The sequence below is a fragment of the Lagopus leucura genome, unplaced genomic scaffold (genome assembly GCF_019238085.1).
Source record: "Lagopus leucura isolate 7727_CA_CO unplaced genomic scaffold, USGS_WTPT01 Super-Scaffold_100016, whole genome shotgun sequence".
NCBI lineage: Eukaryota > Metazoa > Chordata > Aves > Galliformes > Phasianidae > Lagopus > Lagopus leucura.
In genome coordinates, this window is record NW_024962270.1 from 3,344,069 (window position 1) to 3,488,247 (window position 144,179).

The window sequence follows — 144,179 nt, forward strand, 5'->3', positions numbered from 1 at the left end:
ATTCTTCCAGAGCCATCCAGTACACTGAGAAACCATCAGAAATTTATGGAGAGAAGGGTGCAGGGAAGGATTGCACGAAACTGGGATACAAACATAATGTGAAATGCTGTCCTTGGTGAGATATTTCTATGGGTGATGCAATGCCCTTATTTAGAGGAGTTTTGAGTTCAGGAGGAGAGATGGAGGTGCCCATGAGGCCAGCAGGAATCTCCTCTCTGCCAATCTGCTGCCCGTGCTTTCTGTCCTGCAAAACAGCAGCTGTTGGTCCCCTTCAGAGCCGGACTGCTGAGCTAGCAGGGTGGAATTTGCTGGGGAGGAAACTTGGAAGCTTCTGGAGTTTGATGTTCCAGACTGTTCCTTGGTGGAAGAGTTATTTCATGGACTCTCCCATAGATGGAGATAGTATTTTTCCTCCATGTGTAAATCTTAATTTCGTGTTGTTTGGGACACCAGCTTTCCAGAAACATTAGGAAGTGTCTTGTATGATCCCAAATATCTATGGACTCTTCCGCTGTTAGCTTAGCTCCTGATGCCACATGAACTGGTACTGGCACAGAGGTGACCATGGCCTGAGGTCCCACAGGGCAAATGAACCTCTTGAAGTTATGCTTTTGTACGTGCAAAGCACACGGAGCAGATTTTCAGAGGCACAGTGACCTCCCAGGGACTGCTCATCCCTTACTTATGCGTGACCAGAGAATTGCTCTTTTCTTCCTGATTCTTTTGGTAGGATCTTTCCCCTCCTTTCCCCCGATTATTAAATAAATAAATAGAACCCCTGAGCAAATGAAATGTCATTTCACATTCAGGCAAATACATTTGGGTTAGAAATCTAGGTCAGAATGTAAATTATCTTGCTGCCTTCTTGAAGGTGAAGTCCCTGAAATGCTCTCAATTTAACTGAAATTGGGGATTTCCCAGTTTTTGCAAGCACTTTATTTTCCTTCTAATGAATACAAGGAAAAAACTTCCCTGAAACTGCCAGGGGATACAATCTATCTCGAATGGCTGTAATATTGTATAATAAAATAAACCTTAACAATAAATGCCTGACGCTCTTAGAGCCTGTATTTCCAGTATGACATAAAGGGTGTTAAATTTGGTGGAAAATCTGACCAGGAGTGTCTCGAGGAAGTTACCAGGTGAATAGCTCTTCTGAAAATCAATTGTTTTTTTTTTTTTTTTTTTTTTTTTAAGATTTCTGCCTGATGAGGACGCCTTTATTTCAGTAGCACAGTGAAGCAGGACCCAAGGATGCTCCTGGTGCAGGATGAGGGGTGCAGCACAGCACCGCGCACCTCCTGGTGCTGGGAACCAACGTGCCAATGGCACAAGGGTGGAGACAAAGGCATGGAAGGTGGGGAGAGGGATCTTCCCTGGTGCTGTTTTCCCCTGCAGGGCTTTGCCCTTGCCCCATTGCAGAGCTCCCATCCTGCTGGGAACAGCTCAGCACGAGCATGAGGCAGCGATGCCCATGTGGGAGGGAAGGCATGAATTCAGTCTTGCATTTGATAGGAAAAGAAAAGCTTCCAGTATTACACTGGCACTACAACCGTTTGTACAGCAGAAACTACATTAGCACTGTAAATTATTTGCAGGAAACTACAACCAGAAACACTAGCTGCTGACAATTCTGAAGCATGCAATGGCAGGAGCTCCCGACTTGCACTGCCCCCTCCCTTCCTTTATTTGGGGAATTAAATCCTTGAGTGTTTCTATTTACCACACAGCCAGTGTTTGTTTGTCTCAGTGTTAACATTTCTTCTCTTTTTTTGTCTTTAATCAGCTGCAATTATTCAGTTATATTCATGGGTAGCATTAAATAAAAATAGGTGCATTATGAATATTAAATTCTTGCAAACAAAGCCCTGAATTAGATGATTTGTGTGCTCTGTGTACATAGCTTTCTCTGCTTGGAGAATACAGCGAGCAATATATTTTTCCCCTTCCGTTCTCCTTCATTCTGTGTGTGCCTAGGCTAAGAGGAGGAGCAGCCATGCAGGGAGCAGCATGGGGAAGGAGGTGGGAAATGCAATCACTTGGGAGGAACTTACATCGTCCGCTGCTTTGGGCAGCCATGGAGTGTGGGTTGCATGGGATGGATGCCCACAGTGAATGAAATGGCAGCAGTATGCCACCGTGTCCTCTTCTGATTGCTCTGCCTCTGCCTCCTCCTTCCTACCAGGGCTGCTGCTGTGCGAAACTGGTGAATAATGCCAGGATTAGACAGCTTGTTTTTGTCTTCTTTTGCCTCCAACTCCGTAGGGTTTGTCGAAGGGAGCTGGGAGCTGGGGCCCCAGCCTGGTGAGCCTGCCATTGCTCATCTCTTGTCTCCTGTCTGGATGACTGGCTCTTTACATTTTTAATGGTATTTTGTATTGTTTTTCTTGTACTGCTCCTGGATATTTTGCAACATGCATCTTTGTGGTTGGATGCAATGAATCAATAGCGAATAATAATCTAAGTCTAGGGGGAACAGAGTTTGCAAAGCAGCACACCATTCACACTTGCTGGAAGTGCAATGAGAAATCACCAGGGTAAGAGAAAACGACCTGGGAGAAGGACAAGGAGCAAATCCAATCTTTGAAAATGAAAATAGATTTTTTTTTAAGTGCTGTGTAAAATTATACCTTTAATTCTTTTTCCTTTTAGCATCAGAACTTACCGTAGCTTGTGCCTTAGCAAGCCCCTTGCTGCTCCTGCTGGCCGGCTCTCAGGAGCTGGGTTGTTTTAAGTACTTCTTTTTCCTAGTGCTGCTAGTTTTCCATCTTGGATGTGGGAGGCTGGACTCCGCCTCTGAGCCATGCCAAGCCCTGCAGAGGGGATGGCATCCCCAGCCCACACTGCCCCAGCTCACTCCCAGAGCTGTGCCACTACCAGCCCAGGAGGGACAGAGCTGCCTTGCCCTGCTGAATGCACCCAGAACAGAGAACATCCATTACAGGGGCTTCAGCCAACGTCCACATTATGCCTGCTTTCTCCTGCTGCCCACTCTCCAGCCAGTACGAATTGTCTCAATCTATCACAATTACGAAGGCACTTGAGCTAAATAACTTCGTAAAGATCCACGGGGAAAATTCATTGGTTTCAGACTTTCAAAATGGATTTTACTTACGCTGTCCAGAGAGTCATAAAGAAGGGGTGAGCAGGGCCGTGTCCAGCCCCTTGTGGCCGAGCAGCCACCTACCAGAGCTGCAAAAACCTGCAGGTGCTCTTGACGAGTCATTGCGTGGCACATGGGTCATGGAGGGCTGGAGGGGGATGGCCAGCCCCACTGCTGCCGACAGGAGGTGGGTAGGAGGGAGAGGAGGGAGTTTGTGTTTTAGGGGAGGTCGCTGGCAGTGTGAGCAGGATTTTCCAACACCCTGATGTCTGAACTGCCCGTGCCCCTTTATGAGGACTTGTGTTAGCATCGGAGGACATGGCGGAGATAGGATCAGGTTACAGCAGCATAACAAATTACCTCCTGTCAGCTGAACCGTGATAGCTGAGTATGGATGTGCTCTTACTCTGTGATCTTTCACTGACATTTAAACTAAGCTGTTTTAAGGATTTAAGAGCAATCATAACGGGTCAGGGCAAAGGTCCACCCAGCCTGTTCCACAGTTCCAGGGAGGGGCCTCTGGCCCAACCTTGGGAACAGCGTAGGAGGCGAAGCCACCCCAGGACTCCCCAAGCACTGTCCACCCCCGGACATCGTGGTGGGGCTGGGGCAGGGTGGGCAGCCTCAGTCCATGTGGGAACAGCCTTCTGCTCACTTCCTTTCTGCTCTTGGACTCAAGCAAATTGTTATCATCTGCAGAATCCTGCACAAGAAATTCCAAAGCTTAACCCCGTGTTGGGCTTTGTGAAATTTTCTGGTTCCATTTGCTTGTTCTACGGATCATTTCTACGCATGTGACAGCTGATCTGCTCCCGCATCCCAGCCCTCATAGCAGGGCTCAGTGGGGGCTGAAGCTTCTGAACCCCACAGCATTTTGGTACCTAAATCCTGTGGGTCTCAAGGGGGCTTTATGTGCTGTGCCACGGACAGTGAGCACCCAGTGAATGCAACACGGTGCCCATCTGGGTGTAGCAATGCGGTGCAGGGAGTGGGCTGCGGGGCACTCAGCCAGAGTGGCACAGATAGGGGATAATCAGTTGTAAAAAATATCCAAGCAGTAGCAGATGAATAAATCATGTTTTTTTAGTACTGGCTTAGGGAATGTCCCTGGGACGCCTGCGACTCGCCATTCTCTGGAAGGCTCTCTGTAGGCTCTGCTGGGGATAGCGTGTTCCAAGTACTCAATGCCAATTTGGCTGCCTTTGTTCGTTCCAGTTTCCCTGTGTTAACTGCCTCTGTGCCGAGCGGGGGATCCAACACCAACTGGGTGCTGCTCTTGGCTGGTAGCTAAGCTCCATGACTTGTGGGACTGGTGCTCTGGCCCTGCCGGGAACACTTCCTTCTCTTTCTCGTTTAAACACCACAATCTTTGTTTAGCTACTGCATGCAAATCCATAAATATCGCAATTTTGATCGCCTCTCCAGCAGTTTAAAGAATTATATCTGGATTGTTTTTAGCCCAGATCATTTCCTTGATCGTATTTCCAGGCTGTGCCCACCATGAGGTGTGGGCAGGTGTGGTGAGGCACACAGTGGTCCGCTGTCGTGGGGCAAAGAGCTGCTGAATGGCCATGCCCATAGGTGCACCGCATGTCTCACCATCTCTCTGCACTTGTAGTAGTTAGAAAGAAGCTGTGATTTGCCATCAGCTGCTTTGTTTCCTTCTCAGATCAACTGTAGGACTGGGGGCATGTTGTGCAGCTCCACATGCTGCAGCTGTGCACACCCTTCACCTCCAGCACAAGGCCCCCAGCCTAAGGAGGAGCATTATCTCCCCTTCTTCAAAGGCAGAACCTGCAGCACAGAAACCCCTTGCTCCTTTCAGTGGGAGATTTAGCTAATGCTCTCTCCAATCCATTTTGCTTCCCCGCAGCTTAGTGTGGATTTCCATCCCCATCTCATCAGCCCACTTAGGACGTGCAGCCCTCTGCCAGCCTGCAGCCATTCTGACCTCTGAGCTGCCTGGCAGGGCTGGGATGCACTTTGCAATGTGCACTGGAGGAATTGCACCCTGCAGCCAGGCTCTGGGGGGCTTTTGCAGGAAAAGTGGATCTGAAAGCATTAAGATTTCTGCATTCAGCTGTGCAGCTACTCCTCCTACAGCTCTGTGAGGTGCAGGACCATCTTGGGCAGCCCACAGCTCCCAGCTGGGATGGGAAGCATCCCAACCTGAATCCACCCATGGGTGCACAAGGCACTATGCAGTCACCACGCTCAGAGTCAGGAGAGGGAATTTAAAACTACACCATCTTATTATGGCATATATAGGCTCTGATAACCCTGCTGGTCCCTCCCTTGTGTATGTGCACGCTGCAGGGCTCTGCATGGGAGCCCAGGAGGTGGTGCAGCGCGGCAGCACCAGCTGCGCCAGCGGTCCGGGCGATGGCTCTCGGGCTGGTGAGGCTTCCCTGGTGGTGAAGCAGGAGGTCTGGATTCATCAGTCATGTCACATTACATTATGTGATGCAACGCAACACGGCATGACTGATGCAACCCAACGTTAAATGTCATAGAGCAATGGATCAGCTCAAGGCTACGGTAATTTTATGTGCCCATTTAATCTGGTATTTAAAAACAAACACTCATAGCAATCTGCATCACACGCTACATTTTGCAAAATTGAGCAGCAAATCTGTACCAAGCAAATTATATAATTCTGTCATCTCTCAGCCTTGTGTAAATACCGCAGTCAGGTTTACAATCAGTGCTTTCCTCCCTTTCCAGCCCAAGACTCATGGAGCTGCTTTAGGACCCCTGCTCCCTGCGGTCTCCCTGTGCACCGTGCTGCAGGCAAAGCCCGACTGTGGCTGTTGGAACAGCACGGTGGTTTGAAAGGGAAAATCCCCTTTTGTTGTTCTTCTTCCCTGGCTCTGCTTGGAAGAAGAAAAAAAAATCACTTAAGCACTTGCTTACTGTGGCCCAAATTAGGGTAGTGGTTCAACATGAGATGAATTTTAAGCAGTGCCATAAGGGCAGGCCTGGGATGCCTTCCCAAATCAGAGCAGCGCAGACCTCTCCAGAGCAGGGACCATTCCTCCTTTTAATGGCTGGAACAACAATAACGGTAATTAATGCTTCCCAAGCCTCTCATAACTCCGCTGAGTTTTACGGTTCGAAAGAAGTGCTTCAGTCCTGTGGCCTCCTCAGGCTCCTCTCCATATCTGTGTGCTGTGCAGTGTCTGGCCGGGAGGGCACAGAGCTCTGCCTTGCAGAAGAAGAAAAAGTAAATCGAACTGAATGGAAGGAGCAGAGGGCAGAAAGCACCGCCGGGAATTTCCCTATGGAGTGGCTCCCATCATCCATGCACTGAGGCTCCTACTGGAGCATCTCTGCGGGGGATGCAGAATAGGTGCCCCCTGCCAGCACCCTGTGTGGAGCGGTGATGCTGCACGGGGCCAGGAGCAGGGCAGGGTCTGGCTGCAGGGCTCATAGCTCACCCCACAGCACTGTCGCTCCCGGTGCTGCAAACAGGAACGGGATCAGGCCCCAGGTGGGAGCTTGATTGGAGCCACAGAGCCAGCTCCCACTGCTGATGGTTCTCACGGTTTTGGTGCATGCCGTGCTTTGCAGGGCTCACATGGCTGTGTTTGCAAAGCAGGGTCGTGTCAGAACATCCCCTTTCTGACCCGAAAGGCTCTGTTGTGGCCTGACCAGGGAGGAGACAGGGCAGAGCATGAACTTTCCCATCAAAACGCCTTCTCTCAGCCTTGCAGCAGAACAAGGGAACTGCAGGGCTCTGCACCAGGCCCGGTGGGTGCAGGTGCTGCTTTGCACATCAGCCGCTCAGCTGGGAGGCTGCGTTTGTGCACACCGCTGTTGTCGAGCAGACCTCTGTGTTTTGCAGCATTTGCTAATATTGCTTCATTCAGGCTGGATTTTTCCTTGAATTTCCGGAGCTCGCTGGCAGGTAGGGCTGTGAACAGGATGGGAACGAGCTGTTTGGGAGCTGGCAGCGCTGCAACGCAGTGGCTGCAGGGTGTGTGCTCAGCGCTCCAACCCCAGGGCTGGGGAGGTGGGTGAGGACAGGTGGATGCTTGCAGCCTCGGAAGTCTGCTTTTACATTTTGGATCAGAAACATGAGATGAAAAATTCATATTTCAGTTCAGATCTTATTTTTGGCTCAAGATCAGAAAAAAAACGTTAAGTGGGGAATCTAATGTGCATTTATATTTGCGTAACTCGCTAGCAGTGGAACTGCTTTGTGTCTTATACAGCTCATGCCAAAGTGAAGGATTTGCTCTTTCATTTTCAGCCTGGGGTGAAATTTTACAGTTGAGATTATAGGATCCTGAAAATAATTGTTGCCCCAACCTTAACTCTTACATTATAAATGAGGATGCATCATACTCAGCGTGACTGGGAATTACAGAAATTAAGGATGAAAAAGGCCTCATCTTCCAGCCGGTGTAGGATTGTTTGGTACAGTGTGGCTGATTTTTTTAAACTATTCTCTCCCTGGTGGGTGATGGTTGTTTTACAGAGCAGTGCCACTAATGAATGTCTCCCTTTGAAACAAGGCAGAATCCTCACGCTGTTGTCTCCAAAAAGGAGAAAAGGAAATATTTTACCCCACCATGATATTTTTCTGGCCCAGGCTAAGGGATTTAAGGCTAACTCGGGTTTGCGTTTCAGGGGGTGCATGGGCTGTCAGCCAGCAGTGTGCTATGGCTCTGGGGCTGCAGAGTGGGGTGTCCCCATTGGGCCCCAGGACAGCACTCTCCCAGAGGACAGATGCCCTCACATCTCCGATAGCATTGTCTTTTCCCCTTAGCCCATCAAACCAGATTGCCATGGTGGAAGGAATAATTGAAAACCATAGAAGGGAAGTTTTTCTTTCTGTGCTTTTTCCTTTTCTGCCTCTCTGTCCGTCCAGGCTCGCTTCTTTCCACCCTCCTTCCACTTCTCTTTGTTGCTGCTAAAAAGATTAAACTTGTTTGACCAGGTTCTGAGTCAGCACAGTTGTAAAGGGAAGATGAATGAGGCTCTTTAACCCTGCTTATTCCTCCAAATGCCCTCCTCGTGGAAAGAAACACACACATGTATGCTCCTAGAAACGTTGGTTTTAATGTTCCTTTTATTTTTAAGTCATTCTTTCCCCCAGTCTTATTTCTACTTCTGTCAGATAATGGTGCTGCTCTCTCTCCCGCTGCTCTCTGTGCTGAACCTTTCAGTGCTTTTCCCTGCTGAAAGGGCTCTCCCTTTCTTCTGGATCTTCTGCAGTAAGCCAGAACAGGATGCGTGATCCTGAAAGTGCAAAGAAGCTCTGTTCTCTTTTGTCCCCAAAACCTTTCCCCTCTCAGCCTGACTCTCACATCTCGATCCTTTTTTCCTCACTCCTAGGAGGAGGCTGCATTCAAACACCTTTTATCCTGGTAGTAAAAATCAGAAGCGTGGAGAGAAATCTGAGAGAGGATGGGGAGAGATGGGGCTGAGTCCTGGGGGAGAGATGGGTCGTGCCTGGCACCCAGGCACCAACACATCAAGGCAGCTAGCTCATCATCATCCCCTATGCTCACAGCCCTTGGGTGACAGCCCACTTCATGCCCACTAGAATGGATCCCAACCTCACCAAAGGGCAGCAAAGCTCCAGGAAATTTCTTAAGCTGAATGCTTGGGAAAGGCAACCATTTTCCAGTTTTCTGTTTGGGGGATAAACAGGAGTAAATGGTGCATCTGTAATCCCGGATTCCGCTTTACAAATGCCTTTTGGTGGTACTGTGTGTCATTCATGTAGGTGACTTTTACAATGAAAAATCCCATTTAAGCCTGACCTTTCACGTTCTGGAACATAATAGACTGTGCAGCCAAATTGCATCCTCCTAGCAGGGATACCAGTGAACTGGAATATTAGTTTTGTAAGGGGACATTTGAATTCTGCAAAATCATTTGTCAGAAGTTGGGTTTGTAACCATCAGTCCATTAAGGGCAGTGGGCAGGTGCAGCTCTGTAGTGCCATGGGCTAGGAGGGAAGTGGGGGAGCAGCTCTCTGGGGGAATTTGGGAACACAACTCCTGAAAGCCTGTTTTGCAGGGATGTCTACTTCTCTCCCTGGGAGAAGTGAGGAACAAAGTGCAAAGATGGCAGATGAGGTGGAAACAAAATCCTCACTTCTTCATGGCAAGCGCTGAGCAGTTGGGTGTTGTGTCTGGAATGAGTGGGGTGGAATGTCGTGGGATGGGGTGCTGTGCAATGGGGAGTCATGGGGTGCCGTGGAATGGAGTATCATGGGATGGGGTGGTATGGGATGGAGTGTAATGGGGAAGAGTGTCATGGGATGTCATGGGATGGAGTAGTATGGGATGGGGTGGCATGGGCTGGCATGAGCTGGGTTGGGCCATGAAGATATTTTAGTTCCCAGCACCCTCTTGCTGCTCTGCCCCTGCATGCAGTCAGATCCCAGCCCAGTAATCAATTACCACTGCCCTCATGCAGCAGGCTCTCTGTGCAGCTCAGCACTGCCTGCTGGGGCTGCTGCTCCCCATTCCCACTGCTTGCGAGGCCGCTGCGGCTGCCTCTTGAAGCATTTATGTTCATACACTATCAGGCAGCCACATCCCATGGCTTATCATTTTCATCAAGTCTTGGTTTTATGGTTGAAAGGAATTACTTTCAAAAGACCATTACCACCTCCCTGTTTCTCATGGCCTTATGCCTACCTGCTGTTAAGCTTTTATAAAGGCATAATTTTTTTGTGTAAAGCTCATAAAAGCTGCTACTCAAGTCCCATGCTCAAGTCCACTTCCCTCAGTCGCTGCCTCGGACTTGAGCGATCCCAGCTGGGGCTGTGGGGAATGCAGGCAGTACAGGGCAGGAGAGTGGCTGCTTCCTGCTGACCCCACAGCTCTGAGCTGGGTGTGCCATGGGCATGGGGCTGGTGCTATCCCTCAGTGCTGCTGTGCTGGGATGGATGCGATGTGGGCACTGCAAGAAGCTCCAGGCTGTGCATCTCTTTTTATTACATATGCGATTGGCCTCTATATTTCCTGATTATTTAATTTGACTTGGAATAAGAGGTATTTGTACTCATTTCCAGAGATGATGTACAGGCCTGATCTTAAACTGATTTAGACAGCATTGCACATCAAGAAAAATGAGAATGGAGGAATCTAACGGATGACATTTTTTTTTTAAATAGGGCACTTCGCCAACCTGCACAGAATTACAAGCAATAGGCAAATTCTGACACAAAAGTCTCTCTCAGATGACAAAGGGACACGAAGAATAGCACTGCTCAGCAGCACAATACCAGCTCCAGTAATACCATCACATGCTTCCTCTCCAGTAGTTTGTAGTAAGAGGGTTTGACAGATGTTCCTGTCAGACCTTCCTGTGGCAGCTGGCTGTGGTACCCACATTCCATGCCCTCCATGGGACAATCGTGGGCTCCTGGCTCCCTGGTGCCCCACATCTGGTTGCTTTCTGGCTTCATGTCTGCAAACATATTGCATTTGGGCTGGGACAAGAAAATCCCCACTCACTGTGCGATTGTGCAGCCTGAGTCACTGAGACTGAAGTAGCCCTGGCTGAGGCAGGTGGGTGGGAGCAGTGAGGAGCTGGGTGAGAAGTGCTGCTTTGCACGTGGGCAGGCAGCACGCTCTCTTTGAATGCAAAGATGGATGGAGATAGAGGGGCTGCTCCGTTACACCTGGTTGTTGGAGCAGCACGTGCTTAGTTCTTGGGAGGGCTGCAAAGCACCTCAGAGCAGAGGCTTCATGACAGTGTCCTGAAACCAAATTAAGGGGCTGGCCGTGGCTCTGCTTTGTCAGCTTTGAAAGCTCTCCCTGACAAAGCGGGAGAGGATTCAGCAGTGCCGTTGTGGGTTTGAGCAGTTGGGTTACAGTGGTATTCACTCTCGTTCCATCTGAAATGATTTGCCTAGCAGAGCTGCGAGCTGCTGGAACAGCTGCATGGGCAGAGGTGGCCGCGTGCCTGCTGGAGGGAGCATGAAGAGTTCTTATGTGGGGAAATCGCAGGATCAGTGCAAACCCTTCCATGGAAGTAAATACCCATTGGAAGAGGGCCATTTTTTGACCTTGGCTGTGTGTAGTTTTAATTATCAGAGCTGGCTGAATAACAAAAAACATTTTGCCACAAGCGCCGCATTTTTCTAGGAATTCATTTCAGCAGCGCTCACTCCTTTTGGGCTTCATGTTTATGAATGTGCAAATAAACTCACTCCAAAGCAGGTATTTCCACCTAAGCAGTCTGCTGAAGGTGCTGCGATTTTATTTCCACGCTCTTTGTGCTGCCTTTTTATTTAGGCACTACAGAATTCTTTTTCTCTGAAATAAACAACTGCAAGATCCCAGGGCGATGCGAGCTCTCGGTGAGTCCCGCAGGGTGCTATGGGGTCACCAGACCAGCCCAAGGTGCTGCTTACGCTGTGGGCTGGGTGTTCACCCTCCAAAAAACCAAGGGAGCAATGGCAGACCTGGAGCTTTGAGCCTCGAGAGGCGCTTGTTGCTGTTTAAATATGTAATAATGAAATGGAAGCGGCCCTTCGCCTGCTCATGGGAGTGTTCGATCTTCGGAGTGGCATGAAGTGATTTAGCCATTAAGGTTAATGCTCGTCTTCCTGCTGTCTGTTGAAACTCCGGGCTAGGCAATGCAAATAGCTTAGCCAGTACTTCTAAAGGTCATTGTGCATGAAAAAAATAAAGATCATACACCGCTCATGGAAATGTCCTTAGTAATCACCGCCTGCTCGGGGAAGGAGGGGAAGAAGAACTCCTGGAACATTTATCTCATCCCGCTGATAGTTTGGTGACAGCCCTTGAATTTGTGGCAGCTCGAGCTGTGAGTCGGCATCCCCTTTGCTATCTGTTGCTGCCACTGCGATTGATTTGCTAGGTGGTGGTGGTGCTGCCTGGCCTCCGGCTGCAGCTGGTGCTCCTCCTGCGCGGGGTGAAGGCATTCTGCATCCTGCTGGGATGCTCCCGACCAAGGCCAGGCACTGGGCTGAGCAGGGCTTCACCTCCAGTCTATTCTTTGGGTTTCCTGTGGGACTCCTTCAGGTTCAGCTCTTCCCTTCCCCTCAGGACATCCTGTTCCGAATTTATCAGAGAGGTAATTTAATCCTTCTCTCCTCAGACAACTGGCTACCCTGCTGCTCAATTAATTTATTAGCACACTAACCTACTTTAAGGTGATAATCACTTTAGGGTCACAGCAGGATTGGGGGTGACTGATCTCGGCGTCTCCTGGTGACAGATGCTTCCCAAACCTAAATTGCTCAGGGTTGGGAATTGTTCCCTTAGGCAGCTGCCAGCATCTGCCCAGGACTCCCCACTGCTGCCCCTTTCCAGGCAGGAGAGCTGGCGGTGTGTTCCTACTGATCTGCCTGCCCTGTGACCCCTCTGCCTGCCCTGCAGTGAGGGCTTCCCATGCAAAGTATGTCTAGGAGTTAATCCCTCCACCAGTGCCTCGTGCTCTTGTAGAGCTGAGCTGTGACTTCCCAGAGGAGGAGAGGACTGAGCCTCTGCTTTGCAGCCTCTCTGATGTAGGTGTTTAGCAGCAGCTCTAATAGCCTCCTCTCAGAGAAGTGAACTATATCCTCAGCTCATTACTGCAGCCCTTAAGAGGAAGAGGAGAGAGAAAGAAAAGATCCTATTCAGTCTGGCTGTTTCCAAACAATACAAAGAGGAAGAGGAGTCCTGTGTTTGTAGTGAGTTTATGTAAGAAATAAGCAATAAATGAGGAAATCCTGGTGACCCGCGATGTGCCCCGAGTCCTAATGTTTTTGGTGCTTGACTGTCCGTGTACAGAGCTGTGGAGTGAAATGAAAGCAGCTTTTAAAGTGCCTATTCTTCTCTTTTGCTGTGAAATTTCTGCCTCTTTTTGTCAAGTGTGATCTTTGTTGGTGTTTTCTTTGTGCCTAGAGTAATTTCTGTGCTGAGAGTGCTGTGCCGCTTCCCGGCGCTGCTGCTCATTGTTCTCCCAACACCAGCTCTGCTTGGGGCTCTGCATTTCGGGTTCCTGTGCAGCTGGGGCTCAAAATGCCCTGAACTGCATTTAGGATGAGATCTGTAAGCCATCGCACCTCTTTGGAGGCTCTTTGTGAAGCCACGTGGAGTTGTGCATCTCACTGAGGCAGCCTCTGCAATGGGAAGTTTGGAGGCCGTGCTCCAGGTCAGGCTGGAGGGGTGAGAGGAGGCTGTGGGCTGCAGACTGATACAGCCCCTCTTTGCAGCAGACAGCAAGGCTGCCCCACGGGGCAGAGCTGAGCACTCCTCCAGCTTCTGCGGTTTCCTTCGATGGCTGCGGAGTGGATTTTAGTGGGCATTAATAACGACAGTTATTAATTGTCTCAACCTGCTTGAAGCTCATGGAAAGTGCACGTTTGGGGCTCGGTGAGATGTGAGCTGACCTTAATTGTGCTTGCACTCCGCAGGTGGCTGTGCAATATGCGCCGAAATCCTGGCGTGTGTGCTGACATCTCTGCGTCATTGCTTGTCCACCAGGACATCTGAGATTGCATGCTGTGAGAAATTAAGTTGTGTATGTTGTATGGCTGCACAAAATCAGGGCTTGCACACTGCATTTTATAACTTCTTCCTGCTTCTCATCTGTAAACTTCACAGTCAGGGTAACAGATGGGGACAGCTTGGATGTTGCAGATATAGTTTGATGTATGTGGGCTCGAGCCAATACCCTGTTGAAGCTAAGGGGATGTCTTCCAGTTGATGGATCACGGTAAATGAATTAATGCAGGCTCTGGGTTCATCATAAATACTCACCCCATCCAACGAGTGATGGCATCAGAGCTGTGGCCGGAATACAACACCTTATGAAACAGGTGCTAGCCTGAGGTTGGATGGTGCTGTTAAATTCCTGATGCAATGCTTGCTTTTGCTGGGATTTTTCCTTTCTCAGGGAAGCAGGGAAGCACCTACAGGAGGACAAGGAAGGGTTGGAGCCAGGAAGTGGCTGCTGCAGTTTGCTTGATCAGCTTCTTGCCAGAGCTCTCCAGCTCCCTGAGGCCCAGCCTGACCTGGAGATGGGCTCTGCCTCTCGGACATCCTCGAGCCGCTCTGTGCCATCAGATGTGGGACGTTTCCTTCTTCCTGTACTCGCGTGTTGTGCCTTAGCGTCTTGGCTTTGCTCCAAGGCATTACAGTCCGGGTAGCTACATGATTTATTCCTTTTGTCCTTCTGTTAAAGGATGTCTCCTGGGTGCTTTGAGAGGCAAAACCAGGCTCTCACACAACTCAGCAGTGTGACTGCAAGCTGGGAGGTCAGGCAGAGAAATGTGTCACCCAGCTGGGGACACTGGTGGCTGCAGCTGGCCTGTGGTGCCCTTGCCACCCAATTGGCTCTCAATGGTGTCAGCACCTTTGCAGTACTGTGCCCACAGAATTGCTGGGCTGTGACATTGGGGTCTCACCATCCAGAGGAGAAAATGTGGATTGAGCGCTCCCCTCCTTCTCTCCCTCTCCATCACACTCCTCAGAAAAGCCTGCTTTAAACTTCTTCCCCAGCTTGTCCTGCTGAGGCAGAGCTCAGAGAGTTGCATCTGCCTGTCATGTCACGTTAGTGTTTGCTGTGAGCCACGCCATGACATCCCAAGCAGACTGGCATACCATGGAAATAACGTTGCTCTCTGTGAAAATGGAAAAGTTGTCGCTTTCCAGAAAACAGGCTGCAGAACATCAGCTGCAAATGGGAATGAAAAAAAAAGCTTGTCTGAGTGGATGAACGGATAGCTTTTAAAAGGCAGACCCAGCTTCCACCGATGTCAATGGAAAGCCTTACACAAACGTTAATGGCTATGGAGTCATGCCCTAAAGCATTATATTTTTTGGGATGATGTCAAATCGTAGTATCTCAAACGACGCTTTTGTGTTACTATAATAAGGTCTTTTTTGATTCAGCTACTTAGGTTAGCTCTTTAGTGAAGTAACTTCACCTCTCTCTGCCCCTGAAAAATAGCTCTCATGAAACCTGTGCAACTTTATCAAGTGCTTTGAGATCTACCGGTGGTGTTAGACTATTGGGGGTGTATTGTTATCTCTCTCACCAGAGAAGGATTTGAAGGAGGAAAACTGTTTGTGATTCTTTGGGCAGATCTGCAGAGGGCAGAAAAAAAAAAAAAAAAAGAGTAATTTGTCCCTTATTAAGACACTGTGAAATACTCTGACTCTGGAAGAATTTCCCCCGTGCTTTCAGAAACCCCTTGAGTTCAAAGCATCCACCCCCTGATGTTCCAGCCTAAGCTGTATCTTGTAATCTCCTCTGTACCCATTGGGAAATTTCCCCATGGCTTTGTGTACACAAGAGAGACTCTTCTAAGGAAATTTTATTAAAAAAGACTTTTTTTTTTTTTTTTTTTTTTTAAAGTGGGATTTGAATAGTAAGCTGCATTCTCCCTGTCAGCACTTGTCTCCCTTCATGTATAGTGCGTCCTATTCGTGAGCAGATACCAGTCTTTTATTGGCCACATACGAATCTGTGATAGTGAAGGTAAGTATCTGGCGGAAGCAGTGGGAGCTGATGCAGGGTCCACTGTTTCCTATCTGTGTGATGTGTCTGGAGTCATCACCTGGGGAGCCACCTCTGCTCACACCGCCCCTGCAGCCCTGGGAGCGGAGATGGATGACCTGGTGCCCATCAGAGATCTCCTGTCCATGGTAGTCATCACATGTGCTCCTTATGGGCTGGACTCTGAAACACGTTCAAGTGCCTTTCTGAGCTGCCATCAAAATCTTATCGCGGAGGTGGCAACAGCCAGATGAATATTATGGATTCTTCTTGTGTTGTTCCAATAAATACTGTCTACAGGGTACACTGCAACAAATGATACAAGTCCCAAATAAGGCACTTTCAGAAACAGTACACAACATGATAATCTCATTATTTACTACTCCTACACAGTATAAGAGCAACATCAGATCAGCCTTAGGTGTTGCTGCAATAGAAATAATTAATAAAAATCAATCTGCCACCTATAATGTCTTTAAAAAGCAATAGAGAGCACACACAAGCTCCTGCAAACAGCTCAGCCCCTCAGGACTGGAGCTGGGGGTAACATCTTCTGCAACTTATCACTTGAAAAAAGAAAAAATTGTTTTGCATTCAATCCATTTCGAATGCTGTGAATATTTTATAATATTTTGCTGACAGAAAATGGTGAATTTTTAAGGGCTTATCTGTAAAACATGCATTTTGAGCTTTTAGGAAGAGCCGTACAGCAGGTGCAATTTCTGAGGGTTACAGGTGGCCAAGCAAGGTGCAGTGTTAGTGCTGGGCCAGCTCGCCTCCTGCTGCAGAGCTGCAATATTGGATGTCCACATCCATCTTCCTGCAGCAGTTTCCAAACCACCACTTGTAACTTAGGTTAATGACTACATTCTGCCTTTCAAATCCAGTGAACCACGCTTTGGTCCCAAATTGTTGACTTGCTTTTATCACGTATGGAGGAATCTAGTGAACAAAGCACATAAAGTGGACGGGGGAGGGTTTTCAGAAAAAGCTTTGTGGGAGAGTTTCTTAACGTGCCTTCTCACGGGCTACAGCTCTTCCAGCCGTGAGCAAACATGGGGTAATGCTGTGGGATGCAGCACCGCATGGTGTTTGCTCTGGAGACCATTATCTGCAGGTTTGGGCAGGAGTTTTGGCAGCAGTGTTTCCAACACTGCTTTCCCCGTTCTGCACGGGCTCTGGGGTTGCTCCCCAGCTGGCTGTGCCCCAGCAGTGAGCAGCAGGATTTTGGCCCTGCGGCATACCCAAGGCTGGCACCACTAAGCACCATTCGCAGGCAGGAGCAGCAGCAGGAGCTCTGTATTCATAATGAAAAATCCTTCCACAAGCAAAGCAGTGTAAGGAGATACAAGGGAGTCTGCCCAGTTGGGAGTCATTTGCAGATGGTTCTGGTTCATTTGTTGACTGCTTTTTCTCTGTCTTCATCAACCACCACTTCCCTTGGCTTAGCGGCGCACTCGGAGCACATTCCTTGCCTTAAGTACCCGAGAAGTCCCATTGACTTCAATGGGGCGACTAATGTGCTTGATTAAAGGTAAGTACCTGCTTCAGTGCTCTGCTAAATCTGAGGTCTGGGAATAGAAATAAATGGAAGGAACCTGCCTGCGGAGGGGGGAAATTCTGGGGAAATATTTACTCCAGAAGCAGCGGATGCAGTCCGAGGGAAATGTCCTATCTACATCCTGGCGTCTGCAGCAATCTTTCTTTGGCAAGTTATCTGTGCTGAGCATGTGGCTCCAAACTGAGCCTGGACCAGTTACTCTGGTGGTTGCAGGAGGAGAAAATTTATTTCACTGCTGTGGCCTGGTATGTAAATGTAAGAAAACTACAAAAGTGAGTAACTGCCCTCTTGGGAGGAGGTGAAGAAGGCACTCTCCACTCTTTTAATCTTATATTAGGATTAATTTAAAGCCAGGAAATAGGAACACTGCAGAAAAGCTCCCTACTTGCTGGCTGACCTTGGTCCAGCCCCATTTCTTGGCAACCTGCCTGTCCTTCACACCTCAGTTTCCCCATCTGCAAGGTGGGGATGATGCTACAGGTCTCACTATCAGAGTGCTACACAGTCTGTTGACAGCACATCCCTATTTGTAGTGGTAAGTGTGGTTGAGGTGACCCCACTCACAGCCAGATTGGGGTGGCAGAGGGAAAATCTGCATTCCCTGAGCACTGTTTGAATCCAACTTCCTCACCCCCTGGAAACAACTCAGGAAGCTGGACTGGTGCACAGACCCCTGGTGGGGACACCAAATGAGAGTCAGGCTAGCAGAAGTGGGGCTCTTTGTGAGCACTGAGTGCCAGTGAGAACCAGGACAGGACTAATGGGCCACTAGCCTCTGGGGACTAATGGGCTGGCTAATAAGGACATGGATTTTGACATCATGGAGCAAATAAGAATTGGCAGGCATTAACCTCAGACATGTCTGCTACCTAGAGAAATCCAAGCCCCTCTCTCACTCTTCGTTCTGTTTAGCATATTAATGTTTAATTCCATTAGCATCAGCAGCTGTGGCTGCTGTTCAGCCCAGGAGCTGCTGGGGCGAGCCTCAGGAGGTGCCACTCTTGGAAGGGGACCCTGCAGCTGGCTGAGGGCCAAGGAGCCCTGCCCCAGCTCATCTGCCAGCAGCAGTCCCTGAGCCATGGCTGCAGATCACAGCATCTGCCTCCTGATCTCATCCCCCTGCTAATTCAGCATCAACTGCTGCTGCCTGCTCCACGGGCTGTCTCCTTCCCAAAGCACTGCCCATGCACTTCATCGCTGTTTGTTGGGGGGAATTTTCCCTATCTCTTCTGCTTTCACCTCTTTTCCCTTTTATTTTTAGGAAGCAAATCCTTGTTGCCCTACAACACACCTTCGGAGACAAGCAAGGAAGCAGGGTCTGCTTCCAGTGTGGAAACAGGGTGGGGAAGGAGCTCCTCACAAAGACATGATCCATGTTGATTCATCTTCCCCAGCCTCCTTGCTAAGTGGCAGTGGCAGCAGCAGCATGGTGTGCAGTGGTGCATTTCCCCACGTTCGACCCAGCAGCCCTGCACCTCTGGAGAGGATTGATCACAGAAGGACAGCAAAGAAGCAGCCCCGATGTCTGGCGTGATTTCTTACAGAGAGAAACCGAATCAGTGTGGTGGTGTTCTGCTTTTCTCTCCTTTCACCCCTTAATGCTTCCCTTTGAACGAGATATTAAAAATAGGAATATTAATTTGGCAGATGGTGCAATTGGTCTTTTGGCAGGAGCCTGCACGCTGTGCTGCAGTTAGAGACCTCTGTCTCCATGCTGGAGCGCTGAGCGGTGCTCTGGCCCCTCTCCAACCTCTTCCTTCCTCCAGCTCTGGGTGCTGGGAGAGCCCTCTGGGGCAGAGGGAGTTCCTGCAGCTCCTTCCTCCCGCTGCAACCAGGGAGCTTTGATTTCTGTCAGTTCTGAACCACCACCAAAGGGTGGAGAGCTCCTTTCTGCTTTAATTGTAGGCAAGGTGTGATTGCAGGGGGAGCTGTAAACACAGCGCTATTTCTGTAGTGAGATGGCAGGGTCTCAGTTCTGGGTTTATTTGGGGAGATCCTGAGAGCCTGGTGCTTCCTGCAGCATGGGATGTGCTGCTCCCCCATGGGGAGGAGGCCTGCAGGGGGTGAGTATGAGGGAGTTTGTTTCTGGTGCAGCAGGTAGTGCATTTCCACTGGGAGTGATTTTACAGACTTGTCTGGGTGTTCTTTTTTTCCCCTTTATCTGTCTTTTTTGCTGATAGTGTGGTTGATCACAGCTCACAAGCAAGTGGAAGGTTCTGGTCTCTTACTGCTTTTCATTGCCTGCATTTTCAGCGACACTACAGAGTCAAATTTCCCTGAAGTTTTCTTTGCTGGAGCTTCAGCCCAATGCAGCAATTTCACCAAGGGCAAAATGAGCCCTCATTAATCCCTGTAAATCTGTTGCATCCCTTTTGTCTACCTGTAGCCTCCTGTTGTTTAGCAAATCTCCCCGGCAGCAAGTTCCCTAGCCAGCACTCAGTCCCCTCTGACCAACCTCATTTCTCGGGCTGCAGCTCCTCCAGCCTCAGCAGGCCCCTGGGAATGAAACTGAACAAAAGCAGCGTCAGGCTTCGCGCTTGTGGTTCATTTTTCACATGTACACAAAGATTTCGCTTTTCAAATCTTTTTGGCATTTTTCGTTGTTCTTTGAACTCCCTCCAGCTTGTCTGTCTTTGTTACAATGCGATGCCCAGATCTGGGCACGCTGCTCCAAACAGCAGCCTGATGAGCGCTGTGAAGAGTGGAATAATTACCTTGCTGGACTGCAGCAGCCTGATGGTATTGACTTCTGTTCAATCGATCATCCCCCCAGACCACTCTGTTGTATAGCTGTTTGGCCAGATATCTCCATACAGCCTCTGTCCTTTTGTTTATTCCTTCCTATGTGTTAATCTTCCGCATTTGTCCTGCTGAATCTCTTTGTATTGATTGCAGGCCACTTCTTTAATTTATCAAGCTCGTATTGTATTTTATTCCTGTCCTGCGCATTATTTGCCACCCTCCCATCTTGGTAAAATGTTCAGATTTGATTAGCATACTCCTGGTCCAGTCTCCAAGTTGTTAATAAAACTATTGAATTGTATTGACCTTGCAGGGCACTCAGTAGGACCCCACTTAACATTTCTATCCACAGGGCTCTGAATTGTTGAGGTATGCACACATCTATTTTTAATCAGCTGCACATCTTTGTTCTTGTATTTCATCTTATTTACGCGATGTAAAGAGCCACATGATGTTTTGATTAATAAAAATGATGATCTGTGTAGCTCCAGCCATCTGCCTGAGGATCTGCCCGGTGATAGATATGGTATCTGACACGATGGTCTCTGAGCTCTTGTCTGTAGATGAGTTGCCAATAGCAGTGGGCAGAATTTATTAAAAAAAAAAAAAAAAAAAAAAAAAAAAAAAAGAACAAGAAAAGAAAAACCCAAAAATTGAAGTTAAAACATCATATCAGACAAAAAAAAAAAACCCTCCAAGGCCTGGATCCAGTAATGAGTCCTCCCCTTCCCCAGAGTTTTCCCACCCGTCGCCCTGGGCAGGCTGGGGGCTCTGACTAGTGTAATTGTGGTTGTGTGCAGCAGCTCTCTGGTCCTGCCCCGGGGAGGTGTATCAGCACATGGCTTACTCAAGAGTCCTGCTGACTCGGATCAATCACCAACATGAAGCTGGAGAGATAACAAAGGGCTTTCTTTTGCATTAAAAAAAAATAAATATCTAGGAACACCTCATGCTTTGCCTGGCTCTGCCCACAGTATCCTATCCTGTGCATGCAGGGGCAGCTTGCAGAGGCTGTGTCAAGCCTGCTCTGGGTGCTCAGCCTGGCTCCTGGAGTCAGGGGATAACCTGAAGAGTGAGACCCCCACCTGGGTGGGTGGCAGCTTCTCGCCCCTCCTCTGGCTGTTCCAGCACCTCTGTAGTCTCACTTCTCAAGCAGACACTCTGCCCCTCAAAAAAAGCTTATATTTAACAGCTTTTCGTCACCCTGTCAGTGAGAGAATTTGCTTCTAAGAAAAAGGAGAGGTGATGGAGAAAAAATATCTCACTAATTCGTTTGCATGCTTCTGGCGGCCAGACCCAGGCTGTGTGTTTCACACTACTGCTGTTTGCCAGCACTGAATTCTGCTATGTTCTCGATGGTGAGAGAAGCCCCTAGGGCTGGTGCTCACTGGAAGGGACTCTTCGCCTTGGTCCTGACCAACATGTGCGTTCCTGGCTAGCAAATGTCAGCCAGTCCCTCGGTCGCTGAGGGAAAACCTTCTCAACATAAGGGAAAATCAAGCTTTAATAAAAATGAGCCTCACTGATCTGAGGGTGTTCTAGAAATGCTGGGGAAAAATGTCTCTGGCAAGCTTTGTCTGTCGTTCAACATCATCTTTTTAATTTATTGGTGGGTACCCCTGCTGCATGCGCTACATGCCTTTTCTTTTTATCAGCTGTTGAAAGCAAATGGCAGCTCATCTGTGATCACCACAGCTCCCCATTGCCCTCCCTCAGCCCTGAAGTGTGAGGCCTCTCGTGCCACACTGGTCCATGTCCCCATGGGTGAGCGTGGCTGCACCAGTTCTCTGTGTGCCTTCCTCTGCCTATGACAGCTCCTTTTCCTGCTAACTGTTATTGAATTATACAAGCCTCTTAATTGTCTCAGTTTCCTGAAAGACTAAATCAAAGCAACTCTTCAGTTTATTAGTCTCCTCGCTGTCTGTCAGACCTGACACTGTGTGACTGAGCCTGTGTCAGGTGATATTCTTCCTCTGCTCTCTGCAGGCAGCTCCAGAGGAGTTCGCCCTCCCGGGATGTTTTCATGCCCCAGAGTTGCATTTTGAGGACCTTGTGGTCCCCAGTGAGAATGGTTTCCAATTGCACGAGCACATGGCAGGGATGGTCTGTCCCACACATGCTGGTCTGTCCCGCGTTGATGGTGAATAATGGAGCTTCCAAAAGTGCTTGGCCCCAAGCTGCACACCTGGCTGTGACTCAGCCAAAGCGTCTGGTCCCCTGGGCAGAAGCACTTTGTCCCACCACCTCCAGACAGGTCTCCTCCTGGCCTCTGCTGGCATCTGCCACGTGTCCCCTCCTCCTGCTGCACACTTGTCTCATCTGCTCGGCATCTCTCTGGACGTGCACGCGGCCTCCTGTCCTCTTCTCTCTGTGTCACGGAGCCCGGTCCCACAGTGACAGGTTCTGGTGCCTGTGCAGGGAAGGCCTTGTCCCTGGAAGCGGTGGCTGCATGGGTTGGCTCTGTGCTTTCCACACAGACAAGTGGTCAGTAGGACTCCTGGCCTGCTGGAGATGGCTGAGTGCCCAAACAAGTTGGCTGTGCCAGCCCAGCTCCTTCAGGGCTGTCGGACTTCAGAAAAGCAACAGTTTCTACCCGCAAAATAGCAAGGGGAATAAAAGCCAAAGAGATAGAGATCCACTAAGAGCTAAATGCTATTAATGAGCCAAATGCTGTTATTTTTACATCATATAATAGCTGTCTGATTTTAGTTTTCTGGGATTCCCTACAGAATACAACATGGATCTCAGCTTTCGCACGAGGGATGCACTAGATCTGGCTGCATTGGTCCTGACCAACAGTGAGAGCTGAGGCATTAAGGAGACAGACACAGCATCCACCTAACTCTGCCTTGCTGTCAGTGGCTCTGTCCCACATGGTGGCTGATCTCTGCAGGCACTACCCCCTGGAAGAGGGTCTCTTCCCTTGCCAGCCACCAGCAGCAGCCCCTGCCACCTCCTTTCTTTCCTGCTCAGGCATTTGGCACCAACTATATGCTTGTCAGCTCCAGAGCTGTGGGGATCTCTTTACGAAACTTTCTCTATGGGATAATTCTCAGTGCTGTAGTAAAAGCCTAGCTGTGATGACAGTTGCTCAAATGCAAACTGATCTCCTCTCTCCCACGATGATAGATCACCCATCTGCCATGTGAAGCCAAAATCCATAGGCTTCCCCTTTGCCTACCCAATTTGGCCAACCCCGTGTGCAACGAGTCCCTGCTGCTTGGGTGCTCCCTTGGGAAGCTGTGGGATCTGCTTTGTGCAGGAATACAGCTGCATTTGAAGAAAAGCGGCAGAATCCGGCCCGCAGAGGCTGACATATGGTGAGGCAATATATGTTTCCTAGCATGTGGACCCAAAAATTATTCCTACAAGGTGCAGAGTCACATTGATTGTATTACTGGATTATCAAATGATTAAAGCCATTAACAATCCACTCTTGAGCAATCAACATAACAATGTTTAGTTGCCTTGCAGTAACAATTAAAAGATGAAGCAATTTGCAGTAATTAGGTAGTATCTGGAAAAAGTAGTCCTCATTAAGAGAAGTTAAAAGGACTTTTTAGTGCGGTTGAGATGAACCTAGCAGGCCAATTTCTTTCCTCCTTTTCCTCTCTCCTCCCCCCTTGCATTTAAGGAAAACAATCTGTTCTTGTTTAGCCTTACATTTTGGAAAAGATCAAAAGGGGATGTAACACAGGATGGCTTGCTGTGCAGGCAGGGGGCATCTCAGGACTGCAGAGCCAGTGCCGGGAGCTGCTTTTTGTGGGGGACCTGTCCCAAACCATTGGGCTTTTAGGTGCCCGGTGGGATTTCAGACACAGCACCAAAATCACAGCAGCACTTCCAGCAGCTCTGTTTCTCAGCAGTGATTGCTCATTCAGGAACATTTGCGCTACCGACGGTTAGAGGCAGTAGCTCACCTCCTGCAGTGATCTCTGTGCTGGTGACCGCTGGTATTTGCTTTAAAGAAAAGCTTATCTATGCACATTTATTATTAATGGGCATTGCTCTGTGTGGATGCTTCAGAAGATGCTCCGTTTCCTCATGCAGCAAAAAAGTAGACGTGTCCCTGTTCTGAGTCCAGCCTCCAGCCATGTACTCTGACACATACAAGGTTGATGTTCCTTTGAGTTTAGTGCTGTCAGAGGAAGAAGGATGTGGAATGTGCTTTTTAGCACAAGGTCTGTAAGAAACCCAGGTGCAAAAGTCTTGGTCTCTCTAACAGAGTAAAAACTAATCCGGTGCCTGTTACTCACCTCCACATGCTGCGTACCTGCCAGTGAAAGGCTTGTGAGATCCATAGCTCATGCAGGGATAGGTATGTTACTTCACTGAAAAATAACCTCCTTGGTGACAGTCCAATCGTTCTGTCTGGATGACTGTGCTCCACAATGCCGACAGATATTCCACCTGACGGTATGAATGGAGACATTTAAGTCAATAAGTAATTACAGAAACTGGGATCTTGCTAGATTCCCTCCTTTATGCTCGCAGAAGGTGCAAGGCTGGGATTTCTTCTGGCCTGCAGCAGGCAGGGCTTTGGTTTTCTGCACCATCCAAATGGCAGCCAGTCTGTGGCCTCCAAACCATACTGGGACACTTGTGTCCCTGGAGAAATGCCATCTATCTCCACATGGAGTTTATAACTATACTGATGGTGTTAGGAGATTGCAGATGAAGCGGAAATGGCACAAATTCAGAAAACCAGCTTGGGAGAGTGCACACAAATATGGTTGCCCTACTGCCCTGCAACTTCTTGAAATGTTAAAACACACCAAGTGAAGTGGCCTTCGCCACATTTGAAGCCTGTGTAGCTCTTAGAAAAGGACGGAGAACTTGAGCTCTATGATTCCCAACATGAACATGATTGAGAGGGAATATGGTGAGGGGGAAGGGCCTGGATTGCCACTGGTGATGCAGCACCAGTATGTCCTCCTTGGCTGTGTCCATATGGAGTACCATCTGGTGGCAGGATGCAGGCTGTGCCTTCGCGCTTCCCTGGAACACGCAGCTGCTGGGATGCGCATTGACATTCGAGGCACAAAAATTAGAAATTATATCAGATACTGTAAAGTTGTCATGAATGATATGAACTGATAGGAGCCGATGTTCTTTAGCAAACTACTGCTGTCATGAATAGAAAATGAGAATGGATTGAACTACATTAGTGCTGTGAGAGTAAATCATCTGCAGTTTCTGGAATATTTAGAAATATGAGGATACCCTGAAGGTATCCTTTGCTGATGGGGAGACTGGAGTGAAAAATGCATTAATGGTGGGTAGACATGGTTGCTATGATTATTTATGTAGTCCTCAGAACAGCATTTGAAATAAATGATTGCAAGTACCTCAGACAACAGGACTTAGGTACTTTAAACCCAGGCAACACTCTTGTACATGTAGCCTTGTTGACCTTTAGTGTCATGGCTGGAACAGGGCTGACACCAAACTGAAATCACTCCACATTCACCTTTGAGTGCAATACGTGAGGGTCAAACAGGTTTGTTCTAATGTGCAGTAAGACGTGACTGGGGATTACAATGCAGGTGTAACAGCGAGGATGTGACTCCGTATATCACCGTCGTTAATCAGCATCATGGGGCATTTCTTGAGTACATCATCCGTTTTGTGTCTGACGCCCATGCAAACCAGGTGCTCCCAGCAGAAATAGATGATGGGGGTGTCCCCAGCATGCTGGAGCTGGAAGGAACCTTTGGGTCAGGCACAAGCAATGTGGTCACCTTAAAATTTGGGAAGAGCTGGAGGCAGGCCTGGCAGCACGGCCAGAGCTGTGGTCTGTGCTGCTGTGGGCCAGCCAGGAGATCACACGTGGGGGGTAGAGCTGCGGTGACCCCTTGACAGAGCTCAGTGGGAGCCCCTGCTTGGGTAAAACTGTATGTAATGGAAAAGCAGAGCGATTGAATGATGCTTTGGTGCTTCTTTTAAGTGCTGTTGGTGAGTGAGACCCAGCTGCAATGCTACTGCTTAGCACATGGCAGCAGAACCTGTCCCTCAGTGCTGGACCCACTGCAGGCAGCAGTGGAAAGATTGCACTGGGGTTCAGCAGGGACTACCTGGATACCTGAGTGCTGCAGATGTGCGTGATGGAATAATCTTAGTTTCAGCCTGTATTTATGTCCCGGGCTTGGTATTCAGGCTGCTTCCTAGAGTAATGGACTCTCCTGGAATAATTTATTCTTGATTCCAGTAGTGTGCGTGCATCTTTCTGCCTTTTATTCACAAATAAAAATTATGTGGAATGCTGTCTTACAAGAACAGAAATATATTTAGTGATTCAGGTGGTGTTATAAAGCATGAAAATGAAGCTCATGTTGTCAGTCAGGGTATGCTGAGACGTGTTTATATTGTTGGTCATAATTTCCTCGCTTTAAAATATCTGGTTCTGGGTTTGAATTTGCACAGGAAAGCAATTACACTAAAAGAAGAAATGTAATGGAGATGCTTTAAAGAAAAAGTGTGCATGCATGTATGTATATATGCATAAATATGTACTTTATAATATCTATTTATAAATCTAGAATAGACTGTAAATCAAATATGCTGTCAGTGCAAGGTAGAACCTCATATTTCACTGAATTTGTCAGGAATTTCCAAAGTCTGAGCATGTCATACCAGTCCCACATTGAAAACATTTAGAAATGCTCAGGTCTTCATTATAATGGCATCCAGACACCCTGTTGTAGTGGGCAGTGCTCAGCAGCTTCTAGTGCTGCTTTAAATTAAAGGTTATTCCCATTCTGGAGATGGGGATAAATGATACATTTGGTACTATCCAGGAAATCTGCACAGCATAAAAAATTGGTGCCCTGTCCCTGAGTCCCCTCCAAACACAGCACATATGAGCCCATCCCACCTCTTGTCTGTATCAAAGGTTTCCAAATGTTTTTAAGTCTTGAGCTCAGTTTGGCATGGTTTTATGGCACTTTTATGCTAATCTTGAAAGCAGTAATTATATCATTTCTTGCAAAATCACCCATAGCAAAAGATTATACAGTTCCTCTCTCTGATTGCTGCTGCAGTTAGGCCTCCTGGAACGCCTTTCAGACTGCTGCTGAGTCCTGACTGCACCCAGGTAGATACGAGGTGCCCCACACAGGCGCCCACCTGTTGTCATAAAGTGCACCATACCTCTGGCCCCATTCCTTTTTTGGTTTTCCCCTGGAGAATCAGAACACAGAGCAGAAGCCTGCTTTCTCAGCTAAGGAAAAGTCCGGGTGCTGGTGTGCAACCTGTCATCCAGCCCAGGTGAGATCCCCAGGTTGGTGGCTTGTCATTAATTCTCATTAGGGCTCATGTTGCCATGCTGATGGGTGGCTGGGGGTTGCAAAGAATGAACGAGCTCCTGACTACTCGATCATATCCCCTCTTGAACTAATTTCTGGCTGCAATGGTGGCTGCTCAGCAGCACAGTACGTGGGGAATTAATTAGCAGTGTACTTCTCCCAGGGAGTTATTCTGCTGATGCCCTGGGCACTGCAGTGATAGCACGCCATCTCGAATCATCAGGGTCAGCCCTGCCTTTCTGCTGCTGTAGCAGCTCCAGCACTGCTGGGGTAGGGTTTTGCCATGCTCCTGCACTTTCCTCCTCCTCAGAGGTGCGGGTGGCTCCTGGGCCGCCTCTCCAGAGGATGGAGCAGCCCTGGCTCCTGTGAGCCTGCCCTCAGCCCGCCATGCTGGTGAGGGGCTCAGTGTGCCTGAGGATAGCTCTCTGCATCCGCAGCAGGAGACTTCTTTCCCCTCACCTCCTTACTTGATCTTGCATTTTCACCCTGAGCTGCCACGTAAATGAGCAGGGACATGGGCTGTGTGGCAGGGTTGGACCAGAACCTGGCCAGAGGCCTTTTGCATATGCAACTGTTTGATGTCTGCTCTCCCATCCTGACCTACATAGAGTTGAGAACTTTCTGCAAATCTGAGATTTTTTTTTTTTTTCAATGAAATCGTATAAAAACTTTCTTTGAATGCTTCCTTGTCCCCCCACTTTCTGTAGAAAGGTCAAGTTGTTCTCATCGATACATCGATTATGCATTTCTCCTTCTACTGATCCTCTTTAAAGACTGTCATGATAGGTGCCTTGGATACTAATCCCTAAATGCACATTTTGAAGCTGCAGAAAAAGAAGAAGAATCTCCTAAAATGGATTTGAGGTTTGCTGGCTTTCTATGCTTCAGCCAGCAATTTACCCCTGTAGAACAGCCCTGAAAGCTTTGGGAAATGATAATACCTCTGATTTCAAAATTTTTGATGTTGGGTATTTAAGGGAACAACAAAGCTTTAGTGACTGTGTGCTGCTTGAAAGGAAGAAGCGTTTCTTCCTATTCCAGCTTTGTAAAAGAGTCTCTCTTTTGTACAAAATACAGAAGGAAAGATATAATCCCGGCTGAGACCTGTCCATGTGTAATTTAGCAGAAGTCTTTATGGCTCAGCCTCGACAGCCCCTTACAGCCAGGCGGAGCTGTATTTCTTGCTACCAGTGTAAGGCTACAGCTTACAACTAAATCTTCATTTCTTTTCCTATGGGGCACAAGACCTACTGAGGCGGGTGCATTTGGCTGAATTGTGTCCTGTAGTGTCTTCACGGCCCTGCTGGCAGTCAAGTTTCACTTTCTTAGGCAGCGCTCAGTCCAATTCTGTCAGTTTCATTGTGAATTCCTTTCAAGCTGCAGGATATAACATAGTAATTAGCATCGTTCCCTGCACAAGCGTTGGAAAAGAGGCACCAGGGAATTGAGCTAATATCCCTTCTGCAGGGACTTCCTGCAAAGCAGTGGACAGGAGCAGAGGAGGAGGAGTGAGACTCAACAAGAAGTCTCAGCTGAATGTGGCCCCAGGGTTTGGCACAGGGTGGAGTAAGGAAGCTCCCAGGCTGGAAGGCCAGGTGGGGTTATGTGCCAGGGGGCTAATGGAGGAGCTTACCTTTGCTACAAGAAGTGGATAATTTAGCAAGAGCCCGGGGCTGGCTATGAGCACAAGAGGATAGCTCCCAGCATCACACCTGCCAGTTTTCTGCTGTGCCCTGTAAACCTGTGGCTTGCCCTGTGCAGATTCTGGGATGAGGAGAGGAGCAGTCAAGACCAGACTGATCCTGCAATGTGCAGTAATTCAAGTGATATGGAAAACAACCACAGTATTGAGTGTCTGACCTCAGGGCACCAAGGTGAATGGGAAGTGGATGCAGAGCACGCACAGACCCAGCCAAGGAACCTTGAGACTCTTGACTCCAGTTAATAAGTTGCCAAGACAACAACAATTGGAACCATCTTTGATGTTACACGTAGAAAAATGTAATGTACAGAGGTCTTGTGCCATCCAGGACATCTGAGACCTTTGAAGGATGCAAGCAGTACGAACATGCTGGGCTCCAAGAGGAAGCTGCTGCTGACTGCCAGCACCCACGTGCTTGGGCATGGCCCCTCACTGCTGCGCTGTGCTCAGCTGTGTTTCAGTGCAGAGCAGCTCTGCAAAGACAGCATTGATCTGAAATTTAAATCCAATGTAGTAACTTAAGCGTTTTCAAATGCCTCTGAATCAATGAAAATGATTGAAGGCAAAATCCAGACGGCCGCATCGCTGTGTCGTATAATGCAGGCCGAAGGTTGTCATTTTCTGAGCAAGAGCATCTTTCGTCAGGGCCTTAGTCTTCAAAGAGTTGCACATGCCACACATTACTCATCCTAGGAAAATCCTTTAACACGAACCCTTTTTCTCCCCCCACTTAGTAATCGTCAGTGCTGTCACTGGGATTGTGATCTAATCCTTTATGGATGTTGTTCTGTTTCATGCTTCCTACCGTTCTGGGAATGAGTCATGTGCATGGTGAGCTGAGCCACTGCGGGCAGATCTGATTGAGAGCCACACAGAGATTCTCTGAGAACTCTATCGGGGTCTTCCAGCCTCTTCTCAGCAACAGAGCATCATGGCAGCTCTGTCTGGAACAGACAGAAGTTTCTGGACGTGCTGGGTACTTAAGTGCTGTTTTCATAGTGTAATCTTACTAATTCATACGTCTCCACTTGCAAATGTCCCATCAGTGCAGCTGTTACTGGGGCAGGCTGACTGGGATCTGCTGGGTGATGCAGTGGAGGTCATTGCCTCCCATTACAGGCTGGCTAAACTGGCATGTAGCTTCCAATTCTAAGTGCTCAGTGGTACTCTTGGTAACACCATTCTCATTTAATTTTCTTCTTTCATCATTCTTAGCATTTGATTTGCTTTTTCAGTTGCTGATGAGCACAGCACTGATGTTTTCAGGGAACGTCACCAGTAGCTCCAGTTCCATTCCTGAGCACAGACAGCTTGCTTACAACAGCCCCTGAGGTGTGTGCATGGTGAGGCTTTATTTCCCCATGGCATCTGTCAGCATGGAGCATTGCCTGCTTTTTTACTACTCAGTCATTCATCACTGTGAGGTCCTTCTGCAGCTCTTCCCAGTCAGATCTTAAATTATTAACAAACTTTGCCAGGTAGCTGTTCACCCTCGTTTCCATTTCAAATACAAATACACTGGGCAGCACTGAACGGAGCAGATCCCTGTAGATAACCTCCTCCACTGTGAGTACTGACCATTTATCTTCTTTTTTAGTTTTGCCTCTACTGAACAGTTGTTATTTCAAGAGAAGATCTTTTCTCTTTTGCCACAACTCCTTAGTATCTTTAAAGCCCTTTGGTGAGAAGCTTTGCCAAAAGCACTTTGAGGACTCCTGTACATTACGCCAGCTGTCTGCCTGTTATTCCTGCAGCAGTGACACTTCAGAGCGCATCCCAGCACCTAAACAAGGAGGCTCTCAGCAGAGCATCTTTGTCCTGGGAGGGGACCTGCGGGGAGCAGCCTGCCAACACAGCTAAACAGGGAGCTTGCACATGGGTGGTATGAGCCACATGTCTTAATCTCTGCCTCGAATTTCCAGTTTTGCACAGACTGAATGTCATGGTTTTGTGATTTTTGGTCTTGAAGGACTTGAATGCAATTTCAGGGACTCAGCTATTCTGGTGGTTAGCGCTATATGCACACAGGTATACACAAAGATTATTTCTATCTGTAGATCAGAACAAAAATTCCACACGAGCCATTTGGGACTATGAAATCCATAGATATTATTGAGGTAGAATCCTGTCTTCTGAAAAATCCCTATTATAAGGTTTTGATTGTGCCTCAGAACTGCTGGAGGAATTGTATTTTAATGTAGCTTATTTTCTTCTTGCAGCTCTCAGTAGGCACACACCCACATGAGGCTATTCTAAATGATGGTGTCATTACATTTGAACCCTTAGTAACAGGGTGTTTTCAGCAATTGAATTCATATGTTTAATTTTGATTTTTTTTTTGTTTTGTTTCTGTAAACAAATTAAAGTCTATGATGGTACAGCTTTCTAGTGAGCCTGGAGGTGTAAAGAAAATGTTGAAATGAAAATTAGAGCTGTGCAAAGCCTTTTTTTTTTTTTTTTTTTTTTTAATGAGCTCCATAACGCATTGACTTGAGTTTGCAGCAACCTGGAAGCTCAGCATGGCTTGGAATTACAGCGGGGCTCGGAGTTACAGCAGGGCTCCCTGGCCAAGGCAGCGTGGCTGCAGCCCATGGGGTGACCACCAGCAGTGCATGACACGGCGAGAGGAGCCAGCTCTCAGTGGCACTGCATTCTTACGCTGCTGCCAGCTGCCCTTCCCCATGCAGTGCAATTGGACGGGATGGTGAATGTGTGGGTTCGGCAAAAACGGAGGGAAATTTAAGGAGGTTGTTGCCCCCTATGGGAGGTAGTGGTGCTGCGTGGGTTAGGAGATGTAATCTGGGGCACCTTTCAGGTGTGAACGTTGTGCTGAAAGGTGTCACCAGGACGCCACTTTGTGTGGCATGTGAGTGTTTGTGTCTTTCCTCTGGAGATGGGGTTTTTCCCTCTCTGCTCCATATCTGCACAGCAGGAGCAATACAGACCCTCGTCCTTCCCCTTGCAATAAATGATGATGTGGGAAGCAGCGAGTCTTGCTGTACTTCCCACATCTGGGTATGTTAACGAGATATCCTTTTCCTGAATGTTAATAACTTAACACACACGTATAAAACTTCCTGCCTTAAGACACAGAATGATCTGTAACTATTAGGGATTACAGCTAAATGTTCCTGTTGCAGGAGTTTGAATCCTAGGGCTGTTCATCATGGGATTTTAATATTCTTGTCTGGAACAGCTGGTGCCAGTGGAAGTGTGCTGGACTAGACAAAGCATGAGCCTTGTCCTCCCTCATCCTATTTTCATATATTTTGATTTCCATCTGTATGAGATGTTCCTGTGTTTCAGGAGATGAGCAGAGTGGGAGTGATGGGGGCTGTCAGTGGGAAGGCGGAAGAGGGAGGTGGGAAAGTGCCTGGGAAGAGCCATTTCCTTGCTACTGCTGCAGCATCAGCTCATGTTGCAGGAGTGGACTGTGATGAACAGGTCCTGGTTGTTATACAGAAAGATTGTCCCCACCTTCCCAAAATTTTAACTTGAGAGAATCACAAATGCAGACCAATGAGATGGAAAAGTAGAGATCTGGATGTGTTAGGCAGCTTTTTAGATGCTGTTTGCAACACAATTAATGAAGTCTAATGAATGCTTTTTTTTTTTTTTGTTAGCAGAAACTAGAATATTAATGAACAGTTTGGGAAGAGAAACAAAATGAAGGCTTGCAAAGAATCTCTCTAATAGTGAGGGGCAGTGGAAGAAAGTAAGAAAGTATTTTCTGTGAAGTGGGACAGCATTGGGCTGAAAAAATTGAGTATCAGTTTAGACTGAGTGTGCTGGTGGGAGTGAGCAACAGATTGGATGGGAGTTGTATGGAGAACACGTGCAGGAAATGTACATGTTACGTTTGGTGCAGTGGGGATCAGGGCTATGGGGAGGATGTACAGAGTAGTGGCATGCTCAGGCAAGATGCTGATTTTGGCAGCTGTGTTTGCCATGAGCTTTAATTTCTCAAGATCAGGGAAGACATTATGCTAATGGAGGCCTGAGACAATGAGAACGCAGACAACAGCTCCAGTTATGCAGCTGAATACAAAATGCAAGGAGACATAATAAAGAACTTTTAAAATTCAGACATGCTCCAGAGAAGAAGCTGTAGAGGCTCAGAGTGGAAGCTGGTGTCTGGGTAGGCTGCCTGCACATCCAGCAGCACAGAGTGACAGAAGGGGACAATCACAAGAGGTCAGGAACACTTCCAGCAGGAGCACAGGAGCTGTAAGGAAAGTGCCTGAGCTCCCGGTATTTCTTGCTGAGCTCCTGGGTATGCAGAAATGGGGAGAAATGGGAGCATCAGTCCCTGGGACTGAGGTGTCTGAACAAACACACAGCTTCCAGGGGAAAGCCAGATCTACTGCGCGCGGGGGAAGTGACAGATCTGTATGGTGGAAAGAATAAGTTGTCTGCCTGCATGTAAGAAACATCCTTTTAGCATAGGAAAAGATTCACCTGTGGCGAGAGGAGAAATCCCTCTGATCACCACCCACCTGCTTCTCTCAGGCACTCTCAGGAGTGCCTTGCTGTGGCATGGTGCTTCGCAGCTGCAGCAGATGGAGACGAAGCGTGGCAGCACGCAGCTCCTCCGTTTACCCTTCTTTCATGCTCCCAGAAACGTCACAGCGGCTGAGCAGAGGGATGTTGCAGTGTTGCTGTGGATGCAGTGTGCAGGTGTGCAGTGAAGGCTCACAGCTGCCGAGACAACCTGTGCACATCTCCAGCTGGGCAAGCATCTGCTCAGGCACCTAAGGATGGTGATGCCGGTGGTCACTTCTATCTTCCTCACCCCGCACCCCAGGGTAATGCCACTGTTCTCAGGGAAAGGGAAGGAATCCTCATTCCTTAATTGTGAGTATCAAAGCCCCAGCAATGAATTCACGGTGTGCAAGATGCTGAGCACCTACCAGGCTGGGGAGTACCACGGTGCTATGCTCTGTCCTGTCCACATCACACCCATCCTCTGGATTGCTCTGGGAGAAGGCATCCCTGCTTCTGGAGTACCATTAAGGGAGAAAACTAGCTGGCAGGTATCAGTTCTGAGCTGCTCTTATCTGATTTATTGTGAAAGTCACCTCTTTTGATTTAGGCAGTGCTGATAGTGAATGAGAAAACGTGTTTCTAAAACAATGGCAGTGAAAACATTTCTTGTCAGGGACTGTAGTTTATTGTCTTACTGCTTGAAAGGTAAAAGATCCGGCAGGGAAGACACTGTGTCATCATAAAGCAGATGTGGATTATACAATGCGACACTAACTTCCTGGATAATGCTCAGCACCGTGTCTGAGCGCGGGCTGCATTGAGACAGCTGTGCCTTGGTGGCTGCACAGCACCTTAGTGCTCACAGCTCCGCCAGATCCGGCTTTCTAGACCTGAAAATTTGGAGACAATTGCTCTTATTCCTCATTTTGTTCAGCACTTGGCCTGGGGCTTTTCCCAAGGGAAGGATCTCCACAGTTTTGTTCGACACCTCCTCACTTCCCCATGCTAGGTGGCTCTTGCAAACACCATCTCCGCTGAGACATGCCTTGGGGCACCCAAGCAGAAAAACCTTTACAGAATCAGCATGTGTGTCTGTGTCCGTATTGACTGCTTGAGCCAGAGTCCAGCTTTGGTTTCCCCTGTTGGGAGGAGACCCTGCAGTGCATCCCAATCCCCTCTTGCTGCTTGACCCCTCTCCCCAATCCCATTTGCCAATGTTTGCTTCCTCCATTTGGCAGCTCACCTCTAAGCCCCATTGTATTTAAATGTTTAACTGCTCTCAGACCTTAATTAAGTGTAGTAGCAGCAGCAATAGCTATAGCTGTAGGAATAGTGTGATTTCTCCTATCTTAAATTTTAATGGCTTTTGTACAGGGCTCTGCAGAAAAGGTGATTAATGGCATCCAGAGAGACTGAGGTAAATGTTTCTCCATGATGATTTTTGCCCTTTCTATTCATGACTCCCTTTCCTGACTTATGAAAAACTAAAAGGTCCACTAAAAAATAATTCTGTGATTACATTTTTTTTTTTTTTCTGGGGTTCAGTAGGTGCTTAATACAGCACTTAATATATGTGTTGAATAGGAGCTGATCTTTCAAAGACCCGGCTCATGGTGGTCTCCATGCCAACTCAGCTTTGCTTTGAGGAGTAATTCCTAATAATGTTGGTAGTCTCCAAGGATTCGGTGGTTTTGGAGGCTAACTTCCCCTAGGCTAACCTTTATTTTTTCATCTCTTGTACCGGGCCAGAAGGAGTAGATGGACTTTTCATTTGATAAAAACATCAGTGCTTGAAGTTTTATTGTTTTAGGTGTGTGGAATGGGTCACTGAGTCATAAGATGTGAAACATCTGTTTGCATTTGCAGTGAGACGACCAACGGAGTCCTAACACTAGAAGGAAAAAAAGGGAAAAATAAAAGCTGTGAAAAACCCTAGGGTCAATCAGCAGCATCATGATTATTCTCTGATACAGAAAACATTTATTGTGACTTGTAACGATGTCCACCAGGTGGTTAATTATTAGCGTAGATATTGTCACAGTGGAAGAAAGTGAATGCAATCCACACAAAACCCTCCCAGATAAGCAGCAGCATAAAGGTGATTAAGCTGTCAATAAAGAAGAAACACGGAGAGGGGGAAAGCGGGTGGGTTGCAGTACATGCCCACAAACTAAACCCACACCACAGATTAGAGCAACCGTTTACATTGTTAATATTTGTCCTCTTGCAATGCCTCTGAGGTTTAGCCACCAACCAGGATCCCACACTGCTAGGCACTGCACTGATCCTGAGTACGAAATGCCTCCGCATTAAAGAGCTTATGATTTAAACATTAGCCAAGAGACAGCGGATGGGCATGAACAGACAGATGAGCGTGTACGCAGTACCGGTGAGGGCCGATCCGTGCAGCACAGGCTGGCCCAGCACGACCACAGCCTACCTGCTGTCATTTTCTTATCTTGTAAGCAACATGGCAAAGGCATTGGCGCTTTGACAGTGCGTACATCATGAGATATCTTCCCAAATGTTAATTAAGCATTGTCGAGCCACAGTGGTAATATTACAATCCTCATTTTGAAATGGGAATATCTGAGGTAGACAGCTTTGCAAAGCTGGGCAGGGCAGCCCACAGCTCCTGGTTTGGGCAGTGGCACGTTAGGAGATGAACCTCATCATCCCCATTGCTCCTCAGCTCCCCATTCCCCTGCTCACGTCTCCCAGCCAACCGCGCGGAGATGACTGTGAGAGGCAGTTAGCTGTATTTCAAAGAACGTGAACAAAGGCAGTAACAAAAGCAAAACTTCAGGTGACAGTGTGAAGAAAAAATGATAATTTTTTTTTTTTTTTGAATTACAGTATTGTCATCCTGTGTTGGAAGGAGCTCAGATCTCAGCTCGCAGCTTTTTTGAGCATCGCTGCTTCCTCTTTGCCTGGCACAATCAAACACTGGCACGTCAGTGCCTCTGGCTCATACACCGAGCCGTGCATGTGATCTCTTTCTAGATCATCAGTGTACCAGCCTCAGGTTTTGACAAGTTCTTGCAGTTTCTTGGGCCGTTTGTGCAGTGATAGCCCTCAGCGGAACCAGTGTCCACCTAACGACAGGTGGCAAGGTTAAGTATTTTAAGCAGGTGTTTTTAGACTGAGTCTAGGAAGGAGAGTAAACTTTGATGGTTTTTATTTTGTCTTTCTGGAAACCTAATGTGTTTCCTATGGCTCGTGACCACAATTCATTTCCAAGTGATTTTCTCTTGGCCAATTTCCATTTATCATTTAAATAATCTAGCAACAAAGAGGATGAGGTATTCTGCAAGAAGGTGTATGACTCAGTAATCATTCTACCTTCATATCCCCTTTGGGGGGAATTATTAGAGATGAAATGACCTTCCTGGCTATCAAGCATTACCATTGTAACACAGATGGATAATATGACACCCTTGACACAGAGCCAAAGGCAGGTCGAGCTGAGTGTGCTGTACCCGATCCTGCAAATGACAGAGACATGATTAAAATGAATGTGAGAAAGGAGACCAAGAGTGATGGGAGCCCTCTGCTATCTCACAGGAGATTGGGGAATCTAGCTGTGATGTATCACCTTTACAGTACTTCTCATTTGGGCTGTGATGAGGGGAATTTGCTGTCTTTACTGTCTTCTCAAGGGACCTTGATCTCTTTGTGGTCTTTAGGAGGAAATGATGCCTAGTGGATAAAGTCCTGCTAGTGAAACAAACACCATTTCACAGTGGTGAAACTCAGTTTCTTCATTTGTGTGTTGGTGAATATTTTACATCTTTTATACAAGCTGCTGAAAGTGATGACTGGTGAACTTGCTCACACAGAGCTACATGGAAAAGTAAATGTTGCTGTCTTGCATAACTTTTTTTTTTTTACTCCAGAGGGTGCTTGGGCAGTCAACAGGATACTTCAGCACTTATTGCCTCAACTTTTGGGCTGAGAAACTTGTGTAAGATTTTTGCTTTTTATAGTCCCATGAGCTCTCTTCACGTTTCTTGGGTAGGCAGCCATCTGTGGTGTCTAACACTGTGGAACAGTGTTTAACAGAACTGAGATTACAGAGCAAAGTCAGGAAAAGTCCACATAGATCCTCAGACCTGAATTCATCTGAAGCAAATCCATCTTGCTAGCACAATCAGATTTTTGCCCTTAAGCAATGTATGATGAGATATCAGAATTGATATAGGGCCCTAATAGCCTCCAAGAGGATGTATTGCCCCATCCTGATCTTTCTTGCAGACTAATTTAGTGTGTTGATTACTATGGTGTTGCCAAGGGGTCTTAACTGACCTTCAGTGGTGAGGACATTGGCTTTAATCATGGCTGGTGTGGGTGTGCAGTTATTTATATTATTTAAATCTCTGTTTTACTTAAAATGAAAGTTTGCAGAGAGAATGGCATGAAGAACTGTTTTTCTTAGCTACCACCTCCCTGTAAATTGGAAACGTGGATCCCTGGCTCTCAGGAAGGAAAACACACAGAATGGTGACCGAGAATGGATTTCATAAGATGCAGGAAAGAAAGGCCAGAAGGAAGGCACAGCTCTTGACATGAGTCAAGCAAGCCTGTGAACTCAAGGGCTTCCACTCCATAGCACGTCGTGTCTGCGCCTTCAGGACGCTCTTGCCACTCAGTATTCTGCTGATGGAGCAGAGAGGTTCTGAAGTCCTCTAACTTCATTTTCTGGTTCAACCTCAGGAAAAGTTGTGCAAAGAGCATGATTTATCATGACTGTTATGGTGATCTACTGTGATTTAGTGATGAAATTACAATGATAGATCATAGTTAATTATGATCATTAAAAGACATCAAAAATGCAATCAGCTGTTCATCATATACCTTTTAAAAGAAAAAAATACATCGGGTTTTTAAAGACTAGGATTCTAGGTGTTGATAAAATTAGAACATGTTTTATTCATGCTGTGATACCGCGTTCTTTCTTCACTGAGCTCGTTGTCTGGGCATTTCACTTCAGAGGCACTGGGGAAGGATTTGAATGAGAATTTAGTGCAGTGTAAACAACCATGGGTCTACCCATAGTTCTACCCTGGGCTCCATGGGGTGCAGGTCATGCCTGTGTGGGGCACGATATGGAATTCTGTAGGGCCACATCCATGGGGAGAGCACATGAAGCACTGCAAGGTGCAGAGCAGCACCCTGGCAAAAGCTGTTTGGATTCTGGAAAAACAAATTTGCCCCCATTTGACCTTGATTAAAGTCTAGCACAGTTTAATGAGGCAGCATAAAATGCAAGTCAAATGCTCAATAGGGAAAATCTTGTCAGACATAAGGAACAACTGGGATAAAGTCAGTCAGAGCTTCTTTGGAGTTTTAATGACCTGTTAGATTCAGCTTTACTGTAGGGTTTTACAAAAAAATAAAGTGATAATGACTGAAGGGAGTGTCATTAGTATTGGAGTGAGATGGCTAATGGCTCCAGATTACTCACAGGTGTCAGGGAAGAAAAGTTTCTCCCTAGGCAGCAAGCTCTGTGATAACCATCAGCATTATTATTGGCACTGCAGGAGCGCCTCTCAAGGTTAATGGAGACTCACCCCCTTTTTTGATGGGGAGAAGTTAGGATGTGCACAGAGGAGAGGGAATGGGAAGAGTGAGCTCAGTGCTGGCATCCCTGCCTTGGTGCACAATCCGCTGAGGGGGGTTTGGCAAGACTTGGGGGAGAAGCATATGGTTGAAAGCAGGGACTGGAACGTTTAATAAATATTACTGTTATAATGTGTTGCTATTATAACTCAGTATCCTAAAGGGAAAAGTAAGGTGTGATTTGATCATGATCTGTAAGTCTCTGTGTAAGGAACAAACCTTTTTGTTGGGCTTTTCTGTTTAGCAGATTAAGTGCAGGAGTCCATGAAGGAAGCTGAGCATAGACATATCTATCTGTGACAGTAATTAACATTGGCACCACTTACCGCATTTCCTTTGGATCCTCAGAGTCTAGCAATGAGCAAATCAAAGCAGGATACATTTTCAAAGAGGTTTGTTTTGATTTAAAAGAGAATTCAGGGAAGTCCAGTGGCCCCTATGATGCAGCGCTCCAACTCAGATGATCGCTTATCCTACTTGGCTTTAAAACCTGTAACACATTATTATGCCCCAGTTAACAGATGGCAAACTGAGGACCAAAGAAGATGTGCCCAAGGTCAAACAAGGTTGGGAAACTCACAGGGAATGAAAAACATCTGGTAACTGCATGCAGTAGTGAATCAATGCTGCGAAGAGTCACTGGGGGTGGTCAGTTGGAGAAACAGAGGAGGTCTCTGTGAGGTCTTGACTCTCATGGAGGTGCTGCTCTCCTGGGCTGCTCACACATGAGCTATGAGATTGGTCTGAGTGGCTGGCTGGGGATGGGGTGGGATGTTCATGGGGGAGTGGGCTCAGCTTTCTTCCTGGAGATGAGCATGTTTGGTCCCTGGTCTGCTCACAGACACACCATGCCCCGTGCTGTCATCTGGGTCCCAGCAAGTCTCAGTACAGCAAGGCTTTGACCTTTATGTTTAGAATATTTTTTCTTTTTGCCAAAAGGGCAAATACTTACAAGGGAGTTTCTTTTCTCCTGTGGGGCCGGTGTGCATGTAACGCACTTTTCATCTTGAGAGCAAAGTGTTTTTGCAGAGACAATTGAACAAAATTAAGAATGGCACATCATGATCGTTTATATCATGTGTATCTCAGAAAGTTCATCAATTCATATTACATTAGGGAATATGTAAACTAAATGTGCACTCATTTGGCATAGTCCTCAGAGCAATTATTCTTCAGTTGATTTAGTGCACTTGATAAAAATAAAGGTTAAGGAGAATGTTAATTTCAGATATTTTTCCTGTTTTTTTTTTTTTTTTTTTAATAAAGTGTTAAAATGGAGATTAATTCCAGACTTTATAATACTGCATCCAATTGACTATCATATAAAAATAACTTGCATAAATCAGAGGAACAGGCCTGATCCTCATGCTCAAATAGTCACAGGGAATTTTGACATTGACTTCTATAGGAGCAGGCCCAATGTCAAAACCTAGATATAACATGAATTTGTGCCAGACACGTTAGAGCTCTGCTAGGAACATCCTCATTGGAGCATAATAATTTGTGAGAGAGAGATGCACTGTGAGCACTCCTGGGGTTGGGGGCCGTGGGCAAAATGTTGGTGGCAGAACTAATTCCAGTCTGAGGAGATGAGAAAAACCAGTGTCTTGAAATGCTGTTGCTTCCAAATTTCAGCCCATCAGCCTACCAAAACCCTACATTTTCTGTCCGATTTTGGAGGTGGGAGAGTGTTGGCAGGACATCCTTAGGAGATAGTGAAAAGAGATAAAGCCACTGTGGCTTTTTTTTCTTGAGTTCAAGAGAGAGGAGTGAAAAACCTGCCAGTGCTGCCCTAAAATTGCTAATGAAAGAGAGTGAGAGAGGCACATCCTTCAATATGCTCAGCCAAAATGGAATTTTCAAAGGAGTCTGGATAAAGACATCAGACACAAAGAAATCAGTACCTAATAAAAGAACTTACCTGAGTCAATCCTGCTGATTGGCTTCAATAGCAGACATGTGGGTGTTGAAGCAGAATTCACTGCAGAAGGTAAAAAAAAAAAAAAAAAAAGAAGAAGAAGAAAAAAAATTATAGAGTGAAAAGGGAAAAGAAAAATGACATGCAGGTAGCAGGGAATGCTAATGACATGACTAGGAAAGGGTCTTTTCTCTGCAGGGTCAAGGGGCTGCTTTGTAGCAGCTGGGAGGAGTGGGAGCAGTCTTCTTCTCTCAGGAATGAATCAAGCCTATATCCCAAAGTGAATCTGGGGGCAGCTGGAGTGAAGGATATCTTCCCAGAAGAAAGATGGGATTATAAAAGTGAATAAGGAATTACATGGGAGTTATATATAGGGGATTTCGCTGTAGAAAGATGGGGTTACATTTATAAACCTATGGCTTATTTCAGAGAACTCTTATCCTTGGCTCTGCGATTGAGAAATTGCACATCTTCATCCTTTCTTTATTGCTTATCCTTATCACTGATGCTGAAGGACAACTCTTGGGTCCCTAGAGCTCCCTCAACCCTTGTCAGCCATGAGGAAGTGCTTTCTCCTTAACTTCACCCCCATGCTCTGACCCACCTCCCAGGAGCATTTAGGGTTAGCAGAAAGCCTCTCCTCCCTGGCAGATGAATCCCAGTGGTGCAGCACAGCACTGGAACCCATGCATGGGGAGCGAGGCACTCACGGTCCATCGCCCACCCTTGGCATCACCGCCCCTGGGAAATCTGCTGTGCTGGGAGTTCTTAGCATCTGCATCTGCTGATGCCAGGAGGGGAGGTGAGCTCTGTGTTGTGCCCTTCCTGTGCTGCCCAGCTGGCCCAGGGTCTCCTCTTATGGACATGCATGAGTAAATGGGGGAAATTCTATTTTGCTCCTTTCTAATCGAGTTTATTTGGATTTGTATACGTAGGAGACTGCTGGATTTGTGAGCCATGCCAAATTTCAGACTTCCTGGTCCAAATCCTGTTGAACCATGTGCATCCAATTCTCTTCCCTCCCCCACTTCTGTGAGAGGGGGAAAGCGCTGGAATGCCCGCCTTGCGCATCGCTGCTGAAAACATGCTTGTCTTGGCTCAGGAAATGGGCCCTGTGATTCGCACAGATCTTCTGTCCTAAAAAAAAAATCATCAATATGAGGTTTTATTTCTATATTTTTCCAATTTTTTAGTGTTTTGTTGTTGTTGTTGTTGTTGTTTGTTTGTTTTGATAGCGCTATCCAAGTGTAGGCCTAAGAGTTTCAAACGTGGATTGTTGGTGACTCCAGTCTGCAAAGGGGCTTTTCTTCCTGCTATCAGAGAGCACAGGCAGACCACGGTGTGATGCCTTACTTCCATTAAGCTCGTTTTTTGGAACAACTCGTAATACTACACACTTGTACATTTTTCTAATAAGAGGAGCATGCCGAGCTGGAGTTCCTGCGATGCCAAATGTGATTTCACAGCCACTATCTGGATAGGATTGCCCTTTAACATCATCCAAGAAGTTCTTGTACACCCAAATTGTTCCGTCGTACATGGAATTGCCGAAGTAATTTGGTCTGAGTTATTTAATAAACTTTGCCTTGCTACAGTCCACAAAAAAATTACTATTTTCTCAAATTTCCTCATAATTCAGTTGTTTCTTGCTAGATAACTTGGATGAGTGCATTGTGGCCTGTCGACTGTATGCAAGTGATTAATTAATTGCACATTTCTTGATGCTGAGTTTTAAGCGTATTGGTCAGTTTAATTAGATCAGTAGGCCACATGACGTGCTGCTGTTCTCCAGTAGGATGCATGCCTCTCCTTGAAAGAATCTTCCAGGAATAAAAATCCTGATCAAGCATTTAAAGCAGGCGTGCTGGCTGAAATGCCAGGATGCAGGCAACCACAAACTCAATCAATTGCGTAAGTGCTATTGGCATCCCGGAAAGTGAAGTGCTGAATTGTGCTAATCTTCTTCCAAAATAGAATTTCAGCTCGAAAAAATATTCATAGAAATATTACCTAATAATCACTTTGCCAAGCTCAGTGCTGCCAGTAAGTTCAGTTGTTAAAACACATGTAAAGTACAAGCTCAAGCGAAGCAAATCTCTGTAAAAATCATGTACAGAACATGCTTTCATCCACTCCTAGTTCTCACTGCACAGATATCACAGGGATCAACAGCATCTCTCTTTGCATCGTGTTTATCTCAGTTTTATATAACCTGAGTGCTGTGTGTATTCTGGATCTGTCATTAATTTTAAGCTAGGTCAAATTCATACATATTAGATAATAACCATTTTTAGTCCCCAAATGTGTGTGTTAATTAATTTTATTTCATTCAGTGTAATTGTCCTTATAGCTCATTAAAAGAAGAGGTTGAAAATCCTCCTTTGTGCCTGGCTTAATTTGGGAAGAAATCACAGAAGCTGCCTTACAATTTCTCTGTCAATGCAGATCAGTTCTGACTTGCAAACACCGCACTGCTGTTACTGACTCGAGTCATTTCCTATACCTCGGTGTAAGCACGCATCACTCTAAGGAGACAGAAATTACATCCAAAGCCAGGAAGACCTAGTTTCATGTATTTTCCTTTTAAAAGATGTGAGTATGTCGTATTGAAGGCAAACACACGCCAAAGCTGGTGCTGGAGGCCCACCTGCTTGTGGTCCACTTGTTCGTATTCCTCATCTTCCCATTCATTTGTCCAAGCTCTAAACACCGGTGAAGGTGCTGACTGATGTTGAATGTCTTTTCTAGTGTCTGTGCCTCACACAGGAGGTTTCTAATGGGTTATTGATTGTAGTTTATTAGTAGGTTGTGGGTGATTTGTGAACTATATTTGGGAAGGATTCTGCAGCTGTTGTTGTCCAATGTTTATCAGCAGGACTCGTGTGTCTCAGAATTGTCTTTTTGCAGTGTCAACCACCGAAGCACTGAGACTGCTGCAGCCACATCACTGCCAGTTACTGCTTGTTAAAACCCCTGTTTACCATTTATCAGGAATTCATAAGCAAACCCGAGCGGGCTGATCTCTCAATACATCCTTGAGAGCTGATAGTGCTGGACATCTTTGAATCCTCTTGCATTTTGTGACTTTCTTTTCCTGTGAAAGAGGGACTCTTCAGGGCTTTTTGATGTGAAGCCAGCATTTGAGATGTTGCATTTATACAGGAAGCGCGGATCCCTCTCAGTTCTCATTGATCTCAGCGGAAGACGGAGATGCTCAGCACCTGCTCAGCTTGCATGTATTTCCCCAGTGGAAGGCTAACCACAGCTTCTGCCTCTTGTCCCCCCAGTTCTTCCTTGCAGTTGACATCCTCCCTGAGTTGACTCGACATGTAATCCTGAATAACACATTTTAGCTTTGAGATAGCTACTTTGAGGTGCCTCTGTAAAATGCATGAAGCACCAGCCTGGGTCTTAGCTCCTCTGGTGAACTCATGGAGATCTGATCAGTTTGGAAGCATGGGAAGAGATGCAGTCCCACAGGGTACACGGCCGCACGGAATGGAACAACTCACCCTCTCCTTTAAATACACTGTTTTTCCTCATCTGAAGAGAATAATGGGCACTGCAGCACACACTGGTGATCATCAGACATGCAGTTTTCTGACCAGAGGGGAAGAGGTAGCCTGAGCCGAGGGGCAGGCAGAGCCTTCCCTTCCAGCTAATGGACTTTCACAGGAAGCACCCCTGATGGAGCTGCACAGGGGAGTCCACCTTTTGCTATTCCCCTTGAGAGTTTTTTTGAAACCATTTTTGCAATGCTGATCTTCCAAGCTAATGTCTTGAATTCCTTGCCTGGTAATGCAGTGCAGTCCTTTGAGACCCCTGGGCCTATTTAATTTCATGCAAGTATAAGATACTTTTTCCCTTTTGGCACCACGATACCAGCTGCAGTCACTTTAACCACTGCCAGTCAGTCATAGTTATCAGAATCTGAACAGGGGACAGGAGGAGGGAGAAGATAATGGATTTGCCTTGAGAGCTCATCTAGAAAAGCAGCCCTATGCAGCAGTCCGCCTATGTAATGTATTACTTTTTAATAATGTAAATATATTAACATTAGAGCGGTCTCCTCAATCTTCAGTACCTAAACATTACATCACTATCAGGAGCAAATGTAATTAGATATCATAAATATGAAAAATATCGAGACGTTTACATCGGGAGCACCAACGGGTTGCTTTGCTTGTCGTTTAATTGGAAGGCATTAAGGGTGCACTGTGCTGCATGCACGCCCAGTGAGCAGGGATCAAGCTTAATGCAGAGGGACAGCCCTGGTATGCAGAGCCTCACCCTGCGGAACTTAGCAGGGATACTGTCAGGGTTGGTTTTTTTTTGGTCTGAAAGCTAACATTTCTGTAAAGTTGATTAACGTTTGCAAATGTTCGTCAGTCGCACTCTGTGCCATTTTCTAATCAGCAGCGTTCGGTCTCTTGGTTATTTAATGGTATTAGCGGCAGCAGAAGTGGAACCATTTGTTTCAGGCCAGGCAATCATAATCCTGCTCACTCTGGATGCTGGTATTTAAATACGTGTGGGATGCTTTTTTCATCCTACATTCCTGTTCTGTAAGATTTTTTGCTTTGCAAAGTTTTCCAGTCTCTTGGTCTTCTGCTTAGCACCCTCCAGGTAAGCCTGGGAATGCAGAAATGTCAACTGCTTTATATAAGGTACAAAGCCAAAGTGACATATGAAGATTTCAAACTTCCAGAACAAAAAAGAATTATTTAGCATGGCTCTACTGGGAGTACAGACTCATGCAGAGAAAAATATGATGCTCTGAATGACTTTCTGGCAACGAAATCCATGGAGTAGCCCAAGAGGGAGAAGTCAGGTCCCTGTTGCTGGGGTAGATTAGATCCTCACTAGAAGATATCTAATCTTGGCTGAAAGAGAGCTCAGCAGGGCTTTCCAACAGTTGTACAAAGGATCTCTTTCTTAGGCAGGTCACCTCCTTCTTTTGGGTTTGTTGGCCCTAAAGGAGTGCCCAGACTTGTGTTTTGTTGGGGTGTGGAGGGAAGGATGAGTTATGCACCCACATACCAAGCCTGGAACTCTGAACCGAAAGCTGGCACTGCTGTGGCATGGAGAGCAAACGGCACGGAGCTGTGTGGAGATTTGCAGCCAGGACACAGCTGTCCCTCCTCTCCTCCCGCACTGATTTCCCACTGTCTGTGGATAGAGGTGATTGCAGGCAGTGGGGCTCCCACCGGCGCCAGCTGAGGCTGTCACTGGCAATTCTGTGCATTTTGTCTTCAAAAACTCACTGTTTCCTGGAACTGGTCTCATTCTAGATTTTGATGCCAAGTCCTCTTTCACCTTCTTCTGTTTCTCTCTCTGTACGCCCCTTGTTCTATAATTAGTTGATTTTCTGTCTCTGCTTCGCTTCCTCCTTTGTCCTTTTCCCAGCTCTGCTCTTAGATCTCTCTCTTCTTTACTTTTGCTCTGCCCTCTCATGGCTGGATATTTATTTGCTTATTTTAATTTCTCTGGTGGGAAAGCCTTTCCCACACCGCACAGTGCAGACATCAGAGGATCCTGGCAGCCCTGTGCTGCCCTCCCTGTGCTGCCACCCGCGCTCTCTCCTCACTCTCTCCTCCTCTGCGAGTTGTGCTGTTGCTCTGCTCTCACTGCCATGGTAACTTCAAAAAGACGCGGCCATTTGATATACCAGGCAAAGGAGAAGTCTGCAGGAGTATGTGCACATGTATGTGCCAGGGGAGGAAATGGGACATCCCTTTCCTTTCTCTTTCCATATTTAGTTTCAAAGCATTTTGCTGGAGTTGCTGGGAAGAGGTTCCAGCTCTCCTGTCCCACTGCTTTTCTCAGGGTGGCTTTACTCCATGTCCTTTACATCCATGCAAAGGATGCTCAGATGCTGCTCCCTGCACCCAGCTCAGACTTCTGCAGCAACCAACAGGAAAAATGAGGCAGAAACATCTTAAAAGTCTAAGGCATGGGAAAGAACAGCTCTGCTCCTAAGGGGAAACATATGGGGCATTAGGAACACTTTCCCCAGCTTGCACATTTGTACTTGAAAGTTAACAGGGGAAGAAAACAAACATAACAGCTTCAAACCAAACAAGCCGTAGGGGCTCATGGGCTGCAGCAGCTGCTGGCATGAAAAGCGGTGGTGCATCGTAGTGGGGAGGGGATCAGGGACGTGGCCATGCACTTGCCCCCCAGTATGGGGTGAGGTGTGGAAATGGGGCTGGAGAGGCTTGCCATGCCCAGGGGTATTTCTCAGGGTATAGCTCCATGGGGTATGGTATGCTAAGGGGTGATAGCACGCAGCACCCTGCAACAAAACCCTCCAGCAAACGCCCTCCAGGAGTGCTGAAACAGTAATGGAGGCTATTCCCAGAGCTTCCTTCCCCTTTTCCAGAGGATTATTAACACCACTGGTATGTTGTCCCTTCTGCTGCAGAAAGCAGTAGGGCTCTGCATGCTGCTTGGCTGGGTCTGGAGCCGCAATCTGGCAGGAAAGGCCACTCTAGCCCTGGGAATTAAACTGCTGCTTGGGACCAGCAGCGTGTCTTCTCTGCAGTCTCATTTTGAAAGGGATGATGGTATTTTCTGCTCCCCTGGGCCCCAGGGAGGCAGCTCGGGCAATTAGCTGTGGAGAGGGGCAGTGGGAAATGCTCCTGCCTGGAGCATCGAGGTGTGGGCAGCATGGGGCAGGGGACCTCTGCTTCTGCCCCAAAAGCTCAGCCAACCCCTGGGCAGCTTTGCACATGTATGAGTCTGCAGTGCACCTTAATGACTGCACGAGGGGCAGGGTGGCTGCTAATGAGGCAAGCTGTAGCTGAAGCCTGCTCCCTAACGCGGTGCTAACTCACTCAGAGCCATTATCTTTATTTTAATGGCATCGTGGCAAAGCTGTACGAATGCAGAGCAGGGCTTTTTTTTCTTTTTTCTTTTTCCTTTTTTTCTTTTTTTTTTCATCACATTACTGAGTTATTCATGAAAGGGTTGGACCAGATGCACGTGTCCCTGCTCCTCAGCTTGATGTCTTCAACAGGAAGATGCAGCTTGAAGAAAGATGACCAAGATGAACTTGCTGGGAAAAATGCAGTCCATCTTCTTCAGCACCAGAGACAAGTAGAGATGTGCTTAGAAAGGCAGAGGTGGGCTGGTGTTGATGCTGCTTGCACTGCGATGTGTATTACAGCATCTGAGTTCAGGCAGCATGGTGCTGGCAGGAGTGGGGCATGAGAGCTCCGTGGTGGTGGTTCTGTGTCCTGGAGCAGAATTGCAGGGCAGCAGCCCTGCGATGGGGGGAGTGCTCTCATGGGGGATTTCTTGATGAAAAGAGAAATACAAAAAGGAAAATGTCATTCAGGTTAATTTGGGTTTGATTTTCACCTGAAAGCATTTTAAAAATTGAAGGAAACTTCTACATGAAATGATGTTCTGAGTTGAAAACACCTGAAAATCTACTATTGAAGGCTTTGACTTTTTTTTCTTTCTTTTTTTTTTTTTTTTTTAAGAGCACACAGCAGCAATGCACAACTATGTTTTGATGCTCAAGCTCCATTTATTTTTTGTTGGAAAGTTTGCTTGGCTGTTTGGTTTTGTTTTCATCTGCTTTGCATTGGAGAGAAAACATCCTGGATGCGAATGTGCAATCCAGGAGGGAGCCTGCGAGTCTGCCACCAAACACATCTTTTCAGCACAAAATGTCCCTGGAGCCAGAATACCAGGTCAATTTGCCATCCTTCCTGGGCTCCATGCAAACTCTTTAGCTAATTAGTGATGTGCAGACACAATCACCACAACGTATACCAGTGCTCGGAAATGGATAAATAACAAATCTGAGATTGGTTTTTGGGCTGTTTTGTCCTTTTCACTCCTGCTCAGCTCCAGTGCCTGGTGTAAATCTGTTCATCTTCCCCAGAGCAGCCGTTAACTTTCCAGTCAGTCCTGGAGTTTGTGTGATGCTATGGGGCTCACCTCCAGCAGTAAGGAGCTGGGATGGGTTTGGATGCAGGGATGAGATGCCATCAGCCCACCACGAGGAGGAGGCTGAAACAGACGGGTTTGGGAGCTCCATCAAGAGAGCTGCGGGAGGATCTGCTCCCTCTGGGGAAAGACAGGCTGGATGCATTTCATTATGCTTCCCTCATGTGTACGCATATCTATGAAGGGAGCATGCTGGTGCTTGTGTATGTGTGCGTGCACTGGGAGATGGAGGAGGGGGTTCATGTGTCTGGCTGTCTGCTGGACCAACTCATACCCATGGTAAAGCAGTGGGGCTGGTCAGCCTCTTTGGAGCAGGCAATGATCAGGAGATGTGGGCCCTGAGCTCAATGGGGTGAGGCAGCTACTGCAAAGCCCCAGATACAGCAGCACCGAGGGGCTGACGCTCCCAGCTCCCCATTTTTCGGCCACCTGCTTTGCTGCAGGCTGCAAGGTTGCATCAGGGTTTTTCTCTCCGGCCTCTCGGCTGCCAGCTTCTTGTTGCTGGAGCAACGCGGAGCAGCCTTGAGTACCTGGCTCTTAAAACAGTGCTGTAATTACAGCCCTCCCATGATTATAAAGCTGAGCTGGGTGCCCGCCCCTCTCCTGCACCCACTGTGCCTCAAACACAGATCCCAAATCCTCCTCCTCGGGAAAGCAGAGCCCCACGTCTCTTCTCTGGAAAAAGGAAAAAAAAAAAAAAGATGTCTTAGACTGAACTCGTCATTTTCAAAACTTCCTCTCTTTGTCCTTGAAGAAAGTCTCTTCCTTTCTCCGCCTGCTCCCTCGGAATGGAGTTCCAAACAGGGACACCTTGTCGGCTTTTTTTCTTGCGCTCGAATACAACATTTCAAATGAAACGCCTTTTTAAGTCTCATTTACTTCATCTGCAAGAAGATGGGTGAAAAAACCTATTTTCTTTCTTCCCTTGAAAGCTTTTTTTTTTTTTCTTTTTTTTCCCCTCTAAGTGGCCTTATGGCTCCTTTTAAGAAATTATATAACAAATTGTGGAAATCTGGAAGGGAGCTGGTAGTTTGATTTCTTTAAGGCTCTGCCTTCTGCTACTAAGACAAAGAAAGGCAGAGTAACATTCAGTAGGCAAAAAAGATTTCAAAGTTTCTGTTTGGCTTTTGAACAAGGTACAAATTAGTGAGTATTTGTTAAAACTCGAGACAGCAATTGTCTAAGAAAAATATTTTCAAAGAGGAGAAGGTTTTTTTTTCTTCTTAAATAAAAAAGCCCCCAAACCTTCCTTTCTTTTAACTTCAAAGGAGAGCCAGATTGCAGAGGAAGAGAGAAAAAGCTTAAATCTTCTCTGAAGGGAAGCAAGGATCTTAGTTGAAGTGATCTTATTTAGATTGTGATCAAGTGACTCGGACATTTTTAATTGAGCTGGTGGCAGCTCTGCTGTACCTATGGCAATGCCCAGCGGCCGTTTCTTTGGGAGTGACCCGTTTATGCTCAGACCTGCCAAATGCTCAGGGCATTTTTCAGTAGGCACCAACCCCAGCTCCCCACAATGGCGTTTTCCACTTGGCTCTGCAGCGATGCAAAGAGCAGCAATGCAAACATGCTGGAAGTTAGGCGTGTTTCCAGGTCCTGGTGGAAGACAAGTGGTGGGTGCCCTGCCTGGGGTCTGTCGCAGATACTGCCTTTGCAAACAAGTAGTGATGATAAAGAAGGATTTTCAGATGCAACCCATATGTATTTCATGTTTAGGCAAATGATAATCTCTGAAAAAAGCTGCCTGCTAAGGGCTGTCATGATTTAACCATGAAAGCTATCTCCAGCCTTGTCCAGAGCAGCATTAACCCGTGTATGTGTTTATATATGCAGCATCTGCTGAGTCTTTGGCTGGGTGTGTGGATTTGACATTGAACTCCTCATTTCAATCTAAACTTTAATAACGTGAGGGTTGCCGCAGCGGCTCAGAGCGACGATTCATCGCAGGGCCGGCTCTGCCAGTGGCCCGTGCCAGATGCTTCAGAGGAGATTGCAGAGCATCATCATACAGCTAATTGGTGGGAACACGTCCTCCCGCTGCCAGCTGGTGTTCATCAGCTATGTGTCCTGCAGCACCGGGGTCTGATGAAAATCACCACGTTTAGTGCCTGCCTTCAATCAGAAGAGCACAAACACAAGTGAATGAAACCCCTCATATGTCGGGCATTGTGTTGATGCTATCCGCTGATTGCCTGATATCAGGGGGCTGGCCTCCTGGATGGAGCTTCAGCCATTACCATCACTGGATGATAGCAGCATCATAGGACCCAGCGCACAAAAGGTTTTGTTGCTGATGGATCACAATGCCCATCGCCAGGGCTGGGCTCTGGCTGCCCTTCCTGTCCCAGAAGATGAGTGCTTCTCCCTCCATCGAGTGGCAGAACGATTCCTGTAGCTGTCTAGTCCCCCTTTCAAAGTTAGTTAGCTTTTTTATTTTATTTATTTATTTTTTGTGCCTCAATAACCTACAGCAGAGTCCTACAGGCTAATTATATGTTTCATTTTAAATCCTTAATTTTTTTTTTGTAGTTCAAATAGATAACTGTGTTTTTCTCCCACATCTTTGATTCAGATGGATGATTTGCCTCATTAATTGATATGTGGAGGAGGGGGTCTAGATATGAGCTATATTTATGCTTCAAAATAATCTTTTCTCTGCTGTTTTTTTCTTCTGTGAATCCTCATATTTATTTCAAAATTATTCTGAAGTGAATGTCAGCAACCTTTGTCCAGGAGCCTTTTGCTGGATTAATTAGCCAATAATGAGTCTACTTCTGGTTCTTTTTGGTTTCCAGCTCTCAGGTTGGCCCGCTGTCAGGCTGTACCCAGAAACACTCCTGTACTCTGTACCCTCCTGATTTCCATCAGGGCATAGAGAAGAGCAAGGTGCTGGGGCTTGTGAAAAGATGGGATTTGGATTGCTGGGCTGCAGGCACACCTGGGAGGTGCTTCTTTCCTGGAGTGCAGCCTGCAGCTTGCTGTGGTTCTGTCCATGGGGTTGGTAGCAGCATCCTCACACTGCACCATGCTCAGCTGCCCAAGGGAGGGTTCTGTGGAGCCCTCAGTTGGTAGTAGCTGTCTCAGCTCTTCCTCCTCTTGGCCAGATGGAGGTTCCAACACCTACAAACCAGTCTCCAAAGCAAATAATACTATCATACTGCAGTGCCACCAGCCAGCCCCAAGCTCCCTAAGGAGTCTTCCAGTGCTTCTGGCTGGCTGCTGCTTTCTCCTTGTCTTCTTCATCTTTTTTTTTTTTTTTTTTTTTTTGGCTTTCAACACATTTTGATGAAAAATGGGTGTGAAACCTTGTGCGTGTGAAGCTTCCGTCGTGGCAAAAAGAAATGCTTTTTTTTAGGAATGTGGCATCGTTTGAAGTGAAATGCCAGGAATCACACAAGCGGAAATGTGCTGGTTGCAACATTAGGTACTAACAGTTGGCAAAGCTAGAGTCCCAGTGGCCAGAACACCAGAGAACATGGCAGGCACCTCCCTGGCTTTTAGACTCGGGCTGTCTTCTCTTCCTGCTACAGGTGGCAGGAGGGCAGGGCTCGGCTCAGGCTGGCTGGCTCACAGTGACACATTGCACCAGCAGCTTTTTATGGTGCTCATCATGGTGGTGATCTGATTGCCTCCCAAGTGCTAATGAATATCTCCTGCAATGGGCCTGTGAGGTAGGAAAATATTATTCTCTCTAATTTCCAGATGAGCCCAATTCATGCAGATGCATTTGCCTGAGACTGGCTGTTCCCGTGGGGCTTGGTGATGCTGTCCTATGCCCACGCTCTGGTTTCAGCTGGAGTAAAATCTGGAATAAAATCTTCCCTCCAATATCTCAGGTCAGCTTTCCCATCACTGTGAAGCTGTAATCACTGGCCACGTGTCCTGGCTATCTGCTGAGTTTTCTGCTGACTCTTTTTAGGCAGCGTTTCTGGGATGTGCCAGAGCACCAGCCTGGGGGAGGGGACATCCATCCATTGCACTATTTGTTTGCTTCCTCTTTCTCCATTATCCAAAAGTAGCTGCAGGCTACTCACCATGTTTGTAGTCGGATTTGTAGTACTGTGCCAGGAAGGGGACAGCTGGGGTGGTACTTCTGAGAAAAAAGGCTGAAGTCTCTGCCCTGGTGTCCTCTGAGCTGAGTCGAGCAGCTAGCTCAGCTTGCCCTCTGGCAGGAGAGGTGCCTCATATGGATTTTGATAACTTTCTTCTGGTTACAGGTCATTTCCCACTTTAAATATTCATGTTCTAAGAGGCATCAAATAAAGAACGCTGAACTTGTGAAGCTGAGTAGATTGCAACTTTTGCATTTTGTGCTTTCTTTCCAATTGAGATCTGGTTTCAGGCTGCTGAATGTGACCTGCCCTGAAGTTAGGGAAGGTTTGGGGTTTCAGGCCCTGTTAGCTGCTAGCTGGGCATGCAAAGTGGGGCACAAATGGGTTGCCTAGGGGGTCTTTGTGATTGTTGCAGGCTGCTTTCCTCACACCAAAGGGAAAAAGAAGTGCTGCAAGCAGCCATGTCTGCCCATTGATCAGTCTAGAGCACTTCTGCCCAAACTCAAGGACGCCTGACTGTGTGCTTTCATTGTGTGGATTCCAATACATTGCCCATGGAATCTGCATTAAGTGACAATTGTGGAGAAATCCCCATGGTGTGAGATTGAAAATAAATGGCCAATGCCTCTTATTTTATTTTTCCTCTGTTCGGTTGGTACCAGAATATCCCACGCTGCCTTGGGACTTGCAGTTCAATTCAGATACTCTTATTTGCAAAAGATGGTTAATGAATATGAGGTTTCAGGGTAGGAGCCTCTCAGTGACATGAGATTTATGTAGACACAGTTATTATAGCTTCCCCCCTCTCTATCTGCTTCAGAAGGAATATGAATCACAAGATGAAGGCCTCCTGTATTTGTAAATCAGCTGAAACATAACACTGATGTTGCGAAGTTGTACTGAGTTAACTGAGTGACTTCTCAATCTCAGAGCTTTACATAACCCTTTCTTAACGCACTGTTATTTCCTTTATAGATAGACTCATAAATTACTCCTGGTACACAAAATGCGTGGGAAGCTGCCTGTTTGCTCAGCATGGGACCAAGACCTGCACATTCAAATATCGGCAGACAGCTGGAACGCAATCTGTGAAAAGGCACTCGGAGCCTTCAGGTCTATTAAATACAAACTCAGAGCATCTATCGAGAATTTTATATCTTACATTACATGGGTGATGCTAAAAAGAATAGGTGCTATACCCCTGGGACAGTAAATGCAGAGTCAAGTATCCAAAAAAATCTTTCTTTTGTGGCTAGGTGGATCAGTGTGTGCACAGGGATATGGATGCATATGTATGGTTGTGTATGAATTTGTATGTGTATTCCTATACATATATATTCATTTGAGAAAGGAAAATCAGCCTGGAGAGTTGGGCATGGGAACCTTATGAGGTTCAGCAGGGGCAAGTGGAGAGTCCTGTGCCTTGGGAAGAAAAACTGCACACACTGGTACAAGTGAAGGGATGACCTGCTGGAGAGGAGCTCTGCAGAAAAGGACCTGGGTGTCCTGGCAGCTAACTGGTTGGCCATGAGCTAGCAGTATGCCCTTGTGGGCACTGGTATCCTGGGGTGCCTTAAAAAGAGCTGGACCAGCAAGTCGAGGGAGAAGATCCTACCTCTCTACTCCAACCTGGTGAGGCAGTATCTGAAGTACCATGTCTAGTTCTGGGCTCCCCGGTTCAAGAAAGATAGGGAACTTCTGACAGTCCAGCAAAGGGTCACAAAGATGTGGCCTGCAGAATCTCTCTGATGTGGAAAGGCTGAGACACTTGGGACTGATCAGCCGAAGAAGAGATGACTGATGGAGAATCTTATCAATGGCTACAAATATCTGATGGGTGGCTGTGAAGTAGATGGGGCCTTTCTGATGTCAGGAAAATCTCCATTATTTAGCTGCCATATGGCCTCTTTTTTCCATACTGGCTATATTCATCAAAATTCACTGTCTGATTCTGTAATTTAGGCCACAGGCCAGCGCTTATTCCAAACCCTGAAATGGTCTGTGGTGGCATTTAAATGCCTTCACCTAGTGTGGATGCACAGATTCTCCCAACATATTTTAGTTTCCTGGTGCCCACAGTATCACAGATTACCACAGTAATCAAAATTTGGAAAAATGCTTTACTCAGTCTTTAATCTAAAGACCACCTCTTGATTAAACTGGTTTGAATATGAGCCAGATATGTTTCCAGCTGCGAGTAAGGCCCAGGTATTCAGGCTAGACATACGTCAAATTTGATTAGCAGCATAATCCATTGGGCATGGAAATGTTTCATGAACATTTCAAAGCATCTCTGGATGCACACGGGTTGCAGTTGTTGACTGTGCAGTCACTGTTGTATATACTTTGTTTTGGAAAGGAAGGATCTGAAAGAAATGAAAGAATGAAAGAAATAACACGTTTACATTCTAGTGTTGTTCTGAAAGTTTTATTAAAATACAGTGCGGGCCACGTGCTGAACGTCTGCTTCATTTTAGGTGCTCAGGAAGGCAGCACAGGGGTGTATGGTGGTGGGTGAAGAGTGTGCTGGAAGGAGATGTATTTGTGATGTGATCTTTCCCAAAAGAAAACTGAATCCTCTATATTTCTCCCCAGAAATTGGTTGTTTCTGGAATATTTTGGTTCTTTCAGGAACAAAGTGTGGTCAGGAGGGAAGAGGAATGATGTAAAAAAAAAAATAATACTTTCTGTGTGGCTCTATTTCAAAGCAAAATGTCTCTGGTGGGTTTGACAAGTGCTGGGAAGGAGGCCTATTCTCTTGCCAGGGTAGCTGCTTGTTCACATATAACATTATTTAGGTTGCACCAAGGTTTTTTTTTTTACTTTGGTGTATCCTTCACCCACGTAGGATAGAAACCTTGTGCCTACAAGGCCTACTGGATGCATGGGAAATGCTTTGGGATTTTTGAACAAGAGATAGATAAAAGCCCAAACTAGCTATTTGTCATTGTAGAGTTGCTAAAAAAAATAATAAAATTTGGCTTAAGAGGAAAGGATTAGGTACAGTACTGGTTGTAAAAGCATTCATTAGGAGGAGTACAACAAGCAGGCATACACAGTGGGTTTGCTAGCAACTCCTGCTATAAAATGTGGGTGAATTTTTCAGCAGCATAAGCTGTCATGGGACATATAATTCTCATCTTGGTGCTACTGTTGGCATTCTGTTTTTGTATCCCTGGGGAAGAAAAAAAAGGTATCAGTTCTATAACATTCTATAGGAGGTAGAAAAAATTCCTCTCCAACTTTGCCATCCAGTTTGCAATAATAAATGAAGTATCACAGTTTAAGATGCAGTTGTTGTTCTTTCACATCACCTAACTAATGCATTCTGACACCTCAATTGCATTAAACGTGGAGGGACCGCCCAGCTCTGCTCTGTGCCTGCTCTACTGAACTGGGCTGGCTGTGACCATTGGCAGCAGGGCAGGAGTCGAGGATGGGGGATCTCACCCTGTGCTGCCATCAGATATCTCTGCTGAGGCCTCGCAGGAGCAGTGCTTCCATTTGTGTGCCTGTGTACCTGCTGCCCTTAGCAAATTTAAGAAGTAATGAGAGTGAAATCTCAAAGCTACCAGACCGAAATGCAGCGGTGTGCAGCCTGGAGCTGGCGTGCCTTATGTGTTACTGCCATGGGTGCCTCATAAGAGAGTGGAAGAATATGATCAGCAGCTATTGTGAGTGTAATGAATAGAGCCTTTCAAAATAAGTGTGGAAGCACACTGGGAAAACTCCTTCTAGTTACTTATATTGATATCCCCAATAAAATTTCTTCCCACACGTGTTTTGTGACTGATACTGCCTTTCCCTGGATCTGTAATAATCAAAACCTGGTAAGGGAAATTAGCAAGGTGTTATTTTTTTTTCCCCAAGAGAAAACAATTGCTCATTCTTTTATCCCACCAGCTTAACCCTGTTTTCCCACCCTTGTCTGCTGCAAGCACTGCCTGTGAGCACCAGCAGGATGCGAGGTGCGCCAATGGGTCCTTGGACATTGCTGCCAGACTTGGCCACTTCCAGACTGCAGCAAAATTCCTCAGCCCGTCTCCATGCAAGCACAATTACTGTCATTAAATCCACACTGTGATACACAATGTCTCCACAACGCTCGGCGATGCTCCCCGACGAGCCTGTGAATTGAACTGAATGACTCCTACTGCAGCTAAATACCGTACTCAGCTGTTAAGACAACGCCGCACATTTGGCTCCTACTGGTGATGAGCGGTCTGTGAAGCAGCCTGATGGCTTTCTAAAGGCCTGAGATCGCGGCAACACCACGAGAGGCATGGAAAAAGATGTCTCCGTCCCTCCCTCCAAGGCTCATCCCGCAGGCTGCAGCTGCTGCAGATGGAAAGCAGACAGGGCTGGTCCTGGTGGAGTGGGGGGTGCTGCTACATAGACAGGCAGGTTGAGGACTCATCAGTTCAGCTCCCAAAGCACGGTGTTTTGATGGAGTTTGCTTCCTCCACATGTGAGAAAAGAAACTGAGGAACTGATGGCACTGCTGCTATGCAGGGCTCAGGACCTGGTGAGCAGTGAGGTCCCACCACAGCTCTGGCAGCCAATCCCCTCCTGCCCCACACAACCATCACCTCCCCCTTAGGAATCTTAACGGAGCCCATAATATTTAATGGCTTTGCTAGTGATAATGTCATTTTAAGTGATAAATTGCTCCCACACGTCACGGAATTCTGTTTCTAAATTTTTATGTATTTTTGATAGGCCAATTTATCCCCACTGCAGTTCCAGCCCGTGCAGTCAATGGCATTCCACTGGGGGTGAATTTTGTCTGCTATTTACAGTGTGTGCTTTTAAGCAGTGATTGGTGTGACAGTGTGATCTGTACAGCTGTCTCCCTGTATTTATTCTTTTGCCTATAAGGTTGATTTATACTAGCTCCAAAAAAAAAAAAACAAAACAACAACAACAACAAAAAAAGCCAACAATAAAACAACAAACCAAAACTCATAGCCTTTCATGTGAAAGACTTTAAATAACTGATTAATGATTATTATTAGGATGACTATTATGGAACAGGGTTTGCAGACTTTATGGGCTTGGATGAGCAATTGCATGTAAAGCTGTTGTTTGCCCCTCTCCAACTCTAAACCCTCTCTGAGGTTTTCTTTATAATTGCATGGTGCCCTCTGGGCTCGATCTGACTTGACAGGCCTGACATGAGGTTAGCGGCAGAGCTGCCAGCATGCAGGATGTCTGATGGAAGTGGGGATGGCTGATGTGGACAAGGGTGGCTGATGTAGGTGGGGAAGGCTGATGTCTGCATGTGCTAGGACAGCACCAACACGGGTATCTGCAGGCAGAGAGGGATGGTCTGCACCAGCTCTTTCTTTCTGGGGAGGTGAAATCCCTCCGTATATGATGGTAGTGACCTGTGGGCAAGGAGCATGCTCTGCTCGAGCTTGTATGGTACCTCTCAGCTATGTCTGCATGAATTTTGTGAGCTTAAAATAGTGGTTCTTGGTCTCCAAGGAAGCATACTTCAGGCTTGTGTGACATGAAAAGTCTCTGAAGCTTTGGGTGTCCTTTTGCTTCAATACCTTTAGGTGCTGATCCATGCCTCACTCTTGGTTTATTTGGTACTGCCAGGAATCTCCTGGAGACTTTTGAGGAAGCACAGCCTTCTGAGATGCTTATTCCAGCAGTATTACTGTGCCTAAGCTACCACCTGGGGTATGAAGTGTGAGGAGGGATGAGTATGCCATGAACACCTTTGCACCCTGAAAGAAGAAAGAATTTGCATGGTCGGAACGGCTGTATGCGCTCTCCCGTATGTTCAACTCCTGGGTGCTCTTGTTTTGATGAGTTGCAAAATGTCTGGCAGAGGAGAGGTGCTCATTTATCCCCAGTGCCACCAAGCTAGGAGCACCCTTGCTGTGTAGTTGGAAGATTCATCTCTGCCAAAGTCCCAGGAGGGGAAGCATAGTTTTCTTCTTAGCTTGCACTGCTTCAAAAATACTACAGCATAAGACGAAGTCTGTGAATGCAAAGTATTATCATTATTGTTATTGTTATGTTTATTATTATTAATCACAGTTCAAGTAAACCTGCTTGTGAATTGCTCGTGTTATTTGCTCTACTTTCCACAGGCTTGTGTTTCCTGAGCAGAGCTTGATTAAAAACTTGTGTCTCATTTTGTTCACAAGTGTTGATGTGCTGTGTTGCTGTCACCTCTCTGTGGCCCAAATAATATGAAGACACATAATGGAAGTGGTTGAATACTTGCTACTGGTTTTGATCTTCTTCAAAATATCATTTTCACTTTATATGTCTAGAGAATAGCTGGCCTCCTGCCGTTCCCATTCACATCTTATCCTTGAACAATGAGGAGAAAATCTGCCTGCAGTAAATGTTCAGTTTATGTTAGGGAATTTTTCCAGTACAGAAAAGAGAAAGGGAAATAAAGCAGCTTTATGAAATAATGGTGACATTCTCAGATAAACATGAGTATTTTTCCTGTTAACTTGGCGAACAATGGGGAGTAAGGAGGTCAGGAGTATCTGAACTCATGCCACAACCTATTCTTGCTTTGGGGCTTTTAGGCTTTCTGAAATCCTTTTTTTAAGACTTCCAGACAAGAGTTATGCATGCAGATTTTGCCTTTCCATGTGTAAAAATGGAAGCTTTATTACAGGTGTATCAACGGGGCTCTGGTACTTCAATAACTGTGGGCTTCACAGCCTGCTTGTGCTTAGGGAGAAAGGACACATGTTGCCTCGTGGGATGAGAATGAATGCAGAAGGAGAGGTCAGTACAGAGCCAGGCCAGGTGGGACCTTGCTGCTGTGATGTTGTTAAAATGCGTCTTTGGTTTTGGTGGTGTACAGGGAAACTTTCTGTTGAGTTGTTGGACTGTTTGTAGCCCTGGGACCCTTCTTCACTCCCCTGACAGCAAATCAGTGTCTGTGAGTAACACGGCCGTGTGAAACACGCGCATTTGCTAGCATGACTCTGCAGCCAAACATCAGCTCGACTACTTTTTATTATTAATTTCAAGCTCCAGCTGCTGCCTTGAAGCATTTTGTTTTGTCATTCTGCAAGTTGCTGCTCAGAACAAACAAAAGGGAAAAGAAAAATGAAAGCAAAGCCCCTAAAACTCATTAGTAACATAAAGTCTAGCAAGGATGGCTAATGGTGTCTAATAATCCATCAAGGTGGCTCATCTGTCAGCTATAAAGACATCATCCCCAGAAGTTTACTAATGGTTTATAAGGTCTAAGCAGAGTTTTGTGCTCACGGCAGCAGCGCTGTGACAGCCGTGTGCAGGAGCTGAGGCACAGCCAGCCATCGGCACAGCGCTGGAGTGCTGCCACCACAAAGGGCTCCTTCAGACCTGGATGCTAAGGCTATCAAGGCTGTTTGTGTCTGAGTGCGGTGCTGTGGTCCAAGGAAGTCACAAAGCCCATCAAAGCATATGGTCTCACCAAGCCCATGAGTTTCCAAGGCTTATCCATCCTGCAGAAACCCACACTGAGGGCTGCACTGGGCTATTTTCCACAGGAGATTTTTGCCTTCTGCAATGGCAATCTCAGTCACCTTCTCCGCTTTCCCTTGCAGTGACTTTTCCTTTGCCCTCAGCTAATCCATCATCTGCTGCAGGCACCGGGAGTGCTCCGTGGAGCATTACTGCTGTTTGTGCTGCCGACCTTCAGGCGCTGCTCCCACTGCAGCTCCTGGCCCACTCTGATCCCTCGTCCCTTTGGAGTCTGCTGACATGTTCTGGTTTTGAAAGAGCTTCATATAAAGCTGGAAGGAAGTCTCAAATCCAGATCAAGGCTGACTTCCCCCGCCGCTTCCCCACGCACCCAGCTCGCTCCCTCCTGCAGGGCTGCAGCCGTTGTTTTTCCTCTGCTGTTTGTCCGTGGGGCTAATGAGTTTACCATTGCTATTCCCTCTGGTGAGGGGATGGGGACAGTCGCACAATCACTGTGAAGGGCTTAGAAATGCATTTAAGTGGTTTGTGCTTCTCTGTGAAATCTGAATTCAAATCCCCACTCTTGAAAAAAAAAAAAAAAAAGGGAGAAGCACTAACATGGAAGAGCAACAACTTAAAAAAAATAGATCGCTCACAGGGAGTCTGAGGTTTGCTGCCTTTTTCTCCAGACGGGAATGTTGTAGTGTTGCCTACAGAGCCTTTCTTCTCTGCATTAGGCGAGCGAGGAGATTTCATTTCATACATCATTTACAATGGAGTACGTCAGGAGCAGAGTCGGTGCATATTAACACAGGGATGTGGGGAGAGAGTTGGGTTCTTTGAAAGTTTCAAAGCATTTCCACTGAGAAGGGGAGCCGGGGCTGCTGATTCCCTTTCACTCCCTCGCAGAAGCTGCATGTACCAAAAGCCCATGAAATGGAAAGAGAAGAACAAAGGCAGTGAAAGGCCTGTAATGTGCCAGCATTAGTGAGAGCTACAGTAGCACAGGGATGGCGCAGCAACCAGTCCCTAAGTCTGCAGAAACTCTTCCATCTCTCCTCCTCAGTCTCCTGGCTGCATCCTGCCTTCCTTTACATTCACACTGGAGTGAGTGCAGGGAGGAACTTTGGCATGGAAGAGTGCTCATGGATTGGGAGAACGTGAGGAAGACATCCTGGTCCTTCCTCTTTGGCCCTCTTGGTCAGTGGCTGCCCATCATCAGCCTCTCCTCAGTGGCCCATGTTTTAAGTTAATCCAGGTCTTTGGAGCACTGCAAAATTATCACCCCAGTATATTGATAAAAAGCTAAGTCTGTTAGATAATGATTTGGTTCAAGAATCAATGTTCTTCTTCTTTTAATATATTTGGGTTGCTTTTGATTTCCTCCTGGAATTTGAAGCCTTAAGATATACTTGAGAGAACTGGAAATTACAACTTGTTATGAGCTCTAAAATTAAAGCTATGGAAGTTGGTGTTGTCTTATCTCAGAACTCCAGGAGATGGAGATTTCTGGAAACTATCAGGCACCACAAAACTTCCCATGAAAGCTGTGGGGCAGGCAGTGAAATCACTGTGCCTTATTTCTTCCTTTGTGGATCTGCTGTTTTCCTCTGGCAGTAGCTGACCTGCCAGAGAGAACAGAGAAGTCCTCAGTGCATCGTAACACTGTGCCAACATCTTTCCACCTTCCTCGAGGCTGGAGAAAGCCACCAGGCAGGAGTGTGTGAGACCTCATGGCCTTCATACGTGCAAATGCTCTCTATGTCCCTTACCCTTTCTATGAAAAACCACCCCAAATATCTTGAATTTTGGATAGAAGAATCTAGCAGAAAGGTCTAGGAATAATGCCAATTTCCAGGCCATCTTCTAGCACTGTTGTACTGGGAATGCAGTGATTAGCTTGTCTGCCCAGTGCTTTTTTTTTTGCCTGCATATGGTTGTAGGTCAAAGGATTGGGAAGTGATTTAATCAAGAATTTCCCTGGCTCCCAAAATTAATATCAAGTCTTTCTTGGCTGATATTAACACAAAGGATTCCTTCAGTGCTATAAAATTCACTACTTCCCATTCTGGTGAGTCACTTACTGCTATCTGATCTGAGGAAGAGCAGATAAATGCCCACCACGTCTGCGAATGCCACCTTCCAGCACTCCGGGGTTTGTTCAGTAATTGATGTTGATCAGAGATGTTTCCCTGGATTTACAAAGTTTATTTTCAATTAAACTGCTGACTGGTACTTGTTCAGAGTCTGCTCCAGAGCTGGTGATGGATTTAAGTCACTCAGGAGAGATTCTGCTTGCTCTGGGTGACTCCTGCAAGGTTACAGCAGCCAAGCACACGCCGGGTCTCTGTCGCCTGCAAGTTGTGTGCTGTTAGAATGAGGAAATGGAAACTTTTCCCATCCCTCCCCCATGAGTGCTCAAAACTCCACAATCCATTTTCTCTCACTCTTCACCTCTCCTCCTTCATATTGGCTGCTTTACACCAAAAGCCCCATAGTTGCATGCACTTTGACACTTGCATTTCAAAATGCCTGATTGTGGAGTTCTGCCAATACCAGCAATTGATCTGGTGCCACGGGCTGGCTTAATTATTCAAGGTCAGTCTCTCTCTGTCTCTTCTTGTCCGGGGAACAGCAGCTACGGGGAATAAAACTTGAACAGTCTTTAAATTTTAATCATAAACTTTAGTAAGTCACAGATTTGTTTGGCTGTATGTGTTTTATTTCTGTTGTACTCCCTGCAACTTTCCCAGCACCACCGCTCAAAGCATGTCTGCACCACTCGGTACAACAGTGTGCTTTTGTAAAGCATGGGATTTTACAGTGCTATTTAAAATGCATAAGTTGTGTGATCTAAGCAGTTTCCAGTTCATTTTTGAGCTCCTGTAAAACGCATCCCTTAAGGCATTTCAGCTGAGCAACTAAGAAGGTGAGGGTATTAGAGGTTGTGAAATGGCTTGTCTGCTAATTCTTTCTATGTGCATCTCTTCAGATAAATCTCCTGTGACCTCCTGCTACAAGCAGAACATTAGTTAAGTATCTCCTCGGTAATGGAGTGTCCTGGACCTGATCTTATATTATATTAGCACCTTTCCTGCTATCTGGGAACACGTTAGCCTTCAGGGAGGGTAGGGAAAGTGTCCCTGACTGCACACCTGGTGCAAGCAGCTCTGCTGAGACATACTGGGCTGAGGTAGACACCCTGGTCCAGCCTTCCTGCTGGCCAAGGGCACCCAGCTGGGCTGGATGCTCACTGAGATGCAGCTCCAGGAGCACACAGGGTGATGCTGGGAGCACTGGGAAAGCCCTGGGCCACTGCCTGCCCACCCCTCACCAGATGGAGCAATCACCGGGTGGGAGGAGGGGGGGCAGGGGAAAGCCCAGCAATCTGCTAATTTTCAAACTCTTGGCATGATTATAGTATCTCTGTTTTACAGCACCAGCTATTAGTGAAAAGCACTATGCAAGTCAATTAATGATAATGTCTCTTTCCTTGAGATAAAATAGTTCATTCTTACAAACCGGCCGGGACGCACAGAAAGCCGAGCTGCGTGTTGCCCTTGATGGTGCAGGATGAATAGAAGCGTGGATTCGCTTTCTTCCCGTGCAGTAGCTGGCTTTGTTGCAGATTTAAAGCAGCACTGTTTGAAGCTCTGCCTCTATAGCTATGCTGTGCTGTCCTCCTTTGTAATGAAAACTTCTCCCTTTTCATCATTTCTAATTTCAAAGCCTTGAGGGGTTAGCTTCCTCAAGGCTACGTCTCAGTCTACGAAGGAGCGAGTATCTCGCTACGTTCCTCCTCGCCAGCCCAGTGGCCAAGGCTAGTTAGTTGGCTTTCAACTTCCCCTAACAAAGGCTGAAAGCTGGTGTTTACCCATTTCTTGTCTCTAATACATATTTCTTGATGAGGAGCCATTTGTTCCTGAGCTGATGCACCCACTGCTGGTTTGGGGGAGGTTTGCTTACTGCAGTAACCATCTTGTTCCATACGTATTGCCATCACTCTCCCTCGCTATAACCTACAAATCTCTCCAACTTATTCAGCTCAATGCTGGAGACGGTTTTTGAAGTCTTCTTTAAAGGGTAGTGAGTGCCCTTAAAATTTTTCCCTGCTTTGAAACATTCTACCTGTTCTAATGCAGTTCCCTATTTTAAAGATAGGGAATAAATATCTTGGGGATGGTTGGCTCACATACAGCTCCTATCTCTTGAAACATTAATGGTCCATGCTGTTTGATTCTTTTTGAAAGTACTCTGCTCCCGCTTTGTTTATTTAATTTCTTTTCTCTGCACTGGGACTTGCCAAATGCAGTCGTGTCCCCCCGCCCCGCTGCCACCCTTTCATTCACAGAAATCAGTGAGATGTAAATACGGCTCATTTAGTCTTAGCACTGCCAACGTTTGTTTCAAAAATCAGACATAAGGTCCCTTGAATTTTAAATTGGCTTTCAAGAACCTTGTGGAAAAAATAAATTCTGAATAATTTCTGGCTTTGTGCCTTTGAAGGTTCCCACTTTTGAGCCCTCATGCACAATCGTGAGAGCTGAAACTTGTTTTACTGTTAATAACTGCTGCATCCCTTGCAATTGCACAGCTCCAAGAGGGAGCTGCTGTAGGAAACGAGCCAAGCCAAACACTGCAGCTTAATAAACTCCTAAGACTTGACAACAACAAATTTTTTCCCCAAAGATTACCCATTGGTCTGCCTGTAGTAGCTATGAACTCTGGGAAAACAACATGGGAATACAGAACACCATGACTATTCTGAGGGCTACACAGTAAAGTAAATTACCACCTAGTAGAAGGCCTGCATCGCATGGCCAAGCCCTCCCTACCTCAATCTAAAAGCTAAAGATTGGCTCCAACACAGACAGCTCTGTATCTCCCACACCTGTATTCAGGAGCTGCTGCTCATCCTGTCCCCATTGCAGTACCCACAGACAATGGGTCGGGCACAGCTGATGCCTCCTCCAATTCATGTCAGATGTTGAGAAGGGAAAAGCTGGCAGAGCAGGGGAGAGGAGAGGTCCTGTGCTGTCAGAGTTTAGCACTGCAGGCTGAGCACAGGACAGGCCCTCTGTGCGCCATGTCGTGCAGTGGAGACCCACCATCATTTCTGGGTTTTGCAGCCTGTTGTGCAGGAGGTAAGCAGAGGCCAAATGGGAGTGATGAAACTGATGCAGCGTGTCAGCAGCACAGACTGGCTTTTCTCTGTAACGCTGAGGTTGTGATGTGCTGACAGCATCAGGCAGATGCCCAGGAGGGAAAGCTCAGCATCTCTGCCATGGCCACCTATCCCATGTCCTGTAACACTGGGGCCTGCCCAGTGTGATCTGCCTGCATGTGCAGCTCCAGGCTGACACTGGGAAGCAAGAGAGACCACAAGCATATGTACAGAGCCTCGGCGTTTAGAAACAAAGGCAATGGCTTAATTAATGAGACATGTGTGACGTGGGCAGCCGGGGCTGGAGGGCTGCTCACCTACCCCCAGCCTTCCTATCATTGTACGCATATCCCCTTGTCTCTTCTGCCTTTTCAGTCTTTCATCCTGTTGGCAAGATGTGTGCATAGACTTTCTCCTTTTCTCCTTACACACACACACTATATATATATATATAAATATATCATTTATATAAATACGGATATATAAAACGCTGTTCCATCTAAATCCATGCAGACACTCACACGCGAAGCATGTTGCAGAGCCTGTGGGAAACACTGTCTGTAATGGAGCCTACTAATTATAGCAACTCTAATGGCAGCTTCCCCCCACCCTTCCCTACAGCAACTGAGATCAAAACCTTTTTTGTTTAAAATATTTACTGTACAGCTTGCAAAGCTTTAATCAACGTAACATGACGTTTCCTTGCAGCAGCCAAGTAATAAATATGCAATTAATAGGGAATTGAAATACACCCATTAGCTGTTTGCAGAGTCTCTACTTCCCCACCGTAAAAATGCTTTCAGATCATTTAATGTTCTGCCTGCAGTCGGCAAAGCCACTGGAGCACGGGGAGCACAGCAGCCCTTTGCCTTTTGGTGAAACCATGGCAAGGAACTTTGTGAGGTTTGCAGCAGGAAGGAGCCCAGCTCCTGCTGCTGTGCTGTGCCCAGCCTTTGTGAGTGCAGGGTAATGGCTTCAAGTTGTGCCGGGAAAGGGTCAGGTTGGATGTTAGGAAAAACTTCTCTGAAGGAGTGGTGAGGCACTGGCACAGGCTGCCTGGGAAGGTGGTTGGGTCACCATCTCTGGAGGTGTTTGAGAAATGTAGAGATGTGGCAATGAGAGACATGATTATGGGAATGTCTTGGGTAGCAGAAGACAGTGTAGAGTTGGTGATGTCATGGCACGAGGGCTTGGGGCACCCCACAGATCCACCTTGCCAGCTCCCATTGCAGCCATGTGGGTAGCCCCTCACTCCATGCATAGCATGTACCACCTGGGTTGAGCAGCCCTTCATCTTCTTAGGGGGAAGGAGGCCAGGGCTGGTGATGCTGCAGTGGGGTTTTTGCACAGAGCATTGCTCGAGGGGACGCTGCTTCCCAGGGAAGCCTCCTCACCGCACGGCAAGGAGGCAGTGCAGAACTGTGTGCCTCCCAGCTAAGCATTAGTGAAGCTTTTTAATCTCTCACTGTGGGATTTCTTTTTGCTTCTGCATCATGCCATAAAGTATTTCAGACAAGGTGACATTTTCCATCTGCATAAAGTGCTTGCAAACAGTGTGAATTTAACTTTTATTGGCTTGATTTAGGGGTACGGGAGTCTGCATAAGTCTTGGTCTCCCAACCTATAGTCCTGCACTTTAAGTGATGAATTAGTCAGTAAAATAAACAGGGCATTATCTAGCTGTACACACGTCTGCATCTTCCAAACAAAATTAAACCTTGTTTGAATGTATAAAAGCTAATGATGGTGAAATCAGCTTGGCTATAAATTACCCAAAATTCGAAATTAATCCAGAACTTTCTGGAAGCTTTGGAAATGCTCCATCTCCTGCAGCAAAGAACACAGCACGCAGGATGGCAGTGTGCAGCCTCTGCCTGCGATGGTTGTCCATCCTTCTGTCCATACAGCTGTTCCTCATTCAGGCAGTGGATGGGAGAAGACACAAATGTTACCACAGTTCCTGTTTCCTTCCCCACATACTGAGGGGAAGATCCATCAGATACGATCAGCAGCAGTAGACAAATGGTGATGTCTTAATGGCAACCACCATACAGCTGGAGTGTGATGGAATAATGATGGAGACATTAGTACCCAGGCTGGGGATGCGATTTTATATTTCATTTAACCCAGAACACAACATGCTGCAATATATATATTTGTAACTACTCCCTTGATGATCTCTCTGGAGTATTATAAAGATTTATCATGTAGTGTTTGGTCAATACTAAATACCATGAAATGTCAGTAGAGCAGTTCTTGGAATTGCTTGAACAGTAAATAATAGAATCCTACAATATCCAGAAAGGAATGAGCAGGTGAGCAAGTAACCTTAATGAAACAAAACAAAACAAACCCAACCCCTAACCTTTAAAAAGGAACAACACAGCAGCAAAGATCTTGTTATTAAGACCCCTTGACTTTTAATGAGATGTAGGTATGTTTGTCATTTAAGTGCTCTGGGTAGGGCAGCCTTTTAGGTCTGGAAATGCTATGCCACAGATTTTTGGGTCCTAGCACCACACTGTGTTCCCCACCTCATTCTGCAATGGAACCAGTTCTCCTCCTGCTCCATGGCCAGTGCCAGCTGCAAGCAGCAGAGCATCCTCTGTGTCCTCCCTTCAGGAACCAGCCCCAGAGCAGCAGCTGCTCAGTGGGAGGTGGTGTGGACGTCCCACCCTGTGCTGAAACATTCCTTACTCATAGCTTCCCTAATGGTGGGATTGCTCTAAGGAAACCTTCCAGGTTTTTTTTTAGCAGATCAGAAGTTGGCTCCTGCTTAAACATATGTGCTTCTTTCCCTGCCTCTGACTTGCAGAATAGCTGCTAACTAACCAAGAGACAACATGGTGAGCCGAGGCTATTAGCGACTAATAATGCCATTTGCAGGCAGCAAAGGCTGAGGAGGCTTCCAGAGCAGTTAGCAGACTGCAAGTATCTCCCAGAAATGCATGAGCAGAGCTCCTGTGCAGCAGCCAGAGAGCAATTATTCTTGGAAAGCACGTCTGCCTCATGCTTTAAAATCTCTGCTAGTGTCTAGAGTTTAAGAAATAACATGCTGAAGGAAAGCAGAGAAACAGGAGTAAAGGGCTGTGCATGCTGCGAATGAACAGGCACACAGGCGCTGCAGCCGGGCACCTGCTGGGCAGCAGCCTGAGCCCAGCCTTGGGGAGGTGGTGCTGCTTAAATCCCTCTCTGGCCTTCCCAAAAGCAGGATACGGGCTCTTCACAGACCGTGTTTGTTAGGATGAGATGAAGTCAAGCAGGCATTTTTTTTTTTTCTCCTCTTTTCTTTTGGCTTTCCTGTGTGGTGTTTTTTTTTTTTTCCCTCCAAACATCTCATTTGTAGCAGATTATATTCCTAACGGGGTCATTTTGAGTGCAGCACTGTACGCAGCTCTGCTCTTTAAAGAACTAGCACAGATCCTAACAGCTCTCCAGGCAGGAAATCTGGGGGGACCTCTGCTTTCCTGCTTACTGATCTAACGCTGGATCCCGAGGAGCCCATCAGCACAGCATCTTGGTAGCAAATAATGACATAGGGAACCACCGAAGGATTGTTTTATGGCCCAAACTTGTTAGCTACAGAGAATACTTCTTTTGCAACATTATTATAGTTTTTGGCAAATCATCGTTGCTTGCTAGTTTATTCCACGTCTTTGCTTAACCACTCTGGTGCTATTTTTTTCCCTTTAAATGGCATATTTTAGTTCCTACATGGGACTTACTTATTCTCAAGGATTTTTTTTTTTAGTGTGTGTGCTTTTTCTGTATGCCGTTGCATCTTTTTTTGTGCTTCAGTTATTTTAATTACGCATTTTATTTTAAGTACAATGTTTTATGACATCACTTGTTAATTGTTCAATTATCACTCTGCTCCTCTGCTGCTCTGCAGCATGCAGTAGCCTTGAAGCGCTGGAGGAGCGTGCCATGAACAGAAAAAATATGGCCTAAAGACCCAAAGATGCATTGTCGACAGTTCTGCGCTATTTAATTACATGCTGTTTGGCAAATAATTAGTAAGAAATTAGCTTCCTTCTCACTCTGGGAAGAGCTCTTCCAATTTGCCACTGGGCTCTGCCAGACGTGAGCTCCTGCTCGAGGCATCTCCATCAGCTGCGATGCGCACAGGTCAGGCCTGGGGACACTCATGGGGCTGCTCCAACAGCTTCTCCCAGCACCACCGCAATCAGCTGCAGCTGAGTGCTGTATCTGTGGCCTCCGACACAAGTAGGTACACACATTTCAACGGATGAGAAGAGCATTGCATTCTGTAGATGCCGATCTATTGAGTGGCTCTCCTTCAGCTTGAGGAGATAAAGGTGTGCGTCTCCTCTGACAGAAGGGCAGATATTGATGCTGATATTGGCCTGTGCTGATAGAGGCAGCACCACCTGGCTGAACCTGGAACATGGTGTGAGCAGTGAAAGAACGGCAGCCTGACCTCGGTGACTCTGTGTGGCCAGGTTTGGGTGACATATAAGACATCTTTGGGTTTGGGAAAAAAAAAAAACTGATTAGAAGTGCCTAATTCCTCTCCTATGTCCAGCCCAGACTTCATTGTAACACTTATCTTCTACCTAGCTGTGCACGCTGTCATCGTTTTTATCAGAAGAAGCCCTAGGACAGCCTGTAAATTGCTTTATGACACCGAACTCCCTATTACATTGCTCAGACAAAGCACTCCAGGTGCTCCATGGCATGCTCAGGTATGAAACAGTTTCATTTGCAAATCCTCACTGAATATTAATTTGGAAGGGATGAGTGAGTTGATGGCTCGTCTTTCTATTATGAAAGCAACAGTTTGTGACCCATTTATAATGCAAGCCTGAAAGAAGTGAAGATGCCGAGATTCACCATATATTGCCACAGTATCTCACTTGTTTTACAGTAATTTGATGCTGCCTGAACACAGTAGTCGACCTTTTTTACTCCTGCTTGCAGGGTAGAACAGCAGGGATGATAAACCTTATGCTTTAGTTCAGAAATAGCACACATCAGTGAGAGCGACCAGGGCTGCACCACGGGAGAGTATGCATTGTGGCAGCTCACGGTGATCCTGATGACTGAGGTTTATTATATATACAAGAAAACCATATTGCCTGCTAGAGAAATTGTGCATTGGCCTCAAAGCCTGTTTAGGGTTTGGGTTTTAAACCCAAGATCATATCTGGGTTTATCTTTCCTGCAAGGTGTGACCTTGTAAGAGCCCCGAATGGCTCAGAGTGCTGAGAGCCCTGTGATAGTCCTTCCCCTTGAGTTGGCACCTCTGTGCTGCTGCCCTTTCCTAAAGGCAAAACCAATCTATCACTGTGGTCCGAATCAAAGGAAATCTGTTCAATGGCTACCTGAGGTGCAAAGGGAAGGATGACATGCATGGAGGGGCAATCTTGCTCCGGAACTTGGAAATTGTATTTGTGCTCTAAATTAGGGAACAAAGATCAAGAATAAGAGTGAACGAGCATCCTGCACAGCCTCACTGTGCACGGTTTGTGGAGGGTCAGCTTCTTTGTTCTTGGGGCAACAAAATCCTGGGGAAAGCTAAACCTCAGCATGAAGAGTATGGAGAAAAAAATAAAACAAAACTAACACAGGATGAAAGCAGAACTTGGGGTCATCTGGGTGCTGGATAGCATCTGCTTTTGTGTATACAGAAGGAAACATAGCATGAGTAATGGCTCTGAAGCTGCTACACTGGATGTTTACTGCACAGAGATGACTGGGGCAAATGAGAGCATTTCCACTTTTACAGCAGGTGGTGCATGATGAGCGCGACTCTCACAGTGACCACAGACCTCAAGAACAGTGGGCAAGAGCCTTCCTTCTAGTGAACCATATCATCTCTTTCCAAAACTGTGAAGCCCAACCTCAGAGATCACAGTGATTTTTCCTGATTAAAGACCAGAATGAATTTTGGGGCCAGGTTGTCTGGCTGTTGTAGCGGCAAATGTGGGAAGAAGGGCCTCAGGCTATTTTCCTTGACATGGAAAACTTACATGACACATCGTTTGATGTGTTGATTCTATTTTTTAAACATTGCCTCACACAGCAATGTGAGCTGGCTGCAGCTCAGCCAGCCCTGCAGTCCAACATTCTGCCATGCAGGGCAGGAGCTGCACTGACCCCATATCCCTTCTGGCAACCAGTGCTCTCCCCTGTGGGCATGAGCATCTTTTCTCCCCTCGGCAGCACCAGGTAGTCATAATCCTCATGTCCCTCCCCCTCCATGAGCTATTTACATGATTGCATCCAGCCTTCGGCACCATTTCTTGCTAATGCTGAAGCAGTAACAGTGCTCTCCTACTGGCTGTGCTGCCACCAGCTACAACTGTACTGCACATAATCCCACCTGGTTCACTGCAAATTATTGACATGAGGGTCAGCCATGTGGACAGTTCTGCAAGATGCTTGGCCCCACTCGAACCCAGACTCTGTGTGGTATGTTCCAGAGGGAGCGTGGCTCAGAAACTGCATCACATCCCCATTGTGAATCACAGGAAATGGCAAATTCCAGTGGAGCTTCACTGGCACTGGGGCTCTTCTTCAAAGGCGACAATTTGGGAAGAAGGCTTTCATCGGAGGATCTTCCTGAGCTCTCCTTATATCTCACGTGCATGAAAGGGGATGCTCTGAAAAGAGGACTGCTTAGGAGATTTGAAGATGATTCTGGCTGGTGGGATCTCTGCCTGGTGCTGTTGTGTGAGAAGGAAAAAGCAAGTCTGCCGGGCCCTGGGAAAAATGATGCAGCTTGTAACTCATAAAAAAATTAAAATTCTATTTCCTGCTTTGTTGCTGGTATTTATTTTTCCTAGTTTTAAAAGCAAAATCAATCCTAAATCTTTAAGGTCAGATCTCTGGTTGTTTTTTTTTTTTTTTCTTGTTTGTTCTTCCATGCTAACATTTCAGAGCTTGCGGACAGATCTTTGAGGTTATGTGAAAGGATAGTGTTGAAGTGTAGAGACAGCTGAGACTCTTCCAGTTGGAAGAATTCTCCACTGTTCTTCCTGACAGAGGCAATGGGAGATGGCAGATGGTGGATAGCATCTTGTTTATCAAAACAAAAACTGTGGGATCTCTTGAGGTGCTGGAAAGCCCATACAACTGAAGTGAGAAGTTGTCCATGTGCACTAACCAGCTATTTCCTCTGAACTGAAAAGCTGATTCTTTTTGGTGCAATCAAAAAGAAAAAGAGTGGAGACAAACAGTAGTAGTAAATGGGATACCGGTATTGTGCTGGGTTGGGAGATGAAGCCACTGGTGCTGCCAGAAATTACTAGAGTCAGGAATTCCAGGTTTTTGACTCTCCAGACCATCACCGAGAACAACAGCATCGGGCAACATGAATCCCACTGACAACCTCAGTTGCAAACATGTTATATGGTTTTCCATCTACTTTTGTTCATGTCTGTGGCATCCAGAAAGGGACTGGTATTCTCACCTTAAAGTCTAAAATATGCATTCAGAGATCATTTGATTAAAGATAACACTGCTCTATTTTTTCCACATGTGAATTTAGCCTGATCCTGTAGGAAATGCAGTACTTTAGCATTTCTAAATGTCTAACACTACCCCAGTTTTGGTCCAGAAATGGCAATTTATCCAATTTCCTCCTTGTGTGCTCCACAGGGTTTACCCCAGCAGAACATGAGATGCTCAAGATGCACCAGGTTTGCTATTAAGATAAATTTCTTCCTTGTAGGAGAGGTGAGGTGTTGGCACAGGCTGCCTAGAGAGGTGGTGGAATCACCTGGAGGTGTTCAAGAACTGTGGAGCTGTGGCAGTGATGGATATGGTTGGTGGGCACTGTGGGGGTTTCTGACTGCTTCCCCCCAAGGAAATCCCAAGGAAACAGTGGGTTGCACATTGTCCTACGCTGCAACACAGATGTGCTCCCAAACAGATGTGGTCATTCTGCCACTGAGGCAAAGCCAGAGCAGCTTCACAGATGAGAATGGAAATAAATTAGAATAAAAAAAGGTATGGGAGGAGAACTGGAACCCTAATGTTGCTTTTTCTTTCAAACTGATCTGTACGCACGTCACACACTTGGATGTATGAATAGTAAATTATTCTATTCATTTCTTACTCTTGATGAACAGTAAATTAGTCTAATAACATTTACTGTTCAATTCATTGATTGTCAGAGGGAGATTAGAAGCAAATAGCTTTTAAGTCTTTCCAGCTGCAAACATTAGAGTTGTCTAAAGTTATGATTTTGGACTGCAATTAGCTGCAGCTCTCCAGCTCCATCCGTATGGCACGGGGCATCTCCACACATCACTGCTGCAGCCTGCACCCAGCAGCCAGTACAGATCAGGTACAAAGCAAAAATAACCACCCAGTTAAAAACATCCACCCCAAAGCTCAGTGGTGCAGTGCAGCAAGAATAAAGCCACGAGCCACGAGGCTGGGGGTTGTGCGTGTGCAAAGTCAGGCTTTGCCATGGCATGAAAAGCCTTTCTCTTCTGTGTCTGGAGGGCCTGAAGTGCTCTTACACAGGAGGACTTCAGTGGAGTTGCTGTACCGACACCAGTGGAATACAAGTGTGCGAGCGGTGACAACAAGGCCCATAAAACAGCAGACAAGTCGAGTGAATTTAAGACGGATTTCTGCCTTGTACCTGTTGTGCCTCCTGTTTGTCATCCTGCTGCCTGTGGCGATGGCTCCGTGCTGGGATTCAGTCCTATCAGTAGGAAGGCACCACTGGCTATTGAACAGACACAGAGTTACTTGTAGCCAAAAGAAACCATAAACAGCACAATCGTTTCAGATGCTACCAGAGCTTGGAGTTGTTTATTACCTTTATCTACACCCCCACCCCCCCTTTGCTTTCGTAAGGGCTGAAGGAGTAAATAGAAATCGCTTCTCTTGCTATGCAAGTCAGGTTTTCTCTCTGCCAGAGACACCTGGCGCTCACTGCAGGCTGCTGCTGATGAAAACACAGGTGGAGGGGGAACCTGCCTGCAGGACAGCCCCTGCCCAAAGGCTCTATGGCCGTGGCCCAGCAGTGACCACTGCAGCTTCATCTGTGCTTCATCTGCTGCAGCCGCAGCTCTGCTTCCCATGGGCTGCACGCAGCGATGATGTGCTGCTCAACATATTGCAGGAAAATCCTTTTCCATTGCAAAGTGGAAATCCGTATTTATTTTTCTTTCAACTCCATCTGCAAGTAGTTGATTTTTGGTGAGATTTTCCCCTGGGAAGCCTGAAAAAGTATTTTATTGACCTGGAACGTGTCAGGTTTGGACTGTGCTTAGTTTTGCATTCACCTGGGCTGCCTGCATTGAGCAGCTCTCCACTTCCAGGGCTATGTTGGCCTTTTTGAGGTGGACTCCTCCCCTGGGCTGGTAGCAGCAATGGAGGGAAGGGCAAGAAGGGCAATATGAGGTGTAGAAGCTGCAGCGAAGAAGGGGACCATGAGTCGTCTCTAATACAGACAAAAACTAATTTCAAAGATGTTATTAAAAAAAAAAACGAAAAACCAAAAAACTTCTCACTTCTATTACTCAAAGTTTACTCATTTCAGCTTTTTTTTTCTTTTTTTTTCTTTTTTTTTTTTTCTTTTTTTCTTTTTTTACTTTCCTTCCCATGCAGTGACCCAAAGCCATGAGAAGATACCAGAACTTGTAGGGAACTGGAATCATGACTGTCTGGAAAAGTCTGGCTTTAAAAGCTTTACTGTTCATGCATTTTTATGCTAGGGTTTTCAAATAGAAATATACACACAATTTAACAACAAAAGGCTATAATGACTGCATTGTCACTAGATGAAACTGTACTAAAAATAAATAAATGCTGCAGTTTAGGCATGATTCAGTAGGCAGGGTCCTTATTATTCTTCCACCATTCAAAGGAAGATTCAAGTTCAGTACAATATGCTCCATATCTCTCTGGCATCTCTCCTCCAACTCATGCTTCTTTCCAAGTTGAGTATCTGCTCAAGACTAGAGAGGGTTAAGAACAACCACAGTCGCGAGCATCGTGGTCATTGATGCATATTTTTAAGTAGTAGGACACAGTGAAGAATCTTGGTTTAAGTGTAATAAAAATGAGGTCCCGGTTTGTTAATGAGGAGCATTGTCTGCTACAGACACTAATTTCACTACAGGGTGCAGTCTTCAAACTTTTCATTCTAATTAGAATGCATTTCCATATTCTTTATCAATTTCTTCTCTTACTGAAATCTTCTCCAATGACCTTTTTTTCTTCACTTATGACTCATCCAAAGATTTTTATTTTTCCCAAAACAATCATTCAGATGCAACTGCATTTTTCCAGTAAACACGTTCAAAAATAAATGACCTTGCCAGCTCATGCCTACACAGTGGGAGAAGGGCATTAGCAGTGCAGAGGCAGCTACTAATAATACACAGGAAAATTAAGTATGGGAGGCGACCGTCTTTGTCTAATTCCTTGAACGTTTAATTTCCAAATGCCCTGCAGTGGAAAGTGTCTCAAGCAGGAGCTTAATGGCTACCGATGGAATTCCAGCAGAGGGGAAACAGGTCCCAGCAGAACAAGGGGCACTGCATGAGCAGAGGAAAATAGGTTATCTGCTAAGGAGCCATAATTTTTCTTTCCTTCAGTCCTCCACAGCTGTGTCCAGTTCCAATTTTTATAATAAAGCAAATTATTAACTCAAGTTGACGGATTGGTTGGTGTTGGTAATAGGCTTTCAAAATGATTAGTGATATATACTCATTACCCAAATTAAAAAGCCATATTAAAAATAATAAGAAGAAATGTAGCAGCATTATCAAAGTAATAATTTCTATTTAGTGCGTATCTCTCCTGAACTTTGGCAAATGTTGAATTATGCAACACAAACAGTAATCTGAAAGCGTTCTAGTTAATGATGGTATTTCTTTGCTATCAAATTAAACCAACGCATTCACAGTGCATCTGACTTAAATGTTTCTGCAAGTTCTTCACTGCGTGAGGAAGACTGCAGACGTGCTTCAGACTACTGTACCTCTACCCAAGATACAAGGCCTAAGCCTTACTCTTCCCTTGCACAATAATTATTAAAGGGAAAGATTTATGTAACTCAAAGTTCACCCAAATATTTGTTTTGTTATTCAGTGATTCAGCCATCTCCGAAAAAAAAAAAAAAAAAAGGCAGAGATAAGTATCTTGACATCAATTAATTATGGCACTTTGTAATCCAGGGCTTGCTATAGTTCTCCCCAACTAACAGAATCAAACAATTGCTTTCATTTTAAATATGCTTTATAGATGAAAGCACATTTACAAAATTTCCTTTAGAATAAAACAATAATCAGGCAGCTAATTAAGCACACTGCAAGTACTGAGCTTTTGAGTTAAAGACCTGTCCAGACTGTAACATCATTTTCACTTTGTTATTATATGCAGGAAGCTAATAAAAATATAAATTTGAAAAAAATCACATTAGTGATTTGCCAGAGTGAATGTAGATGTCAAAAATGCTAATCTGGAGAAGCTGTCAGGAGTTTAAATAGATTTTTCACTGACTTGCCGTTCTTAATTATAGCTCAGCACCCTGTACAGGTTAAAAATGCTGGGTTCCTTCGAAACAAACTATGAGCTCCTTACCATCTCATCAAATTCTCCTTCTCTTCCTTTCAAATGGATCAATCAGATGCCAACACATAACATTTTTTCACTTACGTCTTTTCTTAAGCTTCCTTATCCGCTGCAATTATATTTTTACCCAAACCTATCCTGAAGGGGATAGAAGAGATTTCATGGAAGAAGCATAATTGGCAATTGAGCTTGCTCTTTCTTGGGCTTATGAGAAAAGATAGCGTTTTGTGTTGTAGGAATTCAGCACTTACTTAAATTAGAGAGTATGCTGGCTACTTAGTTAAATAATCTACAATAATCAGGTCAGGAGGGAATAGCACATAGCTTTCACTTATTGTTCTGTATTAATTTTTCAGATAAGACAATTCTACGTACTATCCAATGTCTTTCAGAAAGCATCAAAAAAAGCCGCAAAACAAAGGATTGACATGTTGCTAATCCAATCCTCTGACTGTCACAGGGTGCGATATAAAAGAGATCCTTTGTTCTTTTAGAGCTGATTGAGCTCCATTAGTACCCACACTCAGAGCCCTGGGCACAATATTAATGCTAATACCGTTGTTACGGAGATGGAAAGCCGTTAAGATTGAACACAGCTCTCAATATCATTGGACATACTCATGCAGCATGTAGTGTGGTGAGATCCGATAGCTCTGAACCTTTCTAAAGAGGAAACGAAAATCCAATTAACATCTTCTGTGTAAACCTCCTCGGCTACTTTCACTGGAGATGACCTTGGGCAGCTGTGTTGCAATTTTGCCAAAACCCCAATTATGTCTTTAATTCAGTGGCGTTGTCGGGCTTTGCCAAACAGAAGGCCTGGCTCAGCAGCTTGCTCCTTGTGCTGGATGACAGTCGTCACATAAGTTGCAGCCGTTGGCACACTCTGCACTGACCTGCAGCATGCATGGTCAGCAATCAGCCTTCAGGCTCTACAAACTCATGGTCATACTCAAGCCAACCAGCAAAAAAATTCCTTTTTTTCCTCCCTCTTCCAGCTCCAGTTAAAATCCCAAAGCTCATACATGCCCTTCCATTATGGCTTGGCCAGTGCTGATGGGGCAGATGGCTGGTGTGACCTGGAGAGCTGGTAATTAATTCCTGCTGATGAAGCATGCAGAGAGGGGAGGAGAGGCTCCACGTGCCTTGTTCAGGGCTCCCCTACTGCTGAAGGAGGAAAGAAAGGAAGAAAGCAAACCTAAGTACTTAAAACCTGCCCTCCTTATCTCTCTTTTTGACAAGCAGCCCACAATTAGACAAGCAGATAATGCATGATGATGAGTGCTCATCCTGGTGGCCACAAGGCCCAGGCTCTTCCAGCTGCATCCACATGAAGAGCTGGTCTTAATCACCATGAGCAGGACCTGTGAAGAACTGAAGACCTTGATGGGAAACAGCACTCATTTCCTGCTAGCACGGACAGCTTCTGGATGTAAGGCTTTTCCCTCTCGTGACTGTTCAATTAATGGGGAAAGAGGTAAGAGATTTGTTAACAGTTGTGCTACTGCCTCAGAGACCTTCAACAGGAGCTGTAAGTTGCAAGCAACCTGAAACACTACAGCTGCTGTCAACACCACAATTAAAGGATCCCTCAAAATAAAGCATTTTGAACTCTTTCATTTGCTTTTTATTATACCAGGGTGATACCGCCTTATCTCAAACACGCAATTGCATATTTGCACTCTAAAATGGAGAAACAGCACTACATGCAGGTCCCTAAAAGTAAACACCAAACTCTGCATATTTTGCTCATAATTAGGGAGATTCTTCAGGATTTATTATTTTTTTTTCCCCCAAAGCTGTTATTGCTTGATTTGGCTGTCATCTGTGTCACTTCTATGGAAGGCTTTACTCTTTTAGAAGAGGAAAATCAGAACAGCAAGCTAATAACCTTTTCCAATAGTGAGATTTAAGGAAAGGGATAATGAAGTAGAGCTGCTGACATCACAATGATTGTTGTACCATTAGACTTCCCTAAATTAAACGGGTCAGGATTGGTCTTTGCTTCAGAGGGTGTCACCTGGGAATGACCGGCACCTGATGGACACAAACACCCTTACAGTACTTGCATGCTTGTTGGCCAGGTGTGTATCTCTGAGCTGAAAATTGGCTTCAAAATTGGCCTGAAAGGAAAACAGCTTCCGCATAGATTCCCCATAGTCCAGTACGAAAGAACCAGCTTTAGTCTCAACCTCATTCTTTTGATGTAATTTCCTGGTGTATTAATTTTGGCTATTCAATCTCATTGATCTATAGAGTCTGACTCAGCTGTGACCATGATTTGATTGCTTAAGTGTCTTAGCAAACCTGGGGTGCATTAGTTCTGTAACATGCTTGCCTGATTTCTGTACGTGCCAGCTCATTCTTTCTTATATAATCTATAAAAAGTAAATAGAACATATTTTGCATAAAATGGCAGTCAAGCCTAGAAATTCAAGGGCAAATATAACTCAGGTATGTGTATGCCACTTCTTTCCTCTTAGCAAATGCTGAAGAGTTTAATGTTGCCTTGCTCAGATCTGGAGATGTTTTAACATTGACACATGCCCTTCAGCAGAACTTTCTACTTTAACAGATCACTGTCCAGTAGCACTTTGGCTCAGGCACAAGCTCTCATTTTCTTCAGATAGCTGCTGTGGGGGTTGTTCCTGCTGGTAGAACCAGAGGAAGCAGAGGTTCCTCATGTTTCACTCAGGGCCCTATTATTGTTATACCTGATTGAACCAATCCTCAGCTGCTGCTGTGATTCTAAGCATGCCAATGCAATGCACTGGCATTTCTGCGTTTGCTTCATTTGCATTTAAACAATCAAGATTTTTAATTAAAATGCATAAATGAATCATCCAAGAAATGCCCAGTGCTCCTGTATTATTTATTTTTTATATGAAACCTTCAATTTGATGGATAAGCACTGTCACTGGTCATTTCTGCTAAAATGATCCTATCAGCAGTGAAATATTTGACAAATCCGATATTAAATTTTTCACCTCCAGCTTTCAGCACTCATGGTCCATTAAGACAAATAGTATGTTGCACATCTCTGATCTATTGTTTGAAGCTCTTTGGGACCAGCACTCTTTGAGAGAGGGGGATGCACAGGTCAAAAGCATGGTTTGTGATCCAAACTGCACTTTCTTTAGAGCCTCCTTTATACTGTCCCAAGAACCACTTCCCAGTACAGAGGACAAAGTAAAAAACACACTCTGCTACAAGCATCTCTCAGAAGATTGCTGTAAAACTAAAATAATAATAACGCAGCATTCCTTCAAAAACTGAAATCTTGCTCACATGCTAAGAAGCTGTAAGTGTAACAGCATCATCTGGTGGCTTCTGCCACAAAGAATGGATTAATTGATTTTTTTTTTTGCTCTACTTTCATTTAAATTCCATATGTCTCAGGTGAGGCCAGGTCCTGAAGGAATGTGCGAGAGGAAAAGCTAGAAAATGATAAAAATGAGAGAATGAAATCCTCAGCTGTAATAAAACATTAAACTGCATCTGAATATCTCAGATATTTTTAAAAGGATTTTTTAAAGAATATTGAAAAAACACCATCCTCATTGAAGTCAAGTTTCATTTTAGGCAATATCAGATGGGGTTGGGGTATTTGAAGCATAAGTTAAGAACAGGAATGATGATGCTGAAGGCCTTGAACTTTTGATGAGAACTGGTGTAAACCTCAACAACATCTTAGGGCAATTCCTTTCCACCACTCCTTTTATAAGTGCAAAAACAAATCCTTCCAACTCCTCCTGCATCTTCTTTTTGGAATTCATAGTATTGATCCTCTTAACTTTTGGAGCAGTGGTATATAAAAATGAGATGAACATACATTAGTTTGCAAAAGATTTTAGCTGCGAACGAGTGCCGTTGTGATTATGATTGTAAAACAAGCTAATCCACCAAAGCTTACATGTATGGTTGGTGTAGCAGTAGAGGCTGAATCAGCCTGCTTTGGGTATTAAACCTCCTGACCTAAATGGGCTGAAGTATTTCCAGAAGAGTCCAGGGTCTGCAGTAAGAAGTTTACTGCAATCCAGATGAAGCAGAAGGGCCGTGCTAGCCTATAGAACCCCGTCCTCAGGATTAGTTGTTGCAAAAGCTTATTAACAAGGCAATAAAATGAAAATTATTCCTTCTGGCTTTATTGGTGCACAATGTCTGTTTTACATTCATACAGTTTCTGTCCTATCCTTGGCAGTTGTCTTCTTTGTTGTATTCTTACAAAGGGAGAAATATCAAAACATTAATTTAAGCTGTCACAATGCAAAGGGCTGACAGTCATATAAAGAATTATCATTATGGTAGAGAATGGAGACAAGTTAGTGAAGGAAAATTAAAGTGACTAGCTAAACAGAACCAAACTTCTTGAAAAATCTAGGATATTGCCATGACAATTCAAATCGCTCCAACTTTTTCTTTTTGTGTTCTTCAGCACTTTCTTACACAGTCTATTATCAATCTGATGGGGGAAAGAAAGAAATAGAAATCTCTTCATATCTGAGCTAGCTTTAGCAAAATATGTATTTCAAAAGAGAAGATTCATCCTGTGCGAATCTGTGCAATAAGATAAATTGCAACTAACATCAATCTTTGTAATTTCCATAATTGTAGAAGTCAGAGTGACCAAGATTACAGCCTGTCTAATCTTTCTTACTAATGCAGACGGCAAATAAATGTTTCTTTGTACTCCTTAGTGTTTTTGTTTTTGTTTTTGTTTTTCGTTTAAAAAAAAAAAAAAACAAAAATGATTCTTTTCCAGCAAACAATGAGATTCCTGCAGGTGGTGGGTCAAGGTTTCAAAATGCTTTGTGTATTCCTAAGCATAATTTTAATTATTTTACACATAAAGTAAGGAAGAGAGTGGTTAAAAGAAGAAAATAACCACTTCGCTCTTGTGTTATACTTTTCAGCAGTAGCTCTTGGAGCATTTTACTATGGCTATGAAGAAAGTGAGGAAACAGAAGTCTCAAGGTGCAAGTCTATGCCCAACAATAGACCACTGCAATACAAGTAGTTTGCTTTTCCCAGTGTAGTAAAGTGACTTATTTTTGTCATATACCCAGGTTTCAGCAGGGCACACAATGCCTAGCCTTGTGCTCTGTCCTCTCATCACATGCTACCCTGGTACGAGGGAGATATTATGAATTCAGTGCAAGGAGCTGGTGAGACTCTGCCTCCTGTGTTCCACACAAATGTCCACTGCCTTCTGGCTATGATATCTGCAGCGCCAATGATGTCAGTTAGCATTGCAGTGGCTGACTGATCAGATTACTAATGAAGCTTGAGTCCACAAGACTGCTTTATGCAGTCAAAATTTATAATTAATTCTCGTACACATAAGCAATCACTGAGTTCAGCTAGCACATCAAAAACAGCTAAAAACACCAAAAGCTGAGCAAATTACTCTTCCCAAGGTAGACGAACAAGAGGTTTACATGACTAATGCCAACAGGACAGGGGCACAAAACTCCCTGTGGATGTAAGGACATAAGATCCTTTCCACATGTTCATCATTCTTATGTGCCTTTAAGCACTGTAATCCTGGAATTAGAAGAGCAGACTGTTTAGAAACACCACAGTAGGTAGCCTTGAGGTTGCGTGTGTATTCGGCAGCAGCAGGCTCTCAGCTCAATAAACGCCGAGGACAACCTGCCAGCACTGCCAGCTGGAGCTGTGCAACAAGGGTGGACCTCAGAAGAGGCACACGGCCACATCCCATGCACCGTGAAGCCACAACTAAACCATCTGCACAGATCGTGAGATAGAAAAAAGAAACAGGGAAGGACCATAAATCACTCTATTCGCCAAATAAATCAGATGTACGTTATGACTTGGGAAAGCGGACAAGAAAACACTTAAAAATGTAATAAATATAAATTGCTGCAGTCACTCCAAATGTATCATTGGACCCCTAATTGTATCATTATTTTTTATGACTGTGATCTCAAAGAAGCTACATTTTTCTAAGGAGATGTATTTGCAAATCACTTTGATTAATATCTGTGAACAGTGTGAATGTGTTTAAGAGCTTCTGCATACTCACTTTGGCCCATTGACCCCTATTTGCAGTGCCCTGAATCAGCTGGCAGAACATGAGGTGGTTCAGACGTTCCTGCTGGAAGCATTCAGAATGTCCTGAAATTACTGGAGCTACTCACATGGGTAGAGGCTTTGTGCACACTGTGCTTTTGCTGATCAGAGGGCTGCTGTGACTGACTTTGCTTTTCACATTTCTCTCTCGATGCACTTCATTTTTTAAAATCAGATATGCTTTACTGTGAGGAGGAATTTGACCACTTACTATTGTATTCTAAGAAATAAGCCCACTAGACCAAGCATTCAAAGTAATTTCATTTTGGCAATAGGAGGTATAATTGAGGAATCACATTTTCAATGTAAGACATTATCTAAAACTAGTCTCTGGTATGAACTTTGGTCAACTATATACAATCCTCTTTAGTATGGCCTTTTATAGTATTCATTTGGTGCTCTAGTGCAAAGCTTCAGAAAGGGCACTGAATGAAATGGTTTCCAAAAGGACTGGAATAGGAGCAGAAGTCTCTTACTCTGAATTAGCGACAATCTTAAAATCTTAACCTTGATTGCTTTGAAACAGTACATTAATCCACAATGAAAATGTTTGCATAGCATTTAAAAAATACAAACAGGATTAACAAAGAACTTTCCAAGGGCAAGATATATTTGAATCAATTTTAAGACTGAAAGGAAAGTCTGGTGCCTTTTTTTACAGAGCTTTAGAGAGATGAGCTATACTTAGGCGAGGGGAAGAAACAGCCCTCCCTCTCCTCAATCCCAAGCCCCTTTTTGAATATTGCATATATTATTTAATAACCAAATATCACCATTATAAATGTTATAACTGCTGTAGCTTGCTTTGCAATGGGTGTGTGTTTGCAGTGGCCATACTTAGTCTTTGCAGCCACCGCTGAAAGGAAGCTTGAGTCTGCAAGAGCTTCCAGAGCCCCAAAGCTCTTTGGTTTTCATACCAAGATCAATCAATACCAAAGACTTAACTGGCCCAAGGAATGGGATGTGTGAGGAAGTACTTATGATTTTTTTAAGTTATGCAGCACTGCTACCCTTAAAGGTAATCACCTTGATCATCACTAAGCAATCTTCTGCCATGGCAGAATCTACTTTCAATCTACAGTCTACTTTCAGGACATCCCTCCTACTACAGACCCCTGTTTTATGGTGGGATGAACCACCTCCCCTCTTGACCGCAGGAGAATATTAAGGAAAAACTTTGAACTAGATAAGCAATTTCAGAAGGCTAAGAGTAGATGATGAGAATCCAAGCCAAAACAGTATTGGTTGGTCCTTGTCTAACCTACATCTACCTTGACCAGCCCAGACTCTGCTTTCCCTTCTGCACCCCTTTAAGGACTGGCCTGGGGACACACTGCTGAGTGCCACTGCAGGAGCCCTGCCCTCCCTGTCCTGCTCTTTGCTTGTTCACTTGCACATCTGTACACACACCTCAGTACCTGCACTGGTGGACTCCGTTTCTTAAAGTGAATTTAAAATGAAATGAACAGGAATCGCTTTGGGAACAAAGCTCAAATCTCTGCTAAGCCTTAAAACCTGTTTTTTGTAGACTTATTGATTGCTCCGGAGGTGAATATGCTCATATACAGGTACCTCCACTGCAAAAAAAGTGCAGCAAAAATGATTAAACACATGAGGAAAGAAGCTTCCATTTAAAAGGTGATTAAAAAGACTAGCATTGTTTAGTTTGCAAAGCACAGGAGTAAAAGATGATATAACAGAAGCAGAGAGAAGGGGCTATTTATTCTGTTTTCTCCTAAGAACAAATATGCACTGAAAGGTGAATGAAAAATTCTGCAAACAGTTCGTGCAGTGTATAACCAACTCTGCAACTCATTGCTGAAGGATAATAGGCAAATGTTTCAGAAATATTTCCGAATGTCTTCGATGCTACAAACAATAAGCCTCAGTTACCTGGGCTAAGGAAAAGCAAAAACAAACAATCCCATCAAACTCTAAGGATGGTGAGTCCCTGTCCTTGTGCTTAGATTAGTTAGGGATGGTATTTTTCTCTCCAGAGGAACGGCATTATTTATTTATCATGTGTATGATAAGGGAGCACTCTCTTCCTTTGAGCAGGAGGAGCAGTAGAAGGCAATTAAAGAAGTCAGTAAATGCATCTGTATGAAGTCACTGCCAATAGATTCCTTCCAGAAAACATAAATGTAATAATGGTCAAGTGGCTCAGGGTTAGGTATTTTGTTCTCAGCTGGCTATTTTCCCCAATGAACTTCAATTACAGCTAGGTAACAGTGAAGGCTGTGAATGAGAATGAAATTAAATCTATCCATGTCCTTGGAAAGTTCTTCACTAATCCTACTTGTTTCTATGCACTTGTAGATGCAAAGTAAACATCTTCTCTGTGGATACAGATGATTTTGAGTAGAAAAGACGAACTGTTGGACCTCCAGTACTGCTCTGAGAGAACAGTGAGTGGAGTCTGAATTTTACGGTCCTCTTTCCATCAACCACTGCTGAATGCAGCTCAGAGAACGTGGCTGGGACATGCAGCATGGCACTGCTGAGCTGCGCTGATGGAGGATGTGCCTGGAACCCTCAGCTTGTGCTGCAGAGCAGGTACACAGAGCAGGTACACAGGAAGCAGGTTAAGGTGCTGCCGCAGATGAAGTTATACCTCCTTACCCTGTACATGTGTCTGGGGAACAAACTGCCTTTTAAAAGGAATTATAAATGCCACTTTTGGCTTCTGAATAGTTTTCTTGCAACTGTCAGGCCATCTGCTTGGAGAGGGGTCTGTGCAGTCATGAAAGGGATCTTAAAATATACTCTCCTCATAAACATCTTTTGTTTGGAAAATCCACACACATCACATAATGCAGTAAATGGCAGCACAGCCTGAACTGAAACATTTTTAAATGCCGAGGATGCAACCTTGGATACAGCTCCCCCCACCCCCCTTCCCCCTATTAATACGCACTCTAAATGCACACTTAGACACAGTCGCTTGCAGACTCAGATTGGCAGCACCCACCTGCTGGGAAACATGCTAAGAGAACTTCCTTGGGTACATCCAAAATACCAAACTGGCTTGTGGGCAGAAAGAAACAGGCTTCTGCAAAGCAGCTCGCGGAGATTACATCATGCTGCCAGCCAATTTTCTGCCTACACTGCACCATTTTGTGCGATGCGTGTGTGAAAAAAATAGCACCCGTCCGTGTACACAAGCAAAAAGGCCAAATGAGGGGTGTGCAAGCACATGCAATTCCTACATTTCCTAACTTCTGGGAGCTTAGCTTTTCAGAACTGCTCGGTATTGGAATATATATGATATGTATGTATGCACATAAACATTCATTCTGTTAGCATGCTTGGAATATAAAGCTGTACATAGAGAACAGCATTGTGCCTGCCTTACTTTTCTCTCTTTTTTTTTTTCCATTTATTGGTCTCATTTTTTGGCCATTTTTGTTTACCTGCCTTTTTGTTATTCTAATGTGAGCCCAAACATACAAAATGCTAATTTTCTTTTACATATAAATGTAATGAAACTTTCTGGTTTCCTTTATAAACAGATTTCAGGAAAGTTGATGGGATGCTGTATAACAAGTAAAGAAGAAATACTGTTTAATTATCTTCCATATAAAATCCAATAAAACGTTCTGGCTTTTATTTTTCTGTACCGGGGATTAACATCAGTGTCTTTGTGATGGGAAATCTGCATTCATGGCTCCTCTATTTAGATTTAAATAGGAATTATAGTTCTTGGCAGAAAGGGATCTGTCAAATATCACAGCATTTGTGGCAGGTGGTCACTGCATTGCTCAGCACAGACACTGCCTGCTTAACCATAGCCTGAAGTAAACATCAATTATTCTCTTTGTAAATATTTTATTTATATTTTGGAGGCTAACGAGCATCTTTTCAGTGCTTGGCTGAGACCTTCCTCCATGGATCAAAATCCCTCTAAACCTGAATTTGGGTGGTAAAAATGCGTTTAGCAACCCAGGGATGCTGATGTAGCTACCAGTGTGTAAGAGGCTTCATAACACAATCCTCTGCTTAGAAACCTTTAATGACTTGGCTGGATTGAAGTGGACAGAGCTAAAACTTGTCATGGTTGTTATCATTGCAGCTGCCAATTAGTACGACAATCATGTGTTATTTTGCCAAAATCCCTTTCCCCAGTTAAATTGTATTTTGAATATAAATACTGCAAAAGAAAAGAAAGTGTCTATTTCCTTTCAGCATTCTGGGGGTGGGAAAGCAGAAGGTCTGGTTTCCTGGCAAAATGAATGTGTGTATAGAGGTAACTTGAATGCACACTGAGCAGAAAATGTGGAACAAGAGCTGAGCACTGAGGGTCAAACGCCTTGGAGAAATTTCTTGTTCCAGGGTAAACCAACTGATGTTTAATGACAGTATCTGGCAATAGTCACACACAAATGGAGGATCTACCCCACTATTGTGGGGGAAATGTCTAAAGATGCTGCAACACATTTTAGATCCTCAGTTGAATGCTATCTGAACTTTCTGGGCCATTAACTAATCAGATCATCTCACTTAAACAGCGTTATAAAAATAATCAAGCAATTCTGCCTACATAAAAATAAGTAGATTGAATATATTTACCTTAAAGAACTCAGATTTTCTTGAGTATTTATTCCTGGTGCTCAGGAAACAGAAGGAGAACAAAATGTTAAGGAGAAGCAGAATTCTCTGAGATGGGGCTGTGGGTAATTTTCCCCACAAGCCTATTTGGTAAGTTAATTGACTCCCACATTATTGAAACTGTGATGCACTAAAGCACTGGGTGCTGCCTTTCGTTCGCTATTTCACTGGCAAAGGCCATCTGTTCTAACCCATCCATCCACATGCACAATGTCTATTGTTGTCAACAGGATTCACGCACACGTGGATAAAGGCAAGCATGTGCCTCAAACTGTTTTGATCCCCAGAACATGGATTTTTCATTTTCTTTGTTTCTTTGTGCTTGGCCAGTAATAATACTTGTCATTGGAGAATTCATATTGATCTTGTCATTGCCTTAAAATTGGATGACAATTACTATCTTTGTCAAAATTCGATCTGATGAAATGGCTCCAATTAGGAAGGAAAAAGAAGGAATCCATCACAATGGGGAGGACTGCACTTGGCTTTAAAGTAGGGAAGCTTCTTTTAAAGGGGTACTGCTGAAACAATCGAATGGGAACAAATACAACAGAGATTGAGAGATGAGTTCTCAAAACCTTCAGAAGTCTGGTATGTATACGAAACGAGCAATGTGTTAATTTTTACCGTCCACATCTGTCTGCAAAACGGTGCTGGAGCTCCTCTGACAACAGATGCCAGCAGTTGTGTTCGTGTTCTGATCCGGTCGGAAGCACAGTGGCGGTTGATGCCAGTCTTTGTGCACTCTCAAATTCAGTTCTGATCATCAGTATAGTTATAATACATTACTTGGAGTAGATTTGATGAAGTTTGTGAAGTGACAACAGCAGAAATTGCATCAGGTTTCCAGATACTAATCTCACCTTGCAACTGAACATGAAAAGGCAGTGTAAGGAAACAAAGAGTATGCTTCTACTGCTCCTGGTAACAGCACTGAAGCAAGCAACTTATTCCTGCTAATTACAAATAAAATAGTGCTTTTTACAGATTTTTTACATTATAAAACAGCCTTAGAAATGTGTATGTCCATGCACGGCTTGAAAAATCTTTCTGTTTCATGTTAAAGCTTTATTCAACAGAAACCTGTTTGTGCCCTTCCAAGGGCTCAGTTCACAGCGGGTCTGTAATTCTGGTGAGCCCTTACCTGGGAGCTGAGATACTTGTTCATGATCAGCTCTCCCTACAGGAGCTGCAGCCTACACACTCCCAGGAGAATGATCTCTGCTCAAGGACATTCGTGCAGGTTTTTCTGAACTAAGCCAGTGAATACTATTTTAAATAAAAGTGTGGCACGAACAGAAGAGCTGTTGGAGTTGTACGACTGTGTGACTCTTGTACACGAGATTACACAGCTTACCTCCTTGACAAATCACATTTTCTTAATGTGGAAGAGCTTTGCAAAATATGGAAGGAACCCAACCAAGCGCACCAAGCTTTTAGCAGGTGGCTAAAGAGAAGCTAAAAATGTAGGACAAGTATGATGCAGAGATGAGTCACCATGTTTTGTATGGCAGCTGGCCTCTTGGTAAAAGAAGTTGGTACTAACAGGTGAGCTGGTGCTAACAGGTCTTTGTCCAGCAAGCTGGGTAGACACAATTCCCCTTTCCCCAAACATGTCTCTCCCTTTCTGTTTTCATTTGCTAAACCAACTTACTGACTCTGACCTACATTTACAACAGTTCCAAATTGCAACAGAATGTGTTTCTGGGGAGTTTGCTATTTGCTAAAAATTTTAATCCAACCCATTTGAAAATGTTATACGCTAACTGAGCAAATAAGGCAATCAGAAAAGTACACAAAACCCATGCAATTGTCCTGGACTTGTTTGCAGCACACTTTTACTAATGAGCATCTGGGATGAGTATGGTATCTTGCACTATGGATCTCATGATCTGTACAATAATGGCTGATTTTAATTGACTTTTGCTGCATATAGCTAATCCCAATTGGAGGAGTTCCAGGATGCCGCTAGTGAAGAACTGTGGGTGGGTGCATGTTTTGAAGTGATGGTAAACATTGTGACATATACTGTGTGTACCACATATTATCATATGCACATTTTGACTTTTGTTGCCTTGGCTTTCACACAGCATTTCTAACATAGACATTCCTATTTGCCAGTTTGAGTGGAAATCTGTTAACATGTGAATACTGCTTGCCAGCATGTTCCACCATCGCTGGACTTTCAGAACTTCTCCCACAGAACAGCCATCTTGAGTGCCCAAGGGTGCTCCACAGGACCGTGGCATCTGTGCAAACTGGGCGAATGAGGAGTGATGAGAGCTGCTATGAGAAGCTGTAACTTTGAGACTTGAAACTCAGCTTGTATACTGATCCACCAATTTCCACTGTAAGAAATCGCCAAGAGGGCCTTGCTCTTTTACTGCCTCAAATTGTTTTTTCTTTTCAGGAGAACACTAGTAACTAATACCAGGCTTGATTAAGATATTTTGACACTTGAATTACTATGGATATTATAATACCTTCAAAGGTCTGGGAGAAGGAGTACCTGCACAATGTACCCTCATGACTGGCCAACCAACTGCTCTGCTTGAACTGAAACTCATTCTGAATCCACAGTGACCCTTTGGGATCTGGGACTCAGCCAAGATGTATACATGGTTTTGAATCTGGTACATTAAGAAGTCCCCTGCTACATGTCCCATCCTGCCTGGCTGTGATATGGTGTGGTCAATATTATACAATTTAGATTTAGGCTGTTTGTGAAAATAAATAAATGCATCACATACAGCAAAAATGCAGAGTGGTGAGATACTGGAACAGGCTGCCCAGAGAGGTTGTGGATACCCCGTCCTTGGAGGTGTTCAAGGCCAGGTTGGATGGGGCCCTGGGCAGCCTGATTTAGCATTAAATGTGGAGGTTGGTGGCCCTGCATGTGGCAGGGGGTTGGAGATTCATGATCCTTGAGGCCCCTTCCAACCCTGGCCATTCTGTGATTCTGTGAATTTACAGTCAGTGGAGATGTGTGCATCCTTTCTAGCAATAGGGTGCTCTCAGCAGAGGGAGGGTGCTCTGCTTCTCCTCCCAGATGTAGCTAGAGAGCTCTGATCCCACCACAGCAATGAATCACTCTTCCAGAGAACATTAAAAAAAAAAATAAAATAAGGTATCTTTTTCTTCACTGTGGCATTACCAGTTTGCACAGAGACCACCTGTTTGCAGAAAACTATTAGGTAAACTTCGTGCAAGAGAGATTCGTGAGTACAGTGTGAGGAAGGCAGTGTCAGTGCAAAGTAGCTGCTGAGCACAAAGAAATAAATGCTGGTGAAAGGGAGTTTCTGTAAGGTTATACTTCCATCACATCCAATCCAAACGTTATGTAGCAAACTGCCTTGCCAGAAGCCTTCTTTGTATTGCAGGAAGCCATCTGTGATGGTAGCTAAAATGGGAACAGAAGAGGACTCGCTATGAAACGCTCCTCACAAGCACTCCCTCAGGGCATGCGCTGTGGTTCCTGCCTTGCCAGAAGCAGTCCATTTCCGAAGGTGAGGCCATTACACTGTGAGCCCCAAACTACCCAAATGGCTGTTGTGCCTTTTGCCTGCTGCCTGCCACTGGGGTCCACGCAACCTCCGCTGCTTCAGTCATACTCTGTCTTTGCCTAGGACATTAATTGCTATGGAGATGCTGGTTGGGGCGATGGATCATTCTGAACACGTTATCTGAAACTTTGGTTTCAGCCTTTTTAACATATCTCCTGGCAGAAAGTGCTGATTGTTTTCATTGATCTCCACAGCTTTGGGTTTAATTTTTCTTTCTCTATCTCCGAGTTCCTATCTTATGTCTGTTTCTTTGCCAAACTATTCATTTGTTGCTGGATAATCACGGCTTTGTGTTTCAGATAGCTTCCTATTTTGTCCGTGTTTCCGTTCTATTGTCCACATATTTTTTCTCTGCAAATTTTGCTGTATTGTGCAGTGGCAAGTGGCTATCAGCTAATGCCAATATTTCTCCTTGAGAATTCTTTTTCCCTGCATCATCAAGGGTTTAAGTGGGAAGCCTTCAGCACAGTGCAAATTTCACTCCTGAGAATATCCATCTTTTGAGGTAGCTGATTTTAATTAAAGAATACTCTTTCCCTCTCTCTCTCTCTCTCTCTGGATTATACTTTAATTTCAGTCTCTATCACAACAGTAGATACTTCTTAGATAAAATATATTTTTGCCTCTTTTCATCCATGATTATCTGTAGTTCTTAAACACTTGGGGTCAGCAGCTGGTCCCCTGTTGATGCAGTTCAGGAATAATTCTATTCAAAGGAATTAATTTGAAATAAAATTGGTGTTAAATTCAAAATAAGGCAAAATGCTCATAATATTTTGCCCTTATATATGTGAGAGTGAAACTCTCAGAAACAGCAGTAATAACAGTTATGATAATAAACAATAATCTCTGAAATCTATAGCACCTTTCACCTAAGTATTTTAGGCATAAATGCATTAAGCTGCTGTCATATGAAGAAATGTCATTATTCTAATTTTACACAAGGGGAAAAAAAGCGTCAGGAAGATAAGGAAGCAGTTGAAAGTCACATAACAACTGAACCTCCTCGTCTCATGTTTCTAATCCCCAAGCACAGTGAGGTTCTGTTCCCCAGGGATATAAAATTGAGGTCTTATGAGTTACAAAAGAGTCAAAGCATACAAACACAAGTACAGCTTAGGCTTCTGCCTCCATCATCTTGCCCAATTATGACCGAAATAAATATTGCTATCATATCTTGTATCATCTGTGCATAATTAATTTGCATAGTTAAGCCATTTGCAGATTTCTCACAGAGTCACGGAAGGAGGAAGCTGAGCTCCAGGTTCTAGGCTCTCATGCTGCAAAAGAATCGAGTGAAACCCTGCCACTTTTGAACCTGAAAGCAAAACTTCTCATTCTGATAGAACAAGGATCCTGGCTGAGGTCCCTGGGGCTGTAAGGACCCCATGCAACTGACAGCACTATACAGAATGTATGCATATGGAACAGTAATGTATAGATGCGTGCATGTATGATGGAGTACAGATGCACATATACCCACACAGAACTTCTGGGATGAACTGGAGTTGTTCTATTTTTCACGTACTGATTGTAAATCACCTTACTAGTCATTTCAAACTTGTTTCCTTTGTTTTTATATTGCTTGTTTTAATGCCCACTCCCACAGCATAGACTTGTATCTTTGCTTGGTCATGTACTTTTGATCTAAACAGAATTACAGAAAAAAATATGTATGCACAAGAAGTGTAGAGCTGAAATGTGCCTTGGCAGAACGCTTTAACTGCCTTTCTGCCAGTAATCCATTAATTTGTGCTTCTTTGTTTTCTCCAAGCTCAGAATAATTCCCATCTGCCTTGACTCACTCTCCAGCACATAAAGGAAGAAGTCTCTTTTCTGAGCATGGATGAAATAGGAAACTTCTCATATCAATGAAGAATGAGGCTTTGAATTCTGGGGTCCCTACCACGGAGACCAAAAATAACTTGAAGTCCTGCAATATTAATTAACTTCATTATGATGAGTCTGGCTTTTCTGTTCATATTTTTCCAGCTTTTGTGTTCCTGGCCTGCGTGCGTTACGTGTGTATTCCCCTTCTTTCCTCTCGCTGAAGCTGAAGATGCAATCACATCTTCGAACCATCTGTTTTTTAATTTATTATTTTCCCCCATTGCATTGATGGGTTTTCTCATTTTTCTGTCAGGCTAACAGTTTGGCTCCTGTTTATCTAAGATATGTTAACACGCTGTTCCTCTTCTGGGCACTCACTCAGCCTATTGTATTTTCTGAAATTAAACACCAGAGATTTTTTAACATTATTTTCTTCATCAGCCCCAGGAATATCCTCTACCATTACATCCTCTCTTCCTCCTTTTGTTATTTCAGTGTACATTTTACGACTCCAGCTAAATTTAGGATAAGATCTTTCTTTTCCTGTCCTCTCCAGACTATGCTCAAGATGCATGGGGGACGCTCTCATATCTGCTGAGCAACCCACACGTGTGAAGCCAGGGCTCCCCAGAGCAGGCTCTCCGCAGAGCTCTTCACATGGTCCCCAAGGGCAAGACTTCAGGTGACAGGAGCCAACATGAGCACGGTGTGCTGCTTGGCCTACCTGTGCTCAAGGCTCCTTCTCATCGCCTTGAGAAATTTCAAGCAAAGGGCAGATGAGGCATGGAGGAGCACGGTCAGTCGACATGGTGGGCATGGGTTGGTGGTTGGACTTGATCTTAGAGATCTATTCCAACTTTAAGGATTCCATGATTCCATGAAATACCTTTCAGGTGTTGGCCCAGCAAGGTGCCCATACATGAGTCCCTTGCACTGCATTTGCTGCCTGCAGACAGCTGCAGCCACAGCCAGGTTGACTTGTCATCCCAGAACACGGCAGGGAGCTGTATGTAAGAAGTTCCAGGTAGTCACAGGATGGAGCATAATGTGGATTTATAGCTGTTACTTCACTTTTCTATAGTATATCCCAAGAGTGTTCTGAGGCATTGCATTCTTTAATAAGCAGAAAGTGCTCTGAGATTTTTCTAATGAAAATGATATAGGAGCACACAGTGTTATTATTAAAGCCTCTTCCTTTTTCTCTGGGAACTGCTAAAACACATTTACAGCTTATATCCTTTTTGGTGAGCATTAAACTTTCTAATTTAAAATAATAAAATCCGTTTTGCTCTTTCTTTTCTTTCCATTTTAAAAATATAAAAATCTGTTGGTTTTTAACTATCCTTATTTTGCTGAGTGATTTTTGGATTTCAATAAAAGTAACATTGTGGCTACAACACTTTGTGAGATAAGCAAAGAGATTTTTTTTACAGCACAATTATGGAAATTTCAAAGAACCTTATAAATATCCTGCTATTTGCATATATGAGATAAGCATATTTTAGTAATGGTTATGACGGGCTAGCAAGGAGAGTGTGTGGGACAACCATACAGCAAATCCATGCAAACACAGACATGGAGGGGGTGAGTGTGTGTGTGTGTGCACTTCCCCAGAGATGCAAGGCCCTGAGGAATGCCTGGGGCTACCCAACCAGCAGGACCACCCCTGTGCTAAGACTCAGTTTCCCATCTGGGAGATGCAAGACTGGTAGTGTTTTTCTAATGCAACAAAGCATTTTGCTGAGTCCAGATGGTGTGCACTAGATAAGACTTTATCTGCTGGTGTCTAGTTTTGTTTCCACTTACTAAGGTACAAAGGCTGTGCTGTGCTGGGAGCTGGGTGTGTGGCTGTGCCATATGTTGGCTGGCCAGGCTCAGAGCTGGGTGCCTTGGGAATGCCCGTGCTCAAGGGAGATGCCCATGTGCTCTGCCGCACTGTGGTCATTGATTCTCACATGCACAAGAGTGCAGAGCCTCTCAGATGCATACTCCTACTGCCTGGGCACAGCCAGTCTGTCCATCTTCACAGGCTGATGGATGCTCCAGGCTGCATGGAAGTTTAGTGCAGACCTGTTTTCATGACAGATCAATAGGGCAGCTGAGGAGGGCTTGGTCTTGAGCACAGGCCCAAGCACCCACTCTGAATGCCATGGGAACACAGCCATAGCTGCTTCAAGCTTCCGGGGGATTTCTGAACCAAACTGATCTGAGCATGCTTTTATGCTTCTGTTTGCCTCTGTATTTTAAAGTTGGAAATTGCTCTTTTGCCTATATTTAAGAGCTGCTAGGAAGCTCAGAAAAGTAGTGTCGTGATTTCCTCAGCGCTCTGTTGAAAAGGAAGAGCCCACAAAAATGCACTGGCGTTTTAGCTGCATAAAGAGAACAAATAGCTGTCAAACAAAGAGATTATTTAACTAAAAAAGTCCCAAATGAATAACCCCCTCTATACACACTTTTCCATCTCCATTAGAACTGCAGGTTTCCATTCTGTGGATCTCATAGCCATCTGCTTGAAAAAGTCCTTTGAAAGTCCTCTAGAAACCAAAAAATGAAAACGGCTTACTTTCTGAAAAGTCATCATGGCTTCCCAGTGCCTTGCTTTCAAGTGAGCTCCATCTGAGCTTGATTTCTGTAAGTGCAGAAGTACTCAGTATGTCCTGAACAATTAGATGACTTCGAGAATGTTGAAAGCTAGGCAGAAAAGAAAAACAGACCAATCAATCAGAAGTCTTGTTTGGCACTGTTGCTAAGGTGAAAAAACTCCACCAAAAACACCAAAACAACTCCAACAAATAACAACCAAAAAAAACTCAAACCAAATAATAATAATAAAAAAATCAAAACCAAAAAAAATCCAGAAAGCCCAAAACTCAACAGAAAACCTACTGAACAAACCCAGTTATCTGTTCGTTTTATAGCAGACATTTTTCTGACAAGGTTTTCATTAGCCTGCATAGTGAAAATATACAGAGGTACAAACCCTGCCCTTTCTGAGGGAAGCTTAAATTCCCTGGCAGCACAGACAGGGGAACTCGAAGAGGTGCTCTGGGATTGCTGATGGCTCTCCTGCAGCCACTGATGTGGACAGATGGCCATTGGAAAGAGGTGGCAATGGGGTGATGCAGCACCCTGCCCCTGTGGGCTCTCAGAAGCCCATCAGCACAGGGTCAGGGCAGTGGTCATGAGGCAACTGGAGGCTGTGGGGAATTACGTTGTGATTTGTTCCCCAGCTCTCACAGAAAGCCGTACTTTCTATAATGGTGACAGAGAGGATTACAGGCAATCACTGCCTCCCAAGCAGCTGATATTCAGAAGAAAAAAGAAGAGCAAGGAAGGGGCAGTTTCGCCTCGTCAGCTAATGATCCTTGACTCCCTCGCTTTGTGTTTTTGGTAGCAAACACTGAGAGGTCACACATGAAACTGTGGAAGTGTGTGGTGTCTTTATTAAATACATCAGTGGAGTTTATTAAGTGGAACACACGGCATTGGGCAGTGTGAGCCACCGTCGGACGGGCTCAGGGTCATGCCGGCCTCCTGCCTTGATGTCGCTGGCTCTGGATTAATACCATGAGCTCACAGTGTGGGCCTGATTAGAAGGCTGGGCCCCAGTTGGCTTTACCTCTGCCCTCTGCTAAGTCTTTGTTTGTAACGTGAGCATCAAGCTTTTGAGCTCATCACCGAGGCTCCTCATTCAGAGCCCAGAAGGATCACTCAGGTCTTTCACCACCTCTGGCAGAAACAGGTTTTGAAATCCCCATCCAGCAGGAGAGCACAGAGGTGGAATCATTACCGCCTATTGTCCGACTGATTGTTTGGACTCTGGAAAAGTCTTTCTTTTGAAAACTTTCCCTTTTTTTTTATTTTTTTTTTTTTTTTATTTCTTTTTAAAATCTTTTCCCCCTTTTCTTCTTACTTTCAACCTGCACCAGGAGGGCAAAACAGAAAAGGCTGCTGAAAGACTTTTTTAGCTTGCTTTTTCTCGGGGGATTCTAGTTCACGGCAGAAGAAACTAGCCTCTGTAAGAGAAAATGTCATGAGTTAGAGACCCTCTGCCACGATGAGCCAGTTTCCCTGTCTGAAACCAGTGGATTACTTACACAGGATGGGAAGAGCCAAAGATTAAGAAAGCAGAGAGAGGTTCAGGCTGCACTGAGGGATTAGGGATGGTTTCATACAACCCAGAGAAAGGCAGATGGAAGGAAGGGATTTCATGGGATGGTGATCGTTGCATGCTTAGAGGTGACAAGAACAATAGTGCTGGTCTACAGCATTCTCACTGCATGCTGGCCTGCTGAAGAGGGTTGTCTTCAGCATGGAGATGGATGTGCCTAACTCAGGCAGCTTCCCTGATAGCTCTGCTGTTGTTCTCCCTTCTGTAAAACACAGGCAACACCACACTACATGCAGACCTTGCCATTACTGAGCAGGCAAAACAGAAATCGTCCAACACTATTCAGTACTGTTTCCAATGTTGGGAATATTTATGCCTGATATCATAGCTGAAAGAGCTATTCTTACACACCACAGTAAATCAGTGTTTCTGTGTTCATCCAGGTCTGGGGACTGGTTAATGCACTCCTTTAAGCTATCTGAAAAATTAACATAACTTTTCCTGTGGATTATTTTTTTTTTCCTGCTCTCCAAAGCTTTGGCTAAGATTGATGACACCACCTCACATTGTCAGAACTTACTGGAACTAATAAATAATGGGAATGACTTTATCTGTGCGAGTGCCAGATCCACCCCATTTAGAGCCCAAGTTGTGCTTCTTTCCAGGAAACTCATGATACACTACTTGACACCCTGCTTGCCATTCTTCATTGGTTATTTACCATCTTCTATCTCTTATCTATTCTATGGACATTTTTCCTTAATTCCTCAGCTATTTGTTAATTACTCGTCTGCAGTTTTCTGTCAAATTCCTTTATCCATTAATCTGTGAGATCTTTCAACTGCTATTCATTTGATATGGAAGTGCTTAACCACAGACACTGAGTCACATCTCCCTTCATGTCGTGGCCTTAAAATGAATGTAGTAATGGGTGGCTGCACTCGTTTGTAAAGCCATTCAGATGGGAACACCACACTTTTTGCCATTCATCTCTGCTACCTTCCTTAAAGCTTTCTTTAGAAGCCAGATTCTCCCTGTGCTGAGGTTTGTGGGCACTGTGCTACATATAGCTCTGGCTTTATACCTAGCAAAGCATGGAGCTTGTTCAGTAAAACGAAATCTTTCACTTCTCTTTGCTCCAGTTTTTCTTACTAGAAATTTGCTCATTCCCTTCGACAAAAAGTTGTGATATTACTAAGATTTGAGGTGATCAAACAATAGCCAATACCACCTCTCTTTGGCGCCAAATTGGTCCTTCCTTCCTGGCCAAGAGGGGTAAACCACACATTTTCCTGGGTGCAGAGATTCCTTCCCCCACTGCACCTTGGGCTGCCTTCAGCTCAACTGCTCTGCCTGCCTTTCTGTGCCCTGCTCCCACTGCTGAGCTTTCTTCAAAAGCTTAGCTGGAGGACGACTCACTTCAGTGAACATCAAAATAAAATCCTGCATACAATTAAATGGGTCTTACAGTGCTCTTAGCTAGACTGAGTGGTGGGGCTGGGTAACATTTGAATTAATTCCACACTCTGTTTATCAGGAGTTTGGCCTCAGTGCCTAAATTGCTTCTAAATATTTTACCTCTTGTTGTACTAATTGAACTTTTTGTCTGTTGACTTTCAATCCTTCCTGTTGGAATGCAGCCAGAAATTCCTGTCTGCTGAAACAGTTGTTTCTCAGAATCCCACAAATTTGGGTGTGATCCATGTATGACGATACATGTTTCGTGTAAATTGGGGCTAATTTCTCCCATATTGGATGATGTGAATATGGAAGATCACAGGACCTTGTGAATCCTTGAGGAACTCATGTGAAACAGTTTTATTTTTCCTGAGATGCAAAAACCAAGCTTTTACCGGTGCTTTTACCAACGCTCTGCTAGAGGGCTGAAGAAAAATGTATTTGCTAGATCTATGACTGAAAACCACTTAGCTCCTTGTACTGCTGCAGCCATAATTTCTGGCATTTTAACAAGAAGAGGTGATGTTTGTGGAGTTACAGCATTTAATGCTCTGAAATCCATAGTCAGATGCATCTTTCTATCTCCCTTTAATACCAGCCACTCAGGGGAATTACACACACTGGGTCATTGCACTGGCACTCCTTGATCTACCAGGCTATTAATAGTGGACAACAATCTGTTCTGGGCTTTGCCTGGCTACTTACATCATTTCTGTAGTCTTGGATCAAGCCCTGTTATTAAAGAAAAGGCATTAATCTTTCTGTGCTCCAACTTACCTCAAGCTTATACTTACAAAAAGGTAACTCACCCTCATCCTGAGGTCTTCTGACTACTTCTGGAACAATTATGGGAATCTTTGTTCAAGTAAGACAGTCATGAGTCCTTAGATTTCTGTATTATCCTTCCAGTCAGCTAGATCTAAAATAATCTCTTTGTTGTCAAAAACTACTTTTTTTTTCTTTTTTTTTCCTGCACATGATGCTGAATAAAACAAAACTCAATCTCACTTTGCAGTAAGCAATTTGCAGTGGGAGCAGGTATAGAGCAGAGCCAATACACACCCTATACCTTTGCCTGCATCATGTACCTCACAGGCGCCCACACTCTTGCAAAACAGTAATTTCAACAGTCACCAAGGCACCAGAATCTAATGAGTTTGGTCTCTCAGTATGTTGTTTTTCATTGTGCAGTTCTGCCAATTTATGCATTAAGACACTAATGGATTTTATATTCCACCTAGCTCTATCTTTTCCCAGGCTCTCTAGTTCCAAACCCTTTTTTGTGTCTGCTTCAAATGCCACTTCCAAGAATCATCCATTTCAGAAAAAACTCCTCTGCCTTCTCACAGGCAGAGTCCTATAGGCTGCAGAATGTCAAATGTCCCTTTCATCCTCAAGAGCTTTGGGTTTGTTTGCCCTTAGGACACTGATTAGAAAAAGGGATAATTAGTGGTAGGAGTTGCTTTAGCTAGATTTATTTCTAGTTTCTTTTCTTTCTAGAGCCCTTCCATCATGTCCTTCTATTTCCAGCCCTCAATTATGTGAGCAGAGTTCACAGGTCACACCACTGTACTCAACCTCCAGCACTGCAATTCTCAGTCCCAGGTTATTATATTATTATTATATATATATATATAATATATATATATATTATATTATTATTATACAGGACCTCGGGCTCTTGGAGCTCCACAGCACATGGAACCCAGTCAGCGGGCATCCAGCCCTAGCCACAGTATTTTCATCTGAATTGGTCTACCTGAGCAGTTAGACCAATACGTTAGTATACAATTCAGTCCCATGCAAATATCCCTATTAAAGATCCCAATTTGATATAAAAATCTAAGCTTGGGTGTCAACCAACTCCATTTCAGCAGTGACTGTTTCACTGGTTTCTTTCATGCTGATCCCCACCTCCCTGAACAAACAGTATTCTCTATTGTGATGGCATCTCCCTTACTTGTATGGTTGCAGCTCGTTATGCAAAGGAAGCTAATTTTGAGGGCATGGATAGGTGAAATGGGATCATCCCAAATATCCCAATCCCATTCATCAGGTCACTACTTCTCCACTTTGTACTGCAGCCAATGTATCCAGGTTAGCTGACAACTTCTGTTTATTTTTTTCACTTACTTGCTTATTGAAGTCCCAGAATACAAGTGCTCTTGTTCACTCTATGTGGCAATGATTTGATTTCTGTTCCTGCATTGCTCAGGCTCTCATAGACTCACTCTCACGGACTTGACTGCTGGGTTACCACCAATCTGCCACAAGTAAAATGCAGTCTGATGATGCGAGCAGACACCCCAGCACAGAGCAGAATAAAAATGGCTTGGTGAATATCTCTTCTACTTAACAAAACTGGAGAGTGCTGTCCCTGCACTAGACAATGCTTTAGCATTTATATGCGCATTAACATGCCCAACCACTAATGCTGAGTGTGGTGAGTTCAGAAATCTGGCTTCCCACAAGGGCTGTGGTAACCATGACCTATTATTACATTCTCAGTCATTGTTCAGTTTCAAAGGAAAACACCCCTAGTCACACAGTCCAAATCAGGATCTGGGAGCACCGGTTCCTCTGCAGGTCTGCATAGGAATATTCTATGCTACACTGTGGCAGTAATGCTGCTGTACATTGAAGAACCCTAGGATTTGTGGTGCTATAAAGTCTGAAAACTCCATCATTGCATTTTATATATAACTGAAAACACAGTAATTGATTGTGGTATCAACTAAAGAAGGCAGGCTGCACCTTTGGAACCACACACACCACTGCATGCACACACACGGCCTTCTGCCAGCCAGGCAGTGCCATGTGACTTGCTTTTACAGAAGGCTTAAAATAAATCAGAATTATTTCCAGAGTAGAAGAAAAAAATTCTTATGAAGATATTTCAGTCCAATCATAAAGAACACAAAAGAGCAGTCTCTTTGGCAGGCAGCATAGAATTTTCTTTCTCGTGGTTCTCTGCCCTCCTGCTCCTACAACCTGGCTCAACCTTTTCTTCTTTCTGATGCAAGTGAACATGTGACATTCTGAAGCTGCTGCACCCATGCCAGCATATCAGTGAACAAGAAGTCTCCTAGATTCCTTTTTATTTTCTTGACATAGGTCCCAGCCAAGCTCCCCAAACCAGTGGGGCTGTGTTCTGAAATCACACTTAGAAGCTTAAAACGCCCATCTACAGCCAAATTGTTTGAGAGTCAGACCACTCTGTTCCTTCTGGTGTCACCTGGCCAGCCCTAATACTGCACAGCTGTTGACCCACAGCCACATCATGTGGTAGAGCTCCCATCAGGGATCAGGCAGGCACAGGAGCGTTGTCGATACTTTTTCCAGCCCACGGGTCCTGAATGCATCATGTTGGTCCCATCCAACAGGTATAGTTTCCATGGAACAGCATGGTCCCCTACCCCACAGGTAGGATGGCTCCTACCTCTGTGTGATACACTTTGCTGGCTTTTCTAAGCAATAAGAAAAGCTTTTCCTCTTTTCCACTTGTGAATGGGTCACTGCAGGTAATTCAATAATTTCTGTGTTGAAATGAATAGTGAACTGGCATGCCTTCACTGGAAGGCATAGTAATATCAAGTACAAGCCTATGAGTAAGGGAGCACTGAATGAGGAAGGAAGAGGGATAAAGGCTGAAAGCAAAGTCAAAAGGTAAAAAAGAAAAAGAGAAAAACAAACAAACATCCTCCCAACCTCTCTCCACTTGTCTCACTGCCATTTAAATAGGGAGAATTCTTGATTGCTGATTGCACAAGTGTGCCATTTTGTTTACCTGGGGTGCTTTCTGCTGAAATTATAGAAGCAGGCCAGTTTTCTTCACTCTCATTTTCAGACAGTTTCACTTTCAGCTTCTGCACAAACAACATGCTACAATTCAGGGGTTGCAAAGACTGCAGGGAAATATTGATTTCCTCGCAATAACACTAAACAGTTCGACCCAACATCTTCTGAAGGCTTTTACAAAACATACATTTTGAGGGACAAGTTTGTCTTGACAGACTTCTTTTAAAGTGAACTGCCTTTCTTGCAGCTACAGTAGAGCTGTTATTTGCCACTTTTTATTACGGTAAAAGAATTGTTGGTGCTAGAAATTTCTTTTACTCAGGTAAATAGCCTTAAAGTTTTCGATGATCTGGTTAAGTGAAAAGCTGCACTGTAGTGCAAGAAAATTTCCAATTATTCAGCTAATTAAAAAGTCTTAATTAGAATATAGAATAATTAATTTCTTTTGATACTTACAACTCAGACACTCCCTTGTATACCTTAGGGATCCCAAAATCTTAGTGAACATAACAATGGGAATTGCTTTGTAGAAAACCCAGCTTTCTCTAAGGGTTTTCTTGGCTTTGTAACAGTTCTGTACATGAGAATAGGGACTGATAGCCAACATTATAGCTGGAGATTCCTCAGGCATCAGATCTCTCATGCAGAAGGTCATATGCCACCTCCAAAGCATTCCAAAAAAAGACACCAAAGCATCAGCAACTGCCTTACAACCAGTGCCCTCCTGCACTACATGATGCGGCCCATCTCATCTCGCCATCACAGCCTTGCTCACAGCCCCCCCACAGGCACCACTGGACTAGGAACTCCAGAGCCACTCTTCCCTTACATCCCTCTGTCCCGTGCTCTCATCACAGACTTCCAGACTATTCCTGCCTAGTGAAGTGCTCCGTGTCATCCAGCCAAGTGACACTCGGGGAGCAGCGCTGCCCCTCTGCCGCTCACCAGCAGCTTTCATACGCCTTCTGGCAGAGCTGAGCTCACGTGTGCACTGGGGATCACAGCTCACCCCTGCAGAGATGAGTAGCAGAGACAGACATACAAGGTCAAGGAGATGCCAAGACAGAAGAAGGCTTATACTTCCATTTACAGCCATCACAGTGGAACTTCTCCTCATTTCATTCAATTTGCCTTTACTACAGAGCCCAAATGAGTTTAATTCCAAAAAAATAAAAACATTTTAGATGTTGCCCAGTGAGCTGAACGGTGACTGCGGTCGCCAGCTGCTCTGACACTCTGGGGCTTATCAGGAAAACAGCTCAGCTATGAGGGCCATGGGATTTATTTGCACCCTGCTCCCTACTGTCCAAAAGCATATGGACTTGCAATTAAAGGAAAAAAAAGCTGACAGAAACCCTAGAAACTAGTAGGGAATAATAAATATACTTAGATATTACAAAAGCTGAGAGGGAGGAGTGGGAGAAGGCAGTGCAGGGGCTGTCTACACCAAGAAGGGAGTTATTCCTTAGGCAGTCTGCATTTTTCCAGAGTGAGGGAATAGCTTGTTTTGGTGAAGGCCTCCAACTAATTGCTCCATCTTCCTGGTGCCTCTAGGAGGCCAAGGCAAGACATTAACACAACACAGCCGTGCACACTGATGGGTGTTCAGTGGAACTTGTACCTAATATTGCTCTCAAAGAGCAATATGTTTGCCCCCTTTCTGCTCCCAGTGGGACGCTGATTCTCAGTGAAAGCAATTGTGGCATCTTATTACTTGCTCAAGGCTCTAAGCCTCCACTCCACCCATTCATGTGTCATAGATAAGAGTTGCATTTACATCCCATCAGTCACACCCTACTGCACAAGAAGGTGAAGCCACTTTATGCAGGCTAGTTAGCAATGCAAGCCTCTTTCCCAGAACAGTAAACTTCTTTCTGACATCTTTGATGGCAAAATAGGAAAATAAAAATTCAATTACATTTCCACCCTAATAAAATTCACTTATCTTTCCCCTTTTTTATTTTTAAAATATACCTCCATTTGCTACTTTTCTGGATTTCTTCCCTCATAAAATTCAGTAAAACTTGTGTGCATCCTCACTCATCTCCTTCTCTGTGAAGAATTAAAAAGAATTAATAGGCTGGGATATTTGAATAAAATGCTTTTTATTTCATGGCTCAATCTTGCTTCCATAGAGTCTGCATTTATAGTAACCTCATAAATTACCACTATACACTGAAAATAAATACTCCTTGTGCCCCTGACTAAGCTTGCAGCCTTAGCAAACAGATCTCTCAAAATCATGGGAAAAGGAAAGGATATTTTCTTTTTTGACTCATTCAACTGGAAATACAATTTTGAGAAAAGCAAAGCAGTGTTTCCCTTTCACTATTTCCATTTCATTTGGGCTGATAAATGCCTCTGGGACATAGCATTTCTGGTTTCACCTCTTCCCAGCTGTCTGTCTGTCTTCCTCTCTTTCCTTCTCTTTCTTTCCCCCTCTCCCCCCACCCTTTTTCAATTGGTCTAAAAATAAGCAGTGCCTGGCAGCTTCTACGTTGGCTGTCATAGGGATTATTGGTATATGACCTTCTGTCTGTAGCAGAAGAGGACTGGTTTCCCTTAGACAGGCGTCAAGCAAGTTGAGAAGTGGTTTGACTATCTGCACTGATGACATTAACCAAATGATGTTCCAGAGACGTCAAAGTCCTGTGGTTAGGTAGGCAGCCAGATGTGAATGATGGGACTTTATTGCAAACAGTCCCCTCTTATAATACACGACGAGACTTTGAAAGAAATGAAAGCCACTGCGAATTCATGTCCTTCTTTGTGCTTCTGCTGGCAGCAAGGCACTGAATTAGTGTGAAAATTGAGCAAAAATTAATCTTTGCCTCATAATCCATTATTTAAAAGGGAACACTCACTCACTATAATTTTCAAGTCACTGCCATAGCAAAGTCATTCTGGAATCTGTAAGTTTGCCATAGGGGGAAAATAGCAACATAAGAGTAGGTCTTGAGATTTGCCAGAGTGCCAGACTCTTAATCTGCTTACTGCATTTGCCATTTGCAATTTTGCATTGTAGTTACAGTCTCTCCAAGGTCACCCCAAACGTCTCAAAGCTCTTAACCATCTGTCTCTCTGATTCCTAAAAATTAATATGGATACAGAGAGAGAAAGTTTGACGGACTCATTAGGGTCACTTTCATTTACCAGAAAAAAACACCTGGGCCAGCTGCACCGTGCAAGGAAATGATGGGCAGGCTGGGATCACGCATGCAGCTTCACCAACGCTCACCTCTGCTAGCCACGAACACTGCTGGGGGTATGTGTGGGACTCAGGACCTCTTCAATCCCTATGTATCTTGAGAGGCCACCAGGCAGGAGGACTTCAGGCACAGAATTTGTTTAGTCAAGGCTTACCTTCAGCACAGCTGTCACTTTAACATCAATTTCTGAGTCAATACCATGCTTAAAAGGAGGCAGAGTTGCATATGAAACAAACGGCACAGCTGTGTTTCATTTGTCATACGACTTCCCACTGTCCTCCAGCTTTCCACGTGATTTTGAAGCACAGGTATAAGGTTGAGAGGATAAATCAAACAGAGAAACGCTCTTGTGGCTATGGGAACCAATCCCAGATCTTTAGGAAGTCTTGAAACAGTACATTGGATTTTTCTGCATCTACGTGGATGCATATCAGACTTTTTACATGGGCAGATTGTGATAAGACAAAGAGTAATGGTTTTGAACTAAAAGGGGGGGAAATTAGGTTAGATGTTAGGGGGGAAATTCTTTACTCAGAAGGCAGCGAGGTCCTGGCACTGCTGCCAGAGAGCTGTGGGTGCCCCATCCCTGGAGGTGCCCAAGGCCAGGTTGGATGGGCCCTGGGCACATTGACTTGGTGGGGGTCAGCCGTCCCATGGTAGGGGTTGAAACTGGGTGAGCTTTAAGGCCCCTTCCAACCCAACCATTTCATAATTCTGTGACGATTCTATGATATATTGCCTTCCTGCAGCATGGCAGAAAAACACTCTTCTTGCTTATGTATGTAGGCTATGGTGTTGTTTGGTCTCCTGCTAGCGGTCATGCAACCTGGGATGCCAGTCTCTGCTGGGGTCCATAAGATTTAATGTAATGTAGCAGAACTACCCGTAACAAAATACATGTTACTGAGCATGATGCACACGCACAAATCCAGCTCCTGCTATGACACAAGAAAGGACCAGTGGAAAAATTAGATTTTGTTTCTGTTGTCACAAAGAGGAAAAAGGAAACAAACAAACTGTAATGGTAGACTATAAAACGGCAATAAAAAGAATGGAGATTAAACTGCAGCATGCAGGCAATTTAAGATAAATAAATAAAATAATAAAAATTTTAAGTTTGTTTCCAGTTGGTCTGATAAACAAATCCAGGACAAAAAAAGCCGAATGAAAAAAAAAAAAAGGCACAGGCTGCCTAAAGAAAGATATTATGGGAGGAAAGACTGATGAATACTTTGAGAATGTGTTAACTTTTAAACAGCTTGAATATTCAAATTGGAATAAAAATATTCCTTCAATTAAAAATTATTAAAATTAGCTCAAAGTATTTTTTTGGTGTGTTCACTGCAAGAATTTAATAGGATCTAGTACTCAGCAAAGCTTTGAAGCAAAAATAACGTCTCAGGAGCTCATTACGCATTAAATCCTATCAAAAAGCAGGGTCCCACTATGAAATTAACACAATTTGCAAATCATTATTGCGGGCTACTCCTTCCCCTATTCTCATGGTCACTTTAGATTTGAGTCTGTGATGCTGTCAAAAGCAACACCACCAAAATACATGCACGGAGAAAAGGGCATTGGATCTTTACACATCCTGAGCTGCCAAGAGCACAGTGCAATAGCCACTTAGAGCTGAATACACAGGAGCAGCTGTCGGGAAGACGAGAAGGAGAAAGTGACGTGAACCAAGGGATGTGGATCAAAGTGTTGTCTGGGAACGTTCTGTATGGGAGGCTGTTTCGAACCTTATGCCTATCTGGACTTCTGTAAATGTAGTGATGTAGTTTTCAGCTTTCAGCCTCAGTCCTAACATGGCTGAATTAATTGGTTATTTTAGAGGACATGCTCGCTCGCAAGTGTTCATGAAATATGAATCACCGGACAAAGTCTTCTAATGAAATGCTGGTTCGTGTTTCCTCTTGTCTGAATCGGAAGAAGAGGAAAAAAGGGACAATCAATATGGCCTGAAACAGCTATTGCTCATTAAAATTCTAGGCTGTCAATACCGTATGTGTCTATCACTTTGGATGCTACTCAAGTGGTGGTGGTAATGGCACTTTACTGCTGTGTTTGTTAGTGCACTTCTGGAGTCTGCTAAAACTTAGCAGGTGTTGTCTGCTTTCAGTGTTTCTGGGGGCCAAAAGAAGGTGGTAATTAAGGGAGAGTCATCACTCCCCTTAACTGTCCTCAGCTACTGTGAAAGTCAATGTGGTTGAGTTAGGGGATTCATCTCCACAGAGCCCAGCTGTTATTTTTAATGCAGTATGTGGAATATTAAACTGTTTATCTTGCCATTGAAGCCATAAGAAGGCTCTTTCATGTCATCATTTCTATTTTATTTTGTTTGGAGTCCTTCATTAACTTTTCATATGAAAGATCTGTAATTTACATCTTCAAAGAACTTTCAAAATGTAAGTTTTAGGCATGACAAGTGCTGTATGTGTGCTGTTCTATTCTGATGGCAAAGTCAAATTGCAAAAATACCATCAAGAATATTTCTTCTTTTTCTTTTTTATTTATGAGTAAAACACAGGGGATTTCTCTGGGGAAAAAGAATTATTCTGACTTGATACTAATCAGCACAGACGGCTAAAACATTGCTGCCTCTGAAAGGCTATAGAAGGCTTTATGATCTATGGTCCAGGGCAAAGAGCCCTTAATTAATTAGACACACTTTGAGACAGCAAATGTTCTGTGCATAAGTATTGGTTTTGCTTTACAAATCTAATGCTAAGCAGTCAAATGCCAAACCCCAAACCAACCCACAAACATGCACAGGGCTTCCTCCACCCCTTAGATGAGGGAAAACGGCCTGATTTCCTCTGGGAGCAGGGGGGAACAGTGGCCGAAACTTTTGTTTCTCTGTTATAATGTTCAGTTCTGATAAGAAATGCAACTTGGAAGAATATTTTATTGGGAATTTTAGCAGCAACCACAGCAGGATTTAAAACCTGTGCACCAAAATCTTGGCCCACAGAGGTCAGTATGAATGTCCTGGCCATCTCCAAAGTATTATTACATCTGAGGGTGATAACCCCTCTCAGGTCAAGTCCGTTGTTATAAATCAGTCGATCAATGCCCAAGACTGCTAAAGCACTCAGTTCTGCATTGTGATGGTAAAGCAATTAAAAGCTCGGCTGTAAACAAATTAGATTCTGTATGTTTGGTTTTACAAATGCTCAGAAAGGGGTCAGATCTTTTATCACTGTTGTCAAGGGGGAGGGAGTGAATCCATTAAGTCGCAGAGAACTAATTTACACCACTTAGTGAAAAAAAAAGTGGAGCTATAAATGGTGATCCAAGTAGCAAGGTTTCTTTCAGTACAGAAGTACAGAAATACATTGGACTATTTAAGCCCAACAGATCAGAAGTTGGTAGTGGATGAGGAATCAAAAAAATTAGGGACACACTGGAGAAAAAGGATCTCTAGCAATGGCTAGAAGAAACCCTGGCATCAGGAGTTGTCTGGTCATGTTTGTATGTGTAATCTGTTATCTCAAGATGGTATTTCCTCATCATGCCCTGAAGCTATAGGTACTGCTCTGGGGATCCTTTGCTGCATGGTGGAGGCAAATGCACCCACCTGTGCTCACCTGGCTTCTCTCTTGAGTGGTCATGGTTTTTTGGCACTCAGCCCCTTGTCCCTCTGTTTGATGCTATCCTGCTATCTGACCACACTGAGATGGACTGGTACTGGTTGGGAAGGCAGGGCTGGCTAACTGACAAGACATGAAGACAGTACCCCAATCTGAGTGATCCTAATGTGTTCCTTGGTGACACATCTTTATAAATTCTCCCAGCAACTCCTCTGTGTCTCAAGAACAAACTGCTCGCAGTAAAGGCACCATCATTCATTGTGCCTTCACTCATCAAGGCACATGCCTAATGCCTTATCTTTAATGAAAGTCTCCACATGTTCCTGTACTATAAATAATAATTTAAATATTGTATGTCTGAGCTCCAGTTGCTGAGGTTGAAGTGATCATTTTGGAAAGATGGAACAGCTCATCTAAAAATACGTATCTGAAAAACTATTCTGGAAGAAGCGAGACTTATAAATTGATAAATGAGTTGAAGCTGGGATGGAGACTGTGATGAGAGGAAAAAATCATCTCTCAGAAGGAAAGAAACTAGAAAAGCAAGAACTGTTCCAAGACTTTTATTGTTTAAAATTAAGAATTTTAGGCGTAGCAATATAACAACTGGGAAACTGGCATTCTAAAAATGCTGACCTAGATGAAGAGTTTTTGAATCCAAAAAAGCATCATTAAGAAGACTTAGTTAACAAAAATAAGCAGGAAGAATGAAAATATTTTTTTATGGAAATGTAACTTTGTAGAAGATTAGAGAAGCATGACAGAAACCCAGAAAGAGGGTTCAGAAGAAGCACAGCTCAGCCAACTAAGCAGCTTTGATTCTAATTGATAAGAAGCACAGATAAATTACTCCCTCTCCAGTTCCCTCCCTATAAGCAATATGGGTGGACACTAATGTTTAGAGTGTAGGAATTCATCTCTCATGGGCTCACCCTAGTTTTATGTTGCTACATACAGAGTGGTGGCAAAGCTGCTGCAAGAATGATTATATCTTAAATAAACGTAGTGCTTTTTAACAAAACTTTATTTTTGCCATAGACAAAACCAAGATATTCTTCTGAGATGAAATAGCATTGAGGAAAAGCTGGCAAACCTGCTGATGGCAGGGGGTTGCATGTAAATGATCTTTGAGATCCCTTCCAACTCAAGCCATTCTATGATTCTATAAAAGCAGAACTCTGACAACATACTTCCTTTAATAATCCAGTAAAATACTAGCAATTTTTTCCCACATTTCTCATTTCCCTTTGAATTTTATCACTTCACTAATACAAAAGACATGTACTTTTAAGCATGACCTACCAAAGGTCTTTGAATTCTGTACTGCATAGACCAAATTAATTGCTTTTATTAATGATTATGATAAAGCCAGAATTTTGTGTCCTACTTATGAAAACCTATTTTTCTGAGAACCTTTACAAGGTAAACACATGAAGGTGAATGTAGCTGGTGCTGCTGGCACTGCAGGAACAGAGTGAAGGGAGGAGGGTGCAGAGACTGAGGTAGAAGAAACAAGAACACAGTGGGCTGCAGGAGCACAAGAGGCAGAATCCAATTCCATGGTCGGAAGGAACAGGCAGCTCTCATTTTCAGGAGCAAAGGAGCCTCCCCACAGTCTAACTTGAAACCAATTACACAGATTGAGGAGATACTCATAGTGCAGTGAGTTATTTGACAGAGACTCATTCAGAAAGAAATCAGAGAGAAGCTACAGTACTGTAGTAGGGTTTGCTTTAGCCATAAAAACCTATAACATCCACAAAAACACCAATGGAACATCACTGGGGTTGTGAGCAAAAACTGCAGAAGGCCACTGTATTGTCTCAGAAAATGGACAGAAAGAGTGAGCAGATGATGGAAAGCTTGAACAGATGAAATTGAACCAAGGAGATAGGAAATTAATTGCTGTATTAAGTATAGAGGACTGGGCACTCATGGGAAGGGTTAAAAGTCTGCATTTAACCTGAATTGCACTTCAAGGCGGGAGACTTTTATGCTGGCAGAATGCAGGCTGGAGAGGGAAAGTAGCACTGATTGATAGGAAAGAATCAAGCTAGTGAAAGTGAATAATAGAGGAACAGACAGTAATTGTTGAAGGAGATTTGATAAACTGTTTCAGAGCAAGACAAGTAGCAGAGAGTCAAATATTGTGCTGCCACAAAAGCCAAAAGTCAGAAAAAAAGAGCAGAAGAAATGCTTTTTTTTTTCCCCTCTCAGAAAATACCTAACCAGGTCCATGTGAGAGATTAATCAATAATACTATTTTCAGGTGAGTACTATTAAAAATCCAAATTATTGCTCAATTTAACAGTGAAACAGCAAGACCTATAATAGAATATCTGAGATCAGAGTAAGGGATTACGAAATGAAGCACAGGAAAGGATGGGGTTCTTACAGGAGCTGTTGTAAGAGGAAGGGCTGAGAAAGGGGAGGTTGGGAAGGTTTGAGCAAAAAGTTTTTGGGATGACAGGGCGAGACAAGATGCCTGTGTTAGCAGGATGCCATGGCAAGAGGAAACAAGAAGAAGGGGAATGTTTTGCTGGATGCCAGGACTTTTGGATGCCATTAGGAACATGGCAGCAGGTGTGACCTACCATGGAGCCACTAACTGAGGAAATAAGAAGATGAGTAGTATAAGCTCTGAAGGATAAAGCCACTAACAATGTTAGTAGTTTTAATTACGAGCTAAAATGTTGACATACTGCATTTTCCCCTTCTCTGTCCTCTGAGACAGAACACGAAGAGCCCATTGTCCTGCAGTCCCAAAGGCCTGTGCACAATGCACTTATGCTCACATGTACACTCCCACTGCCAGAGTTATGCACCCGTGTTCCAGGTAAGCAGACTGTAGGGTTGAGTTGAAAGCCTCCTGTTATGCACAACTCCAAATTTAGTTTGCATTTACACTTCACCAGTTTCTGGACTATATTCTAGAGCACAGCTGCAGGTCCGGACATTGTCCTTGGCTGGCACTGAGCAGTGATGGCCGAGACTCCCTTGGAAGGACAATCACTACTCCCTACTGTGCTGAGCTCCCTGTGTCTGCAGATTAGACAAGATCTAAGAGCTGGAATGAACTCAAATGTAAAATAATGCAGTTGGCCTTATCCCAGAGAAAGCCAAATCTCATCAGAGCTGGCTTTAAAGCAAGACAGAGTTGTCCTGCTTCCATCCCAAACCATACCTCTGGAAGGGCCCAGACCACGCACAGCCCATGCGTGACTAAGAGAGCAACAATACAAGGAAGGCAGGATGAAGCAAGAGTTGTTTTTCCCTTTAGAGCACAGGTTGACTTTAAAAGGAGAAAATCGACTGCAAAAAGAATCTCAGGAATGTAATGAAGCAGCACACTGGGAGAGTGACACAGGAGCCTAGCACCTCCCAGTAGGTGTGAAACACAAGCAAGTGTAAAAACAATTGCAGATTAAAGTTTGTCTCTTCTCAGTTTGACTGGCCTGAGGGAGGTAACGACAGGATTAAAAAGAGTAATAATAACAATCAGCCTATGGGAGTAATTTTTAATAAAAATACTCTGCTCAGAGGAAGTTCTGGTCTGTACCTGCACGCATGTGGGTTCCCAGGAGGGCAGCTGCTGCTGCTCAGTAATCAAAAGGAGCTGCAGTAGGCACATGAGAACATCAGGGCTATCAGAATCTAGGACATGGAGAGTGGCTAGAAGGGATGGTGTGAGCCACGAGTGCACCAGGTGGGAGCAAAGCGCAGATTACTGATTTCAGTGGGGGTAAAACTTCAGGTGCGTGTGGGGGCTGATGAAAGCAGATAGCACATGGACGCTAACAAAGGAGCTGAGCTGCAGTAGGGATTTTTCAAGGACTGCTTAATGAACTCTGCTTTCAGATACATCAAGTGAAATATGTAAAATAATCACTACAGGGCTGAGTCTCTGAGAGAGCAGGAACAGACGGCGCTAGAAAAACAGCTGCACCTGAGACTGGGGAGCTGCACAAAGGGCTGATCAGGTATCCTGCCGCCGCCTCGCGGGGCTCACGCAACAGAAGAACACTGGGTTGCCACCAGTAGTGTGCATGGCACGGCAGAGGAATCGTATCGCTTCTGTGTTTCGTTTTGCCAATCTAATAGTAACGGATCTAATCATATTTACCTGCCTCGCAGTAGCACAATGAAACATAATGGGGGGGCTTTGAATTCTTTGACAATGCACCCTATAGAACTGTAAAATTATAACAGACTCCTCCTCAAAGATCCTACAGTGTTTTATCTTACTGCGACTGCCATGTTAACTCACTGCCCAGAAGAGCTTTGATAAAAATCTCAGTTGCCTGTTGCACATCTCCTTCTAAATCAATGGCAACCCTGAGCATCCGTTATTGTGATCAGACACACCATTTCTGTGATGCTTTTTGATGAATACCCTAATTGAGCTGCTACCAGATCCCTATCTTTGGGCATTTCAGAACAGCAATGGATTTACATCCCTGAAACACATATGATGAATGAGCGTGACTCCAGCACTGGTGGTCAAAAGAAACTTAAGTGCCACAAATGAACAATTGCAGAAATGCTCAAAAGTATTGCATTTAGGGATGGATAGTTCTTTTTTCTATGCAGGAAAAAAATTGAAAAGCAGTTGTAGCAACAGAACAGTATCACAGAGACACCTTCCTCTTTTCAGCTGCTGAATGCATCATTGCAAACACTGTCTTGCCTTTTAAACTTTCCTTTTGATACTCATTCTTTCAAGCATTCAACCAGCACATGCTGACACCTCCATGGACCTAACCTTCCTTAAAGGAAAATAATGACAAAATGGCAGAAATGGGAAAACTCAACCCTTTGTGCACAACTACTGCAATTCTATAAATGCTCTCAATCAGCTTTTTCTTTATTTTTTGTATAAAGGTGACGAAAGTACAAAGGAAACCTATTTCAACTTTGTTCTAGTCAAATGATGACCTCCAGGTCTGTAAGGGTTTCTTTGCAGGGGAAGGTTCTCCTGTCACATTAGCCAGAAAGGGACTAACAGCAGTGCCATTGCACCACTTGCCTAAGATTCACCAGAGAAAGAGAAGAAGCTAAATCATCTCCTTAGCACAAAGCTAATCCCAGCTCTGGATAAAGAATGGCTACCAAATCAGCCCTGAGGACTAAGTTCCCTGAATTGGAGGCATGGCAGCAAGGGTCAGAGCACACCGTGGAGGCAGCCACCTCAGTGATGACAACCTACTCAAGCTCCTGCATTCAAGTATCCCTCTGACAAGAGGGGTGAATGGAAGGGACACTTTGCCTGGGGTTACACTCAGAGCAGAGAGCGGGCTCTTCACAGAGCACAGAATGGGCTCTTCACAGAAATAGTGCTCTCTTCCCACGTCATCGCTGCTGCTGCCCTCCACTGCAACACACTTTGAGATAAACCAGCAAAAAGCTGTATTTAAGATAAAGTCAGTAAAGTTTGTTTCAAATACTCTCAGATCTGGAGAAATCTAAAAAGCCACCTTTCCCAATCTGCAGTGCAGCCAGGCAGGTTAATGCAAAGAGACCTTTGTGAGATGGCATGTCCAGCGCTGCTGCTTGGCTGTGCTGTGGTCCCCAGGAACCACTGAGCCTCCTCCTGGGCAATGGGGCTGCTGGTAGAAATGCTGCTTAGTGTGAGCAAAGGGCTGCGGCATCTGGGCCTTGGCCTTCAGCAGAGAAGCTGGCATGCAGGACTGAAAATCCTGGCTGGTGGAGCTGACAACACCTGCTACTGTGTCCTGATAAGCTGGGCTACACAAGGACAATTATAAATGTCTCCAAGACATGTTAGAATACATGTTTTAATTTAATCAGAGAGAACAAAAAAGCACATTAATCACTGCTCTCTTAACAGCAAAGATGTCCAGATATTTGCCAAGATATCAGCATTTTTCCAGAATGCTTCAGGTACAAAAGAACAACAACAACAAAATTACAGCCTTACAGGGGTAGGTACAAGGCCAAATTCCTCCACATGTTCTGCTGAGCCACTGCCAGCACAGCCAGCTGGGGAAGGAAGCCGCCAGGAAGGCTGCTGGAAAGGCAAGGAATGAAGGTCTGAACAATGACCTTTAGGTTTATCCATAGCAAAGTGACCAACTGCTCTGGCATTCATTTGCACGAGTGTGCCTAACCTCAGAGCATCTTTGCAGTAAATGCTGTCCCCGACTCTTCCATATGGTAAAACAAAAATTAACAAGAAAACATTCACAAAAAAGACAATTGAACACTGTTGTACCAATCACAGGGCTGATCAAGGAGCTTTCTGATGTGTGATGGAATGATCAAGGAGCTCTGATGTCAGAGCTGGGATATGTCCTCTCCTTACCATCCATGGGAGAGAAAAAAGCTATTGTCATAATTTTGTTGCATTCCGTGCTGTTTTAATCGCAATTTGTGCCTTGATAGCACTTACCATTTGCTTCTAATGAGGCCACCTTCAGGCTTGTTCTTGATTCTGCTGATGGGCTTTTAAAGGAGGAACTGTCACTTCTGTTTGCTTTGAGCAGATGCATTTAGGTTGGAAACTAAACTGTGTAGTCAGTGGAAATGTTTCATCAGGTACCGGTGCACAGTGGCAGCGAGAGTGTTGTGCATTAATAGCTGAGTGTGAAGCATCTCGTCAAGCCCTTGAGAAAATTCAAGGAACAATTAAGAGACCACCACAGAGGGACTATAGCTAAAGAGCCACTTCCACACAGGGAAAGCTGAGACCTTTGTACCCCATGCAGAACGAAGCAAGCTCAGCTATGATTTTTAATTCCTACAAACCACCCCTTGCACTGCGAAACCAGATTGCATTGCATGCAAAACCAAGATTGCACTGGTGGTTCTGACAAGAACAGACCTTTAAGGAAGTCTGGTCTCTTACCTCCCAGTGCTGATGTCGCTTCTGCCAGCAACAGCATCGCACTCCTGGATGGCACGGTGGCATAATGTAAAACCAGGTACCTGCAAAAATGTGCAGTTTAACATGTAGCAAGCAGCTAGAATGTTTTTTTTTTTTTGCTGCACAGCTCCCTGTAGGAAGTTAAACTCCTCAAATTCAGCTTCTTATGACATGAGATCTTCTTTCTTCTTACAGTTGTTATTTTTCCCCATTTAATTTGATGCATGCAGCTGAGTTTAGAGGAATGTAGTAGCGAGTAAAGAGACACTAAGTAATAATCACCTTCCCTAACTGTCAGATGATTGTTTTGGCTAATGCAAGATGCAGGCAATTTATTGATGGCAATATACTGCAGAGGAATGATTTTGCTTTACTTTCAAGGCAAAATAAATGTAGAGAGAGAAGTCAGATGGTGGACTGGTTTGATCTCAGATGGACAGCAAGCAATAATGATACTTTCAATGCAGAGGCTCAACGGGACCGACAGCTGAGAGTGTTTGGCAGTTAGAGATAAGCGATAATGATCTCCACCATACATTCCTACTGCACCTTTTATTCCTAACCACTCCTGGCATAATGAGAGGCTCTTTCCACTTCCATTCTTACTCTGGGCTACGCTTTGTACACTTTAGCATGAAGGACAGGGCCATACCTGTTTAAAGCAGCCATGTGGGACGAAGTGCTGAGTTGCAAATGGAGGTGCTTTGATAGGCACACTTAGATGCCCCTCCTGAAATCAAACCTGGGAGAAGACCAACTGAAGTCAGTGAAACTGTTCATGTGAAAAATGATGAGAGGGATTAGGTAGAGCTGGAATGCACTGATAGCATAGCGCTTCTGAAGCATTTTCCTGAGCTTGGATGTTGGGCTTCTCTTGCTTGGGTGATTTAACAGAATTACTAGAAATATAAATTCTAACAGGCACAAGATCGCTCGGTGTCTCCTTCAGGTTGACTTCAGAAGTGTAACACTGGTGTTTTGTTCTTCTGGCTATCCTCATGTTGCCCTGAAAAATTAGGATCAGTCTCCAGAGAGTTTATCTGGAGCCTTCCTTTGCATGCAGCCAGCATGTGTGAACTGTTGTGTCAGCACTATCCAAGTTCATCCGATGGGAGGCAGAACACATCTTTTCCATTTGAAGCCAGAAAGAAATTTAAAGAGGGAAAGGGTGGGAAATCATTATAGAGAGTACAAAATCAATTTATCCATGGGAAGTTAGCAGTTTGAGACGATCTCCGTTTGCTTAACAAATAATTACGATTTTTTAAAAATGTAATCTATAGGATGACAAATGAATGAGCTAAAAGATTGTCTATTGCTCAGTCACATTTGATCAAATAAGTCACTGGTGTTTCTGTTTGCCGTGCTACAAAAGTCTGAAGAAAAACGGTAAATGCAAACGAGTAAGAAACACATTGGAAACACAGAATCACAGACGGGTTTTTGTTGAGAGGGACTCTTAAAGTTCATTTAGTCCAAGTTCCTTCCAATGTAAAGGGACATCTACAGCGAGGTCAGTCTGATGCATGGTTTTGCATATTTCTTCTCTCAAAACGTAGTTCACAGCGGTGAAGAAATTCCCTGAACGGGAATTTATCGGACAATCTCTTGCAGAAGTGCAATCAGCTCTAATGACAAAAGCTTGATTTCCATCTTGTTTAAAATCCTCCATCTTTATTAGTACAGAGAAAAACGTCACCTATTGAATCAAACAGGGACAATTCTTCAGCAGCCCAGCTGTTTCTTAGAAACCACCTATTAGTGACCTGCAGTAACCCTCCTTATGGAACCTGGCAAAATCACAATGGAAGGTGGCTGCAGAATGTACAAAAGCTGCAGAATAGAATGCTTTTTTTTCCCATTTTCTTTTTCTTTTTAAGTAGAGAAGGAGAGAAAATGGCCACACGTCTATTTGGTCTCTTTGGCCTTTGTTTCTGCACAAAATGAGACTGGTAGCTCATGACAAATAATACTGCCTTAAGATGCATATCAAATTACTGGAGAGTAGAGAACAGTACTTGATCATTTATTGAAGAGCCTTGTAAAGTGAATGGGAACTAACATCCAGAGACTTTTGCAAGTTATATCAGCATGTCTTGAGGCAGTGCAGCCGTGTGCCAGGTGCTGGCTCACTGTGGCCACATGCTAGCATACCTTGACAGCCTCTGAAGAAGGCAGCTGGCTCCTAGCTCTGTAACTCAGCTCCCTACCATGCCAATACATATGGAGGTCTGAATTAAAATAGAATTACTGAATATTAGAAATACTGAAGAGAGGAATGATATTAGAAATATCAGGTAAAAGGCTGTTTTAGAGGCAGATAAAATATTGCCCCAAACCAAACCGCTCCCAAAAAGGAAGGTGCTATATTCTGCAAACCAGTCTTGACTCCAATCTGTATCTAAACACAGCTACCAGAAAGACACAGCCTCTCTCTTTCCTACAGGCTCCAAAGGCAGCATGGGGTGTTGACAGCAGCTGAACAAGCAGCAGCTGTGCCTGCAACAGCCGCAGTGAGGAACCAGTGTCCAGGAGTGTCAGGGAGCATCAGAGATGTCAGCAGGCTCCTGCCAGCACCTTCCCCTTCAAGCCCGTTCTCTGCACTGTATCATATCCTTCTTAAGTTTTAAACATATGTCTGGGCATGGCAAAGAAGAAAAGAGGCAGCGTGAAGTCCTTTATTTTCTCTTGATACCACAAGTGAAGCTACAGATGTAATGTCTAACAGACATTACTGGGTCAACCAAAATCTTGCTGTTATACTCACATCAATGTTTTCAGAAGGATTATACTTGTCAGCTCCAAAACATGGGTCTCTTGGGTAGAGGAATATGATATCTGCTCCACTCATTTAGCCTGGAACAGAGTATTTAAGAAAGGAGACTTCCTATGTGCTTTTCTCTTGGATTACCCTGAGGTTAATACCTAAGTGCTGTTAATGAGCAGGCAGAGAGCGGAGGCAGGAGATATGGGAAGGAAAAGGTCAGAGGCTTGCTCTCATAGCGAAAGCATTTGTCACTTGTGGAGCTCAATCTAGAGAGAGATAGATGCTGCCTTCACAATTCCCTAATCTCTTTGAAGAGCTCGTTACAAAAAGGACCTGTTTTCTGCTTCACCTGGAGCTCAGCAATGCAGGGGATTTTGTTCTCTTAGCTTTCTGCTTCAGCTTTTCCTTACTGGAAAGTAAAACCCATCTGCCCACCTTTCAAAGATACAAGAAGCCTCCTGCTACATTCTTTAACTGGCAGCTCATCATCACTCTCCTCCTACATCACCTGAGCCAGTCAGCCTGAAAACTGCACACTGTCCTGTCACACATCATACATCATCACCATACCCTGTCTGAACTCTCATTTCAGATCAGGCACCCTGCCAGAAATCTCCAGAGAGAAACGTCCATGGGCTCTGCACCCCAGAAACATGAGGCTTGGGGCTGACAGCACTGCTGTGGTGAGACTTAAGAAGGGAAGAGTGAGACGATCTTGCTGCTGCCTTCAGATACTCAATGGCAGGGTGCATCCAGCCTTAGCTGGACTGCGATAGGTGCTCTAGAGGCCAAGGGGCAGTGAACATGGGCTGGAAAATTTGGATTATATATGGTGAAAACATTATTATATGTTTTCACCATCCAACACTGTGACAAGTGCCCAACAAGGCTGTGAGACCTGTGCTCCATGAGATACTCCATTGTGGCTGAAGAGGGCACTGAGATACCTGGTTTAGCTAGCAGGGATTTGAGCAGGTGATTTCCAGAGGTCCCTTCCAAAATACATTGCCCCATGTCCCCTGATTTGTCAGAGAATCACTATGTTCCAGATGGTGGTGGAAATGCCAGACATGCAGACTGGCCCAATCCCAGCCAACTCACAACACGTTAACTAGACCCCTTACCTTGATATCTTCCCATATTCTCTTCTTTCCTTCCCACAGAAACTGCCATGCCAGCACTGCAATGGCAGAGCCCTTCAGAGTTCTTCTGCAGGGGTGCCACGATTATGATCATAAGTTTGCAGTAATGATAATGGAGATAACCATAATACCATTTCCAACCGAGGTAAGCTATGAATTTGTATAAAATACGTATTAAATTATTTCTAGATTTTTAAGCTCAGATCTGACAGGAGTTTTTTCTATCGTAATGATTTTGTATTGACATAACAACGACTTTCAGCTAAGTGGTTAGGACTATATATTTCCCTCATGGCTTCAAAAAGCACTGTAAATTGAAATGTACATCAAAAACAGTCAATCTTTGTTTGCTGGCAACAGTAAAGGAGAATTGACTGCATTTTTATTTTAAAAAGCCCATATCTTACAATGACTGGACTGCAATGAGAAGGAGCTTTAACAAAGTGCTCATTTAAATTTTTTTAGAGATCTCAGTTTGACTAGATACATAGAAGCATCATTTTGCTGAATGAAACTGGAAGGATGTTTGTTAGTCTCTTTGGAAAACCAATGACTTGACACAAAGCATTGAACCCAAGTACTCCATCCTGCACAGACCTGACCCCAAGCACTGCTCCAGCATCCACACAGCAGTGCCTGGCCCACCACAGCCCTGCTGACTGGAGAGAGTTCTGCTCAGGAATTCCCGTTCAAACAGTTCAGCAGGAAGCCATGTGGAAGGAGAACCTGCACGTTTGCTCATATGTGGTAGAAAAGAATAGAAAATAAGAAAAAGCTGGGATTGGTACTGAAAAAAATTCCCTTGTATATCTAAAAATGTCAATTATGTAAAGAAAATAAGCAGTATCTAAAAACTGTACAGGATGAAACACGGGATTTGGCCAAGCCCTAGGGCTGCCTCTTCAACAAACAAAGATTTCTGTTCAGAAGTGATAGGTACTAATTAATAAACAGTGCTGTTTTTCTTTACCAATTACTTATTGATACACCTGATACAGCTCTTTGATAAGTCAGTCTAAATTGGTAATAGCTTTTATCACAGTTGTGAGCTGAATCAAGCGTACAGTACCTTTCCTTTTATGTTGTTTATCTTCTGCTGTTACAGAATTCTCTGCAGAGTTTGTTTGGAGTTGCAATGAATTAAACACCTTATTTCTTCTTATTATTATTTGAATTGTAGTAATGCCTAGAAATTCCACAGTGGCCAAGGGCTTTGCTGTTATGTGAATGCAGCTCTGAGTACAGAAAAGGCTGTGTCCCAGAGAGCTTACCCCTGAGCTTTGTGATTGATTACTTATACATATTCCTTCCAAACGTTGTATCTGAGCACGTGTTTTCTGTAATTTGTGTCATATTCCATCTCCTGCGTTGTTTTGTGTCTGTATTTGGGGATGCAGTTTGCATGAAGCAGCCGAAAATATAAAGTTGTATTGCACAGACTAGCAGACAGCGTCCTCAAAGCACCGAGATATGCACTCTCTGGAGAATGAAAACTAAATTCAAACTAGAAGAGTAGAAGATTTTCTAACCAGGCCAAATAAATTGATGAGATAAAGACCACAGAACAGAAAGAGATAACAAGACCCTTAACTACTGTACTGGAGCTGATTTGAAAGACTCGACATACTGTCACATAATGTGATCATTTCATTTTGTTTTCTTCAGGAAAACAAACAAACACATACACACCAAAACCAAAACCCAAAGTAGTAAACAGAGCAAGCAGATTGCTGGCCTTGGAGCAGTGAGCCTCTAGAGCACTGATTAAAGGCATCCACCCTCCAAAACACACAGCTCCTCCAAGAACTAAAGATATAACGAATGCCCTCACAACCTATTAGCCAGCTTTGTATTCTGAACAAGAGAACCCCGGGGCCTGGCCCAGAAAGGTCATGAAATTTCTTAGGCTCGAACTAAGCCTAATCAAGATTCTCCCCAAAGAAAATGTAGGAAAACAATGTATTGTAAGAAGCAAATGGAAAGAGATCACATAATTCTCCCATTCTTTAGAGCCTCTGAGTGTAGCTGTGAACAGTGGATCTAGAGGGGAAAAAGTGAAGCCCAGCTCTGGAGAAAGACTGAGGGGCTTCTTCCAAGGGATGCCCATGAACAAACCAACCATGAAACTGCACTTTGGTGATGTAAGAGGAACGTCTGCAGGCTGGTGGCCCTGCCTGTGGCAGGGGATTGGAACTTGATGATCCCTGGGGTCCCTTCCAACCCAAGCCATTTTATGATTCTGTGATCAGAATAAATTCCTAATCATGCTCGCTGCATTCAATGGCCCTGGGGCCCTCTGCTGGTCTGGCCTGCCATAGCCTGGTTTGTGTTATCCGGCATTTTCCCATTCCCCCCTCCCTCCCCCCCCCTTTTTTTTTTTTCTTGAAGAAGCCACTTCTCCTTTGTTAGAAAAATGAGAGCTCATTTTCTTTTTCTCCGTGTGTATAACTTTCGCACCAAAATGTCCTCTCACACATATGCTTTCTTGTGAACAGAGAACAGCTCTTCAAACACTTCCTAATTTGTCACTGCTGATATATTCTTCAGCTTTTATTAATGAAAAAGCATTAAGGTGGGCTCACTGGGCCAAATAGAACTAGTTTGAGAGTCGGATGGTTCATTTTATCAGAAGCAGAGGCACCAAATGACAAAACCAAGCTCACCACGTATGCCTCTGACCCTCCTGCCCTTCTTAAGTATTCAAATACATCTCACAAGGACTATTAATTGCAAAAGTAAAGTGTCTCCTAATGATACAGCTTAAAAAACAAAACAAAAATTCCAGCTGCCTGCTTCAAAAAGGCCCTCCTACAGTTTATTCATGGGTTTTCAAAGTAAAGGATTTTAGAAATGTAAAGAATAACTGACAGTTTTATAACCATAATGGATTCCTCTCTAGGCACATTTACAGTCTATATAGGCTGTGGTATTTAAAAAATTTAGAGATATAAAACCAGTGACTTAAATACAAAATCACTTTGAGGCCAGTGCAGTTTTATCAGTGGCAAGGATCCTACGCTGTCTCTTTGACTGTGACCTATGCTGTACTCGTATCCATTTGGTTGTTGTCCAGCCCTGCTTATCACAAATTTAGTATTTGAGGTGAAACTCTTCTCATCCACTGCACCATTTATCTTCATAGCACTGATTCTCTTTCCTCCTGACTATTCCACTGACATCTTTGCTTGACTTTGTGTTCTTCCATCAACCCCCCAGGCTATGGCTGCCTGCTTATTTATGCTGTCGGCTTAATTTCTTGATTGATATTCTCACATTCCCCTTGCTACTTACTTATTTACACTGTCTACTTGTTTCCAAGTCCTGCTTCTTTAAGATCACAACACTATTTTATTTATGGAAGAGAATGACTGTTTTCCACAGCGTGTTCTTTATGCTTCTGCTGCGACCTTCTACAGTACCAGTTATTCATCCCAAGTCTTGCTAGGCTCCAAGTGCCCTGGTTTTCAATCCTCCGTGCCTCTCTAGTGGAATTCTCTTCCTTGGGACACCTCAGCAGATGAATCAGTGCAATTTTTTATTGCAGTTGTTACTTAGCACCCAAATAGCACTCCGTTCTCTAGGTGAGTGGAAGATGAAATCCTTATGCTACATTACTCATGACCTACGGATCTGATTTACCTTTCTTCGCAGTTAATCAGCAATAGCTTCTACAGTTAAAGGAAATACACCAAGGTAAAACAAATTTTTTTTGAAGTACCATATGAGCATATGTAACAGCCTGATGACTAAAGACACAAAATCCCATATGGGGAGAAACAGAAGTGGCTACTTCTGTCTGTAATACAAAAGCTTTGGAAAGCCTACAAACACGTGGAGGTAAAATACTCAAGGAAGGCAAGAAACAACTGATTTCAGTAGTGTCAGAACTTCGTTGGTTTGTTCGGATGCTGGCGGATGAACTCGGGTGTGAGTGTCAGGACAGGATTCTCAAAGGATTGTTTGAGATGAGAGAAAGGGTCTGGAGGCCCACTTCAGAAGGATTTGGAGATTGAAGGGATAACGATATACGTGTGAGGGCTTAAATGAGGATTACACTGGCCAGCCGCTCAGAGATAGCTTCACCTTGACAAAGTAGCCAGAAAGCATCCTACCCAAAGTGCACTGTTCCTTTTAGCTATTGCCAGAACATTTTCATTGCTCTAGCCAAAGATTCATCATGAGAAACGTACCAAGTTCTCTTTGTACATAACAAAATATGCTGTGGGCTTTTCCTAAATAATGTTGCTGATGTCTGTTAAAGCGATGACCTCACACCTCCTAGCTAACAGAGAGGGCACAGCAAACATTTGCTCCACTTGTGGAGAACAACGTGATGCTGCCAGGGCTTGCCATGCCCTTGGGCACAGTGCTGGGCTGACAGTGGTTACAAGCAGGGTGACAATCAAGTAGAAAAAAGTGAGAATGTGAATGGTTAGGTGAGTTCTCAATCACTCCATACATCCTACGTAACTTTTCCTTTAGCACTTCAAACCCAGCACACAGAGCCTTATCTAAGTGGTATCCAGCCCTGGTGATAGCTACAGTTCACTGTGTGCTGGAGACATGCTGCCAGGTCTGGTGTACTATTTAGAAAGTATTAATTGAGTGTTTTGAGATGGTCATACTGAGCTGGGGCAGGGAAGCCTGCCTTTGTTCTGCAGGTGAAAAACTTGGAATGCTCTCACAACCCAAAATTCAGCAAGATGGTAAAACAGGTAAATCTATGGTTAGATCTAACTGCCTTGCTTAATTTGTTGGCTGTAAAGAAGTTAGACTGTTTTGCCATGGGGTGAAGAGCCAATCCCAAGTCTGTCTTGCTTTCATACTGCACAGAAGGGGAAAGGAATCAGCAGAGGCTATTCATTTAACAAGTGGCAAAGTGGCGATGCCACAGGGGGAAAAAATAAATGCAGCTGAGTCTGCAGCATTACTTAATCTTTCTCCCTCCATTACCTTCAATGAAGATTGAGCCCTAGCCAGCAAAGGAACAGCTGCTGGTGGTTATACAAACTATCATGCCTGAGTCCAGCCTGAGGCTGGGAGAGGTGTGTTTGGTTTTCTGCATAGTAACTTTCGTAGTTAAAGGTTTGCAAAACTGTTCTCATTAACTCTGCCCCATGACTCTACCTCTGTTGGCAAGGAGCAGGGAACACAGAGGAGTCATCCATTGTGAAGCCAGCCCACAGCCTTGTGCTATGGCTGGATCACCTGCAGCAGGGCTGCTAGTGCTGCCATTAGTAGCTGGCAGCAAACCTCACTCAAAGCTTTCTTTAAAACTTGTCCCCCTTCTGTGTTATCGTGCTTTGGGCTCTGTAACCAAGTCACACTGCATGGCCTGCAATCCTGCTGCCTTCACTGCAGGACTGGAAAAGATCTCCTGGGTTACAACCTGCTGTTACAGACAAGCATTTAATCACACAGACATAATAATAATAAAAAGTCATAAATACTCATTTTCAATTCTCAGTTATGTAGAGGCACATCCAAATATAAATCACAATGAAAACTTCAAAGAGAACTAAATTGCCTGATCCAGTGAAATAAATTGGATCCAAAGAAGCCCACTCTCAAGCCACAGAAACACAGCCCACACGACATTAATTAATTCAGAAGCAGAAAGAAAGATTGATAGCAGATTTAAGCAGGTAAAATCACAGATCACAATCTGATCCGAAGCATCTTGAGTTATATCCCCTAATTAAAAGATTAGTAGTGGGTGGTGGAGGGTGCCCTGCCCTATTGGAACTCTGTCTCTTGTCATTTCAGCTCCCGTCAAACTTCAGAGCACTAAGATTTCAGCGGTCTGGTTTTGCTCATTTACCCATGAACTCATCTGCTCAGACAGAGCAGAACGGTTTTTTTCTTTCATTCTTTAACACAAAATAAAAATGATAAAAATTGACAGTAAAATCCAACCATCACGAGATTGCCAGAATACAGAATAAGGAGAGAAAAACAGAGATTAATGGACTTCAACACTATTTATCCACTTAATGACATGTTTGGAGGTGGACAGTAGAGAAATTGTCCCTCCATCCCAGTTTTTTTACCAGCATTTGCAAGAACTTGTAACACAACGGAAACAGCCTGGCCGTCCCCCTTCCATGTCCCACCCTTGTCCCACCCGTGTCCATCTCAGACTAGGCCTTTGCTGCTATCCCTCTGCTACAAGTAAGTGGTTTCCCTCTCCTGAACTGCTTCCAGCTGGCTGTGCTGAGATGAGAAAGCTTCTTCCATTACTGCACTGACTGCTGCATGCACCATGGCACGGGTGCAGGACAGCAGTTAGCACCTGCTGGTATTTCTGAGGTGTATGAAGTGAGGACACAGCTGCACAGCTTTACTGACACGGCCATCTCACCGCTCTGCTTCTGGACCAAAGATGGGTGAACGCTTGAGGATCAGCAGCATCCAAGTGTCACTGACTGCTCACTCCTTAGGAGTAGCTCAGGAACGTTTTTTGCTTAAGAAAGGGCTTCTTCAGTTCCTCAGTGGCAAGGCTCTGTTCACACATCATCTTTAATTCTTGCAGCAGTATGTTTCACTGAGAGAGCTCCCACAGGACCTTCCCTCAGTGTGACTAACGTGTTTCACTGTACTCCAGCACACTGCCCTGTGCTTGTGCATTTGAAAGGCAACCCGGATGTTACAGCCCCCAGACCCTGATGCGCAGCATCTGGCCCAAGTCAGAGGATGACACGTCCTATTCATCCAAGGAGACAACTATTAAACTAACCACTGTCCACCTCAAGGGGAGAGCGAGCTGTACAGCAGTTAGAACTTCAAGAAATCCTCCAGGCTGTCTGAGCTGCCGGCTCTGTGCCCACCGTCTCTGAGCACCTGGGAAATTCTAAATGAATCACAGACGTAAGTCCTGACTTAAGCAAAGTGATGATGAGTATGTGGGTGTAAGAGCAGTGCATTCAAGAGACTTAAACGCTTTATGAAAGGAAATCTGGCTTGAAGAGAAAACAACCAGTTGGTTTAATCAGATGCTTATTAAAACTCTGTGTGTTACCTTTTGGCTATGGTATTTTTAAGATCTCATCTCATTCTGGCATCTTCTCACCGGTAATGAATGTTCTTGCCTGACAGCAGAGCTGGACAAAGAGAGCACTGGGTGACTTTCACAGTGAGACTCTGAGAGGGGATGGGGGGATGAGAAAAGCAAAGCCTCAGGCTTGGATGATCAGAAAATCCTGGAGGAGTTCAGATGCTTTTCTGAACCTGTTCTGCCTAGAAATCACAAAGGATCCACTTCCCTCATGTGATTCACAATACTGCCCTGGTTTCAACTGGAAACTTCACTGTATTTCTGCAGATTTTTCTGCTTCCAGCCTAAAACCAAAAATTGCAAGAGCACAATAAACACTCTGATAAGTCTGATCAAACTTCTTCTAGCCTCAGAAAAAATATCTATCTGTGCTTTATTAGACCCAATTTGGATCACCCATCTGTTGTCTGAGGGAGTTTGAAAGCTCATGGGTGGAATGAAAAAAAAATCTTCCCATCTTTGTAACTATTCCACTGGCATTTGCTTACTGTTTTCCTGCCAACCAAGAAGTGTCTGAAGGGGACAGCACCTGAAGCTTTTTGGAACTGGTTTAGTTCAAGCTCTACATAACAAGCGAGTGACAAGTGTATTGTGTATTGTCACGGGCATCTTTCCTCATAAAGGAAAAAATAGCATGTATAGATCTGGAGCTTTTTTTTCCCCACTGTTCTTTATTACGTTTCCTTTGTTCTCTTGCTTATCTATTCCTTTTTAATGCAGAAGATAATACAATTCCTATGCTCCTGGCTTGTGATGTTCAATGCATTTTGACATATGATGCTGGTTGATGAAATTGGAGGAGAAAAGCTGCATGATGATTTAAAGTGTTATTTTCATGATTGTGCCACTCTTGAGTATGGCACAAAGGCAAACATGACACATGAGCTTCTCGAAGAAAATAATCAGGATGACAGAACGTTAAATTAAAAATTAGACTGTCCTGGTTAAACCAGGATGTCTGGACATCTAACCTTATAGGATTATATCTAACATCCTTTTACCAGCGACAGTTAATGCTTGAAGGGATTTTATTCTCATGTAATCCCTGCATTGCTTTCAAATCTGCTTGTTTGGGGAGATATAATTAAAACTTATTATTCCTCCCTTCTCTGCCAACCAACTGTCAGAGAGCAGGAACAGAGGAAACAAGATTTCTTCACCAGTGAGAAACCTTGTTATTTTAAAACTAAAGCCTTACATATCTACTTAATTTCAAATCAAAGGATCAGCACTGCCTTCTTCCCTGGCAAAATTTAGTGGACATGACAGGCACTGATATCCAGCTTCTTTTAAGAAAAAAAATGTTGACAGATCATTGGAGAAATCAGAGTTTCAGAAGCGATCTCTTTCTCCTCCTCCCTTCTCTTTGTTCTACATCTTAGAATATATCAGCTGTCATGTGCATATGATGCGGTAGAAATGACTAGATGATTAGTTTTGTTCATACTATTCTACTTGTTTTGTGTATTTAGTACAAAGGAAGAATAAAGGAGGATTATATATAATATAAGCATGTCATATAATATAAGTGTGTCATTGGGTAAAAGTGGAAACCCCACACGAAATAGAAGAGAAGCACCCCAGTGTACATACAGTATGTATGAGCCATACTGTGCTGCTTAGATCCCTGATGGAGCTTCAGGGATTTGACAACCTGAAACCCTGGGATTCAGGACTTTTTCGTTGCTGATACACTCCCTTATGTCAGTTCAGGTTCATCTTACTAACTTCAATCCAGGATATGAAGGATGGCATCTCTACCAGCACAGAGAACCTGCAAAGAAAGCTTTAGACACCATGTAGCCAGAAGAAATTAAAGCTTTGCTTTTGTATTATACTGGCATTTAAATAAACTCACAAAGGCAAAACTCATATAGTGGAGGGCAAAGGGTGGCTGGAGAATTTCTAGTGTCTATTAGCTGTATTAGAGCATATAGACTTTGATTCCTCCTCTTTCCAGACTTAGTGGAAACACAGAACAAAAAATTCATTCTCTTCCACTCCCTCTTATCCACTCATCCTTGCTACCACACGAATGGCACTTCTTTCACTCAATATCCAGAAGCACACTGAGCAGAGCTGTAGCTATTTTGCCCTGGGCCAACAATATAGAAATGGACTTCCCCCATGCTGCCCTCCTCCTTCTTTAGTAAAGTGCTAGTAGAGACGTGGCTTTGTATCACTGTGACACATCTTCCCCCAGTTCTTGGCTAACACTTTCAGGCTAACACTATCTACATAAAACTGCTTTGTTGTGGTTAGCTGAATCACCTCACATCTCATGGACTGCACACAGCTTTGCCATTAGCGTGATATTAATATTGCCCCATCTCCTATGGACAGGCAATACATGAGTAATCCCTCCTACGGGAGGGATCATTAAGATCATTAAGGCTGAAAAAGATCACTAAGACCATCTAGTCCAACCCATCCCCACTGTGCCCATAACCATTCCCCTCAGTGCCCTGTCTCCATGTTTCTGGAACACCTCCAGAGACAGTAACTCCATGACCCTCCTGGGCAGCCTGTGCCACTGCCTGACCACTCTCCTGGAGAAGGAGTTTTTCCTGATATTCAACCTATTGGGCTGTCCTTAGCTCTTCCCAAGCCATCAAGTGTTGTAGGCGAATGAGGCAATGCAACAATCAAGACCCTTTAGTTACAGGTCTGAGCCACACCTTTTTGCTATAGGCAAAAATTTATGGAAAACAATGGAAATAAGGTAGCTTACATGTGCTGAGACTGTTGTGCATGGGCACAGCCAGCAGCCCATGTCCACCAAGATCCCTGGCACAGGCAGTACTATATGCAGTCAGCTCTAATCCCACTGCACTGGCTCTATGGGTGCCTTGGGGAACAAACTGTAGCCTGTTGCCATTATTTTTAGCAGCTTTAAAAGTGCAAGCTTCTTTTAGGAAGATATCTACAGTAGTAAATGATCCCATTAAGTTTGGTGTGCAACTAAGTCCCAGAGATGAAAAAAGAGTGATTTAATAAATGAGGGTGGTGTGAAGGCACACTCATAGCCACAGAAGGTCAGCCACTGCAACAGCTACCATATGGCATTACGTGAAGGTGGGAGGCATGAGGGAAAATGCAGGCTCCCAGTTATCACTACGTGATATTTGGCAGATGATGGGCTTTCAGTGGTGATACCATATACATCACTGAACAGATTCTACAGTCAGACCAGAGCAAGTTTCATTCAATCAATGGGGTCATAGCAGTGTCAGTGCCAAGAAGATACAGCTTCGTGTTTTCTTCAGATGAGAATTTCTGAACAACAAAAGAATAAAAATACCCAAACCAATCTTCCCTGCAAAAGTGTGGGTGTGATTGTCACATGGTGTGTATTACTCAGTGCGGCCCCATGATAATTGATGGGGCTGTACTCATTTAATACCAGCTCGGATCTGATACATAAACATCTAACGTTCCCTTTAGCAGTCGAAATTAACAGGATTCTGCATTTTTAAAAGCCACGACTGAATTCACTGATTTTTTTTTTTTTTTTCCTGAAGAATGCTATTGCTTATATAAACAAAGAAATTCCCAAGGAAGTAAACTTTCTGACAGCTCTTCGCTCAAAGAAAGAAAGCAAGTAGCGTTTTATTTACCAGTGAGATCCCCTAACTAGCAATTCTCAGTCACCCACAGGTGGCTGATTGAAATATTGATTAAGGTCTCTTTCCTGCATTATGTTTGCGTGGCAGCTTTGCTGCAGCCCATTTCTACAAGCTAGAAGAATGCATTATTTGGGAAACAATGTAGTAATTAGATCAGGTTTCAAAGTCATTTTGAGGCTGAACTAAATTCAGACTGTCTTTTCTATCCGTCTAACGGATATCAGCAATGCAAATCTTTTCTTCACAGATCTCATGGTGAAGAGTTTATAAAGGATGAGACGATGTTTCAATGTTCTAAGTAGCTAGCCAATAGACTACTGCTATGGCACAATTCAAGCTATTGTGGATCTTGGCTACAATCGTGGACATTATACATTTTTCTCTTCTCCATTCCCTCCTGTTCTTTATTCTTCCCTCTTAGATCTTGAAATTCAGTTATGAGTTTCAATACGTCCCTACTTAGCACAGCTCTTTAACAACAGAATTCCTATTGAACACTCAGCTTTAGTCTGAATCAGGAGCTCAGTAGGAAAACCAACTTTTTGGTACTACTTTGGGTGAACTTCAATGAAAACTCAAACTTCTGTCTCTAGGCACAACCCAAAATCTGAGTGATGAGAAAAACTTTAGCAAAAGTGCTGCAGAGATTCCAGATGCAGACTGTTCCCCCCCCACCTTCAAGCAGCTCAAAGTAGCAGTAACTATCATAAGAGTCCAGGCAAGCTTCCCATCTGTACAGACATCCAGTAGACTCACATTCACTTTTCATGAGCCACAAAGCAGATATCAGACTGTAAAAGCTAACAACTGAAAAATAGTTCCCTCTGTCTGAGAATAAGCTCGTTGGAAAGGGAATATGAGAAAATACTCAGGAGGTCTGTAATCTGCTTATGACTATAAAAACGGGTAAAATCAGAAGAGTATTCATTATCAATTCTTTACTCGTGTTGCAATAATGAATTCAAGTCATCGTGGAAGCAGGGCCAAATTCTAATAACTGAAGTTGATGGGGTTAAATATGTGATTTATGTCAAAGTAGAATTTGCTTTGTAATTTGGATTTGAACCAGGTGATCTATTCAAAAGCTGCATCACCTATTGCTTGAACCCATGCTAACCTATCGGTATTATGATATTGATTTCTGCACTCTCATTACTTTCTTTTAGACATGAAGTCATTGAGTAGTCACCTTTTTATCACATCACCTCTGTTTTGGCTATGATATTTTATCTACTTTTTAACAGTAGATACAGGCCATATTATCCCATTGCTGAAATCCTTCTTACACAAGGACATTTAATCCTTTTTATTACATAGTGCTTTAATAACCTGCTTCTTTGTTAATGGCCCATTCATTGCAGATAGTTTGATACAATAGTTCCTGACTGGATTTAGTAGTTAGGAAAAAGCTATGATATCTTTTCAGAAATGGAAATATATTATTTCATTTTCATGTGTTGATCCAGATTTTTGCTTAACATATGTTTAAGATATCATGAACATCTTTTAGCACCAATGTGCTTTTGCAAAATGCAATGCTTAGTTGCTGAAGTAAAACTGGAGCTGGGTAATATTCAACTTGTGCTGAAGTAAGCAAGAAAATGCCGCATGGCAGCTGCAGAGATGAAAGAGGGTGAAGATCATGATAACTGAAACTACCAGAGGAACTCAGATAAGGAGTTAAACACAAAGACTGGAATTTGGCCAGCAGATCTAGGTTAATGGTCTTACCCTTATAAAACATCATTGCCAGCATCTTACAGCTCATCAAGGATAGCTCGGTGATCATCGGCACTGAAAAGATGGCTTTGTTTCAGGGTCGAATCCTGAAGGAGCAGAAAAGGGAAAGAGCAATGCATGGTATTGCCTGCACATCTCAGTAAATCTGTGCTGTCCCTTAGAGGTCTCCCTCTCAAGTGTAGAACAGAATCAAAAAGTGTAGTCCCAGATATCGTTCCAGATATTCAAAACACTCTGACACAAATATCTAAACAGAGAAACACCAGAGCATGTTACATTTCAGCTTTTCACTGACACAGGGTTCAAATAATTATCTAAACACAACATCTATTATATATTCAATTAAAACTTTGTCAGCAACAAAAGCTTAGAAACAGAAAACCATCCCAGCCTACATTCAACAAAATGAAAACCAGTTAACTAAATACCATACGACTCAGTGGGAACACTGACATATGTACGCAAGTTATTTTAATTAGGCTATACAAGAGAGACACACACAATCTGCTCCCTTATGAAAACCCAGATGTAGGCTTAGTACGTACTACACCTAGAGTGCAGAACACAACCAAATACCAAGACTTCTCAGGAAAACATTCTGATCAGCCTCCTCTGGAAAAACCGACCTTTCTTTCTACATTTCTCGGCCAGTCCAAGCTCTCCAGCACTGAAATAACTTTTGCAGGCAACAAGCCAATTATCACAGCCAGCTCTCCTACCTGCCTTTATGTTACATATCAGCAAACAGTCAGATATTTTGACATCAGCAGGTGGAAGAGTCTCATTACTTTGCAGACCTAAACCCACAGCTTAATTAGTAACATAAACATCTATTAAGGAACAAAAGGTGAGGGATAGCTTTTTAGCTGAGTACCCATTAAATGATTGCCTAAATTTATGTGCACTGGTCTACTTGCTGTAATAGCTCGGCCTCTTTCTCCCATATCCTCCTCTGGTACGATGCCAGGTTCACAGTGAGGGGACCGTACTGACTTAAATGAGCAGTGTGGGGTGCCTTATCTGCAAAAACACACTTTCCCACTGTTCACAGCATTATGAGATTCACACGAGTCACTGAAAATTCTGCTGACTGGAGTTTCGTCAAGAAGTAATTAGAGGTAAGTAGCACTGCCAACCAGTAGTTTGAGAAGCTTCCAGTGAGAATGCAGATCAGCGGCTCGTTTGTGTCAGGACAGTGTTTCAATGCTGGTGGAACTTCTGCCTTACGGAAGAGATGACCAGATGAAGTACTGTGCCATAGAGCCAGGCTGACCATCAGGGAAAGGAATGTCCTGCAGCACATCACAGAAGTGCGCGGTGTCAGACAAGCATTTTGTAACTTTACCAAGTGAGAGTCATATTTCTTTCTAAAATGGGTGGAAGTCAATAAATTCCTATGGATAGAAGTAGTTAATTGATTTTGCTGCCACCTGTGAGCCAAAATAAGCTGTGAGTGTAATATTACTTACTGGCTTCTTCACACTATAGCGAGTATTTCACACAAGAGAACTCTGGACAAATTATTCTAGTCCTGTGTCTTTTTATTGCTGCTAATAGCTTGTTTCAACAAAGAGTCAGACATTCCAAAATTGATGGGAAGAATATTGACATTGGCTTAATAAATCCTTCCAACCAGAAAGAGTTGAACAAAGGAAAATAGGTTACAGTTTTCCTTGTGGACCTGTTCCATAATTAGGGAGCTTGGGGCAGATTTTAAAGACTGAGAATTCCAAAACATGTGTCAGTTTGTAATTCCTCTGATCATTTTTTCTCTTAGTGTGCCCCTCTACTATCTAACTGCCTTTTTAAGTCTGCCCCTTGAACACATCCTTCCTTGGCAATTTATCTCTCTGCATATCCTTTTTGATATGCAGGAAGCTTATATATACTACATGCTGATGGCTTAAAGTGATGGGCTGTAGAAACAAAGCTTTAACAAAGATGAAATCAGAAAATCTGGAAGCCTACACTGACGAGGTTGCCTGAGCAGCTTGTTCCAAGATTAGCCATGTGTAATGTTAAGGCTTTAAGGCAGAGAGCCTGAAGTTTTTCAGATATTCAGAATAGAAAATTCAGTGTATCACAGAGAGCTTAGCATCACTTGACCAGCAGAGCCAGAATGATTTTTACAATGATCATTAATATCAGATACTTAATAGGCTGATATGTGAACATCACACAAAATCTCAATTACTACTTCTATGACAATGTAGCAGTGAAATAGGAGTGATTCAAGGGCAAAGGTAGGAAAATGAGGACTGCCCCAGTTTGTGATCTGCTGCATGGGGTGATATGGCTCCATCTCATTCAGCTGCAGAAAGAAAAGGAAAGCCACATTCTCTTAAAAGAGACTCAGCTTTTCTAAGAGAGGAATATCAGGTGGATAATAGAATAGCAATAGGATCTGTTATGCTCATGGTAGATGGATAAATGCTCTTTAAACTCTTCATTGGCACTTGACAGTGAGCCTCAGAGTTACGTATTAAAGAAGAAAACAACAAACTTCCATTTTCCACTGTCTTGTAAGCAGAGCTGTAGTTGATAAGACTTGTAAGAAGAACTTCAAAAACAAACCTTTACAAGTAAATTTCTTTCTTTCTAGGAGTTAATGTACGAAGGTAATTTTCTAACCACTTCTTTCTCTGCCAGCCCTTTTGCTCTCTGAAGAACGAACCCATGTTCAAGCAGACTGGGATTTACAAAAATCTTAACAAGCACAAAGGATTTTTTCTAAACCCTTCTCTGCTCTGTTGCATATAGAGTTTTGCCTGCCTCATTCTCCTTTTATTCTTTCTCATACATGATACCTCTTATCTCTCCCTTGCTCAGTCTTTGTGAGTGGTCCTTCACAAAACTCTGCATATCTGCTTGGCCTATTGCTTCAGCTGTGGGTAGAAAGCTCTGCTCACAGATATCTCTTTATCATGAAGCACGTGTTTCTAAATCAAGTTCAAGGCACTTGTGGAATGAGAGTATCTCATCTGCCTTCCGGAAGAGGCATAGTCAGTGGGGATAACAGAGACATTTGGGACAGAAGCAGGAGCCCTTTGACACAGCAGGGAATTGTACTTATGAGTGTAGTCTCATCTGGAAGGAAAAAATACAGTTTTACTTTGTAATTGGCTGGACCTGTCATCACTCCAGCAAATAAATAGCAAGGACGGGAGGGAAAGCTGGCTTTCAGCCTGTTCTGAAAAGTCATTTGTGAACTGCAGGAATGACTGTGTTTGGAGGCTGGCTGCTGGAGGAAAATGTGGCCCTTGCATGTGAGAGGGTGCATAAGAAGAAAGCTGCAGTGCCCAGACTGCACACAAAAGGTCTGAAGCTGTGCTTCACCTCTCACTGCAAATTTCCTCTCCCAAGGTCACAGGAATCACAGGTCTATGCCAAATGGCTGTTTGTTCAATAACAGTTCTCTTTCAAGTTCTGGCAAATGGTTCGTGTGAAAATGGCTGTAAGTTCCAGTACTACTGCTTTAGAAATGGGCTTTACATTGGTAAATACTAAATTACCTTGCTTTCTTCAAATGAGGCACTCTTCAGTAAATAAACAGCGCTGATTGATACAAAAGCCAAGCATCAAAATATAAGAAAGTGAAAAAAAAAAACATTAATTTTGGCCCTTTGTTTCCATCCCAGTGCATCCCAATCCTGCCTAAGCAGAACCTCTATTTAAAAAACACCAACAGAACATCCTATTTTCCTTTGTACATTTTTCTGCTTTGTGTTATGGAGTTGTACTGACTTTGTGGAGTCACTACAGCTACCTGTAAATGATGCATGAAAAGAAAAATTCCTGTCCTTTCCATGCACTGAGAGAATACTGGCAGCTCTCAGCAAAACGAAGGATGCTGCTTGGCGAATTCAGCCTCACCAGGTAAAGATCCTGAACTGAAAGATAATTTTCTTTCTTCCAATTAACTCTATGGCTACTTCAAAGGAGACACATTTCTGGAAAGTGTTACTTTGTCCTCCTATTCATCCCCAGCCCACGAACACGTTAGAAAGATACTGCTTTTGAAGGGCAGATTTCGAAGCGTGGGGGAAAAGGATAGAGAAGGGAGATTTCCAAAGGCTGGGATGTGGTTCCCTCTGATAACACAGGCAAGAATTCCCCCAGAGTCTGTACAGCCAAAGAAACCATTGGCACTGTTGTGAAAAAACAGAAAAAGACCCAGTGAGAGAGAGGAAGAGCCAAACTCAGCTGTTTTCCCTCCTAAAGTCACCTTCTCTTCGTCCTGTGAGAAGTCCAACCTATTCTATACAGATACTTGATATCAAAGAGAAGTTTTTTACTTGAAGAATGGTGAGATGCTGGCAGAGAGCTACTGGTGCTCCGTGCCTGGAGGTGTTCAAAGCCAGGTTGGTTGGGACCCTGGGCAGCCTGAGCTGGTGCTTCATCTACTGGTTGACAACCCTGCCCAATACAGGGGGGTTGGAACAAGGTGATCTTTGAGGTCTCTTCCAACCCAAACCATTCTATGATTCTATGATCACAGTAAGACTTCATTGTAGGGAATCTGTTACTTAAAAAACAAATAAACAAAGGAATAAGATCCCTTGTTCTTTAAGGACACACCAAAAAGCAGTGCCAATGTTTGTCTGTGTTACTTTTAGGCTTTTGCAACAGCAATTTTTTTAAAAGGTGATAAGCTGAATACAGCATAGTGCTGGTCTTGCTCCGAGCTTCAGGTGAAATTGCAGCTCCCGTTGTTGCTGCTCTGTTGATTTCAAAACCCCAGAATTACATTTACACTTTCGTCCCTGCCATGTGGTATGATTAGGAGGGGAAAAGCCACCATGCTATGCTCTCCAGCATTCAGCCATCCTTAACACATTGCCAGCCAGCTGGGAAACTGACTTAAGCATGAAACACTGCCTTCTCAAGCCTGTGTGTAAAGGGGAATGCCATTTTTTAAAATTTGCTTTAATGCTTAGATAAACACCCTATCCTTCCAGAGATATGAATTGCCCTTCTTTGGTTAGCCACCTTTTGTGACATGCTGTTCTTCTATAGGCATGTAAATAAATTGCCTTATTTTTCCCATGTGAATAACACTGACACTTAATTTTAACTTGTGATTATGGGGGTTAAAGAAGAGCCAGGCTAGAGAAAGTATTTTCCTTGGAGAGAACCATGACAGAAGCTTTCCTTTCAGAAAGAGCTATAGTGTCTTAAAGCTTTCGGATGCTGTATTCTTAAATCCATAAAGCAGTTTGAAAGGCTGGCAAGGAAGTACTCATTTGTGGGAAGCATTCCTGCTCTGGGTGGGGTGAGAAAAGACAAAGCAAGGAATGGCTGGGACTGGACCAGGTCATCTAGACTCTGCACTTGCAACGATCTGCATAGACCAAGTACATTTAAATTTCAGTTCAGTAGCTGGATGTTAGGACGAAAAGAAAGAAATCTCTCTAACCAAACAATCTGTCTCAAAAAAGTCTCCCTGTGAATGCTTTTCCATTATCACTTTTGATCCCACATCACCTCTGTGGGAGACTCAGAGAGCAGATTCAAAGAGCTCAGCAGACGCTGATCCTTCACCTGCTTCCTGGCTGCTCCTGCAAGCCCTCCTCCAAAGGGACGTGAGGGCACATATGGAAGTCAGACACAAAGAAGCCCAGGTAGAAAACCCAACCAAAGTCAGCACAAAATACTGCACTTATCTCTTCAATTTATCCACAGCAAACCAGTTTCAGACATCAGTGATCTTCTGTTGCAAATCTGGACAGAACAAAAACACTTTTTGCAGAAATCCTGTTTGATGCTATTTCAAGGTTAGTCATGTTCTGTCTTCTTCTGCCACGTGGAGCTGTGATGTCTGTCCACAGAAATACCCAGACAGACTCCAGACTCACGACCCACAGTGTTAGAGACTATATAAAAATAGTTTTGGTGAGAAAAGACAGTATGTTATGATTAAAGGTGCTTGGCAGGAAACTCTTTGCACCTTTTTTTTAACACTTCTTGTTTCATTCAGTTCTTCTGCAGTTTAATGTCTTGGATTTTATAAAAGCCTTCAGTGGCTGAAAGCTGCTGCCAGTCCTTGCTTGCTCCAAGTATTACTGTGCTCTAAACACAGCACAGGGAGAAATGCCACCTGAGCTGCCCTGCAGTATTTCTTCTGTTTCTGGAGGTTGTTCTGAGTCACCCAGAGGGGACACAGATCAGGCCAGAGCTTGGGACACAGCTAGCAGCTCCTGCTCTTATCCCTGTTCTGCCTATTGGGAAGGTAGCTTAGAAACTGCACACTGCGCCTTCTTCAGGAAGGAAGAGCATTTCAGAATCACATTCACAAATACACTAATACACACTGAGCTCATGTCATGACCAAGGCAAATTAAAACTTTAATTGAGTTTTATTGGCTATGAGATAGATAATGCACTTCAAGCTACACTGGTGTCTTTTCAGCATCTCTCAGAAGCATTACATTAACTCAAATAATCAAAATAAGAAAATCAAGGTTTGCTCTAAAGCAGAACTTCTGCTTTATAACTGAGTAAAAAAAGCAACAGTGATTCTGCTATTTCTTTGAACTGAGGCAGACAGACCTCAACAGCCCACTTGCAGGTATCTGTGTCAGTAAGTGGAACCAAGATGCTCCACATATGTATAGGACTGTTCAGTGAGCTTTAAAGACCCAAGTTTTCAGGGCTGCTAGTGAGGAAAGACACTAAGAAAACAAGATTTCCTAAGTAAAGATGAAGAAGTGACTTTCTGTTTGCAAGAGTTATGCTGCTTTGCTGGGCAAACAGCTTGTTCTTTGAGTTTGTATGCTCGTGTTCACTTAATCAGGACATGGTTGATCTCTCTGCCAATCACACACAAATATATGCATCAAACTGTGCTTGCATAATGCAACCTTACAGTTAATTAAGAAATATAAAAAGATTTGATCGAGATTGACACTGGCAAATTAGCTAAAAGACAATTATACATTTTTGTATTATACAGCTCTTCTCGAATAAGGAATCCAGTATTTCAAACTTGTATTTAACTTCATCCCTTCACATGTACAATCACTGTGGAACTGCAATTACAGCAGAGGCACAATGCCAGACTTCCTAGGTGACATTTGCATTTTCACCAAGTCATTAACCTTATACCAAATTAATTTCTAATCTGCTGTGCCTCCCGAAGGCTGAGGATATTTTTTGGTCAATCAGCTCTTGTAAATCACAGAGCAATCTGAGAACTGATTGTAGTTTTGCCACCGGCACAAATCACAGCACTAAACAAACTCAAGAAGAGCACTGCCCCACATAAGCTACAGACTGTATGCTCTGGGAGAGAGGACTTCCACCTTTACATTGCCTATGCCTTTAAGAAAGCATATACAACAGAACTACATATGATGCTGATTGCAAAACAGTTTGCTATTGGTAGTACATACGAGGCATAAAACTATTTCTGATGTTTTTAAAGTATCATATATAAAACACTAAGGGAAGTACAGCTATCTGGCATTCCTGTGAAGGCTGGAACATCGGACGTTACATATAAAATATTTAAGAAATGTAGTTTTGATGTGTTATTTTCCATGTCTCTCAGTCTGCAAGTGGAGAGGTGGATGGGATTCCCAGAGAGTTTCTTTTATAGATTCTGCTGACAGCTCTACAGATTCACTTCCTTTCAAGCCCCGTTGGTTCTATTTTAAAGGAGAACACAAAACAAAACAACAGGTACATCTTCTCCAAACTTTACTAAGAATAATAAAAGAAACTTTGCCTACAGAGAACTTTGTTTTTAACTTTTTATTCTTTATGTGGTTTCATTAACTCCAGGAACCCTGGAGTCCCGGGAACACATAGCAAATCACACACTGTCTTGTTCAGCCCTCACACAAAACCCATACCTGACCATCAACAGCATGCACAGCAAACACAGGGCTGGGTGCTTGCTGTGCTTGGATATCTCCAAGACAAGACATGATAGAGTGAAAAGAATATGAAACCTTTTTTAACTTTGTACTCAACTCCTTTAATTTGAACAACCAGAGTTCTGGTGGCTGGGAAATGTGAAAGAGCGCAATTAAAAAACAAAACCCAGCTGTTCAGTGTGATTTTGTTTGTTTGTTTGTTTTTTCTTTTTTACTTCTCCAGCTACTGTTGTGTGCATCACCTGATTTTGCTTTTGCTGGACATCCTGGAGGTATTGACTCTTAGCCAGGCACCTGACTGTTCCAAAACAGACTGGACAGCAGTGCGTGGTATCTGGAGAAGGAACAGACTGCTGCAGGAGACTGCTGGCTTCTGTTTGGGCTCTGCTACTGATTTTCCACGTATCATCTGGCCAACTGTGTAACTTCCCTTTTCCCCAGCCTAATGCTTAACCAGCAAACAGTTGTGAAAGTCAATATTTAGAAAGTATTTTCAGATCCGTGGATTTAAAGTTTCAAAAAGTTTCAAAGTTTCGCCTCCCATAAATGCGAAGCATTGTTATCGGCTGTAATCTCCCTGTCAAATGTTAGGGGAAGAGGCAGAGAGGGATGGAAAAAAATCAATAACAATACAAATCTTCCACCTCCACAGCAGTCTAAATTTATGACCCCTTTCATAGGTTAAGGGTGGTCTTCTGTTCATTAGTGTCAGTCATACATTAAAGGCACTGCTGGAGATTGGCACCATGCAGGTAACAGTGAGAAATCCAGTTATCAGCCTGAAGTCAGAATGCCAGCGCTACCCAAAAAAAGAAAGGAGGAAGTATTCCCTCTCCTCTCAGTTTTAATTGCACACCAGATACCCACTGCAACATTAGTCTCAATTAACACCCCTGATGGGAGATGCCCTGTTGCATGAGTGATTGATGTCTCATCTGTGCCTCCTTTATGCGAGGCCTTCCGTTAGGCAACACATTTCTCAAGTTAATTTACATGAAGGTGGACCCAGAAGACATTTTTGCTTACACTGCTGCTCACACCCACCCAATTCTGAATAAAAACATGGAGAAGTTGGGAAGGCTCCCCTTTACCTTGACCTCCCCCATGTGATGCTCACTCCAAGCTGGCAGTATAGCACTGGGACTTCGCCAGCATCAGTTTTTAAAAGCTTTATCCTGAATCCTTGATACCTTTTTTATCAATCCTTGTAAATGATAATAATACTTATTTATGGGTACAGGCCGCCCAGGGAGTGGTGGGGTGTTCAGGAACTGTGGGGATGTGGCACTGAGGACCTGGTTATGAGCATGGTGGCTGATGATTCGACTGGATGATCTTAGAGGTCTTCTCCAACCTTAACGATTCCATGATCCTATGAATAACTCTATTTGGGTTTCATATGCTAAGGCAACCACCACATAATATCAATGCTTCTGCAGAAGGTGGGGATGAGGATACGCTCTGCATCTGGGCTGAGCCAGCCAATGAAGAAACAACTGATGTTGCATCTGGGGAGTCATCTGAACAAAAGTGAAAAAACATTGCTAAATAAGTTTTAGTTCAGCTACTTATTGATTGCCTGTTTAACTTCTGTTTGCAAACACCTGTTTGCAGTAGTTTGTACTTCTTTTTTTTTTTTTTTTCAAGATTCCACATGTGTATGCAAGCCAGCTATCAGCAGGCAGCTTGTTTCACAGGTGGTTTCACCTGTGTAGAAGCCTATAAATTAAAAAACCTAGCAGTACTTCTTCCCCAACAGTCAGCTTCAAAGCCTGACAAAAAAGCAGGAAGCCCCTCTCCTCCAGGATCCAATCTGTCACAGACAGCAACCAGTCTGCCTCTATCCATCAGTGGAGCCACGCTGATTTTCAGCAGCTGGCAGTCTGGTCCCATATGTCTTAGCTGACCACTCACACAGCACAAATAATGAACAGTCACAGTGAAAGATTAATGAACTCCAGGCCACAAATCACCCATGCAAATGATCCTGGGATTACAAGTGTTTGTGAGCAGGGAACACAAGTGCAGCTTCTCGCACAGTTACAATTGATGCACAAAGCGCATGTGGAACAACGTGGATGTGAAAGCCTCAGCAGGACAAAGCCATTAGCACAGCGCTTCAAGCCACAGAGACAAGAGCAGCACAGGCAGTTTTGATCAGGAAATCAAATGCAAACATCAGCTGGAAAAAAAAAAAAAGCTTTTGAATGTAAATTTTGCGAAGAAGAGCTATTTTAGAAGAATTCAGATTGAATTTAATAAAACTTTTTCAGCTCTAAACAATGAAGAGATGTTTCCAGCACATGCAAAATGTTTGATATTTTCTATGGAAAACACGGCTTTTTATCTTTTGGTAACATATCTGTTTATGACTTGAGGAACTCTGAAAATGTAATAGAATCATAGAATCATACAGTAACTTGTGTTGGAAGGGTGCTCAAGGATCATCCAGTTCCAACCCTCTGCCATGGGCCAGGATTGCTGTCTGCTAGATCAAGCACTAGATCAGCTAGTCCACAAAAGTGTTCATCATCCTGAAACTGAAATTAAATATTTGATTTGTATCCAACTATTCAAGTTCGGATCAGATTTGGATCTTCACCCATATTGCTAACATACACACCAGGTACATGCATATGCATACATGGATGTACACACGCTTTTATTTCATCTGGTTAGGCCAATGAAGTGGAAAAACCCTTCTGACAGCTCTACACAAATATTTCTATCAAAATGGCAAAGCCTTTCCTTCACACTCGGAGCGTTCACAAATCACATTTGCTTTCCAAGCCCTGCAGATCCCTGCCTTACAGCATGGCTCCATCCCCTGGCTCTGCTGCTGAGCTGAGCAGACCTGATAGATGTGCAGCACCCTGGGGCTCTGGGCAGGTTGGGAAGCACACAGCTCTCCCAGTCTTCATGGCCCTGAAAGACTCCCAGCACTTGGAACTGCATCAGTTTGGATGGCTCAGATCTTCCTCAGTAAATTAAAGAAGGGACTTTGGAAACGTCATGGTATGACCTGAGCAGGGAGCTGGGGGGACAGCAGATATTGCTCTGAAGCAGAGAGAATAAGATGGCATCCAAGGGGCTGCAAATGCATGGAGGAACAGTTCAAGACGGATGTTATAGTTGCTAAATTTAGGCAGGTCTCCCAAGGCAGCAGCCCTCAGGGATTTCTGCTGTGGGAAATAAAGTGGCAGTGTGTGGAGGGGGAAGAAGCCACTGCTCTCCTGGAATGTGCTGTGGGGAAAGACAAGGGGACAGAACAGGGCTGACATTGGAACAATTCTTTCTGAAGTTTGGAGTTTAATTTGCCCTAAAATAAAGCAACTTGTTGTTGGGCACAAAGCACCGCTTCTGACCTTCAGCAACTACAATGTACGTATTGTGTAATGTCTTTATCATATTCCCCTTTCCCCTCTTTGCTTTAGAAATACTGCAGAGTACATATGGAAATAATTCCATGAAAAACAAGCAGTCACAGAAGGTTTTCTACAAAACAGAACACAAACCTCTTGGTTAACAGCAATGTCACAACGAAGCTGTAAAACCCCCAAAGTCATTTCCTTCCTCTAATTCACAATGACATTAACAAGATCTGAACCCTGACCTGCAGGTGACTAAATTATGTTGCTAGGCAACTACACTTTCAAAAAAGAAAGAGGAAGAAGGAGCCTGATGCTCCCACCAGGTTGCTGGGATAGGGTAGATATGCGACGTGCCGTCTCCTTGTGCTATGGCGCAG

General features: G+C 44.3%; 1 long non-coding RNA gene across 1 annotated transcript; it reads left to right on the top strand.

The window, feature by feature from the left end:
- The first annotated feature begins 6,829 nt into the window (after window positions 1-6,829).
- Window positions 6,830-94,394, top strand: LOC122183102. The gene is made up of 3 exons (XR_006180093.1): window positions 6,830-7,010; window positions 91,158-91,283; window positions 93,120-94,394. It is a non-coding gene; the product is annotated as an uncharacterized LOC122183102 (long non-coding RNA).
- Window positions 94,395-144,179: the final 49,785 nt, after the last annotated feature.